The sequence below is a fragment of the Gobio gobio genome (genome assembly GCF_949357685.1).
Source record: "Gobio gobio genome assembly, chromosome: 12".
Classification (NCBI taxonomy): Eukaryota; Metazoa; Chordata; class Actinopteri; order Cypriniformes; family Gobionidae; genus Gobio; species Gobio gobio.
Window position 1 is genome coordinate 44,646,100 of NC_137105.1, and position 131,793 is coordinate 44,777,892.

At 38.4% G+C, this 131,793-nt stretch overlaps 2 protein-coding genes across 3 annotated transcripts; both read right to left on the reverse strand.

Annotated features, from left to right (window-relative positions):
- Positions 1-59,993: 59,993 nt before the first annotated feature.
- Positions 59,994-96,574, reverse strand: pdgfra (platelet-derived growth factor receptor, alpha polypeptide). 2 transcript variants are annotated; one of them, XM_079831235.1, is made up of 29 exons: positions 96,352-96,574; positions 93,990-94,068; positions 92,855-93,115; positions 92,474-92,734; positions 90,792-90,967; positions 87,695-87,857; positions 87,300-87,486; positions 85,972-86,087; positions 85,548-85,838; positions 85,144-85,410; positions 82,747-82,877; positions 82,458-82,626; positions 82,141-82,330; positions 81,168-81,283; positions 79,978-80,104; positions 79,625-79,821; positions 78,811-78,905; positions 77,386-77,518; positions 76,938-77,042; positions 74,009-74,119; positions 73,631-73,784; positions 71,564-71,724; positions 68,863-68,978; positions 66,696-66,818; positions 66,436-66,547; positions 66,246-66,345; positions 66,053-66,158; positions 63,899-64,143; positions 59,994-61,849 (listed from the first exon to the last, which is right to left on the reverse strand). In XM_079831235.1, the coding sequence occupies exons 2-29, from the start codon at positions 94,045-94,047 to the stop codon at positions 61,705-61,707; spliced, it is 4,416 nt and encodes a 1,471-aa protein (XP_079687361.1). In that variant the 5' UTR covers positions 94,048-94,068; positions 96,352-96,574; the 3' UTR covers positions 59,994-61,704. The 2 variants fall into 2 exon arrangements, with proteins under 2 accessions (XP_079687361.1, XP_079687362.1); XM_079831236.1 differs by having other exon boundaries at positions 59,996-61,849; positions 81,168-81,256.
- A 10,538-nt stretch (positions 96,575-107,112) lies between these two features.
- On the reverse strand, positions 107,113-108,761 carry gsx2 (GS homeobox 2). The gene is made up of 2 exons (XM_079832144.1): positions 108,212-108,761; positions 107,113-107,954 (listed from the first exon to the last, which is right to left on the reverse strand). Exons 1-2 carry the CDS (start codon positions 108,597-108,599, stop codon positions 107,614-107,616), a joined length of 729 nt encoding a protein of 242 aa, XP_079688270.1. The 5' UTR covers positions 108,600-108,761; the 3' UTR covers positions 107,113-107,613.
- Between the last annotated feature and the right edge of the window lie 23,032 nt (positions 108,762-131,793).

Consider the following 131,793-nt stretch of genomic DNA (forward strand, 5'->3'; position numbering starts at 1 on the left):
CTTTTCATGATAATACATTTGACACTATTCTACAGTAAAAAAGAAATAAATAAACACTGAAGATTCTGCTTAATTGTAATATCAAATTATTACAATTTAGCTAGCCATTTTAAAGGAACACGCCGACTTTTTGGGACTTTAGCTTATTCACCATATCCCCCAGAGTTAGATAAGTCCATACATACCATTCTCATCTTCGTGCGTGCCATAACTCTGTCTGACGCACCCACCGCTAGCCTAGCTTAGCACAAAGACTGGAGGTAAATGGCTCCAGCTAGCCTACTGCTCAATAAGTGACAAAATAACGCCAACATTTTCCTATTTACATGTGATGTGTATAGTTACATCGTGTACTAAGACCGACGGAAAATGAAAAGTTGTGATTTTCTAGACCGATATGGCTAGGAACTATTCTCTCATTCCTGCGTAGTAGGCTAATCAAGGAACTTTGAGCCGTACCATGGGTGCAGCGGCACAATGATATTACACAGCGCCTGAAAATAGGCTAACTTCAGTCAACATAAGCACCGTGACAACCTGCTTGCACAGAGAGCGTGCTGGGGACTTTTTTCGGGTGCTGCGTAATAGCATTGAGCCTGTTGCACCCATGGTACAACATGTAAATAGGACAATGTTGCTGTTATTTTGTCACTTATTGAGCAGTAGGCTAGCTGGAGCTGTTTACCTCCAGTCTTTGTGCTAAGCTAGGCTAGCTAAGCTGTGGGTGCGTCAGACAGAGTTATGGAATGCACAGAGATGAGAATGGTATGTATGGACTTATCTCCGGGGGATATGATGAATAAGCTAAAGCCCTAAAAAGTCGGCGTGTTCCTTTAAGCTCAATTTTGGTGAGCAGTAGAGAAACATTGCAAAATGAGACAACAAATATCTCTCTGCAATTTCTTGATATTCACCCTTTATGCTTCACATGCAGTCATTTCATTTTGCGTCACCTAAGTTTTAAAATAATGTTCCAATTAAGGTGTTTTGCTGTGTCAATAATCAAAGCAGTCATTTCGGGGAAATTCACATGGTCATCCCCAGTTTGCTGTTTTAAAGATTTAATTGAAAAGTGTCTAAACTAAAACCGCACCATAAAAAAGTGGGTTAGATGCCGCAGGCGTTTTTAATACAACATATCTTTCAGGATTTTTGGGCGTCCAAGAGGCCCATGGCTTGTGCCTGGTCATGCTTGTCAAACCTCATGAGAAGACTTGAAGCTCCTGGGCTCCCTGATTCATCTAATTCCCATGAACACTTAGCAGCTGTATTTGCTTATGACTGCTGTGTTGAACTATAAGACAAAGCCTGACAGAAAAGTCTGGTGGTTGAGGAGGTAAACATGTGATGGGAGCGTGAATTTGCCTGTAGTTATATCTGCCCATAGAATGTTATCATTAAATGCTTTGCATCGGAACTGAGCTTTAAGGAACACAAAAGGAGATATTAAAATGTCCAAGCTGCTTTTTTCCATTTAACGAAAGTAGACTGCAAGACAGAAAAGGTATGCCTATCATAAAAATGTGAAAAGTGGTCTGAAACCAAACCAAAAGTTAAGTCATTAATAACTCAAAATCGACAGCCGTGGTCAATATTCACTTTCATTGTATGTGTCACGTTCAGTTTAGTTTTGTTCATGGAACCTCAGTTGGCTTTTCATTTGTCATGTTTCTTTGTTCAGTTTCCCGCCACTCGTCTGTCACCCTGGTTACCGTCATTATGAGTTCATATGTATCAGCTGTGTTCCATTAATCATCCTCATTTGTGTTTGCTATAGTAGTTGGTCCCTCACATTGATTCTCTGTCCGGTCTCCGTTATGTTTATGTTGTTTGCACTACCTATCTGCAAGCTATCTAGATCTACTATTAAACTTATTTGTTTGGCATTACTGCCTTCGTCTGTCTGTCAGCAAACACCGGTGTGACAGTATGGAAAAGAGCAGTTTGTACATTATACTGTAAATAGAATACAGTCTTGCACATTTTGAAACACATGAGGGTGAATATTAAATTTTTGTATTAAATATCCCGTTGAAATATTTTCTCATTTCCGTTCCACTAGTTTTAGTGTGGTTTTAGTTCTAATTGTTTGCCAGACCCACACTGTAAAATCCAACAGTGATTCTAACTAACACTTTTCAGTTCTTCACCGCTGGAAAGATGGAAGTGTATTTAAACTGGGCCATTTATGTAGTAGAAATGTGAAATTATTTTGGTGCCTTCTAGACTAGCCAGAAAATTTATTTTTGTCTTATGTGGATGAAAGACAACAACTCCCAGAATGCACTTGCTTCGCTGCCCTATGGTCCCACCAGTTACATCACTTGCCCACCGAGCGCCACCCCCACCGTCATTTTGATTTTTATAGTAATAAAGTAATTTAGTTCCGTTAGAGAACATACACTACAATTAAAAACTGAACGTGTCTGCTCAATACAACACAAGCCGAACAAGAGTCACCGCACAGACCAGCAGCAGGAGTCAGATTTCATTCATCACGAGAGTGAGGAGCTGACAGACCAGATGATGTAAAAGCACCTATTTAAGTGAGTTTGTCATTGTACTGTTTTGTTGTTGTGTTTTTCATTAAGAAAAATAGGCTAATGGACCCACAATTCAAGCAACCCGCCCCTGAATTAGCACTAATTCAAAACCGAAACTAAAAAGACGGTCGCATTGTCATTCATTCCTATGGAAGCTTAACTTTACGACCACTCCGTTATCAATGCCAGAGCGGCGGTGCGCATTTACATTCTGTGAGTGAGATCCCACCCCTATGGGCAGGTTGAAAACATGCAAAACTAACTCCTACTACTGGCTGTAGTCTTAAGCCACTGGCCAAAAAAGCCTCAGATGACGCAAAATGACGATATTTGCGTCATCAGAGTTTTTTTTCCAGACTTAAAATACATAAATCTCTCGTCTAAGGGAGATATTTCGAATTTACTACCGGGTTTCTACTGATACAAAGCTTAAAGGGATAGTTCACCCAAAAACGTAAGGTGGTCGGCCGAAACTTTACTTTATACGTTTTAAATATGGATATTTTTCTTACACAAGAGCATCGATTTGCTTCAGAAGGCCTTTATTCACACCCCGGAGCCGCGTGGAGCACGTTATTTGACGGACAGATGCATTTTTTATGGACTTCAAAAATGGAGCAACTATTACTGCAATTCTAATGCTTGAATTAGCCTGGACTTTTTTAATATAACTTTTTTAATATTATATAATCGTCTGAAAGAAGAATGTCATATACACCTAGGATGACTTGAGGGTGAGTAAATCATGGGCTAATTTTCATTTTTGGGTGAACTAACCCTTTAATGCTAAATCGCTGATGTAACTATCTGTACTATTCACATACTATTGCTTGCTTACTCAGAAACCCCAAGTTAAGATTAATTGATTGGTTTGAGTGCCATTTTGTCAAGCAAAAAAAACAACAACTCGCCATTATGGTGATCAGTGTTCACTTTGGTTGGGCACTTGGAACATTCATATTATTAAAATCTCTTCCTATTGATACAGCGATGCAACAATAAATCACAGTTTTTTGGTTTCAAAGGAAGAGAAATAATAAATGGGTTGCTTTTAAAAGTTAACCTAGCTTCTGACTGAATAATTTACTATAGTTAATGATTTAATCAGAAATTAAGGTCACCTTTTAAAGTTAATCTATGTAATATTTCCCTTTATGTCGTATAATGATCGTTTATATTTGTATTGCTAACACTTACTAGACTGGGTAAACCCAGCCTGATCTGCCGGCGATTTGATTTCGCCCTGCAACTCAGTCTGGAAACCTGTACATTCATTTCTACTGCTTCTGTTACACTTTTGCGGGAACCAATCACAGACTGGCTTATCCACCTGGCGCGTTATTGGCATTTATGGATCGTTGCCCATTGATCACGCCTCTTGTGGTCTGATTGGTTGAATGACTATCCAATTGCGAACAGAGTCATTTGAATTATGCTCGTTTATCACTCCTCTTGAGGTCTGATTGGTTGAAGGACTGTACATTTGCATACAGAGTCATTTGAATTATGCTCATTGATCACGCCTCTTGTGGTCTGATTGGTTGAAGGACTATCCAATTGCGTACAGAGTCATTTAATTTGTGCTCGTTTATCACGCCTCTTGTGCAATGTTCAATCTTAATTTATAATCCCTCTATATTTGTAACAATATCTTGCTTGAGTCACACACAGACTTCAACATTCAGCATGCAAAACACAACAATGGTGGCAATACTAAGTCAAGAGTAAATCTAAAGTAAAATATAAAGTACTCTCTACAGTTCTTTTTTAGTTACTAGAACTCTTGTGTAAGTGAGCTATACTAACTAAGCATTTGTTAGCACAACATACTATATCTATTTCACTTTACTTTTTTTTAAGGCAATCGGTTTGCATGCTTTTTTTAAAGTAAGTTCTAACTAATAAAATTTTACAGTGCACTTTCATCAACGCAAAAAAAGGTGTTTAATAGAAGAACAAGCTCTAGAATGTTCTTCAAATCATTGCCTTCAAGGCAACATTGATCCGCTTCATCTCAGCTGAGAAAAAAACAGCAGCTTTAGGTTTACTCTCAGGTTATCTATCATAAAATTTTGTTCAAGTGCACACATCAGTTTGAAAGAAACTAACATAGCCTACAGCAAGGTTAAAGAGCACCTGTTTCAAAAGTCAGATGAGTTTCTGTATTTGTTGCAAACACAATTTCTTTGACCTGCAAGAAATATGTGAGTAGTCAGTAAAGAGGTGCCGTTAAAAAGTGCACACAGTTTTTATCTACCTCTCCATCTCTCTCAGCTATTTCTAGGTTTTATTAGCAACAAGTATGATTTGAATGTCAAAGCACCCGCAATTGATTATCAACAATAGGCTATTAGACAAATATTATGGACCTACATAAAACTGATGGTTGACTCTAAATTCTACTACGGAGCCCCTAAAGTGACATCTGCAGAAAAACAACACTTAAGACTTTCACGTGGGAACAAAATTAAGTTAAGAACATAAATAAATTAAGCTTCACTTACTTGCGAGGAACAGTGCAAGGAACAGAGCTTGAATGCTGGAAAATCTATATTAGCCTTACATAAAATGGAAACGGCACCACGTAAGCACAAGCAAGTTTTTCGTATGTTCATAGATGTTTCTCTTGCACACAAATGTTTTCTAGTGCATGCAAAAGTCCCATGTTTTTTCCTGTAAATGTCGCGTTATTTGCTACATACAATTCTAATTGAACAAGCCACATTGTAAAACCTGTTCTCGGTGTACATTCTTATTAAAGGGATAGTTCACTCAAAAATGAATATTCTGTCATTATTACTCACCCTCGTGTTGTTCTAAGCCTGTAAGACTTTCGTTCATCTTCAAAACACAAATGAAGATATTTTAATGAAATATGAGATATTTCTGTCCCTCCATTGGCAGCTACGCAAATACCACTGTGATGCTTCATCAAGCGATCATAAAACGAATCCATAGGAATTGAGCGATTTAGCTTGCTTTATATGATATGATGAACAGATTGAATTTAGCCTTTTATTAACATATAACATTTATCAAGAACCAATGAGGTTAATTCTCGTGTTTTGCAGCATGTTTTATCTTCTGCAAGAACCAATGAGGTTCATTCTCATGTGTTATGCAGCACGTTTGAGCTTCAGCAAGAACCAATGAGGTTCATTCTCGTTTTACAGCACGTTTGAGCTTCAGCTAGAACCAATGAGGTTCATTTTTGTTATGCAGCACGTTTGAGCTTCAGCAAGAACCAATGAGGTTCATTCTTGTTATGCAGCACGTTTGAGCTTCAGCAAGAACCAATGAGGTTCATTCTCATTATGCAACACGTTTGAGCTTCAGCTAGAACCAATGAGGTTAATTCTCGTTATGCAGCACGTTTGAGCTTCAGCTAGAACCAATGAGGTTCATTCTTGTTATGCAGCACGTTTGAGCTTCGGCAAGAACCAATGAGGTTCATTCTCGTGTTTTGCAGCACGTTTGAGCTTCAGCAAGAACCAATGAGGTTCATTCTCGTGTTTTGCAGCACGTTTGAGCTTCAGCAAGAACCAATGAGGTTCATTCTCGTGTTTTGCAGCATGTTTTATCTTCAGCTAGAACCAATGAGGTTCATTCTCGTTATGCAGCACGTTTGAGCTTCAGCTAGAACCAATGGGGTTCATTCTCGTTATGCAGCACATTTGAGCTTCAGCTAGAACCAATGGAGTTCATTTTTGTGTTTTGCAGCACGTTTGAGCTTCAGCAAGAACCAATGAGGTTCATTCTCGTTATGCAGCACATTTGAGCTTCAGCTAGAACCAATGAGGTTCATTCTCATTATGCAGCACGTTGGAGCTTCAGCTAGAACCAATGAGGTTCATTCTCGTGTTTTGCAGCACGTTTGAGCTTCAGCAAGAACCAATGGGGTTCATTCTCGTGTTTTGCAGCACGTTTGAGCTTCAGCAAGAACCAATGAGGTTCATTCTCGTGTTTTGCAGCACGTTTGAGCTTCAGCAAGAACCAATGAGGTTCATTCTCGTGTTTTGCAGCACGTTTGAGCTTCAGCAAGAACCAATGAGGTTCATTCTTGTTATGCAGCACGTTTGAGCTTCGGCAAGAACCAATGAGGTTCATTCTCGTGTTTTGCAGCACGTTTGAGCTTCAGCAAGAACCAATGAGGTTCATTCTCGTGTTTTGCAGCACGTTTGAGCTTCAGCAAGAACCAATGAGGTTCATTCTCGTGTTTTGCAGCACGTTTGAGCTTCAGCAAGAACCAATGAGGTTCATTCTCGTGTTTTGCAGCATGTTTTATCTTCAGCTAGAACCAATGAGGTTCATTCTCGTTATGCAGCACGTTTGAGCTTCAGCTAGAACCAATGGGGTTCATTCTCGTTATGCAGCACATTTGAGCTTCAGCTAGAACCAATGGAGTTCATTTTTGTGTTTTGCAGCACGTTTGAGCTTCAGCAAGAACCAATGAGGTTCATTCTCGTTATGCAGCACATTTGAGCTTCAGCTAGAACCAATGAGGTTCATTCTCATTATGCAGCACGTTGGAGCTTCAGCTAGAACCAATGAGGTTCATTCTCGTGTTTTGCAGCACGTTTGAGCTTCAGCAAGAACCAATGAGGTTCATTCTCGTGTTTTGCAGCACGTTTGGGCTTCAGCAAGAACCAATGAGGTTCATTCTCGTTATGCAGCACGTTTGAGCTTCAGCTAGAACCAATGAGGTTCATTCTCATTATGCAGCACGTTGGAGCTTCAGCTAGAACCAATGAGGTTCATTCTCGTTTTACAGCACGTTTGAGCTTCAGCAAGAACCAATGAGGTTCATTCTCGTGTTTTGCAGCATGTTTTATCTTCAGCTAGAACCAATGAGGTTCATTCTCGTGTTTCGCAGCATGTTTTATCTTCAGCTAGAACCAATGAAGTTCATTCTCGTTATGCAGCACGTTTGAGCTTCAGGAAGAACCAATGAGGTTAATTCTCATTATGCAGCACGTTTGAGCTTCAGCTAGAACCAATGAGGTTCATTCTCGTTATGCAGCACGTTTGAGCTTCAGCAAGAACCAATGGGGTTCATTCTCGTTATGCAGCACGTTTGAGCTTCAGCAGGAACCAATGAGGTTCATTCTCGTTATGCAGCACGTTTGAGCTTCAGCTAGAACCAATGAAGTTCATTCTCGTGTTTTGCAGCATGTTTTATCTTCATCTAGAACCAATGAGGTTCATTCTCGTTATGCAGCACGTTTGAGCTTCAGCTAGAACCAATGAGGTTCATTCTCGTGTTTTGCAGCATGTTTTGTCTTCAGCTAGAACCAATGAGGTTCATTCTCGTGTTTTGCAGCACGTTTGAGCTTCAGCAAGAACCAATGAGGTTCATTCTCGTTTTACAGCACGTTTTTTGCTTCAGCAAGAACCAATGAGGTTAATTCTCGTTATGCAGCACGTTTGAGCTTTAGCTAGAACCAATGAGGTTCATTCTCGTTATGCAGCACGTTTGAGCTTCAGCTAGAACCAATGAGGTTCATTCTCATGTTTTGCAGCATGTTTGAGCTTCAGCAAGAACCAATGAGGTTCATTCTCGTGTTTTGCAGCATGTTTTATATTCAGCTAGAACCAATGAGGTTCATTCTCATTTCAAAGCACGTTTGAGCTTCAGCTAGAACCAATGAGGTTAATTCTCGTGTTTTGCAGCATGTTTTATCTTCAGCTAGAACCAATGAGGTTCATTCTCGTTTTACAGCACGTTTGAGCTTCAGCTAGAACCAATGAGGTTCATTCTCGTGTTTTGCAGCACGTTTGAGCTTCAGCAAGAACCAATGAGCTTCATTCTTGTTATGCAGCACGTTTGAGCTTCAGCTAGAACCAATGAGGTTCATTCTTGTTATGCAACACGGTTGAGCTTCAGCAAGAACCAGTGGGGTTCATTTTTGAGTTATGCAGCACGTTTGAGCTTCTGCAAGAACCAATGAGGTTCATTCTCGTTATGCAGCACGTTTGAGCTTCAGCAAGAACCAATGAGGTTCATTCTCGTTATGTAGCACGTTTGAGCTTCAGCAAGAACCACTGAGGTTCATTCTCGTTATGCAGCACGTTTGAGCTTCAGCTAGAACCAATGAGGTTCATTCTTGTTATGCAGCACGTTTGAGCTTCAGCTAGAACCAATGAGGTTCATTCTCGTGTTTTGCAGCACGTTTGAGCTTCAGCAAGAACCACTGAGGTTCATTCTCGTGTTTTGCAGCACGTTTGAGCTTCAGCAAGAACCACTGAGGTTCATTCTTGTTATGCAGCACGTTTGAGCTTCAGCTAGAACCAATGAGGTTCATTCTTGTTATGCAGCACGTTTGAGCTTCAGCAAGAACCAATGGGGTTCATTCTCGTTATTCAGCACGTTTGAGCTTCAGCTAGAACCAATGAGGTTCATTCTCGTTATGCAGCACGTTTTAGCTTCAGCTAGAACCAATGAGGTTCATTCTCGGGTTTTGCAGCACGTTTGAGCTTCAGCTAGAACCAATGAGGTTCATTCTCGTGTTTTGCAGCACGTTCATTCAGTTTGAGCTTCAGCTAGAACCAATGAGGTTCATTATCGTGTGCAGCACGTTTGAGCTTCAGCTAGAACCAATGAGGTTCATTCTCGTGTTTTGCAGCACGTTCATTCTGTTTGAGCTTCAGCTAGAACCAATGAGGTTCATTATCGTGTGCAGCACGTTTGAGCTTCAGCTAGAACCAATGAGGTTAATTCTCGTTTTACAGCACGTTTGAGCTTCAGCAAGAACCAATGGGGTTCATTCTCGTTATTCAGCACGTTTGATTTTCAGCAAGAACCAATGAGGTTCATTCTCATTATGCAGCACGTTTGAGCTTCAGCAAGAACCAATGAGGTTCATTCTCGTTATGCAGCACGTTTGAGCTTCAGCTAGAACCAATGAGGTTCATTCTCGTGTTTTGCAGCATGTTTTATCTTCAGCTAGAACCAATGAGGTTCATTCTCGTTATGCAGCACGTTTGAGCTTCAGCTAGAACCAATGAGGTTCATTCTCGTGTTTTGCAGCATGTTTTATCTTCAGCTAGAACCAATGAGGTTCATTCTCATTATGCAGCACGTTTGAGCTTCAGCTAGAACCAATGAGGTTCATTCTCGTGTTATGCAGCAGGTTTGAGCTTCAGCAAGAACCAATGAGGTTCATTCTCGTTATGCAGCACGTTTGAGCTTCAGCAAAAACCAATGAGGTTCATTCTCGTTATGTAGCACGTTTGAGCTTCAGCAAGAACCAATGAGGTTCATTCTCGTTATGTAGCACGTTTGAGCTTCAGCAAGAACCAATGAGGTTCATTCTCGTTATGCAGCACGTTTGAGCTTCAGCAAGAACCAATGAGGTTCATTTTTGTGTTATGCAGCACGTTTGAGCTTCAGCAAGAACCAATGAGGTTCATTCTCGTTATGCAGCACGTTTGAGCTTCAGCAAGAACCAATGAGGTTCATTCTCGTTATGCAGCACGTTTTAGCTTCAGGTAGAACCAATGAGGTTCATTCTCGTGTTTTGCAGCACGTTTGAGCTTCAGCTAGAACCAATGAGGTTCATTCTCGTGTTTTGAGCACGTTCATTCAATTTGAGCTTCAGCTAGAACCAAGATTCAAGATTCAAGATTCAAGAGTTTTATTTGTCACATACACAGTTATATACACAATATACAACTGGCAGTGAAATGTAAACAGGTCCGCTCCATGGACAGTGCAAATAACAGTTACAAGAAATTAAAATAGAAATAGAATAAAATTAGAATAAAAAGTATTAACATAAGTAGAATTATAAATAAATCAAGTAAAAGATAAAAATAGGAAATAAGATAAAAATAAAAATATAAAAATTTAAATATAAAAATATAAAAAAAATAAGTGGAAAAACCAATGAGCTTCATTCTCGTGTTTTGCAGCACGTTTGAGTTTCAGCAAGAACCAATGAGGTTCATTCTCGTTATGCAGCACGTTTGAGCATCAGCAAGAACCAATGGAGTTCATTTTTGGGTTTTGCAGCACGTTTGAGCTTCAGGAAGAACCAATGAGGTTCATTCTCGTTATGCAGCACGTTTGAGCATCAGCAAGAACCAATGGAGTTTATTTTTGGGTTTTGCAGCACGTTTGAGCTTCAGGAAGAACCAATGAGGTTCATTCTCGTTATGCAGCACGTTTGAGCTTCAGCTAGAACCAATGAGGTTCATTCTCGTTTTGCAGCACGTTTGAGCTTCAGCAAGAACCAATGGGGTTCATTCTCGTTATGCAGCACGTTTGAGCTTCAGCAAGAACCAATGAGGTTCATTCTCGTTATGCAGCACGTTTGAGCTTCAGCTAGAACCAATGAGGTCCATTCTCGTGTTTTGCAGCATGTTTTATCTTCAGCTAGAACCAATGAGGTTCATTCTCGTTATGCAGCACGTTTGAGCTTCAGCTAGAACCAATGAGGTTCATTCTTGTGTTATGCAGCAGGTTTGAGCTTCAGCAAGAACCAATGAGGTTCATTCTCGTTTTACAGCACGTTTGAGCTTCAGGAAGAACCAATGAAGTTCATTCTCGTGTTTTGCAGCACGTTTGAGCTTCAGCAAGAACCAATGAGGTTCATTCTCGTGTTTTGCAGCATGTTTTATATACAGCTAGAACCAATGAGGTTCATTCTCATTTCATAGCACGTTTGAGCTTCAGCTAGAACCAATGAGGTTAATTCTCGTGTTTTGCAGCACGTTTGAGCTTCAGCAAGAACCAATGAGCTTCATTCTTGTTATGCAGCACGTTTGAGCTTCAGCTAGAACCAATGAGGTTCATTCTCGTTATGCAACACGTTTGAGCTTCAGCAAGAACCAATGAGGTTCATTCTCGTTATGCAGCACGTTTGAGCTTCAGCAAAAACCAATGAGGTGCATTCTCGTTATGCAGCACGTTTGAGCTTCAGCAAGAACCAATGAGGTTCATTCTCGTTATGCAGCACGTTTGAGCTTCAGCAAGAACCAATGAGGTTCATTTTTGTGTTATGCAGCACGTTTGAGCTTCAGCAAGAACCAATGAGGTTCATTCTCGTTATGCAGCACGTTTGAGCTTCAGCAAGAACCAATGAGGTTCATTCTCGTTATGTAGCACGTTTGAGCTTCAGCAAGAACCAATGAGGTTCATTCTCGTGTTTTGCAGCACGTCTGAGCTTCAGCAAGAACCAATAAGCTTCATTCTTGTTATGCAGCACGTTTGAGCTTCAGCAAGAACCAATGAGGTTCATTCTTGTTATGCAACACGGTTGAGCTTCAGCAAGAACCAGTGGGGTTCATTTTTGAGTTATGCAGCACGTTTGAGCTTCTGCAAGAACCAATGAGGTTCATTCTCGTTATGCAGCACGTTTGAGCTTCAGCAAGAACCAATGAGGTTCATTCTCGTTATGTAGCACGTTTGAGCTTCAGCAAGAACCACTGAGGTTCATTCTCGTTATGCAGCACGTTTGAGCTTCAGCTAGAACCAATGAGGTTCATTCTTGTTATGCAGCACGTTTGAGCTTCAGCTAGAACCAATGAGGTTCATTCTCGTGTTTTGCAGCACGTTTGAGCTTCAGCAAGAACCACTGAGGTTCATTCTCGTGTTTTGCAGCACGTTTGAGCTTCAGCAAGAACCACTGAGGTTCATTCTTGTTATGCAGCACGTTTGAGCTTCAGCTAGAACCAATGAGGTTCATTCTTGTTATGCAGCACGTTTGAGCTTCAGCAAGAACCAATGGGGTTCATTCTCGTTATTCAGCACGTTTGAGCTTCAGCTAGAACCAATGAGGTTCATTCTCGTTATGCAGCACGTTTTAGCTTCAGCTAGAACCAATGAGGTTCATTCTCGGGTTTTGCAGCACGTTTGAGCTTCAGCTAGAACCAATGAGGTTCATTCTCGTGTTTTGCAGCACGTTCATTCAGTTTGAGCTTCAGCTAGAACCAATGAGGTTCATTATCGTGTGCAGCACGTTTGAGCTTCAGCTAGAACCAATGAGGTTCATTCTCGTGTTTTGCAGCACGTTCATTCAGTTTGAGCTTCAGCTAGAACCAATGAGGTTCATTATCGTGTGCAGCACGTTTGAGCTTCAGCTAGAACCAATGAGGTTAATTCTCGTTTTACAGCACGTTTGAGCTTCAGCAAGAACCAATGGGGTTCATTCTCGTTATTCAGCACGTTTGATTTTCAGCAAGAACCAATGAGGTTCATTCTCATTATGCAGCACGTTTGAGCTTCAGCAAGAACCAATGAGGTTCATTCTCGTTATGCAGCACGTTTGAGCTTCAGCTAGAACCAATGAGGTTCATTCTCGTGTTTTGCAGCATGTTTTATCTTCAGCTAGAACCAATGAGGTTCATTCTCGTTATGCAGCACGTTTGAGCTTCAGCTAGAACCAATGAGGTTCATTCTCGTGTTTTGCAGCATGTTTTATCTTCAGCTAGAACCAATGAGGTTCATTCTCATTATGCAGCACGTTTGAGCTTCAGCTAGAACCAATGAGGTTCATTCTCGTGTTATGCAGCAGGTTTGAGCTTCAGCAAGAACCAATGAGGTTCATTCTCGTTATGCAGCACGTTTGAGCTTCAGCAAAAACCAATGAGGTTCATTCTCGTTATGTAGCACGTTTGAGCTTCAGCAAGAACCAATGAGGTTCATTCTCGTTATGTAGCACGTTTGAGCTTCAGCAAGAACCAATGAGGTTCATTCTCGTTATGCAGCACGTTTGAGCTTCAGCAAGAACCAATGAGGTTCATTTTTGTGTTATGCAGCACGTTTGAGCTTCAGCAAGAACCAATGAGGTTCATTCTCGTTATGCAGCACGTTTGAGCTTCAGCAAGAACCAATGAGGTTCATTCTCGTTATGCAGCACGTTTTAGCTTCAGGTAGAACCAATGAGGTTCATTCTCGTGTTTTGCAGCACGTTTGAGCTTCAGCTAGAACCAATGAGGTTCATTCTCGTGTTTTGAGCACGTTCATTCAATTTGAGCTTCAGCTAGAACCAAGATTCAAGATTCAAGATTCAAGAGTTTTATTTGTCACATACACAGTTATATACACAATATACAACTGGCAGTGAAATGTAAACAGGTCCGCTCCATGGACAGTGCAAATAACAGTTACAAGAAATTAAAATAGAAATAGAATAAAATTAGAATAAAAAGTATTAACATAAGTAGAATTATAAATAAATCAAGTAAAAGATAAAAATAGGAAATAAGATAAAAATAAAAATATAAAAATTAAAATATAAAAATATAAAAAAAATAAGTGGAAAAACCAATGAGCTTCATTCTCGTGTTTTGCAGCACGTTTGAGTTTCAGCAAGAACCAATGAGGTTCATTCTCGTTATGCAGCACGTTTGAGCATCAGCAAGAACCAATGGAGTTCATTTTTGGGTTTTGCAGCACGTTTGAGCTTCAGGAAGAACCAATGAGGTTCATTCTCGTTATGCAGCACGTTTGAGCATCAGCAAGAACCAATGGAGTTTATTTTTGGGTTTTGCAGCACGTTTGAGCTTCAGGAAGAACCAATGAGGTTCATTCTCGTTATGCAGCACGTTTGAGCTTCAGCTAGAACCAATGAGGTTCATTCTCGTTTTGCAGCACGTTTGAGCTTCAGCAAGAACCAATGGGGTTCATTCTCGTTATGCAGCACGTTTGAGCTTCAGCAAGAACCAATGAGGTTCATTCTCGTTATGCAGCACGTTTGAGCTTCAGCTAGAACCAATGAGGTCCATTCTCGTGTTTTGCAGCATGTTTTATCTTCAGCTAGAACCAATGAGGTTCATTCTCGTTATGCAGCACGTTTGAGCTTCAGCTAGAACCAATGAGGTTCATTCTTGTGTTATGCAGCAGGTTTGAGCTTCAGCAAGAACCAATGAGGTTCATTCTCGTTTTACAGCACGTTTGAGCTTCAGGAAGAACCAATGAAGTTCATTCTCGTGTTTTGCAGCACGTTTGAGCTTCAGCAAGAACCAATGAGGTTCATTCTCGTGTTTTGCAGCATGTTTTATATACAGCTAGAACCAATGAGGTTCATTCTCATTTCATAGCACGTTTGAGCTTCAGCTAGAACCAATGAGGTTAATTCTCGTGTTTTGCAGCACGTTTGAGCTTCAGCAAGAACCAATGAGCTTCATTCTTGTTATGCAGCACGTTTGAGCTTCAGCTAGAACCAATGAGGTTCATTCTCGTTATGCAACACGTTTGAGCTTCAGCAAGAACCAATGAGGTTCATTCTCGTTATGCAGCACGTTTGAGCTTCAGCAAAAACCAATGAGGTGCATTCTCGTTATGCAGCACGTTTGAGCTTCAGCAAGAACCAATGAGGTTCATTCTCGTTATGTAGCACGTTTGAGCTTCAGCAAAAACCAATGAGGTGCATTCTCGTTATGCAGCACGTTTGAGCTTCAGCAAGAACCAATGAGGTTCATTCTCGTTATGCAGCACGTTTGAGCTTCAGCAAGAACCAATGAGGTTCATTTTTGTGTTATGCAGCACGTTTGAGCTTCAGCAAGAACCAATGAGGTTCATTCTCGTTATGCAGCACGTTTGAGCTTCAGCAAGAACCAATGAGGTTCATTCTCGTTATGTAGCACGTTTGAGCTTCAGCAAGAACCAATGAGGTTCATTCTCGTGTTTTGCAGCACGTCTGAGCTTCAGCAAGAACCAATAAGGTTCATTCTCGTTATGCAGCACGTTTGAGCTTCAGCAAGAACCAATGAGGTTCATTCTCGTTATGCAGCACGTTTGAGCTTCAGCTAGAACCAATGAGGTTCATTCTCGCGTTTTGCAGGATGTTTGAGCTTCAGCAAGAACCAATGCACTTCATTCTTGTAATGCAGCACGTTTGAGCTTCAGCTAGAACCAATGAGGTTCATTCTCGTTATGCAACACGTTTGAGCTTCAGCAAGAACCAATGAGGTTCATTCTCGTTATGCAGCACGTTTGAGCTTCAGCAAAAACCAATGAGGTGCATTCTCGTTATCCAGCACGTTTGAGCTTCAGCAAGAACCAATGAGGTTCATTCTCGTTATGTAGCACGTTTGAGCTTCAGCAAAAACCAATGAGGTGCATTCTCGTTATGCAGCACGTTTGAGCTTCAGCAAGAACCAATGAGGTTCATTCTCGTTATGCAGCACGTTTGAGCTTCAGCAAGAACCAATGAGGTTCATTTTTGTGTTATGCAGCACGTTTGAGCTTCAGCAAGAACCAATGAGGTTCATTCTCGTTATGCAGCACGTTTGAGCTTCAGCAAGAACCAATGAGGTTCATTCTCGTTATGTAGCACGTTTGAGCTTCAGCAAGAACCAATGAGGTTCATTCTCGTGTTTTGCAGCACGTCTGAGCTTCAGCAAGAACCAATAAGGTTCATTCTCGTGTTTTGCAGCACGTCTGAGCTTCAGCAAGAACCAATAAGGTTCATTCTCGTTATGCAGCACGTTTGAGCTTCAGCAAGAACCAATGAGGTTCATTCTCGTTATGCAGCACGTTTGAGCTTCAGCTAGAACCAATGAGGTTCATTCTCGCGTTTTGCAGGATGTTTGAGCTTCAGCAAGAACCAATGCACTTCATTCTAGTTATGCAGCACGTTTGAGCTTCAGCAAGAACCAATGAGGTTCATTCTTGTAATGCAGCATGTTTGAGCTTCAGCAAGAACCAATGAGGTTCATTCTCGTTATGTAGCACGTTTGAGCTTCAGCAAGAACCAATGAGGTTCATTCTCGTGTTTTGCAGCACGTCTGAGCTTCAGCAAGAACCAATAAGGTTCATTCTCGTTATGCAGCACGTTTGAGCTTCAGCAAGAACCAATGAGGTTCATTCTCGTTATTCAGCACGGTTGAGCTTCAGCAAGAACCAATGAGGTTCATTCTCGTTATGCAGCACGTTTTAGCTTCAGGTAGAACCAATAAGGTTCATTCTCGTGTTTTGCAGCACGTTTGAGCTTCAGCTAGAACCAATGAGGTTCATTCTCGTGTTTTGAGCACGTTCATTCAATTTGAGCTTCAGCTAGAACCAATGAGGTTCATTATCGTGTGCAGCACGTTTGAGCTTCAGCTAGAACCAATGAGGTTAATTCTCGTTTTAAAGCACGTTTGAGCTTCAGCTAGAACCAATGAGGTTCATTCTCGTGTTTTGCAGCACGTTTGAGCTTCAGCTAGAACCAGTTAGGTTAATTCTCGTGTTTTGCAGCACGTTTGAGCTTCAGCTAGAACCAATGAGGTTCATTCTTGTTATGCAGCACGTTTGAGCTTCAGCTAGAACCAATGAGGTTCATTCTTGTGTTTTGCAGCACGTTTGAGCTTCAGCAAGAACCAATGAGGTTCATTCTTGTGTTTTGCAGCACGTTTGAGCTTCAGCAAGAACCAATGAGGTTCATTCTCGTTTTACAGCACGTTTGAGCTTCAGCAAGAACCAATGAGGTTCATTCTCGTGTTTTGCAGCACTTTTGAGCTTAAGCTAGAACCAATGAGGTTCATTCTTGTGTTTTGCAGCACTTTTGAGCTTAAGCTAGAACCAATGAGGTTCATTCTCGTTTTACAGCACGTTTGAGCTTCAGCAAGAACCAATGAGGTTCATTCTCGTGTTTTGCAGCACGTTTGAGCTTCAGCAAGAACCAATGAGGTTCATTCTCGTGTTTTGCAGCATGTTTTATATTCAGCTAGAACCAATGAGGTTCATTCTCATTTCACAGCACGTTTGAGCTTCAGCTAGAACCAATGAGGTTAATTCTCGTGTTTTGCAGCACGTTTGAGCTTCAGCAAGAACCAATGAGCTTCATTCTTGTTATGCAGCACGTTTGAGCTTCAGCTAGAACCAATGAGGTTCATTCTTGTTCTGCAACACGTTTGAGCTTCAGCAAGAACCAATGAGGTTAATTCTCGTTATGTAGCACGTTTGAGCTTCAGCAAGAACCAATGAGGTTCATTCTCGTGTTTTGCAGCACGTTTGAGCTTCAGCAAGAACCAATGAGGTTCATTCTCGTTATGCAGCACGTTTGAGCTTCAGCAAGAACCAATGAGGTTCATTCTTGTTATGCAGCACGTTTGAGCTTCAGCAAGAACCAATGAGGTTCATTCTCGTGTTTTGTTCATTCTCACGTTTGAGCTTCAGCTAGAACCAATGAGGTTCATTCTAGTGTTTTGCAGCATGTTTTATCTTTTGCAAGAACCAATGAGGTTAATTCTCGTGTTTTGCAGCACATTTTATCTTTTGCAAGAACCAATGAGGTTCATTCTCGTGTTTTGCAGCACATTTTATCTTCTGCAAGAACCAATGAGGTTCATTCTTGTGTTTTTCAGCACATTTGAGCTTCCACAAGAACCAATGAGGTTCATTCTTGTGAAAGCTCAAACGTGCTGTATAACGAGAATGAACCTCATTGCTTCTTGTGGAAGCACAAACGAGTCCTTCAAGGTACTCAAGTTCATTTGAACATTGGTGCATTTAGTGTTGTTCCCGGACTTGGACTGCAATTATGAATGCAACATATTATTAAGATGACACAACATCAATAAACATCTCTCACTCAAACTCAATTCTGATGTAGAAGCGCTGCACTGCGGTTATAATGCAAACTGCCTAGGAGACTGACACAGAAGAGAAAATATGGTTGAATAAAGTCTTTTTTTTGTTTTGTTTTTTGCGCATAAAATTTATTCTTGTCACTTCATAACATTAAGGAGTCACATGGACGATGTCTTTATACCTTTCTGGGCCTTGCAAGTGGTAATTAAATTGCTGTCTGTGGGGTCAGAGAGCTCTCGGATTTCCTCAAAAACATCTTAATTTGTGTTTCAAAGATGAACAAAGGTCTTACAGGGTTGGAACGACATGAGGGTGAGTAATTAATGACATTAATTTCATTTTTGGACGAACTTTCCCTTCAAGGACTCGTCTCGAACTCAACTAGGTGGACACGGAACACTAGTTCCCACCATTTTATAAAATAATTTCCTCAAGTCTTCATGTGCCTTATGTGATTTTATCTTTTTCTTGCAGTGTAATCGCTGTAACACAACCTCCCGTGGCTTATTACTATATTAAAACACAAATTCCAACATTCTCAATAAATGAATGTTACAGCGTGCTAAAGAATTATTTGTTTTTAAAATATTAATTCCAGCTGTATGTATAATATTAACCATATTTAATTAAATGATAACCATCCACCTTTAATCACATATCTCCAACAGCCCAGGTCTCTCTCTCACGCATAGCCAATAAATGGGGTCAGGCGGTTAGCCTCAAGCGGAACATGATCTCCATCTAAATTAAATCAGATCACTTCAAACTATTAACCTCCACAGAAAGTCCCATAAATGTTCGCTCATAACACCACTCATTGATCCACCACCCAAACTCTCCTCCAATCACTTACAATAATCAGACATTCAAAGTACAGCATGCATGGCCCAGGGGAGGTGTTTCTTCTGTTTAGGTAACAGTGATCTGCAGGCCTCCAGGTGCACTTGCATACATTGCGGATAATGTTTCGTGATAAATGGCGCCATCCTTTATGATCCATTTAAGACAACATTTAAGTGCCATCACAAGAGAGTGCTGTTTCAGGACACTTTCTCCAATCTTCCATCTGAGATTCGCCGGGACGCCGAGTTGAACAATGGCCACTCGAGTCGACGGCGAAGATTCAAAAAACACCGCGGGAAACGCGCTGGGATCCGCAACAGACTGAGAAAAAGAGCATTCAGTCCTCCTCTCCCGAGCATTTTGCTCGCAAATGTCCAATCCTTGGAGAATAAGATGGACGATCTTAGAGCCAGGATAAGTTTTCAACGGGACATGAGAGACTGCAACATCTATTGTCTGTCCGAAACATGGCTCACGCCAGCGGTCCCGGATACAGCCGTGACGCCGTCCGAGAACTTCTCTGTTTTTCGGATGGACAGAACAGCCGAGGCCGGGAAATCTAAAGGCGGTGGAGTGTGTTTCATGATAAACAAGAAATGGTGCGATCCTAGGAACATCTCCATTCTTTCGCGATCCTGCTCGCCTCACTTGGAACATTTAACTATCATGTGCCGGCCTTTCTACCTACCGAGGGAGTTTTCCTCGGTCATCGCTACTGCCGTTTATATCCCACCACAAGCAGACACGGGGCTGGCTTTATCTGCCCTCCATGATGTGACCAGCGGCTTCATAAACAAACACCCCGACGCTGCTTTCATCGTCGCGGGTGATTTTAACAAAGCAAACCTAAAGAAAGTATTGCCAAACTTTCACCAGCATGTCTCCTGTCCCACACGAGGAGCAAACACACTGGATCATTGCTACTCTCCGTTTAAGAACGCCTACAAAGCTCGTTCACAGCCAGCTTTTGGCAAATCGGACCATGCCGCCATTTTCCTCACACCGGAATATAAACAAAGGCTCGTTCAAGAGCCCCCGGTGAGGAGGGAAGTCAAACGCTGGTCATCCCATTCAGAGATCACGCTACAGGCAGCTCTTGATGACGTCGACTGGGACATGTTCCGCGCGAGTTCTGAAGACGTCAGCGAGTTCACAGAAGTGGCGCTCTGCTTTATTAACACACTGACAGAGCAAGCCACACAAACAATAACTATAACGTCCTTCCCTAATCAGAAACCGTGGGTGGACAGTTCAATTCGCACTGCAGTAAACTCGCGCACCACCGCTTACAATGCCGGTCTCCTAACGGGGGATATGAGGGAGTACAAAGCGTCATGTTACGCCCTCCGGCGCGCCGTTAAAGCCGCAAAACTCCGCTATAAAGACAGAGTGGAATCTCATTTCCAACTCAACGACTCCCGGCGGATGTGGCAGGGACTGAGAACCATCTGTGCTTTTGGAACTAAATCCTCTGCAGAGGTGAGAGCTGATCCGTTACTGGTGAACGAGTTAAACTCTTTCTACGCTCGCTTTGATGGTAATCGCGGCAGCGCGACTCCGGCGAGTGACGCGTCAGAGAGAGTCCCTCAGAGCAGCAACGGTCACGTGATCTCTGTCTCGGAGGACGAGGTTCGGAGGGCACTCAAACGTGTGGATGTCAGGAAAGCTGCTGGGCCGGATGGTATTTCAGGTCGTGTCCTGCGGTCCTGTGCTGATCAGCTCGCAGGGCTCTTTACATCCATATTTAACGAGTCCCTTGCTACATCTGTTGTCCCCACCTCCTTCAAACGATCCTCCATCATCCCTGTACCTAAGATCAGTAAACCCTCTTGCCTAAATGACTATCGTCCAGTGGCTCTCACATCTTTAGTCATGAAGGTCTTTGAGAGACTCATTAAAAACAACATTTGCTCCTCCATTCCTGACACTTTGGACCCTCTTCAGTTTGCCTATCGTCCCAATAGATCGACTGAAGATGCCATTTCTCACGTCCTTCACTCCTGCCTCACTCACATCGACAGCAAAAGTGGGAACTATGTCAGGCTGCTATTTATTGACTATAGCTCAGCCTTTAACACCATAGTTCCCATTAAGCTAACACACAAACTCCTGGATCTAGGCCTGAATTCTTCTCTCTGCCTCTGGATTGAAGATTTCCTCACTGGCAGACCCCAGGCGGTGAGAGTAGGCCAGTTCACCTCCACCTCCATCACCCTGAGTGTTGGAGCTCCACAGGGCTGTGTGCTGAGTCCCCTGCTCTACTCTCTCTACACCCATGACTGTTTGTCCACACACAGCTCCACCTCGATCATCAAGTTTGCTGATGATACTGTTGTCCTGGGTCTCATCTCCAACAACAATGAGACGGCATACTTGGACGAAGTGGAGCAACTGACATCATGGTGCCAGGACAACTGTCTCTCTCTGAATGTTAACAAGACCAAAGAACTGATTGTGGACTTCAGGAAGAGACAGCATCGGTCATACTCCCCTCTCATGATCAGCGGGACACCGGTAGAGAGAGTGAGCAGCTTCAAATACCTGGGTGTGAACATCTCCGAGGATCTGACCTGGACTACACACATCCAGACACAGGTGAAAAAAGCCAGGCAAAGACTGTACCACCTGCGCCAGCTGAGGATATTCAGGGTTTCACCAGCCATCCTGAAAACTTTCTATCGAGGGGCGATAGAAAGTGTCCTGACTCAGTGCATCACAGCGTGGTACGGGAACAGCACCAGTCACGACTGCAAAGCCCTGCAAAGAGTGGTGCGCTTATCCGAGCGCATCTCAGGCTCAGCTCTCCCGTCTCTGCAGGACACCTACACCAAACGCTGCAGAGGTAGAGCTACTAAAATCATCAGAGACATTAATCACCCTGCAAACTCTCACTTCACCCTGCTGCGATCTGGTAAGCGCTTCCGTAGCCTGATGGCAAAGACTGAAAGACTCAGGAGGAGTTTCTTCCCCCAGGCCATCAGACTCCTGAACTCAGTCACGTGACTCACTTCACCCCCGCACACACATATACATCCAGTCTTTTAACATTAACATCCACATACTGCCATTGCACTGCACTTTACGTCCCTATTGTTACTGCGTAACAACCTGTAATAAACCTTGCACATTATACTTCTTTATATATACATATTATATATTTTATGTTAACCACTTATTTTTAAGTCTACAGTTTATCTCACTTATCATATCCACATATTTTTTATATTTTTATTTTTATCTTATTTCCTATTTTTATCTTAACTTGATTTATTTATAATTCTACTTATGTTAATACTTTTTATTCTAATTTTATTCTATTTCTATTTAATTTCTTGTAACTGTTATTTGCACTGTCCATGGAGCGGACCTGTTTACATTTCACTGCCAGTTGTATATTGTGTATATAACTGTGTATGTGACAAATAAAACTCTTGAATCTTGAATCTTGAATAAAAATTTGGAATAGACAGCTTCCTTGTGCGATGCGACCAAATTTAAAACTGAGGTTGTTCAGCTCCCTGCATGCAAGCAATAATCCCTCATGTCTTTCCGCCTCGTACATTCACACACCCCAGCAGTCTCGGACAGAGGCCCCTCTGTATGTGTTTACGGAGCCACCCCACACCATGCGTGTCTGCAGGCAATGTACAGAAAGAAAAACTATTTTTATGTGAGCTAATAGCTCTCTATCAAGTGACACATGACTATGAAACAGATGTGTGTGTTTGTGTGTGAACTCAAGTAAGAAGAGTGTGTGTTGCCTCTTTGTGCTATCTTTGCCAGTTGATAGATCGTAGACAAGATCGCATTCATATATCCCTCATACATTCCATAACGCACATTTACACTGCTTCGACAAAGTTTATTATTATTTATTATAAGGACTGTGAAAAACTTAAAGGAAACTGGGAGGAGGGATTTGGAAATGACCCAGGCTAGATTTGAACCCAGATCTTCGTGAGCATGACAGCCCTTATTTACACTTTCGGTCAACATTTTGGAATAATTTTTTTTTATTTTTTTTTTACGTTTTTGAAAGACGTCGTTTATGCTCACCAAGGCTGCTGCATTAATTTGATCAAAAATACAGTAAACATAATGTTCTGAAATTTTATAATAATTAAAATAACTGTTCTATTTGAATAAATCTTTAAATGATTTATAGTTTACTCCTCTGATGGCAAATCTGAATTCTCAGCATCATTATTCCAGTCTTTAGTGTCACATGATCCTTTAGAAATCATTCTATGCTGATTTCGTGTTCAGTTATCAATTATTTTATCTGACCAACATAGTATATATCACAGTCACCCACAAAAATATTAAGCAGCACAACGGTTTTACCATTGATAACAATAAGAAATGTTTCTTGAGCAGCAAATCATCATATTAGAATGATTTCTGAAGGATCATGTGACACTGATGCTGAGTACTGATGCTGAAAATTCAGCTCTTTGGTACATTTATTGGTACACTATATAGCACTAAAAGTGGTTCTTTGGCTCGTAAACAGGGGAACCACTTTAAGTGCTGTATAGCACCAAATCTTGGTGCTTCAGTGGTTCTTTAGCGGTTCTTTGGGATGACTGAGTTAACCTGTTAAGTTATGGTGCTATATAGCAGGGGTTTTCAAACTGGGGTCCGGGGACCCCCAGGGGTCCTCCAGAAGGTTCTAAGGGGTCCCAAGAAGATTTCAAAAAATAAAAAGACAAAAGCAAAAATGGATAAAGTCTACCGAATATTCTAACGGTTTCATTTCTAAATGTTTCTCCCCTTTCTTGCCGTATACATCCCAGTATTGTATATGTTTGCTTTGTATCTTTCTAATTAGTTTTTCTCACTATAGTCCCCGTTATCTCGCTCACTGGGGTTGTGAGGCAGTTTTCTTAACACAGTACGTAAGCTGCTTGCATACATTTATTGTGAAAGTTGCTTATACAAATAATTTTTAATTGAAAATATTACTTTTCGGGTTTATACAATCAACATTAATAGCCAATTTAAGTTGGGAAACAATTTATGCCACACTTACTATTTATCTAACAATTTAACAGTTTTTTCGTACGTAAAAATAGATGGATTTTAGGAAGAGGGTCCCTCATAAAGGTTCATCATATTTGGGGGTCCTTGGCATCATAAAGTTTGAAAACCCCTGCTATATAGCACCAAAAGTGGTTCCCCTATGATTACGAGCCAAGAACCACTTTTAGTGCCATATAGCACCATTTGTTTTAGTGTAGTGTAAGCACCATTTTTTCCCAGTGCTATCATTAGCTGTCTAAAATGGAAGATATGACTTCCAGAGCTTGTTAAGCTGTTGGGTTAGGGCTTCTCTTTTAGCCCAGCACATGTGATATAGTGAAGATTTTCCCTTGGGCAAGCCTCCTGCCTGCTCCTGTCCACGAGGCAGACGGCATGAAGACTCCTCTTTGTTCACACCCTCTGTCTAAATGGGGGTTAGGATATTTGTGCTCCCCTCTCTCTGTGTGTCAGCTTTTAAACAAGAGTATTACAATTCAGCAGACTACTGTATCGGAACTCTCTCAATAACAAGATTTTAACGATTATAAATCAACAAAACAGTGTGAATAGGCCTACACATTTTATTTTCACATTTTCTTTAGGACATTTAGGAGTAGCCTGGTTAATTGACATAGCAATTTCAATAACAACAATGATGATTATTTTTTTTTATTACGATATTTCTTCCAATTTTTAACAGTAAACAAGCCAAAATGAGAATGTGAAAACACATCAATGCAACATCCCCACCCTCCCTCCCTCTCCCACCCAACTTAGGTCTCTTTACAATGCTGTATACCCTAACGCTCTAAATAATTAATTGGTTTGAGTTGAGCCAACTCACATTAAACAAATTAGTTCAATCAAATTAACTTTTATGAGTATTTAGAACTTTCTTTTTCTTTTGAGTTCACAAAATTGGCACATTTTAAGTAATTAAAGGTGAATGGTTTCATTGTTTTGAGTTTTATGAACTTGTTTCTTTTAATTTAACAAATTTAAATTTAATTGAAACTGGGCTGGGATTTCTACTTGCAGCACGCTCTGCCATGACACTCAAAAGGGAGAGTAAATGCTAAAATTAAGTGTTATATAATGTTTTTGTGCCAGATTCAGGTTATTGTGGTGTTAAATGTTTTGCAATGTTAGTTTAGAATAGTTTCTCTTATGTTGTTTTTTTGTGTGTTACCAATTAGCAAGGTAGCATTTATTGAATTAGCTAGTTAAAGCTAGCCCATACTAATGATTTTAAGTTAAATGTATGAATTTGAAGATAGGGGCAATTCAAATGTATGAGTACAAAATAAAAATCTGCAAGTTCTGCTTCCTTAAACTTCACATTTCTTAACTTTAAAAATTATGTAACGGATTGCCTTAATTTTTTTGAGTTTTGCCAACTTATTCAGGTTTATAGTGCATTTGCAGATTTTTTTCCTGCTCTAAGCTTTAACTTATGAAATGAACACCTCTCTGTGTCCTGTACAACAGAAACTTTACAGAGTTTCCAGCTGCTGTTTTTAATGACTATCCGGTAAGAATATTATACAGTACCAGTATGCTGTGGTTTATTTAGCTTATGTTAGATCTGAGACCCAACAATAACAGAGAAACTGCCATGCTTTCTCATTTGAACGACTGGTCATGTAGCATAGCTTTTTTGGAGCACTTCCTCCAATTTTATATCTATTGCTAGCTTGTGTGATACAGTTCTGTGTTTATTTTGGTACTTGTAAAGCTGTCACCATGTCCCTGATGAGGGCAGTTAACATGTAAGACCAGCCGTGAGAGAGAGGAAGTCTAGTTTCATGTGCACTTACATCTGTATTGGAACAGGTGTCAATAGCATTCAATATAATTCCATTATTAGTTCACTTGTGTTGGGGTCAAATTGCACAATCTTCGAGTGTGAACACAGACAGCTGTTTGGCCATATAAATATCACTAAAGAACAAGAAGTCTGACTGAGGAAGTGGTCTGAGCTATTATTTTCTTGTCCAGTGGTGTGACAACCTTCCACAGAAAACAAAGTATTAGGTACTTTGTTTTTAAAGATGTTTAACATTCTTCATGAATAAACCTGCTGTTAAATAAAATCAACATTAAATAGTTTTTCTATGGGCTAAGAATCGTGAACTTGCTCTGAAACCTTTTCCACAGACCTCACTTATTGTGCATTGCGACATTTGGAGATAATTTTATTCAAAGCAAAATAAGTGCAAACAACTTTTTATAATCCATATAAATGATTAAAAAAGTTATTCTACTATAATTTTTACAGCATTTATTAATCTAATTAACAATCATTTATTAATGTTAATTTATACCCAGTGAGTTACGTCATTGTAATCGAACGCCAGTCTGACACAGCAGCATTAGCTCAACCAATGGTGTGAGTTTGGGGCCGGGACTATCCTTACATGCAATTATGCTTGCTTCCCAACTGTTTAGTGTGTGAAATATACACTCTAAAAAATGCTGAGTTAAAAATAACCCAAGTTGAGTTGAAAATGGACTAACCCAGCAATTGGGTTATTTTAACCCGGCATTTGGGTTGTTTTAACCCAGCGGTTGGGTTAAGTGTTTGCTTAAAACAACCCAATTCCTGGGTTAAAACAACCCAATCGCTGGGTTAAAACAACCCACTTGCTGGATTAGTCCATTTTCAACTCAACCTGGGTTATTTTTGACCCAGCATTTTTTTGAGTGTAGAATGGAAAATTAGTAGTATGTGTAAACTCACAGTATTCCTAAACCAGAAGGCAAATACCAAAATAAAAAATGCCAAAAAATTATTTCAGACAACTGTTTATCAACTAATGGCAGAGGGATTAGAGTTGGAAGCCTGTTTGAAGCAATGTGGCCATGAGTATAGCGTTTGAGTAAATGTTTAACTCCAATAAAGTAGTAAACTTGAATTGGAGTAGTTCCTCTTTTGCATTTTGTCTATGTGTGCGTGTGTGTGTGTCTGTCTGTGTGAGGGAGAAAAAGAAAAAGTGAACAGAAAGAAATAAGGTGAATGAATTAGCAAGTATGAAATGATAACCTCAACCCGTTTCATTTGTACCGAAGTATCATCCTTCTTTTGCCTTTCTTTAAGTGTATAAAACAAAGCTCGTTCGACAATTCTTTGGTGGCTGAAAAACACAAAGCTTTTGGGGTGATTTGAAGATACAGTTCTCACTGTTCTGTCATCATGATATGATGCATGAGCAATCATGAAAGACTGTCATCAACACCCCTGCTGATATTCATTTAAATACAACTGTGAGTGAGGATGGTAAATCGATGCACTGATGAGCTGGAAGCTCTTAACCGATCGACCCCTAGCAGCTCTTTTCACATTTAGCCTCCCTTATTGTTTGAGACAACGCATAATGGCATCATTCATCAAAGTTTGGCTTGTGATAAAACCACCACACCACCACAGCCAGTTCAGATCTGGTTATTATTGTAGCCCTCAAAACTGTGTAGCGGTTAGATTTTGTTTAACTGCAGACTAGAAAAATCATCTTTTTAGGACTAACTTGCCACTAAATACTCCTCAGAAACACTTCACTATAAGGTTCAGTTCATTAACATTGATTAGTTAATGCATTAGATATAATGAATAACAATAAATTAATGGTATTTCTTTTGTATACTAATGCATTTAGTCATATAAAATAAAATTGAACAAAACCCTAATGCTCAAATATTTAGTTTGAGTAGAATATACTTAAATTATACAAATTAGTTCAATCATATTTACTTTTATGAGTATTTAGAACTTTCTTTTTCTTTCGAGTTCACAAAACCGACACATTTTAAGTAATCTGAATTGTTTCATTGTTTTGAGTTTTATGAACTTGTTTTTTTTATTTTAGACAAACTTAAATTAGACTGAAACTGGGCTGGGGTTTCTATTTCCCAGCCTTCTTTTCCATGACACTCGAAAGGGAGAGTAAATGCTAGATTTAGTAGTGTTTAATGTGCAGCTATGCTAATTTAGAGTTTCTGTTATGTTTGTTTTGTTTTATTTTTTTGGGAGGTTACCATCATGGTGAAGAGTGGAGCATGAGCTTGGTTTGAAAACAGATCAATTTTATATATTGCTGTACTCATTCTGCAATAGCAATGCTATGCTAATGCTACCAAAGCATGGTGTAACCAATTAGCAAGGTGACGTTTATTGAATTAGCTAGTTAAAGCTAGTCAAGTTTCCACTTCTAAAATGGTTACATGATCATTATAAGTTAAATGTATGAATTAGCTTACTCAAATATTTCAAGTTCAGAGCAAATCAAATCGGCAAGTTCTCGTTGAACTATGTTGATAACGAAGAACTTGCGACCATTGTTGGCTAACGATGCTTTTGGGAAACGCACACCTGGTCGGAATGCTTCAACTAACAGAATAATGTGCTGAAAGAGCCTCAGAGCCACAGTGTAACCGTTTTCAGGCAAATCAGCCTAGCTTACTTATTAAGCTGTGATAGGAGAAAGTAATTTATTAGAATTACTAGATAGAATAGAATTTCTAAGTAGTAAACATACCACATAAGCTTCATTTGGATTACAATATTATGAATGCATGGATGAACTCTATTTTTAATGAATATCCAGCTCATGTAGGGAAGACTTTGGGCGTTTGTTCCTTCATTTCTGATCACGGATTCGTTTGTAAACAAGAGACTGGATTTACAGAAAGGATGAGATAACATGAATGAATGAAGCAACACACTAATGTGAGTAAAATGTGTTTTTTTTATGTGATATTATTGCATTGTTACAGATAGTTTGATATAGATCTATTGATTGTGTACATGTCTAACTTAACATACCTTAGCACGCGGTCTGGAGAATCCTTTATTTGTGGTTCTTGATGTGCGTTGTTCACTCTCTTGACTTGATATTTGAAGGAAAAATACAATCGAGGAAGTTTTGATCATGCAGTCTGCAACGTACTGGATGCACGGTTCACGCTTATATCCAACGATCGGGCGGGCCAAGTAATAAAAAAAAAAATTCCAATCAATCGCGGGTGGATGAGACATTAATCATTGTGTTTGTTTGATAAAGACATTTTGCGAGCCCTGTGGGACGAATTATTCCGGTTGTCGTTTTCCCACATGCTTCAAAGCAATCCCTCACGGTGTACTCGCGGGGAGCCGAAGCTCATTAAATATACAAATCGTATCCAATCCTAGCCGTGGGCGTTTACTTCCAAGTCTTCAGTGTGGCAAGCCCATAAAATCCGAACAGGAGAGAGCCTCAAAACCAGGGTAGAAAATAGCCTATTACTTATTCATAATGTTTTTTTTTTCATGTAAAAACCACGCAAACGTCATAAGTTGACCTCAGACAATAGTATACAAAATTTTAAAAGCCAGTTCATGACACCTTTAAAATAATTAGACTTCTACGGTACACCACTTTCAGATTTCCATGGAACAGATGGACAGACCTCATGTTTGAAAAATGGATTTTCCATAAAATCCAGAGTGTCAGCCATGCTGTCACAGCAGTTTTGCAGATTCCATGCCTCTCTGTGAGGATTAGGTAGCCTGGATGCCAGCCGCACTTAGCCCCACCCACAACATTTGAGGTCAGGAAGTTCAGTCTGGACTTGATCCGTTGTGGAGCAACTATGCTCGAACCAGAGCTGTTCGTACCAATCAAATTGTCAGGGCGGGCTTTATACGATGATGGACAGATGATCAACAGTAACGTAATCATTCACGTCACCGAAGAGCACTTGGGTTGAATTCGTTCAAATCCTAAACGGAGAACTTGTTCGTATATGCATTCATCTTTACTATTTCTCTTAAAAAATGATGATCGTGTTGGTAAGTACTCCGTGTATCCTTAAATTCTTTTTTACAACACCGGCAAAGATTTACACTCATCTTCTTCTACTACTTCTTCCAGCTTGCGTGCAGTTGAGTTGACAACTATGTTGACAACTATGCGTTCATTGGCTGCGTCCGAAAACCTATCAGGCCTTATCAGACAATGACTTGTAAGGCAGCGTTTGTGCATGAAGGCACCTCACGACAGACTTCTTAGGCAGTGTAACAGTTTAATGATCTACAGCAAAATAGAGAGAGCTTTGGTGAGAACTAAACAAATATTTAAATACTACATTAGTAATTTCTCGCTAGAAATGACATCAGAAGGCTAAAATGTTGGTAAAAAAAAACTGACCAGTAAACGCAACTTTCGGACGCCATCTTTTTTTTTTTCAGCTCAACTGTCACAGAATGGAACGCACAGGATTGTGGGATATCAAAGGCGAAGGATACATATATGTTGCCTTCAAAAATCGATCAGATGAAGGTGTCTCGGAAGACAGGAAGTGAAGCTAACATTGGATTCAGACGTGCCTTAATGCCTTCCTACCTTGAAATGTGTCCTCAGAAGGCAGCATTTTCCAGGTTTTGGATGCAGTCATTGCGCTGCTAAACATGCGTCACTTACTTCTGATTGGTTGTTGGTCTATCCAATTGAGTGCAGAGGCATTTTCTTTCCTGGTTCGGTTGAAAACGCCCCATAATCACAGCCCAATGGAGCAGTATCAGACTCATATTCTGACTAGAATCGGAGTGTGACGACCTCAGGCTAAGGATTAGGGGGAAAAACACAAAAAAACTGTTAATAAGATAATCATTAATAAAAACCAAAGCCACTACGTAGGCTGTGAATCAATCACTTTCACACACATCACTTACAGTACATAAAAATGGCATGACATAAATGAACGATATTGCAGGCTATTGCCAGAAATTTTCACACATAATGGCTGATGAGCCCGATAACGTTGATTCATGCATTTAGCAAAAACTAGCTGAACACGGTACAAGCACAGATGCGTGATAGCACAATTCTTGCTTCCTTTGATTGTGTTTCCTTTCCAACGTGACTAAACTCTCCCATTTTCACAATTGCCAATCCTGTCAGTTCCCATACGTTCGGGTTCAGAAAACAATTTCTCCGCTGTAAAACTGTCATGGTGATCTTTATGAGAAATGGCGTTCTCTCAACACCATGCTGAGTTTCTTTATCTGGCTTCAGTCAGACAAGGATGCCATTTCAAAACATGTCTGCAAGCTACATATGCTCAAGATGCGTAAATCTGACACGCATTCCTCAAAATATGCCTACGCTAAATGTTTTGACATTGAATTGGCCAAACCTAAAATGAATTAGCAAATCAGATTTTCTCCTTATTTAATTAAGGATATAAAAGAAGCACTTTCCTTCATAATACAGCTGAAATATTGTTTTGCATGGTGGAGATTCTCTCTGCAACTAAGAAATATTGAGCATATCTGGATGGTGTCGACAGTTTCAGATGAACAGAACGTATTTGTTACAGCCAGACTAAAAGTTTTGAAACTGGAATATGAAGAGAAGCAGTTTTGCTAAGAGGAGAAATCTCCAAAAAGCTGAAAGGAGTCAAAATATTTTGCAAAGAAGTTGGAAGACCTCAAAACGAAGGAAAAAGGGGGAAACAAAGGTCAACGGGTAAAAAAAAAAGAAGACGAAAGATGAAGATCTCAGGGTAAGAACTTGGTTTGTTGTCTGAGATGGATGAGAGAAAAGAGGATGTGATGGATGAAGCCAAACTGAAAGCTCATCTCAGCACAGGAATCGCTGCAGCAGAATTATTGCTTGGCTCTGAGCAAAGAAAGTACTGAATCTTTACATTTTAGATGCCATTCTGCCTGTCTAATGCTAAACAGATTAAACAACTACAGCTTTAGTATGCAAAATCATTTGTTTCTAGCTGTGGTGAATGTTTTTGGGAGTGCTCTCAATAGGGCATTCATATTTTAGATACATTTTTTCTTACAATTTTACTGAAATCCATAGGACTTATAGAGATATATATTGTTAAGACAGCAATGTGAAAGACAGAAGATTCAAGATTCAAGATTCAAGAGTTTTATTTGTCACATACACAGTTATATACACAATATACAACTGGCAGTGAAATGTAAACAGGTCCGCTCCATGGACAGTGCAAATAACAGTTACAAGAACACAAGGGGAAATTAAAATAGAAATAGAATAAAATTAGAATAAAAAGTATTAACATATTCTTGATACAGAATATTCTTGAAAAGAATACATATTCTTGATACAGTTCAAATCTTGATACATATCATATTTAGACATTTTTAGGTGCATTTTGCTTATATTGGGATAGTATAAAAGGAGCCAGGAATCGAGCATTACTTTATATAACGAAACAAAAAAATATAGCAAATCGCAATTGCTTGACATTGCAAAATGTAAACTATATTAACGCACAGCTATGTATATAAAGTTGGATATAAGTATATATAAGTATATCCAACTTTATCTGGAAACAGTACTCATGTAAAGATATTTACTAGGTTAACTATAGTCCACTCGCGATATAGTCCGGCTATGAGTAACCGACTTCTAGCCAAAATAACCTTGAATTTGGTTACATGTCGTTTTTGCCAAAATAACTTGCGAGATGATATTGATATGATATTCCATCATGTAAGCAAAGTCAGCAGTGATTACAAGGTGTTTGGTTTAATTTCTTTGCCATGTTCTTTCATGTTCTAGATGACTAGTCTATTCTTAGGCTATGGTTAGACTTTGGATTGCCAAAGTCACGTGATTTCAGCATTTTGGCAGTTTGACACGCGATCTAAATCATGATTCGATACGCTCCAAAGCTTCATGAAGCAGTGTTTTGAAATTGGCTATCGTAATTTAGTTTTTTTTGGCGCACCAAAAATATTCTCCTTGTTTTATAATATTAATATTGAACCACTGTACTCACATGAAATGAAGCTTATGCGCAAGTTCTGGCAGGAAGATGCAATGTTACGTCACTTATCACATTCAGACCTATCCAATCAAGTCATAATTCTCAGAGTATAAAAGATCGGTAATTAACACATGTCTGAGTTCACAGATGCTGACGCCAGCATTGCCTCCATCCTCCCCACCACCACCAGGTCGGTCCCTGTCTATACCTCCCGGGGGTCGGCTGCTCCCCTGCCTTCATCTTCAGGCAGGAAATGCAGAGTCCGTTACCCTCGTGACGAGTGCTACGGACGGGGCCTACGCCAAAGAACCTCTAATTAATACTTGCTGGTCTGCTAATAAACTTGTGGTGTTATCATACTTTATCTGGTCTCCCGAGTCTTCATGGTAGAACTGATTTAAAGGGTAACTTCAGCGATTTAGCATTAAGCTTTGTATCAGTAGAAACCCCGTAGTATATAGAACTATGTTACTTTCCCCCCTCATATCCCCCTGAGACGAGAGAATTATGCATTTTATTTCTGGAAAAAAATCCTCTGATGACGCAAATATCGTCATTTTGCATCATCGGAGGATTTTTTGTCCAGAGGCTAAAAACTACAGCCAGTAGAGGGAGCTGTTCCGCATGTTTTCAGCCCACCCACAGGGGAGAGATCTCATCTCACTCACAGAATGTAAATGCGCTCGGCTCGGCCTCGGGCATTCATAACCGGAGCGGTGTGGAGCAAAGTGTGTGTTTCAACTTTTCAATGAATTCCTATGAAAGTTTAGCTTCCATATGCGATCAGAAAACGCGCCAGACTGGACACGCGCTGAGAATGATAGCCGCGCTTACCTCAGCTCTGCTTAGCTCTTCGCTCTCGTGATGAATGAAATCTGACTCCTGCAGCTGCGTTTGTCCTGTGACTTTCGTTCGGCTCACTCACACTTTATTGAAAAGACACGTTCAGTTTTTAATTGTAGTGTTTATTCTCAAACTGAACGAAATTATTGTATTATTATGAAGATCAAAACGACGCTGGGGGCGGTGTAGGGAGTGGCCTCGTAGGGCAGCGAAGCAAGTGCATTCTGGGAGTTGTTGTCTTTCATCCACATGAGACAAAAATACATTTTCTGTCTTTTCTCAGTCTAGAAGGCACCAAATTCAAAAATTATTTCACATTTCTACCACATAAATGACCCCGTTTAAATACACATTCATCTTCCCAGCGCTGAAATGTCCCTTTAAATATGTTTTTAGTACATTAATGGATCTTGAGAGAGGAAATGTCATTGCTGGCTATACAGGCCTCACTGAGCCTTCGGATTTCAATAAAAATATCTTCATTTGTGTTCCGAAGATGAACGGAGGTCTTGAGGCAGCATGAGGGTGAGTAATAAATGACATTATTTTAATTTTTTGGGTGAACTAACCCTTTAATTCTTCGTGGAATTTATTAAACAAGTTGCTGGAAGATTTTGGTCCATATTGACATGATCGCATCACGATTTGAGCTTTGTGACATTCCGCGTTATCCTGCTGGATGTAGCAATCAGAAGATGGGTAGCCTACACTACCATCATAAGGGGATGAACATGGTCAGCAACAAAACTATAAGCTTTAATATAAGTTTAAACAATGCTCAATTGGTACAAAGTGTACTAAGAGAATATCCCCCTCACCACTACACCACCAGCATCAGCCTGAACCGTTGATAAAAGGCAGGATGGATCCATGCTTTCATGTCATTTACGCCAAATTCTGACCATCTGAATGTCGCAGCAGAAATCGAGACTCATAAGACCAGGCAACATTTTTCCAATCCTTTATTGTTTTGGTGAGCCCGTGCGAATTGTAGCCTCAGTTTCCTGTTCTTAGCTGACAGGAGTGTCACCGGTGTGGTCTTCTGTTTCAAGGTTCGATATGTTGTGTGTTCAGAGAGGCTCTTCCGCAGACCTCGGTTGTAACGAGTGGTTATTTTGAGTTGCTGTTGCCTTTTTTTATCAGCTCTGGCCATTCTCCTCTGTCCTCTGGCATCAACAAAGCATTTTCGCCCACATATCTGCCACTCATATTTTCTCTTTTTCGGACCTCTGTAAACCCTAGAGATGGTTGTGCGTGATAATCCCAGTAGATCAGCAGTTTCTGAAATACTCAGACCAGCCCGTCTGGCACCAACAACCATGCCACGTTCAAAGTCACTTAAATCACCTTTCTTCCTCATTCTGAAGCCCAGTTTGAACTTCAGCAGTTCGTCTTTACCATGTCTACATGCTTAAATGCATTGAGTTGCTGCCATGTGATCGGCTGATTAGAAATTTACGTTAATGAGCAGGTAAACAGGTGTACCTAATAGAGTGGCAGGTGAGTGCATATTATCGCACAACTCTGCTAAATGTGACTATAAGGTGTGAAGATTGTAAGATATTATAAACATTGACATCATGCCCGGACTTGACTTGGGCCACCCTTACTGCTTCTATGCCACATGATTCACTACATCAAACAGAACTGAAGAGTCACGGTCTTAGTAAAATAATATTAACATATATTGACAAAATGCAGACCACACAAGATGTTAAAGCGGATGATGCACACACACACACACACACACACACACACACACACACACACACACACACACACACACACACACACACACACACACACACACACACACACACACACACACACACACACACACACACACACACACACACACACACACACACACACACACACACACACACACACACACACACACACACACACACACACAGTCTTATAGTATAGTCCTCCACTAAGACTCGAGGGCTGGCATCCTCTGCCTTTAGCTTCAATCTGTGAGAACTCACATGATATTCACGCACGCAAACACACACATATAAACTACTCAGAATGGGAGGGGCCTCAGGTCAATGTCCCAGAATGCAACAATAAGCAGCAGTGTTTGTGTAGTACAAGCACAGACTTCAGCTATTGCACAGCAGGCAAAAAGCCTGACTTCTGTGTAGTACTGAGAATACCTACAAGCCCTCTACGTTAAAAGCCTTTCTCCTTTCCCTGAAACCACACATGCAAGATGGATATGAAAGGATTATTTGTTGTTGTTTTCTATTACTGTATTTCTTTTACAGTGGATTCGCAGGGCATGCTTTAACTCCCATGTTCTGCTTGGGGTCTGAGAGCCCCCCAAGGCCACTGTCACTGATATTTCATGACTTTTCTGAATATTTCGAGAACTGATTATGAACAAAATTGCGATTTCATAACACGCTTCTACTGTCGTTGTTACGTGATGTTAATATAAAACACAAAACATAAATTTTCAGACGATATGACTCTCTGAATGCATGCACTCATGCAAGATGTTTGTTTTTAATTTATTTTATTGTGTTTTTCTATGATGTTTTATTGGTGTCATTGACCTCAACAGAAACGTTACTAGAAATGTCAACAGAGTAATTTGTGCATATGTGCACGTCTGTTTTGTGGTAAAACAGGAATGTTAAGCTTCATTAATATTAGTTTTGACTATGTCAGAGGAAAGCAGTAACAAAATTTTACTCAATGGTAACACTTGGTACAATATAATTTTGCGTGGTAACATTTGAGAATGCAAAAGCTATGAAATTACATTGAAATCGCATTTATTACTCTTATTTAAGGTCAATTCCAAAATACACTCTCCTAAAGGATTATTAGGAACACCATACTAATACTGTGTTTGACCCCCTTTCGCCTTCAGAACTGCCTTAATTCTACGTGGCATTGATTCAACAAGGTGCTGAAAGCATTCTTTAGAAATGTTGGCCCATATTGATAGGATAGCATCTTGCAGTTGATGGAGATTTGTGCGATGCACATCCAGGGCACGAAGCTCCCGTTCCACCACATCCCAAATATGCTCTATTGGGTTGAGATCTGTTGACTGTGTGGGGCCATTTTAGTACAGTGAACTCATTCTCATGTTCAAGAAACCAATTTGAAATGATTCGAGCTTTGTGACATAGTGCATTATCCTGCTGGAAGTAGCCATCAGAGGATGGGTACATGGTGGTCATAAAGGGATGGACATGGTCAGAAACAATGCTCAGGTAGGCCGTGGCATTTAAACGATGCCCAATTGCCACTAAGGGGCCTAAAGTGTGCCAAGAAAACATCCCCCACACCATTACACCACCACCAGCAGCCTGCACAGTGGTAACAAGGCATGATGGATCCATGTTCTCATTCTGTTTACGCCAAATTCTGACTCTACCATCTGAATGTCTCAACAGAAATCGAGACTCATCAGACCAGGCAACATTTTTCCAGTCTTCAACTGTCCAATTTTGGTGAGCTTGTGCAAATTGTAGCCTCTTTTTCCTATTTGTAGTGGAGATGAGTGGTACCCGGTGGGGTCTTCTGCTGTTGTAGCCCATCCGCCTCAAGGTTGTGCGTGTTGTGGCTTCACAAATGCTTTGCTGCATACCTCGATTGTAACGAGTGGTTATTTCAGTCAAAGTTGCTCTTCTATCAGCTTGAATCAGTCGGCCCATTCTCCTCTGACCTCTAGCATCAACAAGGCATTTTCGCCCACAGGACTGCCACATACTGGATGTTTTTCCCTTTTCACACCATTCTTTGTAAACCCTAGAAATGGTTGTGTGTGAAAATCCCAGTAACTGAGCAGATTGTGAAATACTCTGACCGGCCCGTCTGGCACCAACAACCATGCCACGCTCAAAATGGCTTAAATCACCTTTCTTTCCCATTCTGACATTTAGTTTGGAGTTCAGGAGATTGTCTTGACCAGGACCACACCCCTAAATGCATTGAAGCAACTGCCATATGATTGGTTGATTAGATAATTGCATTAATGAGAAATTGAACAGGTGTTCCTAATAATCCTTTAGGTGAGTGTATACTGTACATACAAATGATCAACGAACAGTCTTATATTTCTAAATTAACCTTACTCTAGATTAATAAATGACCTAAGACAATTATTAATTCTTAGTACATGACAATTAATGTAATAATAGGGCTTGCACAGACTAGTCAATTGCTAGCACATCTTTGTGTACAATACCGTTCAAAAGTTCGGGGTCAGTAAGTTTCTTTTGCTCACCATTTGTTTGATGAAAAAATACAGTAATTGTATTTGCTGTAATTGTATGAAGGCATCTACGAAACAAATGCTCAGAGTAACAAACCCCCTCCTTTCATTGTCAGCATTAAAACAATGAGAATGATGGTGATTTGAAAGAAGAAAAAAGTCTCATGGGGCTTTTTCATGGGGTTCAGTGGGAGTTGGTCTAAAGAAGAGACAAGGTTACATGTGGACAATATGTTTGAGTGAAATTGAAAGGGACAGAAAAAGAGAGACATGAGGAAACATGACAAAATGTAATTATATTCTCTAGGGACTAAACTCTATTTTGCCTTCATAACCTTTGTCCTAACTTTGGCGTGAGGAATTCTTGCAATTTACTGCTCTTTGCAAAAAGAAAATAGTTTGTTCTTCAGGATGTCACTGTTGATCAGATGTTGACCTCATCAAACACGGACAGCTGGTGGTAGACAATTGACCCCTTGACATTAAATATTTGTAGGATAATATGCATTGACCTTCATAGCTGTCCCACTGGGGAGGTCCACTTGTTTTTCCAGCATGTGGAAAGTGTTCTTAACTTGTGAGGACACTTTGAGAAAGGTTAAGATCACTTCTTGCTCAAAATGATTGGCAGGTTTGATGCATTGCCATACATACTGCGCTTTTGGAAATACTGTATTTAAAAGTCCAATTTTAATTCGATTTCCCTAAACACATTTTACCCCTAAATAAATCAAATATAGCCTACTTAGAAAAATATTTTTAAATCAGTTACACTCACATAAATGTAACGTTTGGATGAACCAGGAACAGGCTGAAGACTCAGAAGATAATCAAACAAACTTTAATCTCAACTTCTCAGGAACATGCAGACAGGCAACGGAGGGAACACAACCTTACATAACAGTGACTAGACAAAGACTGAGTGAACAAGAGGAACTTAGGCCATGTCCACACGAATACGCAATATCTTCCTCTCACGTTTTGGCCTTCTGTCCACACTGAGATGGCGTTTTAAGTCAACGAAAACGTAGCTTTTTGAAAACGCTCCAAAGCGGATAATTTTGAAAACACGGTCTTCGCGTCGCGAGGTGTTTGAAAACTATGTTTAGTCATATGACACATATTGTAGGCTACTACCAATAGATATGTATACCGCCATTGTGCCAGAGTTATGTGCTATCAGTGGTGTAAAGTAACGAATTACAAATACTCTCGTTACTGTAATTGAGGAGTTTTTCCTCAGGAATTGTACTTCATTAAGTAGTTTAAAAACAGTGTACTTTTACTCGAGTACACTTTAAAGCTACACTGTGTGATATTTTCCCCCATCTAGCGGTGAAAAGGTATATGACCATCCAGTGAATTTTAGTTTCTGTTCCTCTCAATTCCGATTTCGTTTCAACTCCTACGGTGGCCGATTTAGTCCAAGATTAACATGGCTTCCAGTTCGACCTCGTCCACATTCGACACGGTGCCTGTGGGATATTCTGTGCGCAGTGGGATGGTTGGAACTCAACTGGCCTAATTATTCGGCTAAAAAGAACTGCAGCTAATCCAGAGTGAACTTTGATGAAAGTAATGTTTATTCAGTCATCCAATTGCAAGGCATAAAGGTTTGCGTGGATATGTACATAAATGTGGTTTCTGTGAGAGAACAAATTTGGATGGTAAATATACATGATAATGACATGACAGAAGATACACAGTTAAGAACTGTATAACTATACTTATAAGCAGAGGTGGACAGTAACGAAGTACATTTACTTGAGTACTGTACTTAAGTACACTTTTTGAGTATCTGTACTTTACTGAAGTATTATTTTTTAGGGAAACTTTTACTTTAACTTCACTACATTTGAAAGACAAATATTGTACTTCTTACTCCACTACATTTCTATCAAGGTCCTCGAAGTCAAAAGTAGTTTCTGTAGCAGCTTTCCAAGTCAGTGGATGAATTTTTTTCTTCTTTAAAAGTGATTTTTTTTTTGTTGCAAAATGTAAATGTCTGGGAGAAAGAGAAGCATAGACATATGGATGAATCTGAGAGCTCAGTTCAGTCTGTTTTTTGTGCCTCTGAGATGCCAGAGTACGAGTACTGAATAGAGCTTTCTTTTGTGTTTTTTTTTCGCACTTAGACCAATACACACAATGTCAATTTTCATTTTGGAAAGTATTCACGTAAATAAAGTTGATTATGTCTTAAGTGAACGTAAACAGTTGGGGGAATATCGGATGTGTATCAGTGTATAGGATTTGTGCATTCTGCCTTAAAGTGACAGCAGCTTTGTAAAAAGCTTTGTAACTTTTAAGTATTTAAATGAGTTCAAGGTGGTCGTATGCTAGCATGTCGGATGGAGCATCACTGACTGGCTTAACCCACCATGATGGCTATAGCGTGCATTTATACAACAATGCAACAATAATAAAATAATGCATTGACATAAAAAAGGAAATTTACTTTTGATACTTAAGTACTTTTAAAAGCAAGTACTTCTGTACTTTTACTTAAGTAAAAATAGTTTTTAACAACTTTCACTTGTAACAGAGTAATATTTGACCAGTAGTACTTTTACTTTCACTCGAGTAATGGAGTTGTGTACTTTGTCCACCTCTGCTTATAAGTTACATTAGTATAATGTAACCGTAAACCAGAGCTTATTGTACCATATATAGGCGCTAAATGCAGCTGCATTAAAAGGAGCGGAGCTGCCGCTGCTGCTGCTAACAAGCGGTGTCGGATTACAAAAGTGTGTGCGCCGCTTTAACGTTAGCACTGCAGTGCGCTCTTTATAACAATTGTTAATATGCCGATCAGACCTGATACATATTTCCATCAACATACATTACAAGCAAATATTTTCTATAAACGAATAAACATTGTTGATAACAAAATAACTGAATGATTATTCAAATAGGTGAGCATACGCTATTGTATGTTGACACAAAAATACTTCTGAGGTGACATCAACTGAATTACGCGATGACACACTCTGAAACACATCTACAATGACAATAACTATTATTACTTACGGAGTTATTAACGCACAGAAATACCACACAAGGAAAAACAGACTTTTGAGGAATAAACAAGCCAGGAATACTCCGTATAACTCTGTTACTGGACGCTGCTGAGATGAAAACTCTCTGCGCATGCACCAGACAAGTCTGAACAAGTTGACGCGCACATGCGTGAGGCAGAGAATTTTGTACAGTGCCATCGAGTGTTAAAACCGGTTACAACGCGAAAGGCGAAGCTTGAGTTTACGGGTATGTCCCTCTTTGGCTAATGTACTTTCAAGATGGAGGGGCAAAATGGCGACCTCTGTTAGATCCCATTACCTTATGTATTTTCAATGGCATATTATAAACTTACGAGAATACTTTATTACTTGAAAGAAGTAAATATACATTAATGAGCACATATATTTTTGAAAGAACTAAGTGTTTTTAGCTAAGAATAGACTAAAAAAGTTACACAGTGTAGCTTTAAGTGCTGTATCGGTACTTTTACTGCGCTATTTTCCCTAAACCTGCCATCGCTACATTATGTTTATTTTTTCCTGTCAACATGATTGGCTAAGGCGAATAATCAGTCCTGTGACTCCATGCGTCACGTGTGTGACTCCCGTCAAATCAACCATGATAGTGACCAGCCTAGAGTGAGAGGCAAGCACGCTTTATGAAAGGGGGTTGTTGCTGGTTACTGTATGATGACTGCAGAATATTACATTTTCTAATATACGTACAATTAGTGCGTATTCTGTTAGCGCTGCACGGGCTCGCGGTGCCATCTGCTGGAAACACTTCATTTAGCTTGATTGTTTGCAGGCTTCAAAGTGCATTAGGCATTAACCGATCGTCACTGCTAGATTTTTGTCCCATTGATTTCGCTCAGCATGTAAACGCTTTAACCTGCTTTCTGTCGGCTTATTGAAGTGCATATTTTAATGTAATGTGTTCTTACATGACGATTTCAAATTTTAGTCCATGTATAGCAAATAACTTTCATAAAACAGATTTATATTTAAATCAGGTTTATTTTTTTAAATAACCAGTGGTGAAAATTGTGAGTGACTCAATTCTGATTTCTGAAGTGTATTCTTTTTACAGAGAAAACATCCATTGAAATTAAAACATTGAATGCGTCTTGAAAAGAAAGAACTTTTACGAAAAATCATTAATGTACAACGCTTTGCAACCTTTTTTAATTAACCGCAGGAAAACCTCTACAGAATGGTTGTCATAAATGTTACCAGATTATTGGTTGCTTTCTCAAATATAACATGGCTGCATTTTTAGTGCTTGCAGTCAAAAATAAAACTTGGAGAAATATTGAAATACTAAAATACTGTTGATCTCATGTTTTTTTTTTTTTTCTTACTGAGAATCATCCATAAAAGAGTAGCTACCTTTTTAATTTGCAGGGCATAAGGTGGAATAACATTCATAGCATTTTACTCACTACTACTCACGAGTAGCCTACTTTTAAAGGGGCTACTTTTTGAGTAGTATTAAGGACAGGTACTTTTACTCTACTAGCACTACATTTTTTGACAAGTAACTGTACTTTTACTTGAGTATGCTTTTTCAGTACTCTTTCCACCACTGTGTGCTATTCACTTTCACACAGTTGCTAAAATATGTTACTTTGCACACTTCATATCACAGTCCTGCAAGGATGACAGAAAATGTACTTGCATTTGTTGTCCTGCGGCAAAACACAAGTGGAGTTGCGTTTTAGACCATCAGTCAATGGTGAGATATTTTGCTAAATAAAATGATCCTGTCAGAAGAATTGTGTAATAACTTTATGATGTCTGTATCATCTCAGTGAGCTTTTACACATGCGCAGTAAGTTTAATTTGGCGTGTATTGACGTTTCAGAGTGGATGAGAAACTTTTGGAAAACTCTAGTATGGACGGAGAGCGTTTTGAAACGAAAACTCTGTTTTCAGATCTATCCGGATGAATGTAGACGTAGCCTTAAATAGGAGACAGAAACGAGATAATTAACTAATAACAGCTGAACAGAACTTAACTAATGAGGGTAAACAAGGAAACAGACAAGTGGCGGGAAACTAAGACAAAGGAACACGTGACAGAATCAAAACACAACTGAATTCATCACACATTTGCGACTTTATATCACGCAAAGTCACAATTGTGTGATATAGGGTGAAGTCAGCTAAAATGGGCAATGTTTTGGTAAATTACTAATTACACCATCAAATAAGCTATGCATGAGAACTGATGATATTTTTTTATAAATTAGCATGGGTCTCAAATACTTATATACATTATAAATGTGAAAAAGTATAATTGTTTTAAAATTATGAGAGTTAGAGTATTGGCAGGTACCTTCTCGAGTATAGCATATAACATTCAAAAAATGGGCAAGCTGTTAATTTTAATATGGGCCAATATAAAGACAACACAGGTAATTTTGGCTGAAATCATTTTATTTTTAACAGTAAAGTGACACTATTGTCTTTAATGTGCCACAGCACCACACATGTATTTCATTAAACAGAAAGTTGAACAAATGTTTCATTCAAAATGAATTGCTCATGTTGTATAGGTTTGTGTTTCTGTGCACTGGTGTCTTTTGTGTGCATGTATGCTTGTCAAATATTTGTCAAACATTTTGTTAAAGATTAGAAAATCTTTGACAAAAAAAATAAATAAAAAATCTGTGTAAAAGTGTGTGTGTATGCAGCCAATTTTAGCTGAAAACTGTGGCCCATTTTAGCTTAACCAGCCTTTTTTTTTTTACCTACAATGACCCTTTTCACAAAAATCGAAGGTTCTTTTTTTAATTTATTTGAAGCATGTCAAAACATTGTTCAAAAACCGTTGCTTTGTTGGTAAGCTTACTTTTAATTGCTTTAGTACCCTTATTAATGATGGATGAAATGTACCATGTCAGGCTCACTTACCTTACTATTTCTCTGACAAGCTTCATGTAACACTCTTCCCTACCCACCTTAAAAAACTTAGACCAATCAAAACTATTGTTATAAGTGTTGAAGCAACAATGCAAGATCAGTTAATGTGATTGGCTGTAAAGATTTTAAGAGAAATTATGCTACAACCTTATTTGACCCATTTTACTTGATAGCCGATTTTAGCTGACTTCACCCTAGTCACAATTCTGACTCGCAATTGGGACTTTATAACACTCAATTGTGACTTTATATCACTCAATTGTGACTTTATAACACTCAATTGTGACTTTATAACACTCAATTGTGACTTTATATCACTCAATTGTGACTTTATAACACTCAATTGTGACTTTATAACACTCAATTGCGACTTTATATCACTCAATTGCGAGATGTAAACTTGCAATTGTGAGATAAAAAGTCGTAATTATCTTTTAAAAATGTTTATTCTGTGGCGGAAAACAAGCTTCCATAATTATGATGTAAAACAAGAAGGGGAAAAAACAGTCTTCATTCTACAGTATACTGAACAAAACCAAAGGAATGATTAACCTGACTGTTGTTTACTGCAGGCGTTTTCAAACTGGGCTTCCTCCAGAAGATTCTAAGGGGTCCCCAGAAAATTTCAGAGAATACAAAGACAAAGCAAAAAAGGATAAAGTCTACAGAATATTCTAACGGTTTCATTTGTAAATGTTGCTTGCCTTATACATTCCAGAATTGTATATGTTTGCTTTGTATCTTTATTGAGTTTCTCACTATAGTCCCATTTATCTTGCTCACTGGGGTTGTAAGGCAGTTTTCTTAACACTGCCTACATACATTTATTGTAAAAGTTGCTTATACAAATAATTTTTAATTGAAAATGTTCTTCTTCAGGTTTATACATCCAAAATGAATAGCCAATTTAAGTTGGGAAACAATATGTTGTAGTTATAATGTCACACTATATTTATCTAACAGTTTAAATATTTTTTTCGTACATAAAATAGATGGATTTTTGGAAGGGGGTCCCTCATAAAGGTTCATCATATTTGGGGGTCCATGGAATCATAAGGTTTGAAAACCCCTGGTTTACTGTGTTGTCAATTTTTGTCTGTCACTGTATATCTGCATCATTACATTTTAATCAAAAACACCTTTGCGTGATTGCAATTCAAAAGTGAATTATTTTACTGTCTCCCTGCATGTGTGAGAAAGAGAAAGAATGTTGTTTTCTCAGCTTATACTTTGCCTGTAGCACATATTCACATGATATGAGAAAAGCTTGATCTTAGATCATAAGACCCAATAGTCCCTTTATTAGTCTCTCTACCTACTTTTTTTAGTGCTAAATTACAGCACAAAAAGAGAAAACAACAGGGTATTTGAGTGTAGATAAATGTGTTTTGTACTCATTGCATGTGTACTGCCTGCCTCCAAGCTGTTTTACTTGTACTTAAGGCAGTTGATTTGTTCACTGAACCAGGATGTCTATGACAACCTGCTGAAAACTGGACAAACATTTCTTACCTGCCAACACATCGTATTGTGGCTGGATTAGTGTTGGGAAAAAAAAGGTTAATAATGTTTACAGAGCAATTATGGATTAATAGTATCAAGCAGCCGTAAAGTACGCTGTGAAAACATGTCAAAAACAAGCCTGACACATAATGGCTCATTCCAGTCACTTACTTGCCCTCCAAAAATAAAGTATGAATAAAAAGTATGTAAGCCTAATGAAAGATATGTGAATAATGACATGAATTTGTGAGTGCAAATAAGAAAACTACAGTTTCTGTCAAAACACAACAGTTAGGCTAGTTATTGTTGTTCATCTGTTATCTGTTAACATAATCTGTTAATCTGTTTTATAACAGCACTAAGAAAAAAGTTTAAAAAGATCTCACGGGTAGGGGTGTAACGGTACACGTAGGCCTATTCGTATTGAACCGTTTCGGTACAGGGCTTTCGGTTCGTGTGTACCGAACGGTTATGAATGCAATACCGTTAACAGTCGGCTTGTTTTAAGCGCGGAACACACGTCAATCCGAGTTCCCACACGAACATATTGAGTATTCAGTCCATTTTATCACGAAATTCAAACGATAAATGTCGTTATGACGCTCTTAATGTGACGTGACTGATGATAGACGCGTATCAACTTCCAGCGGCAGTGTGCGGCGCGCGAGTGAACGCGATCATCTCTTCCTAAAGAATAAACATAAATTAATATATCTTAAAGGGTTGTTGAGGATACATTACAACTTACTGAAATGTATCATATGTCGTGTAATCGCTCCATCTGTGTTTCAACCGCGGAAAGACAATAAAACAGCTTGTAAACATGTCATCTAGAATCACGTTTACCACAGAAGTCATTCAGAGTCCACAGCTGTTAGCTCACTACTAGAGAAATCAACTCTTTCACTGAATACATGCACTATATTAGCCTATATATTCATTATATTAGCCTATATATATATATATATTCATTATATACTAATTAGCCTGTTAGTGATGTCTTGTTTATTTAAAGGTCCCATGGCATGAAATTTTCATTTTATGAGGTATTTCAACATTAATATGAGTTCCCCTAGCCTGAATATTGTCCCCAAGTGGATAGAAATGTTGATCGGTGTAAACCCGAGTTCTGGCTGTCTTTCTCTGCCTTTGAGAAAATGACAGGCCAGACGAGCCAATCCTGAAGTCTCCTGTTTTGACGTCCAAGCAGGAACGGTTACCTCCCTTTCCTCCGCCCAGAGAATCTGGCACGCCCATGCAAGCGCTCGAGAGATCATGGGTTGTGAACGAGTGAATGCTGGCAGTTTCTCAGTGTTTGGATGTACAAATGAAAACAGAAGTCTTTTTTCAGTTCCTTCTGATCTGTGATCAGTGATTTCTTATGTGTAGCTAATTATTTATTATTCGTGCACACACTGCGGCTTCTCTCTCTCCCGACAGAACGGTGTTTTCATGTTTTCTATCTTGTGAGTCAGTGTTTTTGTACGTCCTCATCGCGTCTATCTGTTCTTAAATGTGCATACAGTCGGGAGTTAGTCGGGCAGAGCCACATCTTTAGAGATAAACCTCACGCACGCCGAAGCTCGGCCTTCAACATCCCCGACCCCCAGTACTGCATCTGGCCCACAGCGGAGGCACCAAACGCGGCGTGAGATTAAGCAGACGGGGGGTAAGCGTGAGGGTATCTGGGCTAGGCTAGCCAGCTTTCCCCACAATAAACTGGATTACATTCGATTACTGCTGTTGTGTCTTTGTTTGCGCTGTGTAAGTTACTCAATGCGCGTCACTGACGCTTTTCATATGATTGGAACATATCTAGAAATAATGCTTTAATCAAACTTACTAACTCGTTCATCTCGCTGTAATGGTACATTGCATGTGTTACAAAGTTGGTAGAATAATGATGAAGACGGACTCGGCGTGACTGGGACTCGTGTTTATTCAGAACTCTCAGATACAAACACAATAAACTCGCGCTGACAGACAGCGCTCTCACAACTCAGTAGTTACTATAAATAACTTTGTTAGCAATCGCTCCGTCTCCGTGATGTCCGGTTCGCGAACGAATCATTCTTTTGAATCGGTTCTTTTTAGTGAACCGAACCAGTTCACCAAATCGGACTGAATCGTTCTAAACGGTTCGCATTTCGAGTCAGCGCTGATCCATAATTTACTAAAGTTACTAACTTTCTGACATGAGTGACAGCCCCTCCGACTAGAAATAAACTAATAACTTGAAGTATATTCTAGTAACTACAACAGTTCACCCTGAACTGAGACATGCTGAGAGAACTGATGAGAAGTGAACTCAGGTCCATCCGTCTCTCTGGCAGCAGCTCGTGCGTCGTAGACCTCGTTAAACCACGCCCCCTCCGCTCATTTAAAATGCAAAGATGTCAGCCAATCACAACAGTGGGCGTTTTTACTGAAGTCTCACAGCAGACACACCTCTTGAAGCAGGGCATTCAGCCACAGGGCAAACAGCAGTATAGAAAAAATGCCTTTTATTTCTAAATTATGACATTTTATGATGTAAAAATCATACTAACAATATAAGTACACCTCAGGAAACACTATAAAATAATAGAAAAATGCCATGCCATGGGACCTTTAATGTATGTTTAAATAAACCTGTCATGAAAATAAAAGACACTAAATGATTATATTTCAACAACGAATAGGAGAAAAAATTATAAAAATTAGATTTAGAAGTTAATGCAAAAAACTACCTTAAAGGGTTAGTTCACCCAAAAATGAAAATTCTGTCATTAATTACTTACCCTCATGTCGTTCGACACCCGTAAGACCTCCGTTCATCTTCAGAACACAAATGAAGATATTTTAGTTGAAATCTGATGGGAAAGGCCTCCACTGGCACAATGCACGGTACATTTACATTTTACATTTAGTCATTTAGCAGATGCTTTTATCCAAAGGGACTTACAAATAAGAGCAAAAGAAGCAACTAGAACAGTCAAGGGCAACAGTATGCAAGTGCTGTAACAAGTCTCAGTTAATCTAGTTTTTGTGCGCAAAAAAACCCTAAATAACGACTTATATAGTGATGACGATTTCAAAACACGGCATCATGAAGCTTCGAAGCGTTATGAATCAGTGAGTCCAATCATGATTCGGATCGCGTGTCAAACCGCCAAACTGCTGACTTTGGCGATCCAAACAGCTGAATTGACTGATGCCGGGTGTCGAACGACATGAGGGTAAGTAATTAATGACAGAATTTTCATTTTTGGGTGAACAACCCTTTAAGTGAAGCTTATGAGTGTTGATAATTATATCTAAAAATAAATAGCAACTGAATTTAGGCTAATAGTTTGGGCTCTTTTGTTAATCTTTAATAGCAATTTGTAAGTAAGGGCTACAGCATTATCTTTAAGAAACTTTTAGTTATAACTGAATTAATTTAAGGACAGACACATTTTTTTTTCCATTCAACCACTGTTGAATAAAAATTCATAAAAAGCAATTTTGTAAAACTGCTGTACCGAATCCGTATCGAACCGTGACTTCAAAACCGAGGTACTTACCGAACCGTCAGAAAACATTTACAAATACAAAAACATTTTTTTCAATCTACAAAACATTTTTTTTTACTCTTTCCCTGCCAAACATGGAATTTTCTGTGCTTTCACTGTTATACGGTAGGGGGCGCCATGACACATCTTCTGAAATAGTACAGAATCTCTGGATCAAAACACAGGCGAAAAAGAAGCAGAAACAAGTGATATAATACGTTATGTAATAGGGCTGGACGATTAATCGAAAACGAATCGAAATTTAGAACCTCTAACCAACGTAATTTTCCCAGGTCGGTTATTTCGGTTTTAGTCACGTGACTCCACCCCGTCAATCACATCAAGTGCAGTTTGCAGGCACACGGAAAGATGCAGGAGCAGTTATCTTTGTTTATAGATGCTCAGAATTACTTGTTAATTAATTGCATGTTTTACACAGTTTATACACGCAAGTTAATCGCTGTTCTTATATACGCTGATACACATACAGAGACGACGCGCGCAAGCCCCGAAGCCAGATCACTTTCACTTGCGTCCTCATTAAGTTTGTCAATTAAATGGGTTTAAAGGCTTGCCAGTTTGAACTTTAAAGCGATTGTGCACTATTCAAGAACGTTATGGAAAACTTCTCCATTCAAGGCTCATGAGCTTTTTTCTGTGAGACAGCCGAGTCGAGCCGTGCCTCTGACAACGCACGCGCGCCCTGAAGCAAGCCAGATCACGTTCACTTGCGTCCTCACACAGCTTTGTCATTTGTAAGCCTGCCAGTTTGAACATTGAAGTGATTTTAGTCCATCAGTATTATGTTGAACTAATGCCTGATTTGGTCATTTTTGAGCGAGATGCTAACGGTCTAATCAGATTCAATGATCTATGCTAAGCTATGCTAAAAGTGCTACCGCCAGACACGGAGATCGGCTTGAATGGATTCGAAAACGGTAAAACTCAACTGTTTAACTCTAGGGGAGTTGGAAAATGAGCCTATTTAAAAAAAAAATTTTAACAATATGGTTACTCGGATGTCTGGCGGAGCAATGATATGTCAGCAGTGTGTACAGAAGCGGGCTCAGGACACTTCCCTGCGGTGTTGAGAACAATGGTGGAAGAAATTATGTCATGGATTTTTACAGACTGTCTTCTATTGGTTAAAAAGTCCAGTACCCAGTTGCACATTGAATAACTCAGTCCAGGAGTCTCCAGTTTATGTTTCAGTGTCTGCGGAATGATTGTATTAAAAGCAGAACTAAAATCCATACAAAGCAGTCTTACATATGTGTAAGGGTCAGATGTACGACTGATGAGACAGCATCTGCAGTGGACCTGTCTTTCTGTATGCGTACTGATTCTGGTCAATGCTGGTCTCAATTTTCTCACTGATTTGAGTCATGACCAGCCGTTCAAAGCACTCATCACTATCGGGGTGAGTGCTACCGGGCGAAAGTCATTCAAGCATGCTAAAAATGTCAAGTCAGAATAACGAGTCAGTTTACAAACTAGAGGAGGAACAAATGGCAGCCTGGTGCAGGGATAACAATCTCTGCATAAATGTGGAAAAAATAAAAAAAATGATTGCGGACTTCGGAGGGGCTGAGGTGGAAGTTGTGGAAGCTTCAAATACCTGGGGGTACATATCAACTATAACCTAACTTGGAAAAGCATCTGCAGCAGCCTGGTAAAAAAAAAAGAAAGAAAGTGCAACGTGTGGTTAAATCGGCAGCAATCAGTGACACATCAACAGATGCAGGACTAGGGCTGCCAGCATTATGGAAGACTTCTCCCACTCTGCCAATAAACCCTCTCCCTTCAGGCAGGAGGACAGAACAACCAGGTTAAGAACAGCTTCTTTCCAGATGCTGTTAGACTTATCAACTCTGTCACATTCCAGAACTGACAAACTGAACTTTTCGTGTCTTAAAGTTACGTTGCATTTTATTACTTTGCTGCTAATTTTTCAGGCTTTAAGGGTGTTTTCACACTTGGTCCTTTTCAGGGGTCTGAGCGCGGTTCGCGTGATTTTTGGCCCATATGTGAACACTCCACACGATCTCAGACCCCTTTAAAGCGAACCGAACCGAGACCATCTCGGGAGGTGGTCTGGGTACGGTTTGATCTCATCTTATGGTTCGTTAAAAAACCCCATCCTGACACAAACTGCTCTGGGCTTACTTGATGTTTCTTTTCGCGAATTCCAATGTAGTTTGGTCATCAAATGCCTCCGTACAAATCGGCTGTTCATCATGGCTGCTTCTCCTGGCAAATCTCTACAAATTATTCGTTCACAACTTGCAATTTCAACCGCTTCCGAACAGTGTAAGAGAGACGCGGCTGCGCGCCTTACCAGTTTAAAATGGAGTTAGGAGCGCGCACACCTAAAGCGCATGCAGAGAAGCCAGCTGTCACAGCGCGTGTACTAAATGGAATCTTTAGCGTCTTGCATTTATTTTAAAAGTGTCAAAAACACACAAGTTTGATGTAAACAGGTGATTTTGTCTTAAGTGAATGTAAACACCTGCATTACTAGCCTAATATAAGAATCAAGTCATACAGAAGAATATGCAGTTTTATTTTTTCATGTGATTACTCAATACTTGAATGCTGTTTTTAGGCATACCTAAAATTTTAAAGCAGTTTATTTAATTTGCATTTTTTTATTATTTATTTATTTTTTTGTATGCTGATGTTATCATTGATTTCTGAAATAAAATAAACATGATTCAAGGAAAACAAATCAAAATAAATATTATTTACAAAGGTGGATGTGTGAAATAGCTAGTGCAAGAATATGTAGTATTGCAAATATATATTTGTGTAAAAAAGATAACTTAATTCAACAGCATTTGTAATGCCATTTAAAAAAACAAATCTTTAACAACAAATATCTTGGCTACTGAGGCATAAACAATGTAAGTGAATGGGATCAAATGTTGAAGGCCATAGGGTCAGCCTGCCATCAAACACTGAACTGGACTAGATCCAAAAAGCAACAGTATGAACACAAAGGGGTCTGAGACCACATTCCTACTAAAGTGGAAAAAAAAGGATCCAAGTCCTCTTTCAGGGACAGGAACAGTGTGAACGTGAAGAGAACTGGGTCCTTTTTCACTTGGTTCACCTCTTGGTCCACTTAAAGGAGTCTGAGTTTGGTTCTTTTAAAGAGGACCCAAGTGTTAAAGCACTCTTAGTGTGTATATATATATGCATTTTGTATCTGTATTTATTTATAATGAGTATTTGAGTTATTTATTTGTGACTGGTTTTTAACCGGACCTCAGTACCTAATTTCGTTCCAGCTCATGTATGTTTTTGAATGACAAATAAAAATTCTTAATATGCATATGTAAAATAACACTATAACCAACATTAAACAGCATATAAATCAAAACTGCCTAATGTTACTGAATGAAATGTCGCCCCAGGACGAGCTATAGGACTGTGAAGCTTTGGGGGTGTTGATGGATTCAATTTACTCCATCTGTGTTTTGACCATCGATCTGAATCCATCTGAATGTAGTCTTTGACAAAAATGTGATTTTCTTAGTTTTTTGCTCAAAATGTTTTTTTTTTTTTTTTTTAATTATTAAACTTATTTACCCATATTTAAGTGTTGATAAAAAAAGAATGCAAGAAGCTTGAATAAAAATAAACAAACAAAACAACTAAATATTCTGGGGGCCATAAATTTGTTTGGAAAATTATCAAAAACGCTTGCGGTAGCTGGCAACTTAAAAAAAAAAAAAAATGCTGGCGCGGAAAACCATTCTTGGAAAACCATTTAAATGCTAAAGTAGACTACATGGATATAGTATTTATTAAAAACATTTTGTCATCTTATAGGCCCCCAGCCAACATTTATATGTGGGGCCCATATGGGTATGAAATGGGCTGAAAAATGGGCCCCATATAGGATTGACCGCGGGTTCCATAATTCCCCCATGTTAATTGCCCTGATGGATTTCATATAGGATGGCACTTGCCACTAGGTGACAACCAAGTGGGCAACATTCACAAGACTCATCTCGGAGTCTGTCCCAGTTTTTTTATACTTTTTTTTTGTTGTTGTTGAGGGAATTGTATGCAATTATGGTCCTTATAGTTAGACCAACAATGGCAAATTCTTAAGCCTAAAGCCTAAAGACTTAAGCATACACATTCAGATAAGACTCAAGGGAAGGGCCGTTTTTCCCGCGCAGCTTTTGTCAGTTTTCAATTTGTATTTTGTTGCAGCTGTTATTGTCTGAGTGATAAATCAATCAAGGTATCACTTACAGAAATGGCGTTTTAATCTAGATGCGATACCCTGTTCAAACAACAAGAGCGGTCTGAGCACCGGGCCATGGAGACGGGCTGGTAACGAGAGACGGGCTCCGGGGAGGTTGTGGGGTCCAAAGACGACAGAGCACAAAAGCCCGTCCGAACTCTCTCTGAGCGATATTCTCTCGACCGAGCCAAGCGATGCGAGGCGATGAGAGAGCAGCGCTATTAAAGCTGGGATTCAGTTACACCTGAAAGACTGAGAGATTACTAACGTGATTATCCTTCACATGCATCTGCAGCCAAATACATCATAAATCCAATTCTACCCCGCTGCTTTCGCATAAAGCACAACAAACCAATATCTCATTTCACTTCATTGCTCTCCACGGATTGAGTTAAATCGCGTGCTCTTTGATACGCCTTGCATGCCTTCTTCTATTTGAAATGTCCAGAATGTTCCTGCTGAGATTGTTTACTTTTGTAGTTTAGTCTTTACATGACAGAACATGCAAATGTCTCATGCATAAATGAACTCCAAAGCTGGCAGGTAAAATGAGAGGTTATGTTTACAAAACCTGTTGAACTCACTCGTTAACCCATTAACCTTAAATGTGGACTAGCTCATGATGTTGGGAACAGACCGTCCGGGAACATAGCATGATTGTTAAACAATGGAGTAATTAAGTGGGAGTATTTCTCCAACTGTCATCAAGAAGATATTGTGAGAAAAGAATACACACACTCATCCGCAATCATTTACCCCAATTAATGGAACGCATAGGCCTAGATGGGGCAAATATGAGTTCAGCAGGTTGATTGGTATTGATATCTGTCTTTAATTCCTTTAATCACCTTTGAAACAAGGAAACAAGATAAGGATAATTATAACCTAAAATCTCATAATTATATATATATATATATATATATATATAAATGGTTAGGCGATAGACCTGGTTTTACAGAGCCTTAGAAAAAAAAAACATTACTGGTATGAATCTTGAGACAAAACAATAGCACTGACATATTTTAAGAAATGTCAATGTAAGTTGCTTTCAGTTATTACAGCTCAAACAAGTATTTTAGTCTGGGACTAGGTTTAAAAGGGTTAGTTCACCCAAAAATGAAAATTCTGTCATTAATTACTCACCCTCATGTCGTTCCAAACCCGTAAGACGAATCTTCTTCAAAACACAAATGAAGATATTATTGATGAAATCCGAGAGGTTTCTGAACCATTAGGCGGCAACGTCATTGCAACTTTCTAGGCAGAAGGGAAGACATCGTTAAAATAGTCCATGTGACTCCAGTGGTTCAACTTTAATGTTATGAAGCGAGGAGAATAATTTTTGTGCGTAAAAAACTATCAAAAATAACGACTTTATTCAACAATTTCTTCTCTTCTGTGTCAGTCTCTGACGCTGTTCACATCGTGTAAACAGTGCAGCGCTTCCGGGTTCTATGTCAGAACGCCGGCTTGTTATTGGCCAGCTCCTGCGTCAGCATCACAAGCATGCGTCGTTGTGCTCATGTGAACAGCGTCGGCCAATGGTGAGCCAACATTTTGATATAGAACCTGGAAGCCCTGCACTGTGTTTACAACGTGACCAGTGTAGGAGACTGCAGGGAAGAGAGGAAATTGTTGAATAAAGTCATTTGTTTTTTTGCGCTCAAAAAGTATTCTCGTCGCTTCATAACATTAAAAGTAGTTCACCCAAAAATGAAAATTAGCCTATGATTTACTCACCCTCAAGTCATCCCAGGTGTATATGACATTCTTCTTTCAGACGAATAAAATCGGAGTTATATTAAAAAAGTCCTGGCTCTTCCAAGCATTAGAATAGCAGAAATAGTTGCTCTGTTTTTGAAGTCCATAAAAAATGCATCTGTCCGTCAAATAACTGCTCCACAAGGCTCCAGGAGGTTAATAAAGGTCTTCTGAAGCGAATCGATGCGTTTGTGTAAGAAAAATATCCATATTTAAAAACTTTATAAAGTAAAGGTCCAGCCGATCGCCTTCCGTGGAAAAGTGTTGAAAGTGCCTTCTCAAAATTCAAGATGCGTACTTGACGTCTGACGAGCATACCTGGTCGCTTTAGTCTTTCGATCGGCAGAGGCACTTTCAACACTTTTTCCATAAATTGAATACGGAAGGCGTTCGGCCGAAACTTTACTTTATAAAGTTTTAAATATGGATATTTTTCTTACACAAACGCATCGATTCGCTGCAGAAGGCCTTTATTAACCCCCCAGAGCCGCGTGGAGCATGTTATTCGACAGACAGATGCATTTTTTATGGACTTCAGCAACAGTTACTGCCAATATAAAGCTTGGATTAGCCTGGACTTTTTTAATATAACTCTGAAAGAAGAATGTCATATACACCTAGGATGACTTGAGGGTGAGTAAATCATGGGATAATTTTCATTTTTGGGTGAACTATCCCTTTAAGGTTGAACCACTGGAGTCACATGAAGAAATTAAGAAATTAAGATTTATTCGGTTACTTAACATCAAACAAAATGTAGGTACAGCAAATTCATTATAAACAAGGAGGGTAACCGAAAAGGTGTAGGCTGAAGCCGTGGCTTATTACGCCTACCCTATTTACAAAACAACATCAACCAATCAAAATTTAAACATAAACAATATACATGTATAAACATATGCATACATACACACATGGTCATATACACGTACTGTATATATACTCATATTCATACATACACACACTTAATTACAAATGTTTGTTTGTTGCTTGTATTATTTCAATTTTGCACAACAATTATACATAAACTTATCTTAGACAATTTATTCTTAGGCAACCATATATTTGTCAAAAATTAGGATTTTTAACTGTTTTTTAAAATAATAAATGGAGTTGCTCCTCTTAAGATCATCGGTGAGACCATTCCACAAGTCGACCCCTTTTTTTACTGAAATAGTGTTCATTTTAAAGTTTGTTCTGACCATTTGTTTTTTAAACATATTCTCTCCTCTTAGGTTATATTTCTGTTCCCTATTTTCAAACAAACATAGTATGTTTTCAGGCAATATTTTCCTATTGACTTTGAACATGAAGACAGCAGTATACAGACTGACTAGGTCGGGAAATTTTATTGCTTTAAATTTGCAGAATATTGAGTTTGTCGGTTCATTATACGGTGAATGATTGACTATCCTTATGGCTTTTTTTTGTAAAATAAAAATAGGTTTTGTGTTTGTGGTGTAAGCATGCCCCCATATTTCAACACAGTAGGAAAAACACAGGGGCCAATGGACATGGACTATTTTAACAATGTCTTTACTACCTTTCTACATTGAAAGTTGCAATGACGTTGCTGGATGGTTCAGAAACCTCTCGGATTTCATCAAAAATATCTTAATTTGTGTTCTGAAGATGAACAAAGGTCTTACGGTTTGGAACGACATGAGGGTGAGTAATTAATGACAGAATTAACATTTTTGGCTAAACTATCCCTTTAAGCTGAAACAAATGTACAGTATTGAGATACTATTACACAGTGATAAACAGGAAAATAATGTTCAATGACGCAATCTTTATCAAATATAAAACAAATTAAAATTCTGCTGTGTAGCAACTCTAAAAAGACAATGTCATTATTCAGCTTGAGTCAGTTCAGTGTTGACTTTCATCAATTATGAAAGGAGTTCAATTCAGCTATAAGTAGCTCTACAGAAGATATACTTTTTCATAATTGTCATAATTATCAAATTGTCATAAAGCTTAATTTCTTTCTTGTTCATTGCTGCACTCTCCCTCTCACACACTCTTGCCGTGCTGTTTACATGATCTTTCATTGGCTCCTCGTTTGCATAGAACTGTCTAGTGATACTATGCAGCTTTTGCAGTTTGCATATGTACATACATACGCGCCAACACACACACACACACACACACACACACACACACACACACACACACACACACACACACACACACACACACACACACACACACACACACACACACACACACACACACACACACACAGGTTTGCTGGAAGCACCTCCAATTCCCTGGAAGGCTCAAGGCTGAAGCAGAATGTTGTTTTCATATTACACCAGATAAAGACAGTTTCAGTTTCAGTGATGTTGACTCGTGCACTGACCATCAGAAAACCCTCAGTACTCCTGAATATTTTTTTTGCACATACATAGCACTATTGAAAATAATTAGGCTTACTAACTAACTAAATGCTGATACATACAAATGATACAAAAAGAACAATTGGAATTAATAAATGAAACATGCTAAATATTTTCTGTATTCCGGATATCTAATTTTTGCATTTGTTTCTTTTTTTTTGAGATCTGGATGTCTGTTCACATAAAATTATTTGGTGAGTAAAGTTATTTGGTGAGTATATAGTTACTAAAATATTCCACAGAACTGGTAGGAATTGGTAAACATACAGTATTAAACTCGCCTTAGCTTTCCATTCAGTCCAAAATGTGTCTTTAGCATGAACGGAGCAATGATAACAATACAAAAAGTAACACAGCATGATAACAGTACTAAAAGTAAATATATACTGCATATTAAGCTCAAAAGTCAAAGTGAGGCAAATGTTAGGATCATAGTTGTAGTAAGTGTCCTCTTCAGTGCTGAACCAAGTCTCAATGAATAAAAAAGTGATAAGGCTGAATAAATCAAAATCAAAAACCAACGTCAACGGGCCCTTCAAAAACCAACGTCATCAGCCATCATTTATGGCGCGTTCTAATCTAAAATGTGTGCAAGAGCTTGCTGTGAAGGGTCCTTCACAATGCCCTTTACAAGAGAGCAGACACTGGACACTTCCACTAGACCTTGAAACACTTCCATAATTCACCTCACAGGCTATGCACATGAAATAACATCTGTTTGCACAAAATAATGAAACAATATGTTTACACCACGATAAAAAAACATTGTAAACTCTCTACTGTCGTCTGCATTTTGGTTGTAGGCCTGCATCCCTATTTCCTGGACCTCTTGAGAGGGGTTTTTCCCCAAATAGGCCTAGGGATGAACTTTTAAATCGTTGTGCCCTAAAATAAGCAGCGTTTCACAGCACCCATATCACATCTATCACCGTCTCTTCCCTAATCCCTATATTTGCATATCCTGTTGTTGTAAAACCAGAAACTCACTCAATGTTTAACCTCGGTATCACAAGGTAAGACGAAGGCGGTGACACAAGAACTCCAGCTGTAACAATATTTAAACAAAACCAAGCAAAGGACAGACAAAAAGTACGCTCTTCTAATCACACACTCACAGATGATGTCGTTGCGCACTCTAGTGGCCATATTTTCTCACTACAACCTCATTCTTCAATGGAACACTTTATTTGTACATCATTTGCATCATATGTAGGAGAGACTGTCACACTTTGTTACTCCAGTGAATATTTATAAGGGTAGATTTACTTTATTGATAGTCAAGTAGACACATACCTTAAAATATAAATTTGATTTCTATTGCTTTATTTTATTTGTATGATTTTAAAAAAACATCTTTAAAATTTCCAAAATAAGCTAACAGTTAAACAATTATGCAACACCAAACAATTTATTGAACAGCAAAAATGTAAAATATAAATTTGTCATAGCCGTATAAACAGTCTATTATTAAAGGTGCAATAGGTGATTCTCTACAGAAAATGTTTTGTTATGCTGGTTAGCAATCACTAAGTTAAGCTGGCTAAATGCATTTATATATATATATATATATATATATATATATATATATATATATATATATATATATATATATATATATATATATATATATATATATATATATATATATATATATATATATTGTCTGCAGAAGACGTAGGACCATAAAATGTTTGTTCAATCATTGCATTCGTTTCGAATAAAGTAATAGCATGTGTTCCCTGTCAGTCAACATGTGTTTGCATACCATTGCGCAGCCTGTTCTTGCAGACATCATACATCATGGCAGGCAGTTGTTTACGTTTGTTATTGCAGTACTGGTACTCACCATATTGTAAAGTTTTCTCAAGGGTCCCAGGAAGGTCCCTTGTTACCCGTTGAGGGGCCAGGGCCCACAAGTCATGATGGGGGTGCCAGATTGTCCTGTTTGCCTGAGTACTGAGGTCCTTCCTCAGGGGTATCAGCCAAGGAGCTGCTTCCAGCAACTTTATCAATTCGGGGAACCATATTTGGGTCCGCCAAAGAGGGGCTATTAGAAGGACTGCACACTTGCTCTCCCTGATCCGTTCGATGGCCTGAGGGAGCATCGAGATCGGAGGGAATGCGTAAAGGGGAGGCTGGGCCATTTGCGCATCCCTGCTCTTCGAAAAGAATATTGGGCAGTGACAGTTGTCTTCTGAGGCGAAGAGGTCCACCTCTGCCCTCCCGAAAACACTTTGGGCGACCTGAAGCAGAGCTGGAGCGTTTGGGCAAGAAATGTGGCATGGCCTGCGAAGACTTCTGTGCCTCAGTGAAGCGCTCAGCGGAGCCGCTCACCGCGGGGTAGTAGACCAGTAGTAGAGATGGGGGAGTCAAGGAAGGCGGTCTTATCTGCGTCCTTGACCTCTGTCAAGTTGAGCCACAGGTGGCGGTCAAGCACTACCAGACTGGCTATGCTCCTTCCAATAGCCTGTGCAGTGGGCCAGGTCAGTGGACTACATTTAGGCTTCAAAATTGGCCAACAAAGTGATGTCATACCTGCACCACTCTATTCCACCTTTAATAAATTCTTCTCTACAACTTGCCCCAACCTTAACTGCATTCTTTAAACAGACGAGCCTTGTTTGAATGTACACAGGCTTTATTGTGCTATATCAATATTCCAGATGTTGGAATTTTTGTTTATATGAGACCTAGTTGTGTAAATCTGGCTGGTTGGAAACTCTTGTATCTGTCATTTATAATCAGAGCAAGATCTAAAAAAAAAAATGCAATTTAAAGATAGAAATGCTCAACTACAGCGTCAATTAAATCTCATTTATTGAAATATAAATCTTTTGAATGTACATGGTCATAATGCATATTATAGCAAAAGAATAACATCTGTTAAAGGGAATAACTACCTAGAATTACACATATTGTACCATAGAATATACTTCATACCTCTCCTTTGTTTCCCCTCTTCCAAGAACATTCACTCTACTGTCTCTTTAGGAATCATTTACCTTCCTTTTTCAGCATAGACACATTTTTAACGTCTACACACACACACACAAAAAGCAGAATAAAGAAATGCTTAGAATAAAATATTCAAAAGAAGAGTTTTAAAAAGTGCAACAGTTTTTTTTTAATACATCTCTCTCTCCTCCTGACGTGCCACAGTAGAGAGTGAAGATGGGGGCAGGCAGTGATATGCTGAAGTCCTGTTATACAATGATACACATTTACAACAAACAGTGATGTATAACATCAAAGTAAAATAATCTAAATGACGTGTCTCTAAGATGCTTCAAGACTGCAGGATTTGGCTATGTGTAAATCTACACTGTGATTTTCAATTGCTTTGCTCTTGGGGGGGTCACACAAATCTTCACAAGCGCTTTAAACTAGCACTTCAGGGCATGATTATCTTGGTTTTCATTTGGTTGAAAGCTCATATATCAAATCCACCTATCAGAGGGTACAGCTTGGAGCAGAATCAGAGAAAACTGAAAAAGGTACCGACTTTCAAACATGAGCAAGTGATTCAAAAACTAGGTAAAGCCCATGAAAGTGTGAGCTAAGCCATTTCATTTGGATCATCTTTTTCAAAAGATTAGCTTTGAATATCAGTAATGCCTCAGACTAACCTAATAGTTAAGAAATCAGAAAATTCTTTGCTTCAAAACTTTGGCCACACATTAAGATGTCATAAATAGTGTCATATCAGCATCATAAAAAGGTTGAACTCACAAAAATACACAGTTGCCATTTTCTTCATTTAGGACTACATAATTTCCAAACCCAGTATTCACAAATAATATATCCATTCTATCCAAACAGTACAAAAATAAAATTCAAACCGCCACACTTATTGAGACATTGACGATATATGATCAGTCACATTAAACTTGTGTCTTACAGGGTTTGTGCTGTTTAGTTGGTGTACTGCTCCTCAAATTACACAAGGTCCTGTAAAAAACTGAATGTTGACTCAGTTATGCTGGTTTTTAAAAGTTTATAGTGGTTTTTTGTAGCTAGGCTGGATTGTTTTGAAAAGGTAGCAGTTGTGAAACCACTCAGGTCACTGATATGATTATAAATGACATGCTTATATTGCTGATCGGAATGCCCGTCAAAATAAAGATCATATATTTCACTGACACACACTTGAACGAACACAAACACATTACAAACATACAGAAATGATATACAGAAACAAATATCTCCTCCACGTCCCCTCTTCATTGGTCTTAGCTCCATTAAGAGTCATTAACCACTGAGCCTCATCAAGAGCGCTCATAAAGTCCTGTGGTGCACTGCTCATTCCTCCAGACCTGTATAGGGCGATGTCTAATCCAAAAACATCAGTGACATTCACGCATCAAAGTTTTTTTTTCTTCTTCTAAAGGCTCCAAGAGAGTGTAGTGAGGAAAATATGATGGAAGAATGCAGGGAGAGATCCATGAACTTGTAATGAACCAGAGGAATGTTTGTCTGTGGATGTTTTTCTCTCTCTTTTGGCTTCTTTCTCTTAGAGGAAACTGTCCTCCACAAGGTCTCCCGAGTCCAAGCACATCTCGTCCAGCAAGGTGATGTCCTCCAGGGTCTCTCCTTCACGCTTGGTCATGGAGCTGCTAGAGCCTGTCTCTATTGCGCTTTCATCGGACGTCTGAGAGCTACAGAGAGACAGAGAGGAAAATTAATGGAGCAAAAGTATGTCATAAAATGGAGGGGGGAAAAAACTAACAATTTATGCTATAAGATTGTCAATAGCAATTTTTTGTGTCACAAAAAATCATTCATATGCTGATCAATGTTGAAAACGTTGTGCTGCTTAAAGGGGTGATGAATTGAGAAATCAACTTTCCTTTGAGCCTTTGATAAATAAAAGTTCATCGTGATATAAGAATATCGGAGCTGAAAACTTCAGTGTTAGTCAAAGAAAAGCTTTTATTGACACCAGGCCCAGCAAACGCTCAATCTCAGAAAATATGTCGACCACTGACGTCATCATATGCTGAAACGCCGCCTCAACAGAAGACGAAGAACGCCTGCTTCTGTAGCCCCGCCTACCGTAAGACATTGCGCGTTTGTTCGCTTAATTTCACCGTGGAATCATTTGTAAACAAGATACATGTCGAGACTGGATTTGCAGACATATTGAGATTAAAACACAATGCTGTGCCTTCTATATTGGATCCGACAGGACCGGTACAACACACTTATGTGAGTAAAACATGTTTTTTATATGTGATAGTATTGCATTATTACAGATCGTATTGATTATGTGTACATGTCTAACTGAACATACCATAGCACGCTGTCACAGGCTGGAGAATCCTTTATTTGAAGTGTTATTGGTTCATTCGGGATCAGACTCAGACTTGTAACGTTATGGCCCAGGGCTAAAGCTCATACTGAGGGAGCTGAAGCTCATTAAATATGCAAATCTTATCCAATCCTAGCCGTGGGCGTTTACTTCCAAGTCTTCAGTGCGGCATGCCCATAGAAACCGAGTGTTTTTTTGAGAGAGCCTCAAAACCAGGGTATAAAATAGCCTATTACTTATTCATTATGATGTTTTTGAATGTAAAAACCACGCAAACGTCATAAGTTGACCTCAGACAACAGTATAACATAAAAAAAATAAAATAAAAAAAAAGCCAGTTCATGACCCCTTTAATATTTTTGGGGAAAACGTGATACAATTTTTTTTTTTAAATATAAAGTTCAAAAGAACAGTCTATTTAAAATATAAATCTTTTGTAACATTAAATGCCTTTACTGTACTTTTGATCAATTTAAAGCATCCTTAATGAATACAAGTATTTATTTATTTTAAAAAATCTTACAGACCCCAAACATTTGGACTACTAGTCTAGTGTATATATCCTAAATCCTTAAAGGCACAGCATGTACGTTTTTTGAATAAAATATCCAAAAAACACTAGAACAATGTTATATATTTTGTTGACTTGTGTGTACATTATCCCAAACATTTACAGCAATGTTTAAATACAGATAAATAAGCAATTTTAAGCAGTGTTATGGACCGTCGCCTGTCAATGTCATATCCACGCTACCCTTGATTTTCGTAGATAACATAGAATGTTATACAGTGCACCACGGTTAGTCTTATTGTTTAAATCGCTTGTTTTCTTGATTTACCATGTTCAGAGACACTATTTTGTCAAGTGGCTAACGTAGCATAATCAAAGAGAGCTTTCTCCATCATACAATACATTTAAAAATTAATTGTATTTAATTAAGTAACAGTCATTTAGTCATCCTGTTTTTATTAATATCATATTCTAATATCGATCTAGATTACAGTGCAACAAGTCTCTTATAGCAGACATTATAACAACTTTCAACACACTCAAATGTTTTTAGTATGATTGTTTTAAGCATGTAAAACATCACGGCGTTCCCCACATACACAACGAAAAGAGTGAAAGCGGCGACTGCATCATAAGCAGTTTGGCGCAGGTCTCTCTCATTAGCATTCACTCACAAGGGCTCTCGGCTCGTCCTGCTTCATAGCACCATAACGTTAATAAATCTTTAATACATTTGCTCATTCAATTTCCATGATTCCACGCTCACTCAAGCTATGCCTTTGTTTTGAGCGATCTCTAGTGGCGAAACTTACATACTGTGCCTTTAAGAATCATCATCCTAACTTAATTCCCCAAAGTGAGAATATGATGTAATTGGTGAGCTACCTGTGGCGGTTCCTCTTGCTGTAGTCTTCATTTGACAAAGGGTCGAGGTCTGGCAGAGGAATGATGTAACCGCTGTCAGAGCTGAGTCTTTGTTCATCAAAGCCGCTCTCGCGGTCCTTCAGTTTGCCCTGGTTCTTGTAGAGCACGCCCATGTACGCATCATCATCATCACTGTCAATACACTGCACTCGAGTCACAGCGGGGTGATCGCTCTTCAGGAAGTCATGATTCACGCGTTCATAACACTGCACACCATGAGAAATATAAAAACAATATATAATAAATCATATTTAAATATGTAAAAAATCATGTTAAAATCTGTAACATAAACAAATAATACAAATATAAAAATGTAAAGAGTATTACAGCAATAGTTAACGTGAAAATTGCAGTTAATCTCAAATTAAGCTTGCCATTCTCTCTTATAATGCATCATACTGAAGGAAACGAGGGAGAAATTGAATCATTTCTGGTAGTTGTAAATAGCACTTCAACGCCACCATAAACGCCGCTCAACCCCGAAGTTCTGCCCCATTTCTGCAAGCGTTCTGTGGTTTCTTGAGGGCTTACAGGCCAATTTACGAACCGCATTTCCCACCACACCCCTGCCCAAGGTGCTATAACAGGAGCTAGTTATTCCCTGGGCCATGTGACTCTGGGAAGCAGAGTTTTGAAGTAGCACGTGTGGTGTCTGTTTAATAGAGCAATTATGGCTAGCTGGCGGACGCTAACTGTATGCTCCTGGTCATTAGCACTGCTGGGTTTTGCCTTGCTGGGGCGTCAGCCAGCTGGAGCGCTGGTGTGCTAATCTCTGTTCGCGGTCTGACAGTGTTGCCAATGATGACATAGAAAGCCCAGATTGACACACTGCATTTAAGCTACAGGAAGTGGGAAGCCATTTCCACCATACTTTTATCTGGGCCATTTATTAGGGCATGGTGGGATATATTATTATAGTTTATAAATGTCACTATGTTTTTTCATTTTATACTATAGTATTCAATTTCAGTTTAGTTTTTGATGTTTTAGTTTTAATGGTGCATAAATAGATTTTTTGTGTGAAAAAATGACAAGTGTAAATTGCTATTTAATTTAGTTTCAGGATAGTTTTCATCCCTTATAACATTATTAATTACTGCGGTGTCGTCAGTGTCAGATTTACAGTATTCTCCCTTAAACATCTCATACAGAAGGCTATGGGTGTTGTGTTTTGTATATATCAATCAGATTCCCCATTCTCATCTAATTTGGTGGTTATTTTTGCAAATTACATGGATACAGATGTATTGGAAGAGATTAATTACTATATCAGATATTTTATCAGGATCCTAAGATGGTGGACCAGCGCTCTTTGTCTCGGCAGCTATCTATTTTATTTTTTATTTGATTCATTTTCTTTTCAAAATCATTGTTATTTTAGTTAAGAATATATATTTTTAAATAAAAAAGAGTTAAAATGAAATAATTTTTTTAAATTATATTATAATTATAGCACAAATATTTTAGTTAGAGAAATAATGAAATCGTTTTAGTAAATGAGTTATAGTAGTTAGTTATAGTAAATATTCTCCTAAAAAATTACTTCATCAAAACCATAGACTGTAAATAAATATGGACGTAGTGCCTGTGACGTCACCCATAGGATTCTGAAGAGCAGTTTTAAAGCGCAAAGTCGGGTCGAGCTGGCCGTTGCCATCTTGGCAGTCATCACGCGTCACTCCCAGATAACAGAAAATGGGCAAAGAGACGGGACGTGGGTGGAGCTGAGATGACGCGATGACTGACAGACAGCAGACTATCGGCAATCCATCTGTCACTCAAAGTGGCCACGCCCCTAATTATGCAGAACTTTAAGGCTTTATATAATATAAATGAATGAGATATAAAAAAATTCACCCCCCTCACAGTTGTCATGAAGGGCAAAATTAGCCTTATAGGCCAAAACCACAATTTGTACCAGGCTGTAAACATGTTTTTTTCTGCTGTAAAGTTGGGCATTTTAACATGGGGCTCAATGAGATTCTGCTCCCTTTTGGAGCCTGTCTTTAGCGGCCAGTCGATAAATTGCGGTTTAAGTCACTTCCGTATTGGCTTCAAGAGAAACTGCGGGAGGTTGCCGCTTGATCAAAACTAGTGTTCGTGTTGCCGGCTTACCCTCTTATATCCTGAGGGCAGCAGAGAGGCCACCGTATCACTCAGGTTGTGGAAAGACGGTCTCTTCTCTGGTTCACTGTTCCAACACTTCATCATAAGCTCATAGCTGCACATAAACAAAAAACAGCACATTGGTCAGATATCTGCGCCAAACGCAGTAAAACAATCATGCAAACTTCGAGATGGAACATACACTTCGCTGGAAGCATGCTCGGGTTTCGCCATTCGGTATCCACTCTTGATCTTGTTGTAGAAGCTGGAATCCACAACCATACCTGGATAAGGCGTCCCTCCTACAGAAATGACAAAAACACATTATATCCTGTACATTTGTGAAGTTTGGAAATAAATGCTACACAAATCAATGGTCATTTTAAACATACCAAGAGAGAAGATCTCCCATAATAAGATGCCGTAAGACCAGACGTCACTGAGTGTAGTGTAAAGGTTATCAAAAATACTCTCAGGGGCCATCCACTTCACTGGAAGGAAGGTCTGCGTGTGAGAGACAAAAAGACAAAGTATTAGAAGACGATTGTTCCAGCTCTTTTTGCCAAAATAGGGCATGTTAAAACACTGAAAATATCCATAATCTAAGACGAATAATAAAAAACACCACATTAGGACTAAGACAACCACTCACACTTCCTTTGGAGACATAGTTGTTATCGTGCATGATGTCTCTGGCCAGCCCAAAGTCACAGATCTTCACTATCTTGCCTTGAGACAGCAGGACATTCCGTGCAGCCAAGTCTCTGTGCACACACTGTGAGAAACAGAGGGAAAAAGAGAAGCAAACAAGTGAGTGTGTTTGGTACAGATAGATTCAGTTCAGTTTTAGTGGGTTGTATTATATATAAACAAATATTTATTTGAGATAGTTCTGGCTATTTGAGTTGGTCGAACATATTTATATTTTCCCATTTCTCATTCCATGTCCTTCTCTAGACCCATCAAAAGAATCAAAATGTGTTTAGCTCTTTATACTATACTGATATTGTATACTTTTTATTAAAAAAAAATTATGTCTGTTTGATCGGACCACACAGGCCAGCCTTCGCTCCCCACGTGCATCAATGAGCCTTGGCCACCCATGACCCTGTCACCGGTTCACCTCTGTTCCTTCTTTGGAGCACTTATTTGATAGATACTGACCACTGCAGACCGGGAACACCCCACAAGAGCTGCAGTTTTGGAGATGCTCTGACCCAGTCGTCTAGCCATAACAATTTGGCCCTTGTCAAACTCGCTCAAATCCTTACGCTTGCCCATTTTTCCTGCTTCTAACACATCAACTTTAGGGACAAAATGTTCACTTGCTGCCTAATATATCCCACTAACAAGTGCAGCATTTAGTTCAGTAAAGTTGACTGAGTGGATAAGGTATTCTGAGCTGGTGTGAGTGGAGGCGGGGCTAATTAGCATATTCATGTGTCTGTGTATACTAAATGAAGCAAGGGTGTAGAGTTACATTCAAGTTATTTTTAGGCATGGAGATTTTTTTTTTTCACAGGAAAATACTTTTAAAATGTCATTTTGGTTATCAAAGATGAGTTTTAAGGGATACAATAATTGCCTACAGGGGGACTTTAAGTAACCCCTGATTGGGAATCAGAGCTTTAACTATCTGTTCATGCTCTCAACTCTCTTGCTGCTTCCCAATTCGCATACTAGCCGTACTAAATAGTATTCGAAAATAGAATTAGTATGTCCCACATTGTAGTATGTTGAAAAGAGTTTTCCAAAGATACCCGGATGGTCTACTATTTCCGGTCAGAATTCGAAGTGCAGATCGACGCGCACTCTAACGGCTGATATTGCCCACAACCCATTGCGAGTTGGACGAGGATTTGATTAGAACTACAAACGTGGATAAAAAGTGTTAAAAAACTACAAACATGACGGATGTGCGCGGTTTAGATAAAGAGGTTTGAGTGATAAATTATGAGTATTTAACCTGACGAAAACATATTTATTCAATCTTATCCATTGAGTTAATGTTATCCATATTATATTTCACCCGCAGCGGCATTGTGAACTTTTGTAATGATACGTTTGGCCATTAACTTTTAAATGCATCATTATATTTAAACTGCAAACACATGAGGGGAGTCTCTGCATTAAAGACCCACAAATGGCTGATCAACGTGCTACTACATTTCTCTCTGATATGGTAGGAAATTAAACTAAAACTGTGGAGGATTTTAATTGTGACGATGATAGACACAGGACAGTTTAAACGGTGACAGGATGCACGTAACTAAGCGCCAGAGTCCGTTATAAATGACAAAGTCGTATGTACTCTTCTGCTACACACTCAAAAGTATGTACTTTTTCTTCTCAAAAAGTGTACATACTTTTAGGTCGTAGTATAAGTTGGCGAATTGTGACGCAGCATTAGTCTTTCTTCAAGGGTGGTCTAGAAAGTCTACCTTTGTGAGATGAGATTTAGTAAACCCTCTGCTTCCAAATTTTAAACGAGGTCTAATTAATAGTTGCTATAACATAACATGGAATCAAATGATCGTATTCACTGCTTGGCCTCTCTCCTGAGAGATCTCAGTTTACCAGGGAAGTTCTGCAAACCCTCAATCCTATGTATTTTAACTATACAGCCACAGCGCACAGAGGCAACCATTTTCTCAAATATAGAAACCTGCCATCAAGTCACCTCCTCCGACATCCAGAATCACTTTAATTTTATGTCTCAATGTTATGTCTAAACTGCTAGATCAAAAGTGTTTTGAAGCAAATGTTTACAGACTAAACCGACAGAGGCTGTTATCCTACACAAACAGGATTTAACTTACGTTCTTAGAGGCCAAGAACTCCATCCCTCGAGCCACCTGATAGGTGAAACTGAGGAGGTCCACTGTCGTCAGGCCTTCGTTGGTGTCATCTGAGAGAAGGTTCTCAACTTCACCGTCTGTTTTTCACACAAACACTTTTTGAATTAGAACCGCATGCTTAAAATGATTTTGTGTGTGTGTAAAGTCTGAGGAATGGCAGGCAGATGTATGCATTAAGACGTTTGCGCTACAATTACCATCTGTAATTGCAGGGTGCATGGACTGCAGTGACATGGGTGGACCTCTCTGCTATCACTAGCTAAACATCAGTGTGTGTGTGTGTGTGTGTCCTAACAACCAGCCAAGCCAAACCAGACCACAACATGCCAAACCAACTGGAGTACGTGCAGTAAACAAAGAATAGAAAAATAAAGTGCAGAAAGAAAAAAAAATCAGGAGGATTAAGAATGAGAAGACAGAACAGGAAAAGGAAAGAGGTGGTGATGTGATGTATTCTTAAAGGGATAGATCACCCAAAAATAAATACTCTGTAATTATTTATTCACCCTCATGTTGTTCCAAACCTGTATGACTTTATTTTTTCCATAAAACACACAAGGAGAAAATTTTTCATATGAATCGTTTTTCATGCTCTTTTCAGAGCAATTTCAATGCACTAGAGCATTCAAACTTTAAGGGCCCTTTCACACCTAGCTTGTTTGGTCCGGATTTTCGGACTTTTCAGTTTGGTCCGAATCAAAATCACAGGTGTGAAACCTCCCGCGGACCACGGTCCGGACCAAACAGGCGAAATTTGGTCCGGTCCGGATCAAACAGAACAAAGGTCTGGTTCGTTTCTAGTGTGAAAGCATTTTCTGTATGGTTCGGACTTTCAGACCATTTACATGAAGTTCTCGTTTATATTTAAATATTATAATGTTATTTTTCAAATGTATTTAGGCTATATTGATTATGAAAAGTGAAAAAGATGCGCAATATGTCAGAAGACAGAAGGTCAGAAATGATTTTGACCACATCATTAAGTTTTATTTTGTAGAAAGACTTTCTTTAAAGTAAATTTCGTTTTGTATAAATTGTATCTTAATTTTAATCAACGTTTCATCAGCCAATAGCCTGGATTTAATAAATGAGAAGCAAATAGGCTATAGCAGACAATAATCGTGACATGGAGGCACCGGTATAGAAAGCTTGAAATGTCCACGAAACGAAAATAAATAGTCAAGCAATGTGCACTAGTGGCAACAGCATGCGTCTGTTCATTCATTGTTGTCAAAAAAACGTCTGTTTACAAACCAATCAATGTCAAGATGCAGCCCACATAGATGATGACGACAGGATGCGAGTGTGTCATGTAACGTTCTTAGTGCACTCGCATAATTGCAATGTGAAACCAAACCAAAACTAACTAACTTGCTTATGCAACTAACCGAATGTATAAAATGTATCAAAACATGAACTTTGGTTCGGACCTTGGTGCGGACTTTCAGGTGTATAAAACGCCCTAAAACTAGCCTGACAAGCCAGACCCACATCAAGATGTTGGGTCTGGAAACTCACCATTGACAGGGCTCAATCCGAGGGGCGGGATAAACAGTTGTCTTTCAAATTCCCTCTGCACGCAATTGGATAGCGCCATGAGCGCCACAACCAACCAGAGCAAAGAAGAAGGTGAAGCCGAGCTAACGTTAGTCGACAGACTTTCGCCGTATCTGGTTGGCAAAACTTTGAACACATCTTCTTTACTTAAGAATGACTTCAGTGCCGTTCTTTGTTCTTTCCTCAAAGAAAAGCTTAACTCCAAGTCTTCCAGAGTCGCGGCCAAAGCCGATTCAAAAGACCGCTGTTCGTCAGCTTCTTTGTTTACGAGTAGCACGCAGAACCTCCGCAACTCTGCTGTGACGAGCCGTCATTATGTTAAGCCCGCCCACCGACTCTACACACGCTGTGATTGGCCTGACCAGAGTTTGGTTTTTCCAGCTCGCAGGTCTACCAAGAGTTGCTAGACTACACTCGCGGCAAAATACATTTTCTGCCGCTAGGGTGCGTCTAGATTTCTAGGCTACACTAAAACATCCTTAAAGGGATATTTTGAAGAATGTCGGAAACCAAACAAAAAAATACTATAGAAAGTCAATGGGGTTCATCAACTATTCGCTTATCCATATTCTTCAAAATATCTTCTTTTGTGTTCAGCAGAAGAAAGAAATTCATACAGGTTTGGAACAAATCGAGGGAGAGTAATAGATGACAGAATTTTCATTTTTGGATGAACTATCCCTTTAAATCATACAATAGCTTTGTAAATTTGTATGAAGAATAGTCTAAAAGGTAAGATGTTTTTCCACTGTTAATCTTGACATGTGCTTTGGCTCTGCTTGGTGAGAGTTCATGATTTGGGAATAAATCATTCATGGAGTCAGATCTTTTCAATGAATCAGTTGATCGGTCTAATCCAACACAGACTGTTATATGACTTCAGAAGACTTCCAATGTAGCGCACAAGTCAGACTTTTATGCTGCTTTTGCATCCTTTTTTAAAGCTTGAAAGCTTCAGGGCTCATTCATTGTACTTGGGGCAGGGAAAAAAAGCACAGACTTCAAAATATCTACGTTTGTGTTGGAACAACATGAGAGTGAGGGTGAGTAAATGATGACCGAATATTAATTTTGGGGAAAACTACCTTTAAAAGAGTTCTCTTACCAATTAACTGTCTGTAAGAGGGAGGATGGTCGTAGTCTGATCTCTGGATGGGAGAGTATTTTGAAGCTTCGCTCATTTCCAGCATGGGGACATATTGCATGGTGTCCGCCTGCTTCATGTCCATATAATCACCTTTCCCCTCAAAAGACAGGATGACGTAGCTGCACACACACATAAATACAGAATTAATAAGTCATGCTGTGTAAGGTCACCCTATCCAAATGAAAACACTCACGCTATCTGCTTTGTTGTCCATGCTAATGAATGATTAGATCATCTTATAGTAGGTCATCAGAAAGATCTCATGTGTACTGTAAGTGAATGTGCAGAGATTAGATCACCAATCTTCTCACAGTGTTTTACAACACACGGCCAGTAACCTCCAGAATATTCTTTGAAAGGTGACAAACGTTTCACTTTAGTTATTTTCCAAAACCATGCAAGCAACTTCATAAATGTTGCCTCCTAAAATACTAATTTTTTGGCCAAATTAAGTCAGCACTCAATATATTCTGCTCATAGCAGTGTTGTTATTGTCAACTAAAACTAAGGGGCTGTTTGCACGACACCGGTTTCAACTAAAACACGACAACGCAGACTTTTGAAAACAGGTTTCAAAGTGTGAGGTCTCTGTGTAAAGTACAAAAACGCGAATCTGTGAAAACGATGACATCATGGACATGCGTATTACGTGTTCAGTCTATAGTGTTTCATCGCCATCTAATGGCCTGGCAGCAGAATACAGCGTTTTTAGTCGTCAGCTGTTAACAGGTTAATGTGACATTTCTCGTTTCAGGACTAGCAAAATAATGGCAACTTACTCTCTGTACAGTGGCCAAATCTGCAAGAGAACAAAGGCGGAGGTGGGTGAACAGATTGGTGGTATTGCCCCCTTTTGCGCTCACTGTTGATCGGCAGGTCCTGCAGACTGGACGGATTAACGAAAAACTTGTGTCTCATCTGTCAAATCCGATGCTTTTACGCATGCTGTGACTGTGTGGCTGAATCCGAAATCGCCCCCTAAACCCTCAATCACTATTCCCTACTTTAGTCTACTAATACAGTTCACTTGAAGGAGTGAATGAAAACAAGTGAGTGAATTCGGACAGCCGCTGTGTGTACATCGGCTGTAAACTTGTTATTGCGGTGCAATGTGGGATAGAATGAGTGCACTCAATAACGTCCACTACGGTCTCGGACACCACTACAAATGGCTGTCCCCTCAAATAGTGCCCTATTTAAGGGTATAGGGGGCGATTTCGGATTCAGCCCTTGTGTTTTATGACAGATGGCAACCAGCATTAAGATGCAATACCGCCACCTACTGTACGTTGGGATGTCAACCAGATACTACAGCTGGATAATTGACGTGCCATATTATCATTTGAAATATTACGGTTATATTACAGCCAACACCGGTATATTGCGACACCCCTAATTAACACGATAAAAATATTTCAATTTTTAAATATAGTGGTTATCGTCAATACCGGTATAACGCAACACCCCTACTCTCTACCTCTTTACTTGTGTTAGGGTTAAGTTGTGTTGGTTTGTGTGTTTTGGTTTGTTTCCTTTTGTTGCAGGTCTTGTGATTGGTGCGTGAATTGAGTGCACCTGTTGCTCGGCACGGATCTGATTTAAACACGGAGCAAGAGGTTGTCGGGACGGCTGCTCAGCGCTTGCTTGGGAGCAGTTTGCCACTACCGCGCTCTAATGTTGTTATGTTATGTTGTGTTTTGTTTTACATCCATTCATTGGCACTGTCAATACTTCATTTGTTGCATCCATTCACATGCAATTCATACTGATTGACTCTACTGATATTGACTTTTTGATTATGTTATTTTGGTTAATAAATATTATGTTTGGATTTATTCCGCCGTGTCGTCTCCCTTAATGTTGCACCGTTGAGCCGGGTGTAACACTTGTCTGTTATCTCTCTCCTCTCATTACTGACTGCACTTACCCCAATCCTGACACTCCCAACATCATGTTTTGACCGAAAACGACATTTTTATTATGCAGCAAATTACATCTTTCGTGTGGGTGTGTGTGTTGGCTGACCTCCTGCTACTCTCATCGGCTGGGTTGATGCCGAAGATGTCTAAATCTTTCTTGCCCTTTTCTGTGTGGCGGCTGAGAAAACCATCTCTGTTCTTATGCAGGTAATTCACCAAGTCTCCATAGAAACAATACTCTGTGATAATGTAGATTGGTCCTGAGAAGAGAAATGGACAAAAAGAAAGAAAAAGAGAAAAGGTGAGAGCAGGGTTAATAAAACTGGTCTAATATTATCAGAGACTTGTAAAATGTCTGAAAGTTCTACATTGCACTTAACTCCGCCTGTTAAAACGCCACACAATAAAAACCCACAAACCAAGACGACACCACCCTAGAGACCGCCTGTTTGTCTTTGTTATCTGTGTGTTTGTGCATTTTCACCTGATTTGGTGCACGCTCCCAGAAGATTGACAATGTTTAGGTGAGGGCCCAGGTGGGTCATAATTTTCAGCTCTGACATCAAAGCCTGTTTCTCACTGGAGCGTGCTGTGGCTGAGGAAGCAACATATTACCAGTTATATTACATATGGCCAACATTCAACAAAAATTAGCTTTTAATATCATAAATCATCATAATTTATAGATGAGATTAGAGATGGGCGATATACCAGTAGACACGATTAACCGGTAGAAATTTGTCAACCGGTAGAAATTTTGGACTATCGTCTCTATCGTGGTCTTAAGCATTGCAGTTTAAAAACAGGTGATTTTAAACCATTGAAGCACAATTAGCAGCGAAATTTCAGTATATGAACGCGTTCTCTGAGAGACTTTTTCTAAGCGCTGTCTGAGAGACGCGCAACATGAAGCCGCTGCTTCAAGTAACTTAGTTACATGTAACAGAGTTATGTAATTTAATCATGGGCATCGGAACCATTAAATGTTTTTTTTAAGACCAATGATATTGGACCCACTCACTTTTACCGTCTATGATTCTGTTCACCTACCCCTAACCAATAAACACTTTTTTATTAAACATACGTTAGACGCTTTATTTCCACGTTTCGAATATTTTTTTTCATTTTTATTGAAAATAAATGCCTTTCCGATATGATATGTGATGGGAAAAGGGAGTAGAGCGAGTTCGGCAAAAGACGGATTCGAACCTCGGGCCGATTTGCGTCAAAAGTTCCTGCCATGTGCCTTACCCCTACACTATTGCCACTGTAAATAATTTGGTGTACTTTTTGTCTGGCCCCAACCAGACATTTGGTAAACAATGCAGACTATTTGTACCTAAGGTAAATTGCACAATTTCGGGGGGACCCACCCACATCTTTTTTTGCTTCCGACACCCATGAATTTAATTACAAAATAAATGTAACTGTAATTCATTTCAGTTACTGAGAAAAAATGTGTAATTAAATTACAGTTATTTATGAAAATATTAACGATTTCAAATGGGGTTGCATCTGAATATTATCTGTAAAGCTAGGATGTGTTGAATAATATTGATTTGTTGCTTTGCCTGGTTTTGACGTGCATGATGCCTCCTGCCATTGAGTCTGTTTAGTAAAGCTAGAGAGAGGTGTCTGAGAGTTGCCACCATGAGTGATAAAAATGTGTTCTAGTGCTGGAAATGTGAAAATCATTTCATCCAGAAATGAGAAAAGGGCACAAATATAATAGTTCAGTGCAAAATTGCCAACTATTAAAATACTATCCTGTGGAAGCATCTTCAATGATGAATGTTAACCTTAAGCAACACCTAGTGAACAAATCTCACATTAGTTTATCCCATTTTGACTTGCAAAATAGAGCTAGTTAACTACACAATGATTGGTCATTGAGTCTAAACAATATTTTAGGTGGAATATAACTTTATCACTGTTTACTTGTCTTCGGTAAGCTTGAGAGTTTTTTCAGGTTAGTATTAGTTTTTTAAATTATATTGAAAATGGTGATAAGAATTATGAAATTTCAGTGGTATCAACATTTTTTATATCATAAAAACCATGAGTGATAAAAATGCATTCCAGTGCTGGAAATTTTAAAATACTTTAATCCAGAAATGAGAAAAGGGCACAAATATAACAGTTCAGTGCAAAATTGCCAACTATTAAAATACTTTCCTGAGGAAGCATCTTCAATGATGAATGTTAACCTTAAGCAACACCAAGTGAACAAATCTCTCTATTAGTTTATCCTGTTTTCACTTGCAAAACAGAGCTATTTAACTACACAATGATTGGTCATTGAGTCTAAACAATATTTTAGGTGGAATATAACTTTAAGAAAACAATAACATTCATGTTATGACAGCTACACTGGGGGTATGTTTGGGTTGAAACTAGAATCTTTTCTTGCTTTTGTTAGTGAAAGATCAATATTAGGCCTTATATGGTATAATGTTTTCCCTTCACACACACATAGTGGTAAAAAGAATAGTGTGCAGATTTATGATTTTTTATATCAGTAAGAAGAAAAACAGATAAGTAAATTAGATTAGATTAAATTAGTAAAGTAAGATTAGATAAGTAATCATAATTTAATAAAGTAATTGAAATAGTTACACTACTTATTACATTTTAAATAGGGTAACTTGTAATCTGTAACCTATTAGATTTCCAAAGTAACCTTCCTAACACTGCTGCTCATAGAGCGTGTGAGAAGTGAACAGAGTGCTTTTTGCTGCCTAAGTGGGCTTTACCGGTTTAATACACATACGTGTGTGTCAAATTGACATGTATTTGCTAGTAAACAGTGAGTGAACGTAAACAGTTGAGAAAGAACAATGCACGAGTATAATGGATCCCTGCAGTCAGTCTTAAAGTGACAGCGTCCAAATTTTCCTGCTGTCATTATTATTGATAATCAAACAACAAAAAAAGGAGAGAAAATCTCTCACTGCTCTTGACTGAATCCTTTTTGTTTTACTTTAATAAGAATAAATGTATATTTAATTTACAGTTTTTTATACATTTGATTACTTTATTCATTTTATGTAGTATTTCTAGAGCTTGAAGTTTTTCAGGTTATCAGTCTATTTCATTTGTGTCTGTTCTATTGTAGTTTGTTTTCTTTGCTCTTTCTTTATCACTGTTTACTTATCTTCAGTAAGCTTGAGAGTTTTTTTTAGGTTAGTATTAGTTTTTTACATGATATTGAAAATGGTGATTTATGAAATTGCAGTGGTATCAAACATTTTTATATCATAAAAATATTATTTAAAGCAAAAATAACTATATCATGATTCATGATATATATCGTTATCGTGAAATAAAAGACTTTTTTCTAGATGAGATATTGCTGTAATTATGCATTTTATATATGCAGCTCAGTTCTACTAGTTAACCTTCAATGAACTCACGTTTAAGCATTTTTACAGCCACTTTCATCACAGGTTGAGAACGACTAAGTCCGTAAGCAGTGCCCTCCACCACTTTCCCAAACGCTCCTGAGCCCAGGACACGACCTGCAACACACACAAACTTTTAACTAATTTGCATAACCAGAGGATGCCACCGAAACATTATCCAGTGTAAGAGAGCATGCAAACACAAAGCGCTTTCTGTAACTTTTAGTATTACCACAGTGGTTTCCTGTGCAAGACCATTTTGAATGATTGAGTCAAAAACCTCAAACAGCCTGCACAGTCACCACACAATTCACCTAAATAGAAACTGTGCAGGAGATTGTGAAACACACAATCCTATCAAGCACACGACCACAACAAAATGTCACTTAAAGATGGCTGAACCACACTGAATCCACAGAACAAGATCATGATGGACTGATTCACTACAACTGTGACTTACCCAGAACCAGGCTATCTCGAGAGAACTCCCAGCGGGAATCATATGGAAGCTGCATGGGATCGACATAGATGTATTCGTGACCATCCGGACTGACCGATTCAATCACGCGCCATCTGATCTCATATCGTGGTTTCTGTAACACAGGTGCAGAAAGAGAGAATGATTCTCATGTGGTCAGGAACAGAGCTTACACATACTGGAGGACAGTCAGGCTGTTCCACACTCAGGTTGAGAGGTGAGAAGTGTCATTCACACACAAACAATGTGACATACATTGCAGCCCTCACAGAAGCGAACGTGTTGATGCATTATGTCTAGTCATACAGTACCTCAAATGTGTATGAGTGAATTTGTGGATTTGTGAGTGCATCAGTGGGTGAATATCTGAATAGGTAAGTGAGTGAGTGAGTGAGTGAGTGAGTGAGTGAGTGAATAAAGTGATTTGTGAATGAGTAAACAGGTACATTACCATTAAAAAAGTGTGGGGTCAGTACGATTTTTAATGTTTCTGAATCTCATTCTCACCAAAGCTGCATTTATTTGATCAAAAATACAGAAAAACAGTAATATTGTGAAATATTATTACAATGTAATAGCTTCTTTCTAATCAAATATACTTTAAAATGTAATTTATTCCTGCTTAATTCTTCAGTGTCACATGATCCTTCAGAAATCATTCTAATGTTTTCGGATTTGATTATCAATGTTAAACAGTTGTGCTGCTTAATATTTTTGTGTAAACCGTAATATTTTCAGGATTCTTTTGATGGATAGAATGTTCAAAAGAATAGCATTTATTTGAAATATAAATCTTTTTTAACATTATACAAAGTTTTACTGTCACTTTTGATAAATTTTATGCATCATTGCTGAATAAAAATGTTACAAATATTTTTTGCTGACACCAAAGATTTGATTGGTAGTGCAAGTATAAATGAATAAATAAACATTGCAATGGGTGAGTGAGTTACCAAATGTGAGTCAGTGGTTGAGTCAATGAGTCAGTGTGAATAAATGAGTAAACGGGCAAGTGATTGAGTAAATAAATTAGTGCTGTCAAATCGATTAATCGCGATTAATCGCATCCAAAATAAAAGTTTGTTTGCATAATATATGTGTGTGTACTGTGTATAATTATTAACACACAAATGTACATATTTAAGAAAAATGTATTTATATACAATATAAATTAGATAAACATATATACAGTCTATGCAAATATTTCTTAAATATCTATACATAAATGAGTGTGTACTGTATTTATATATACCCAATAATTATACACAGTACACACACATATATTATGTAAACACAAACTTTATTTTGGATGCGATTGATCACGATTAATCGATTCGACCACACTAAAATAAATGAGTGAGCGAAGCGAGTCCATGTGAATGCGTGAGTGAGTGGATGAATGAGTACCTGTTTCCAGATAATGACCAGCACAATGAGTGAGATGACGACAATGACCAGCAGCACCAGAACTGCAGCAGCCACAGTGAGCTCTGAGTGCGGACCTGAACACACCAGCAGCAATGAGGAAGTGGACGGTGGAAATATGAAAGGATATGGTACATAATATGGTACAAAATGTATCTGACAACTGCCGAAACGCAACTAGCTTTCCCTAAAACTATGGCTAAACTAATGTACCTAATATTAAAAAGTGCAAAACATTTTCAACTGCATCACTCTCGTATGCTGTGTTAATCAAGGTCCCCAGTGTGAGCAATTAATATAAGCTGTAACTTAGTGACGCCAAACCCCTGCCAACAGAAACTAGTGTAAACACATATGGATTTGTTTCTAAAAGCAGTGGACGGTCCACCTGAGGAATCTATCACAGATGAGCACGAAATGAGGCTAACAGATGTAAGGACTACTAAAGTAGCATTTGCAGAGTTTAAAGCACCATAATGAACAGATAGCCACACACAAACATATAAATGCAGAGATGTTTCCTTACAATGACTGACACTCCAACAAACAAAACAGTGCCTCAGTGACCTCAGTGCAAATCTACTTCCAAGAATGTGTCCCTAAATAAACTGTACATCTCTGATTCAAATGAGTTTCAAATCAGCTTGAAACTTTGTTTACCCTGTGATTGCATGATAAACAGTGACACTAAGAGATTTAGTTCACTGCAGATGAATGGGCTGGTTTATAAAATCAACTTTGTGGCTCTTAAAATAATAAAAAGCAGTCTCTGAAGAGACAAGAACAGGCCTCTTACCATTTGTCACAAGTTTAACCTCCCGCGAAACAGCGCCCATGTCATTCCTGGCCAGACAGCGCACAGCGACCGTGCTCTCAAGATGGTGAAAAATGATGTGACTCTCGATGTGGTTGTCCACATCCATTTGCAGTTCCACAGTGATGTCTGTAGAGTTGATCGGAAGCGGCATCCACTGGGAGGAATCGTTGGCACAGCTGGTGGAAGAAAGAAAAGTGAGGTCAGCATGTCATTATGGTGACTTGACTTTAAACTCTAGGGATGTGAATGTGTCACCTGCTTATACAGAAGGAAAGAGTGAGAAATGAAGGACAGAAATACCTGTATTTCAAACAAGAAGGAAGACTGCTTACTGTTTAATGTTTTTGCAGATATACCAGTCCACTTCAGGGATGGGGGAGCCACCAACAGTACACACCACTTCCTGACCCGCAGCAGAGCCATGGTGGATGTCCATCAGATCCACAATAACAGGGGGAACTGTAAGAGGAGACAGATTGTTTTGACGTCCCGTAAACATTTTCACTGGCCCCGCCACAATTTTTTTTTTAAACAAAAAGAAATTAATTTTATTCGGCAGGGATGCATTAAATTAATCAAAAGTGACAGTAGACATTTATAATGTTACAAAGGATTTATATTTCAAGTAAATGGTAAGTTATGTTCTATATCTCAAAGTATCCTGCATGTCCGTTTCCATAAAAATATTAAGCAGCACAACTTTTCAACATTGATAATAATAAGAAAATAAGAAATGTATTTTTAGCAGCAAATCGGCATATTAGAATGATTTCTGAAGGGTCATGTGACACTGAAGACTGAAGTAATGATGCTGTAAATTCACAGGAATAAATTGCATTAAAAAAAAAAATCAATTGTAATAATATTTCGCAATATTATAATATTCATTTTAATTTCATGTTTGTTTGTTTTTTACAAAAAATAATATAATATAATGAAATAATTCATTACTTCTCTTTAATTTGAAACAAAATGCATACAAATATAGCTCTGGAAGCTATGACTTCAAACACTTTTGGAAAATTATCCTGTGCATAATCAAAATTACTGATTTGTTTGATGCTTCAGGAAACAGCTTTCATGACATTAGTTTCCATTTAATATCTTGAGCCTTGAATTGTTATTAAATATTTATTTAATGCGAAAATCTCTTGATTTCATCAGTCAAGTTATTTGAGTACAATTAAATGTGGAAACTTGAGTAACATTTTTAAACAGTACCCTTTACTTTAACATGGTGTCATTATTTTCAGTATTTTCCACACGCATACAAGTGCATAAGAAATCCAGCACTTATACTGTAAGTACATGCAGCTACAGACTGCTTGACAAAGATACTCCAGTTGACAACAAGAAAAACATAAACAAATCTATGTAAAGAGTGGTGAAGAAAGATATAGAGGTGTACCTAGATAAGCCAACAGCAAGCAGAGGCAAAAGCGAACACATGTAAATGTAGGTAAATAATAGAGTGACAGAAACAACCTGCATGTACAGAAAAAAAAAAAAACCTTTAACCCACCTTTAACCTGAAGGTAGAAACTGTAGCTGGTAGTCAGGCTGCCTGTTTCTGCCCTGATGGTGTAGTTCCCACTGTCCTCCGCTTTAGCCCTGATCAGGGTCAACACACCCTGGTAACTGAACAAACCACACAACAGCTTTAACTCAACACTCATAAAATATTTCAGCACAAAAAATGTGCTTTTAAAGGAACACTCCACTTTTTTTGAAAATTGACTCCCCTAGAGTTAAACAGTTGAGTTTTACTGTTTTCGAATCCATTCAGCCGATCTCCGGGTCTGGCGGTAGCACTTTTAGCATAGCTTAGCATAGATCATTGAATCGGATCAGACCGTTAGCATCTCGCTCAAAAATGACCAAAGAGTTTCGATATTTTTCCTATTTAAAACTTGACTCTTCTGTAGTTACATTGTTTACTAAGACCGACAGAAGTAATAAGTCCTCAGCATGCTCCCTGTGTAAGCAGGTTGTCACGTTGGTTATGTTGACACAAGTTAGCCTATTTTCAGGCACTGCGTAATATCATTGCGCCGCTGCACCTATGGTACAGCAACAAAGTTCCTGGATTATTACACAGGAATGAGAGCATAGTTCCTAGCCATATCGGTCTAGAAAATCGCAACTTTTTACTTAGTACACGATTTAACTACAGAACAGTCAAGTTTTAAAAAGGAAAAATATAAAAAATCTTTGGTCATTTTTGAGCGAGATGCTAACGGTCTAATCAGATTCAGTGATCTATGCTAAGCTATGCTAAAAGTGCTACCGCCAGACCCGGAGATCGGCTGAATGGATTCGAAAACAGTAAAACTCAACTGTTTGACTCTACGGGAAATGAGCCTTTTTTCAAAAAAGTGGAGAGTTCCTTTAATGATGTTGTGTAATGTACATTACTTTCAGTCTCTTGTAAATATAGAACATGTAAGCAGACCACAGTGCTCAGATGAGGTCGGTGAGGTGGAAGTTGTGGTCACCTGGTCTCGCTGATTTTCAGCAGGCTGGTGTTGATCTCTGCAGCGACGTCTCCCAGGATGGAGCCGTCCTTTAACCATGTGACTTTGGGGGCGGGGAAAGACTCTATGTCCACCCTGAACTCTCGCACCTCGTCCAGCCTAGTAGTCTCCACTGGACCAATCACTGGATTTATGTGCACAAACTCATGATCTGCACATAAGAACAGATTAGGAAATTAATCACTGTCACGTATGCATGTGTGAATCTGCCATACGCATTAAAATTTTTTTTTATTTTATAGCGTGTGTCTGTGTGAGTGTTTATGTGATCTCTGTACCATAGACTGTAATAGTGAGCTGTTTGGTTTGGCTCTCGCTGCTCATAATGTTAGTGATGGAGCAGGCGTAGACGCCGCTGTCTTTCGGTGAGGCATTAGTCACTGTCAGAGTATAATGGATCTCAAGATCTCGCTCATTCTCCTTTACGGTCTTTACTCCTCGATCCGCCTGAGAGAGAACGACAGAGGCAGGATATAAATGCATGTAAAAATATATTTATTTTTAATTTCTATTAATTTGGTATAGTGCATGTATACAGTATATTATTATTATTTCTGTTTATCTCACCAGTTTCCCAGGGTATTTCCAGTGATCCTCCAACATCATACTGCCTCTGGCCACACAGTCAACAGTGAGGGTCTCACCCACCAGCAGAGCCTTCTTCTCTGCCCGTAGCTCGACTCTTAAATCAGACCCTCCTGAGAAAAGAAATAATGAAGTCAAATTCAGTTTGTTTAATGCATGCCATGGCAGGGGAATAAACTAAATTCATTGTCTCCTGGAAAAGGGCAGAAACATTAAACCAAAGCATGTCTTTACAAGACCAACACCTGACAACTCTCTGAATAGTTTTAGCATGTCATTGAATATGGCAATGTTCATGTATGTGGTCTCGGCATCCTAGGAGGCTACACTGCTGCTGCAGAGCAAGTATGGACTTGCCACTGTTAATAGATACATGTAAGATATGCTGCCTCTGCATAAATAGACAAATAAATAGATCTAGACAGGTGGAGCTGGGGGAGGTGGAGGGTTTTTGAGAAACTCCTGCACGCTGCAGGATTAGATTACAGCAAACAATGAACCAGACTATTTAAATGTTGAGCATGCAATCTCATTGGCTGCAGGATCAGCAGAGGCCAATCATCTTGTACCATGCAGTATTGCTTGCAGATTGCATGTAAAGGACCTCAGCCTGCACTTTTTAGAGTTTCATGACTGAATTATATATATATATAGGGCCTAAAACAAACTTTTTGCCACACCTGCCAATGGCCATTGACTTAAGAAAATTTACAAAAATATTTTTTTACTAGCCATGGAACAAAAACAGGCAGTTATGATACCAAAATTTTAGTGAAAATTCCCAATCCTCTATTTCAATTTCGATACCACAGCTAAAACTACTAGCTTGACTAATATCAATTTAATAGCCAACATTTTTATAGACAAGTAAACAGTCAGTAATAAAATAAGAACAAACAATCAAATTACAAGCAATAGCACAAATAAGTACAACACAGATACAAATGAAATTAACAGTGCTCTTCAGGCAGGTCTAATAGTTTTCAGGTACCAAAATGAAATAAAGTACAGGCCAATCAAATAAATAACACTGCACAGTCTTCATATCCTTTTTAAAGTTCAAGAGTAGTGAGTGATTTTTTTCTTTGTCCTTTGTTGCGTGATAAACAAAATTCACTTTTACATGTTGTTTAAACATAAATGTGTGTCGGCAGTGTGTGTACACAACCACCCTATAATGGTAAAAATCCACCCACTCCTCTTTTTTTAATCCCCATAAATCATAAGCAGTGTCTCAGAACAAGCTGTTTGCAGATTTCCTGGCAAAGTGACGTCACATTTCACAGGCCCCGCCCATGAGTGTTGATGGACACTGCCGTATTAGCATAGACCCAGCCTTCAGAGAGCTGTACACAGTCCGCCATGTTTATCTCCTCGCCAGAGCATTTAACAGCAGCATGCAAGTTAGAAATGTGTTCTTAATAAAGCTACTAAAGTTCATTCAGTCAAGAACATGCGTCGGGTGTGTGTACTCAAGTTTAGAGTGATAAGGCTTTAAAATGCATGCAGATGATAATATTTCATGATGATGAAGAACAGCAATATCACGTGAGTGTGTCCGCAATAGAGATGATAATCAAAGCCAAATAAATGTATCATGTTTCAGTTTTCATTCGCGTGTTCACGAGCTGTGAAGGCTCCGCCCTTTGGGATGGGAGCAGCAGCTCATTTAGAGGAGACACACACAAAACAGCTCATTTGCATTTAAAGGAGACACACACAAAACAGCTAATTTGCATTTAAAGGAGACACACACAAAACAGCTCATTTTTGTCAAACCCAAACCCCAAATTTGGCATTTTCAAAATGGTATATTAAATGACCTGTAAGGAATTTTGATCTGAAACTTCACAGACACACTCTGGGGACACCTGACACTTATATTACATCTTTTAAAAAGGGGCATAATAGGCGCCCCTTAAGACATAAGTGACTATGTTTACTCCTGAAACTTTCGTAATGTTGCAGCACAGTTTCATATACTCGCCAACGCCAATTTTTCCTGTATTTGACGATTTTTACTCGCATATATATATAAAAGACATTCTTGAACCTTGCAAGAAATTGAATTAGTGTAAGATAATATGACTTGTTTTGAGAGACTGTATAAACATTTAAGGCATTTCATTAAATACACAATTCATTTGTTATGTTTTATGTTTATTCCAGTAACCCAATGGCCAATCTTATTTGTAGTTTTTTAAACAAAATAAGTTTAAAATATTCCACTTTTTCTAACTTTGCTTCCCAAGTAAAACAATCTTGCTTTAACAATATTTAGATTAAAAATATTTCCATTTTTTTAAACTGTAAAATAAAACCAAAGCACTGATTAACAATGATTTTTGCTTTGAAAGACACAATCAAACTCATTCTCACCTGTCCAGCCATGAACGATGTACTCTATGCTGTCATGCTCCTGTCCTTTAATGAGGGCCCTGCAGACATACGTCCCAGCGCTGAAGAGGCCAACGAAACCTCTCCTGCTGTCATAGACATTGGGCAGAACCGTATTGGTCTCAATGTGAATCAGAGAGACGCTGGAGCTGGGGTCCGTCACAAGGCAGGGAATCTCCATTTCATCATGACTCGTCAGCACATGGTTATCAAAAGGGGTCATGGATGTTACAAACGGCGTTTGTGGATCTGTGTGTGTTTATGGATCAGAATGTTTGCAGGGAAGAAATTCAATGTCAGTATGCCGTGTAGAATTTTTCAAACAACATCACTGCAACAATCCAGCTTGTACAATAAGAGGGGCAAAAAGACAAATCAGTACCTACCTGGCACATAAATGTAGATTGTGGTCTCCTCAGTGTTGTTGCTTAAGTCATTGTAGCAGATGTATTCCCCTGTATGAGCGGCTGTCGCATTGCCAACAGTCACAGTGGAGATGAAGAGTCCTTTCTTTTCAGAGTCGGCCTGATCGTGAAGATATACGGGGCTGTGCCAAGCAAGTTCAGCCTGACCTCGACATGTGAGTCGGAAAGTCGAGTGGAGAGACACCTCCATGCTCTCCCTCTGGGGCCACATCACTGGAGCCAGAACTGACTGGGGCAGCACTGGGTACATGGCTGCACAAAAAACACTTTGATCATGACATGAACAAGAATTTCTCAAACACAATACATACAAATGCATTAGATTTGGTTTTCTGAATCATCGCAGGCACTTCATACGTAGTTCAGCTGTTTTATTCAACCATACCTTTAACCAGCAGTTTGAATGAAAAACTTGAAGTCCTGGAGCCAGTCGACGCAACAACCTCATAGGTGCCACTGTCCTCCTCTATGGGGTGGCGGAGAACCAGAATGCTCTCATACCTTCGTGAAAAGAAAACATTACAGAATGGTATTAAGAAACTGGTGACACTTACAACAAGGTTCAGTTTGTTAACAAAGGTTAATGTATTAGGTATTTTGAACTAACAATACTTTAACAGCAATTATTAATCTAACGCAATGTTAATTTCTAGATATACTTATACATTTATGTATTTATTTAGGTTAATAAAAAGTCTTCCCATAAAACCTTAGTAATATCTTATTAACGAAATATATATTCATATATTATAATATATGTCATAGAAATATTATAAGTAATGCTGTCAATCGATAAAAATGTGCAATTTTTTTCTGTAATTAATCACGATTAATCACACCTAACCTTAACGCTTTTAATATATTTTTATATTGTAAGAATTTTACATTTCATCTCCAAATGAATTATACAACATAAAATACAGTATATTTTAAATATTTGATCTAACAGGTAGGAAATATACAGAAATTGAATAAAGTTATCAAACACTTCACTGCATAAAAAGATTAATCATTATTAAAGCTACAAAAATTCAGTCAAGAACAGTGAGTGATTTTGTCTTTGTCTTTTCTTCTTTGATTTACATTAAAAGTGCAGTGTGTAGTATTTATGAGGAATATAATATACATAATATAATATACATAACTCAGTGGTGGTTAAAGACCTTACATAATGAACCGTTATGTTTTTATTACCTTAGAATGAGCCATTTCTATCTACATACACTGCGGGTCCCCTTACAGTGAAATTGCTATTTTGCGCCGCCATGTTTCTACAGTAGCCCTAAACGGACAAACTGCTCTACAGAGCGCTAGTCACTCTCTGCTGTCTCAGAAGACGACATCTCTCTCCTGTATCGGCCACCGTAGTTTCTCTATGTGCTCCGAAAGGCAGGGGTGAGCTATATCTGATGCCGCTAATATTTACACACATTTAATGACAGACATCACAGCAGCAGGTTTATTAGGCTACTGTCACTTTAAGATCTGAAGCATATGACACAAATCTGACACGCATCTAATGTCCTCACTCTTTGTGTTCATTTAACACTTTTTAACTCATTTAAGACTTATGAGGATACTCTGCAAAGCACATATTTTGGGATACTATTTTTGTGTTTTTGTCCGTTCAAGAGCGAAAGAGAACTCAACGCGGAGCATGCTAATTTTGACAACCCTAATTATCAGTAATAGAGCAATTTTGTGAAATTCTACCTGAGGCCATCCAGATGAGTGGTCTTGGAGGAGATGTAGCTGTCATCCAGCGGAAGGCCATCTTTTAACCACCTGACCTTTGGCTCAGGGTCAGCATCAATGTAAATGGTGAACTCTTTTTCCTCCAGAAGAGACGCAACCTCCACTGGCCCAATACCATTAGATATTACTTCCACAAAAGAGCTCTCTAATGGAAGAAACGAAAGAAAGAAAGAAAGAAAGAAAGAAAGAAAGAAAGAAAGAAAGAAAGAAAGAAAGAAAGAAAGAAAGAAAGAAAGAAAGAAAGAACATTGATTGATTGTCTGTCCCACATCTGTTCATCCCATCTCCGTTTACTGGTTTTAATGGTGAAAGCAGAGGTGTGCAGAATCTAAGTGAGAAAGGGAAGTACATACCGTAGACTGTGATCCCCAGGCCGATGGACTTGGTTTGTCCAGAGATTTGGTTGGTTACTGCACACTCGTATCGTCCAGTGTCCGCCACAGAGGATTTTGGGATGTTGAGGATGTACTGAACCTTGTCTGGGAAAGCTAACCTTATCGGAAAAGCCTCTCTGGCCTGAATAGTGAGAGAAAATAAAAATCAATATTACACACGTTGTGTTTACTGGATGCACATGTGGAATCATGATAGGCATCAGTTGCTGGATTTTTTCTCTACAATCTATTTAAGTACACTATTTTGTAAGCATTTTCTTTGCAAAGATGTTCTTTAGTCTCAGTAACACATATTCTCTTCCAGGACTAGTCTGTATCCATATTTCAGTGCAGCCTGCTGGAGATAAATCAGCTCTACATAAGTCTTTTAAAGGGCTGTAATCAGACAAGCACAGCAAACTCATCATAAACAACCCCAGCAGAACCCAGCACGGCTCCAGTCCAGACAAGGACTTGGATCCTCTCTACACAATTCCAAACTGCTTTTAAAAAACAATGTCTCTTATTTTAAAGATAATGCTTCTGACAGACTCATTTAAAACAAACATGGATGGTGAGCTGCATGGTACATTCACACTCACTGAAATATAAAAACATCTTTTCAGCAAACACGCAAAGAAACGTTTTTTTGGATATGGAACTCACATTCATCATCAAATACATACAAAAAGTACGGTAACACTTTACAATAAGGTTCATTAGTTAACATTAGTTAACTGCATTAGTTAACATGAACTGCACTTATAAAGCATTTATTAATCTTTGTTCATGTTAATTTCAACATTTACTAATGCATTATTAAAATCTTGTTAACATTAGTTAATGCACTGTGAACTAACATGAACAAACCATGAACAGCTGGATTTTTATTAACTAACATTAACAAAGATGAACTAATGCTGAACAGAGGTGTTGTTCATGGTTAGTTCATGTTAACTAATGCATTAACTAATGTTAACTAATACAACCTTATTGTAAAGTGTTACCAAAAGTACAACTAACTAACTAACTATAAACAAACACATTTTGATTTGGAACTCACATTAATCATCAAACACATAAAAAGATTGAAGTCCCCCTGTAGTCAATAATTGCTCATCTTTAAATGTCTTCATGCCTTAAAATAGCTTGAATGTAACTCTACAACCTTGCTTCATTTAGTATACGCGGATCTATGAATATGCAAATGAGCCCCGCCCCCACTCACTCATACAGGCTTGTCTACAATTCGATGTATCAGAATGGTAATGCGTTTTATGTAACGCTCTTCACAACGTAGGACACATAACGGCCATTAATATGATTTGCCTTATGCATACGTTATCAAACAGCTAATGACGTGTTGCTAATGTTGCACAAACCATGTTCCCGTTTGCCATCACAGTCTGCCTTCTAAAAATCAGCATCCTTAGAAACACTTTGAACAACTTATAACGTCAGTGGAGAAAGGCATATACAGTTGCAAGAAAAAGTATGTGAACCGCTTGTAGAATCTGTGAAAATGTGAATAATTTTAACTAAATAAGTGACTGTATGATTTTGAGATCCATATTTTCACACTGAGGACAATTGAGAGACTCAAACACAACTATTAAAAAGGTTGAAACATTCACTGATGCTCCAGAAGGAAACATGATGCATTAAGAGCTGGGGGGTGAAAACTTATTGAATTTGAAGATCAAGGTAAATTATACTCAATTTGTCTTCCGCGAAACATGTAAGTATCTTCTGTTGCTTCTGAAGGGCAGTACTAAATGAAAAAAAAATTATATTTAAACAAAATAAGAAATATTTGGACCTCTTCATCCCTTCATCCTGGCTCTTAATGCATCGTGTTTCCTTCTGGAGCATCAGTGAATGTTTGAACATTTTTTAATAGTTGTGTTTGAGTCCCTCAATTGTCCTCAGTGTGAAAAGATGGATCTCAAAATCATAGTACATAGGGCAGTTTAACAGCTCAAGACAAACAAGGGACTCGAGAACAACCATCACACAACAAAAAGCCGTGGATCATCCAGGGAACGACAGTATTGAGAATAAAGGTTCATAAACTTTTGAATGGGTCATTTTAATAAATTCCGCAATTTTTTTTGTCCTGTGGACTGTATGTAAAAAAGACGTTTATGTAAAATATCTTATTCAGGACAACACTAACACATGATCCCTCTTATGTTGTTAAAATTATTCACATTTTCACAGATTCTGCAAGCGGTTCACATACTTTTTCATCATAACATCGTAATATACATCATATACATAATTCACCAGCTATATTGCTAAATGTACCAGATTATTCATATCAACAGAAAATATACCTGTCTTCTTTTGCTTCAGAGAATGGTTAATGATATGCTAAAAACCCGCCCGCACATTGACGTGATTGGTTACAAGGTAGTCTGGGATGTCAGAAACACCAGCGATTTCAAACCGCGTTTTTGAGACTGTCTCAAAATACTCAGCAATGGTGTTGACTTGACATGGTTTGTCTGAATCCTATTTTCACCACAGGGGGATATTCAAAACGAACTAAAACTAACTATCAGGCATCTTTTTTTTTTTATTTGAGGAGAATCCTTCCTTAATCACATTCATGCAACTTTTTCTATGTTGCCACACACATGTGGATTCACAAGAAGCACACATCTGTCTTTAACACTCACAGGACGTGCGGGCCATAGGTCAAAGTACACAGTAAATTAGTGTCAATCCTTTCCTTTGAGGTTTCTACCTTCACTTTTGTAAGATTGCATTTTTGCATTTCCTCCTACTGTTACATAAAGAGTGAAGGAATACTGCACCAGAATACACCTCTGCATCACACCAGAAGTCCACAGTTCTAGAGAAGCCAGTTTTGCTTATATTAGGTAAGCACAAAACACAACAGAGAGAAGAGAGAGAGAGAGAGAGAGAGAGAGAGAGAGAGAGAGAGAGAGAGAGAGAGAGAGAGAGAGAGAGAGAGAGAGAGAGAGAGAGAGAGAGAGAGAGAGAGAGAGAGAGAGAGAGAGAGAGAGAGAGAGAGAGAGAGAAAAAACAGATTCTTGGTTGAGGTTCTTGCCTGTTTTTCAGGATGCAGCCACTGCTGGTGGAAAGCCTGTCCAGGTGGCGTCTCGCAGGTGAGATTGACAGCATTCCCCTCTATCACATCCTCCATACTGGCTCTTAGATGTATGTTGAAGTCCTGCTGTTTGTTTTCATTCACATGCAAGTCCTGCTGTTCATCATCTTCGTCATCTTCAATACAATCAAAATCATTCGGTAAATGAACAATGCTGCTATTAATCTCATTTTTGCTTAGTCTTCTATTAATATTAAAAACATGTGTGAGGGAAAACAGGACAATTTACTTGACGCAAGTCCAAGAGCAAAGCAGAAACACCCAATCACTAATACACCAGTACATGGCCTTCGACAGCCTCTAAATGTTCTTCTCATGAGTAACGTGCGGTGTATGATGATCCAAAATGTCATCACTCTTCGTCAACAAGAATTTGTCATCTCCCAGGGTACTCATGTAGTCGAAGCTATGACCTAATGTTTCACTTTTATTTTTTTCAAAAATGACCCATTATACCGATTGTCCACTTTAGACATTCTATTCTTAACTATACGTAACTACATGAAGACTTATTCTAACATTTTACTTTGAGACATTCTGCTAACTGTAAGTAACTTTGCAAGTATGTCAACTTATTCTACTCACATCTAACCCTAACAGTCTACTAAGACTCTAATTAAAGGGTGAACCATGAACATCATTTAACCAAGTACAACATGTTCCTGGATCAACATACAACAATAATCCCATCAACCAATCAGATTTGAGGGACTAGTTTTTAGTTAAAGGGATAGTTCACCCAAAAATAAAAATTCTGTCATCATTTACTCACCATCAAGTTGTTCCAAACCTGTATACATTTCTTTGTTCTGCTGTACACAAAGGAAGACATTTGGAAGAATGTTTGTAACCAAGCAGATCTCACCCCCTCACACACTGTGGTAGTCAATGGGGGGCGAGATCTGCTTGGTTACAAACATTCTTCTAAATATCTTTGACATAATTTTTAATGTCACTATCCTTTTAATGTCAATTTTAGGCTTACAACCATTTGTGTCTACATCAGTGTTATCAGCCTATCATTTCACTCTGATTTTAGGGAAAAGTTATTGGTAGGGTTAGATTTAGAGGTAGGGTTAGGACTACATTTTCAGACAGGAAAACAAGCCAAATGTTGATCCAGGAACATGGCTAAATTAGCTGACGTAGTTGCAAATTAATGAAAGATAGTTGACATGAAGTTGCAAAGTTAACAGCCGTCATTTCACCGTCTCAGTTAACTGTAGACCCGATATAGTCCGGCTATGAATAACCCACGTCTAGCCAAAATAACCTTGAGATGTATGATATTCCATCATGTAAGCAAAGTCAACAGTGATTACAAGATGTTTGGTATCCTTTCTTTGACATGTTCTATCCCTAGCCTATTCTATTCTTGGGCTGTGGTTACACATCTATTAAAGCCCAAATTTTTCCTTGTTTAAGCCTAGACTTCATGGCTGTGTTTGGACGGCAATTGTCTTTTAAGCTCAAAATTGCTTGCTGGGTTATAGTTGATAGAATGTCTAAAGTGGGCTATCTAAATAAAGTGTTGCCTATTTAACCCTTAACCTATATTTTTTGTAACCAATCGAAATAAAGTGTAACACTGAATGTTTAATTATTTGTTGTGCATTAATTACCTGTGTCATCCTTCACATTATAAACGCTGCTCCGCAATACTTTGCCATTCACGCTCGTCTCGCAAACGTATTGTCCTGGTGATAAGAAATCGGTGATAAAGCCGCTTTTGTGCTCGTAAAACAGAGAAACCTCATCCCCACTCTGCAGGTCTCTGAGAATCACTTGTGAATGTGGGTTTGTAGCGAGGCAGGGGATAGTTATTATGCCCATCTCATCTGTAACAGGTTCAGACCGTTCAGACACGAACGGAACCTCAGGATCTGTGGAACAAGAGGTGGGAGTCATTTTTACAAATAGGCTACATAATGTGCTAATTATTTGTAACATAGGCTATTCATATTCATATATGAGTATATTCATAGTCGTGAACAATGACGTACCTAGAACAAAAACGTAGATATCAGTGTAGTTTACAGGTTGATCCACATACGCGCATGCGTAGAAACGCGTGTTTAAGGCCTCAGCATCAGTGATCACCAAAGTACTGTGATTTAACCCGGAATGCACTGCGCTGTTGAGCGGTAACGGCTCGACCCATCTCACTCTGCGTTCTCCGGAGCATGTGATGTTGAACTCCGAATGAGGTGTCAGAATAAATTCCTCTTTGTCGGAATTAATAACAGGCCAAGGTTTTGAAACATCTGCAGGGACATATTTCATGCATTTAATTAATTATACTGAAGCTTTTAAATATTAGTGGTACATGTTAGTAAATATATATATATAAAAAAAAATTAAAAAAAAAAAAAAAATATATATATATATATATATATATATATATATATATATATATATATATATATATATATATATATATATATATATATATATATATATATATACAAAATTACATTAATCAAAACTAAAATATATATATTTAAATATTTCAGGTATTTTATTCATTCTGTAGCTTTTAAATAGCAGATGTACATATAAGTAAAATAAAATAAAATAAATAAATAAATAAAGATAAAAATATATATTAATCAAAACTAATAAATATATATTTTTAAATATTTCATGTATTTAATTAATTATTCTGTAACTTTTAAATAGCAGTGGTACATATTAGTAAAATAAAATAAATAAATAAAGATAAAATATATATTAATCAAAACTAATAAATACATATTTTTTAAATATTTCATGGATTTAATTAATTATTCTGTAAATAGCAGTGGTACATATTAATAAAATAAAATAAATAAATACAGCTCAAAATATATATTAATCAAAACTAATAAATATATATTTTTAAATATTTAATGTATTTAATTCATTATTCTATAGCTTTTAAATAGCAGTGGTACATATTAGTAAAATAAAATAAACAAATAAAGATAAAAATATATATTAATCAAAACTAATAAATATATATATTTTTTCATATTTCATGTATTTAATTAATTATTCTGTAGCTTTTTTAATAGTGGTACATATTAGTAAAATAAAAAAAAACTGATCAAAACTAACACATATTATAAAAACAGAAAACATTATTATTATTTCACATACCTGGAAATACCCCAAGAAAGACAATCCCCAAAACGAGATGTGTCTCCAGGAATCCCATGGTCACTTAGATTGTGCTCAGCTGAAAGGGAAGAAAAGATGTTACGACTTTAAACGTTTCTAGAAAATATAAAAATCGATATTCCAAACAGAAGTACAGCTCGTTTCTTTGGGTTTGATCTCTTGTGGTTCATCCAGTGTAAAAGATGAACCTCTAGTATACAGTAATCGCTCAGGTGGCCTGAAGAGAGCATTGAATCATCGGCAGCAGAAAGTTTCGGAAAGGTTCAGTGCCAAGACATAAAAGGTCTTTAAAGCGTCTGGACGCTGTTCAGTCAGTCAACTGACGCCAGACTCTTCGACGGGGGAGCGCTTGGATGGATCGGGTCAGCTTTGTTTGACCGCCAGGTGGAGACACAGTACGCGTTTCCCGAACAGACCACCGCGGCGAGTAGAATCAACAGATACGAGTTTCAAAAGATGGAGTTTAATTTAGTACAATTTTAACTTTTTTAATTCCTAAAACATGAGGATACAGCAAAATATAAGATATGACAGCTAATACAGACACATATCAGTATTAAGATAATTGTATCTGTACTGCTTAATCTATGTTATTTTAAATCTATTTGTTTCTCAGTCTAAATACGCAATTCATTTTGGCCACCTTAAATTACATATATTAAAAAAAAAATTTAAGAACGATGAGACTAAAGTGCGTGAATAAGATTACAGTGCTGCAGCACAACTTGCTGCATTCTGTCTTTGTTCCTGTGATTTCTAAAGTGCCGTCCCTGGTCTTAAACGCTTGCCTTGTCGAGTTTCTAATCAGACATTCCGCGCGCGCGTGTTTTATCTCTGTCTGTCTAATCCTCAGACCCCTGGGTTCCATCAGCGCTTCAGCAGACGGGCAATGTCACTCAATTATCATAAAAAATGCAACACTTATTTAATTGGTCCCCTGCAAAAAAAATAAATACAAAAAAAATACAAAATCATGGTAGATAATTGACGAAAGCATGTCCAGAAAGTTCAATTGTGTGTGCAGAAATGGTCTAGCACTTCAAAGTGAGGGGGGGGGGACTTTTTACAGCCCAGAGAAGACTGAAGCTCTGCCATTTGCTCATGTCAGCCCTCTCAAGCTAATTATCCTTGGTGAATCCGGGGGTGTTGAGTAAGACTGTAATTAGTCGACCCCTTTCTGTGCCGCAATTTGGGAATCCATTGGATTGCCGTGGGAATCAATTCTGGAATGGTGCGCTTCTGGTACCGCTCATCTGTCCAGCGGTGTCTGAGCGCAAATCTCGGCCCGCACTTTTCTCCGCGCACCCCCGGCACCAGGCGCCCACACACAGATGCGCAACTGGCTGCCAAACACTACCGATCCGCTGCGCTTGACACTCTTGGGCAACAGCTGAGCGAGGGGTGCCATCCAACACCCGGTTACTTCACGCGTAAAAGCGATTTCCATGGGATTTAAAAGAAAGCGGTCTAAAGATAGCCTGGTGAGGTGAAGTCTCTAAGAGCAGTTGTAATTCAGTGCAGAAAAGACAGAAAGAAAAAAAGTAGTTTTCTTTTATTTCATCCAGTCCCATCCTTATTTTAGTCAAAGCAAAGCGACATGGTCTCCTTGATCCTTGGTAAATACTACGTAAATTGCATTAAGTTAATCCAGATGTGAGAGAAGTTCCCCGTAGATTCATCATCGACGCGGACTTGGCGGACAAGGCGGCAAAGAAGTTTTTCTGAACTCCTCAGTCTTGCTTTGACTTCATCGCTCCGCGATAAATAAATCTCCATACCACTGACTAATCCAAAGAATGATATTCCAGTATGGTCACGGGCATCCCATTAACATTTTGAGGGCTCAATATCCAGTCTGAAATGCCTTTAGATGCCAGAGCTGCGCCTCTCCACGGGCTGAGACACCCCCAGCTGCGCGCCTGCGGCTCCAACTGGGATCCAGCACCAGGCTTTGACTTTACGGGTGATAATGCGGTTCCTTGGGGGGAAAAAAGTCTATAATCCTGCTCGATGGTGTCCAGAATCAAAGTGGAAAAATCCGTCTCTTTTTTTACTGAGATGAAAACGAAGACTTGTCCATTGTGAGCGTTTATGAAAAATATAAAAATCCACTTATGATTTAAAAGTAAAATAGTTTGCTGATTTAATATAGGGCTATTTTTTTCGTTTCAGAATTTGAGAAAACGAATTAAATTAAAAACGCAATTGTTAAAAAGAAACAAAAGAGCAGCTTTAATTGGTCTAACTCTGAATAGGTGCAATGGTTTTAAACGTCTGGTGGAAACTTTGCATGAGAGAAAATGCAAAAGAAACTAATTAAACTAATTTAAACATACAATACCTTTTTAATCCCTTTTGGTTGTTCCCTTTGATAAAAGAACAGCCAAAATGAATGGCAAAGCTCTTGTAAAATACTCCAATCAGCCCAAGGGTCTTCAGTTGTAAAGCAGTAGTAATCCTTTCCCTTGTGCTGTGCTCCTCCGTCCTGCACCACGGCCACTCACACAAATGCGCCTCTGCAAGAGCAACCTGTAATTGATTCAATGTTACAGTCCATCCTTCCCAGAGAACTAATCATCTGGCTCAAAGTAAATAACTCTCAGGAAACGGCCCCTACCCTCTCCCTCGGCCCCAGGCATCCTTTCAAAATAAGAGTCCGTGTTTTCACACTGCAGCTCCGAAGAGGAGTCAGATTACTCCGCGCTCTGCAGTTCTGAAGGAGGTGCATGAAAAGAGGTTGAGCAGGGAAGAAAAGAGCCATATGTTTTTTTTTTGTAAGTCTAAGAGGGGCCCTTTTGGAATAAAGGGATCTTTTTTGGGGGGACAATGAAGTCAAGTGACCCATTAAAAGTGTTTTTATAGAGGCTTATATAGGTAGGAAAGAAATCAAAGAATCGGGGATGCCCAATTACATCCAGTAACTCGATTAACCTTGTCATCACGCTTCATTCTTCATGTTCAGCTTTTAGATGATTGCGCTTTTCAGTGGTGCTTGCTGCTGCTGCTGAAGCTGTTTGCACTTTCTTTTGTGCGCATTGATGCTGACTTTCATTTGCGGTTGTTCGGTCATCTCTTTTTAATTGAGTCATTTTTTTCATTCTCATTTTATATTGACCAAATGTGATTAAAGCCTTGGGTGCTCAGATAATATAGTTTACTTTTGTGACGAGTGCGGTGCTGTGAAATGGGTCATTCTGCAGAGAAAATCACAAAAGTGTGGGTCCATCACATCCACAGGCACGCGCTGACGCATGCAAGGGGGCGCTCTAACATAAGAAACAAAGTCAGTGGTTCTCGGTCTCTCTCGCTCTCTCATTTATTAGTCTACTTTTTAAATAACCCGCATCTAAGACCTTACTACTCATGAAATTTGATCTTAATATAGGGTTAATTTGTATTCGATATCTGAAAAGTGTGAAAAATTCCCTAAAAAAAAAAAAGATGCCACCAGCTCTTTCTTTTTTGCCCTCCAGCTCTACTTTAAGACATACCAGGCTGCAGATAATGGCTCATTATGAACCAGTGCTCTACGTGTCCCCTGCACACGGTGGTTCGCCGCTCTCTGCGCAGATGACTGACCCGGTATGTGGTGAGCGAAGCCCCGGGGCAGGCTTGGCCCCCCTCTAGCCCTCTCCGTTCTTCCTGCAGCCGGTTCAGAGGAGCCCGCCTTGCAGCTCACCCTCGCAGAGAAACACACATCTCCAGTTGCTCAGCACAATTATTTCCACATGTTCGTGTCGCCCGGCCGCTCAAAAGAACAGAGTCCCTTGTTCTGGAAACAAAAGACTCTAATCTCCGAGGCTAAAACTGAAGCCTTTAGAAATAGCGCGGGGTACCTTGATCGGTGCTTTCGTTTGGAATTTCTTTAAATGCACTGAAGTGAGCAAAAGATTGGCAACAAATACGCGCGATTGTGCTGTTTTTGATTGTTAACTTAAGATGTCTGGATTAAAGGTATTAATCAACGAGTTTAAGCAGACATGCCAACTGCACCAGAGGCATTTGATAATGAAAAGATTCTAAATGACTGAATATGAATAACACAGTTGGAGTCTCAAAAAGTGGCCAGAAAAGTTGCTGCGTAAAATTTAGATTTGCACTTTTCAATCAACCGTTATCTTCCCAGTTTTCCGAGTGTGATGCCATTATTATTGTTTGATAATAATGCTTAATGCAAATTGTTCCAAAAACGACAAATCATTGACAATGCAACAGGACTTTTTTGTTCTCATTAACAACATTAAATGTTCCACATTCAGCGATGATGAGACTGGTCGTTTCACTTTAGAAGAATGTCCAGAATGGGACGAATGCGTGAGCGGGAGGGAGAATCTGCCTCAGCGACGGGACAACAGAAATTCAGTCCCCCTTCTCACAGTGTGCCTGACGCCAAGATGAATAAATCGTTTCAAATGCACATGCGCATATACAGAGAGTATTTTCTGATGTTGTGGCAGAGCTGAGTTTTTAACCTTTAATTTCTGAATGATGAAGCGCGGTGTGGTGAGTTTTTTAAGCCTAAATCTGCAGAGATATAACCACATGGTGGCGTATATGTCCATCTGTGGGATAGCCTACATCCATCTCATCTCTCTCCTGTCGTTTGTTCAAGCCTATTCAGCAAGAGAGAGAGAGAGAGAGAGAGAGAGAGAGAGAGAGAGAGAGAGAGAGAGAGAGAGAGAGAGAGAGAGAGAGAGAATTAAAGCCCTCTGGGAGTAATAAAATCGAATCGAAGTACAAACCACATCAAAACAAATGGCTTCAACTTTATAAGCACAATAACATACTTATAAAGAAAGGGCGAAGATTTGAGGTTTGACATTTTTACATACATACATACATACTCTCTCTCTCTCTCTCTCTCTCTCTCTCTCTCTCTCTCTCTCTCTCTCTCTCTCTCTCTCTCTCTCTCTCTCTCTCTCTCTGTGTGTGTGTGTGTGTATGAGAGAGGGAGAGAAAGACAATTACGTTTTAATGGTGTTCACAGAAAAGAGATGGGCAGGAAAAAAGTAGACTAATAACTTAAGACTTATTAACTTAAATAATAATAATAATAATAATAATAAAGCACATTACTTTCTACTAGCGTTGTCAATTGACTTAGCACAAATGTAAATAACTTAGACCCAATTCAGCTCAATGTCAACATTTTTAAGGCAAATTTGAGATTAATCCTCACTCTTAGAAACATTAAATTATTAACTGTGAAAATATGCATATATTTTTTTAAGTATCTGCTACATTTCTTTACATTGTTTAATCTTACAAAGGACAGAACACTGTTTTTAAGAAATGCGTTTCATGGTAGTATGCTATAGAGAGATTCATTTGATTAAACAAAATAATGAGAAATGGATAATTCTGACCTCGGACTCTTAATCTGTCACTAACTGACTGATTGATCTGACACAGACAGATATGAGATCCGGTGAGCAGTGGTTGGCGAGTGGTCGTTGAATGGTCAGTTGTCACTGGGCTCAGTCTGACGCGCTGTTTTCACACACGCGCTGTCCAGCGTGCTGAAGCTCACAGGGTTTTTTTCTTTCTATATCGGCTATATATTTGTGGGCGTGTGGACGAGGCAGAAGCGGAAATACTTTATAATGAGTAAAGGTTGACCTTGGACGCATAAAACCGAGGCAGCATAGGCGTTTAGCCCAGGAGGGTGTACAATTATTATTATTTTAAACATAGGCTATAAATAAACTGGGATGCCCAGAAATTTCAGAAAATCTGAAACAATAATTTCACTTTTTGTTCAAATCTGTATGGCAAAATCATTGGGCGATGAAGCTGCATTTAGCTCTATTGATCTGTTGTATAAGGGGTCCCTAATAATAGGCCTAACCCTCGTTTTGTCCATATTTTCATAACCTTATGATCGGAGGCGGACAGTAGTGAAGTATTTTTACTTTCTACTCAAGTACATTTTTCAAGTATTCTTTGGAAAACTTTTACTTCACTACATTCCAAAGCATACTATATAATGTCATACTGCACTACATTTCATACATTTACCTTTAATACTGAATTGCATAAAAATTGCATAAGTATAATTTGAATTGAGTAAAAGTATACAATACTAAAAAAATGTTATGTAATATTATTAAATCATATTCAATATGGAACGTAGTGTAGTAAAAATTATGACATTATGCTTTATGTTGTGAAGTAAAAGTTTTCCAAAGAAAAATAAAGTATCATAAAGTATAGACACTCGAAAAATGTACTCCACTACCTCTGCTTATGATTTTCTTCCTTAAAAGTCTCTAGGTCTATTCCAGATCTTCAATCCTGCTGGTTTCCAAAGGAAGCCAAGCAAGAGCTGCAGATAGATGTTGGTCTGAAAAGTCCAATCTGCCTTAAAGGGATAGTTCACCCAAAAATGAAAATTCTGTCATCATTTACTCACCCAACTTATTCCAAAGCTGTATGAGTTTCTTTGTTCTGCTGAACACAAATTAAGTTATTTTGAAGAATGTTTAACCAAGCAGAGAGAGCAACCATTGACTACCATAGTAGGGGGAAAAACACTATGGTAGTCAATGGTTGCTCTATTTGCTTTGTTACAAACATTCTTCAAAATAACTTATTTTGTGTTCAGCAGAACAAAGAAACTCATACAGGTTTGGAACAACTTGAGGGTGAGTAAATTATGACAGAATTTTCTTTTTTGGGTGAACTATCCCTTTAAACTTGGTTTGCATTGTTAACAGCTATTCTGAGAACAAGAACCAAAGTTCGTCAACTTCTACCCATAGGGGGCGCTATAACAGAAAACGCTTACAACTGCAACCTTTCTATCAAGAAAGTTGAATTTTTGGTTTGTTTTGGTGTTTCTTTGCTGCATGTACTAACATAGCCCCAGATAAAAAAATTTGACAACAGCCAATCATATTTCAGCAGCGTTTAGCATAATCTGAATGTCCCCACAATTCCCTTCCAATGGGCCTCTTTCTGAAGTTACACTGTAAAAAATGATCGTGATTTTAACGGTAAAAGACTGTAAAACTGCTACGGTGAAAAACAGTTAATTGGTTGTAACTGTGACTGTAATAGATCGAACCTTACATTTAATCTCATTTTACAGTAAAATACCGTTTTTTATAGTAAAATACGTTTTTGGAAGTGAAAAAGAACAAGTCATTATGTAATTTACAGTGAAAAGCCGTAAATTGACATTCCCAGAATTTCCTGCATGGTACTTTGCATTTGATGTATTCTCATTGAAATAACTATGTTTCTTCTAATCAGTTATGTATACAATAGGGTTTTATGTTACATCTAATGTTGTTAAATTAATGTTTATTGCATTTTTAAATTTAATATGTGTTACCATGATGCTGTTTGGTGTTTGTGTGAATGACACTGTGCACCTTCTATATATTATATTGTCCTCCTAAAAGCTGTTTGTGATGAGCTTTGATTCATCATGTGACTCTCATCACCACTGTGATTGGTGGTTGTCAGTATAGCCTATATCAAAGGTACATAACATATCTTAGTATTTCAGTAGGTTATTTTAGTTAATGAAATAATTATTACAATATAAACGGTTAAATTATATGGTGCCATCCCGTAAAACCTGAAACGTTGCCGTATTTTTTACGGTAAAGTTCTGGCAGTTCTGCCGTTTTTTTTACTGTAAATTTTACAGGGATTTTTTTTTACAGTGATACTATTTATTTGGCAAACAGAAATCATTTTGATGTTTGAATACCTTTTTTTTCACATTTCTGACATTCAGTCTCGTTCTTGACTTACCAAACCTTTTCTTTGCCTTTTCTAGAACCACATTTTGAAATCTTGTTCAGTCAGGTTTAGTGTTACAGCCAGAATGCCTTCAAGGCTGTGAAATGTAGGCTACTTGTTAAACAGAAACTCCTTCTCCAGTTCCAGAAGCTGAGGCCTATATTCTGTTTATTCGTTCTGGCTCCTCTTGTGTGTGTCCTCGCAGAAATAATTTCCTAAAATGTAGACGTTCAAAGACTCACAATACTTGCTTAAGGATTACGATGATTGATATGTTTCTGCATTCATACAGATTATTTCTCACAGACCTCAAGCCTGCTTTCCAACTTCAATATAATCAACAAATAAAGAACATCAGTCAACAGAGAGGAAGCTTCACTCAGTTTTTTTAAAGCCTTTCATTTCCACCTGTATAAGTTACCCTAAGTAATGAATAATATTCTCTCTAATCATATATTCAATCTCATTCAAAGCTGACCTTTTCCCCCCTTTTTTTGTTGTACAATGGCTATACATTCTAATCCAGCAAAGCCACTAAGCACACTTGATAATATAGTGGGCACGCTCAGAGGCGCAACAATGGGACGTCTTAAAGAGGAGCTGACACGTCTCAGAAAGGGCCCATTCTAGAGAGCGCGACAAAAGCGCTCGGGACATATTGTGTGATGACCAAGTTCCCACTAAATGAAGGACAGCACTGATGGGACACGTGTCTAGAATTCGCAGTTCCATCATCTTTGAAACAATCGGCTTCGGACGTAAACTCAGAGAAGCCCAAATGTCCCCGAGCTCAAACAATGCTGGAAAGCCCAACGAGAGAGTCACATTTTTCAACATTGTAGCCTACTTTGCTGTTGAAACTAGACTATTAAAGAAGCAATTTCCATGAGGCAACACTTTTAAACAAAAAAAAATAAGAAAGTATACTTTTTATGTATTTGTGATATATACTTAACATTGCACTTAAGAAAGGTCTCCGTGCTCTATCTTTTGAACGAGATATACTTAAAAGTATCATTAAAGCCACAATATGTGATTTTCTTTCTCTAGAGATCGTTTAGTCATTTTTATTAGTTTGTATAATGCCGCAGACGAGTGCTTCAACTTCTTCCGGTCGTGCGTACACAGCGCTGTTTTATCATATTAGATACATTATTTGAGTTTGTTGTGTTGAAAATTATGTTATAAAGTTTCTCTGTGTGTTCGCTCGGCGGCTACTATGAGACACTTGTTGCACACTGTAGTAAGCTAGATGGATATTAGGCATGGTAAAACATGGTACTCGCGGTAAATCAAGAAAACCAGCTTTAAACAATAAAACTAGCCGTGTTGAGCTTTATAACAATGATTAGTTTTCTGTCAAAGAATATTTCCAAACAGTTGCTCACCTGTCAAATAAAACGCATCATATATTAAAGCGTCTTTGGTGTTTCCATGTTTTCTACAAAATAAAACCGGAAATCGGGGGTAACGCGGGAGTGACGTCATTGATAGGTGACACACGAACATGGTCTGTGTCCTGGTTAAAATAGCTTATTTCTCTTTAAACATTCTTGGAAACATTTGGGATAATGTAACGAGTCAACAAAATATATAGCCTAACATTGTTCTAGTGGTTTTTGATAGGCCTATTTTAATCCCAAAAATGTTACATACTGTGCCTTTAAGTATTCTAGGTATACTAGTAATGGTGTTTAATCTTTTGATTGAGCAGGCCTAGGCTAGCCTATTAAATACTTTTTTCCATATAGGCCTAGGTTTACATACTTTCTTTTAAACTTACATTGTTTGAAAATTTTGATTAAAAAAGAAAACAGATTTGTTACTAATTCTGAGTATCTGCATTTGTGTAGGCTAGTCCACTGGTAGTGTACAAAGGAATTTACTTCAAATGTAGCTACTTTACTCTTTCCCCTCCACTGACTGAGTTTTCTGTCTATTCGTGACTTCACTGTTATACAGTAGGTGGCGCTATTACGCATCTCCTGAAAGACTACAGAATCACCGGATCAAAACACAGGTGAAAAAGAATCAGAAACAAGCAATAGAAGATTACTTATGCAAATGTAAATTCAAAACTATGAAAAATTAAATGTTGACCCACTATGAAGCTTTGGGGGTGTTGATGGACTCGATCTACTCCATCTGTGTTTTGATAATCGTTCTGTATGCGTTCCGGACAAGTCTTTGATAAAAATGCTATTTTTTTGTTTAAAATGTTCATTTTTTATGAAACTTTCCCGCATTCAAGTTTTGATAAAAAGGATGCATGAAGCAAGAATATTTTTTTTTTTTTTTTAATTTTAAATTGAAAGAGTTAGTAGCCTATATTTCAAGTATAAAAAAATAGGCCTACCTAAAGCGGAACATAGTAGTATACTTACAGTGCAAAAATAATATATGGATAGTAAACTATAAATATGATGTTATGTTCACTTAAAGAAAATGTACAAGTATACTTTCAGTATAAAATTACACTAAAAACTGGCTAAAATAAAAAAAAGTAAGTTACCTGGTTGCCTTAAACTTTTGAGCTCAGTGAAATTAAAAATGTGAGTTAATACAATGAAGGAGATTGGTTTAATCAACAGAAACACAAAGTATTATGTTATCTGAACCACATTAATTATCTAAGCTGATTTGACAAAATAAAAAAAGATGTGATAACATATCTTGAAATTATTGTTTTACAGTATACTAAACTAGTTCACTGAGAGTACACTTTGTGTAAGCTACTTTCATAAACTAAAAAAATGTACTAGTATTAAAGGGATAGTTCCCCCAAAAATGAAAATTCTGCCAATTTAGTCACGCTCAAGTTGTTCCAAACCTGTATAAATTTCTTTGTTCTGCTGTACACAAAGGAAGATATTTGGAAGAATTTTTGTAAACCAAGTAGATCTCGGCAGCTTCTGACTAGTGGGGGGGAAAAAGAATGGCTGCCGAGATCTGCTTCGTTACAAACATTCTTCCAAATATCTTTCTTTGTGTACAGCAGAACAAAGAAATGTATACAGGTTTGGAACAACTTGAGTGTCACTAAATGATAACAGAATTGTCATTTTTGGGTGAACTATCCCTTTAAAATAGTAAACTAATAAGTTCACTTGTAATAGATGCAGTACAAATGAGAAACGTAGGGTAACACTTTATTTTACAGTGTCCTTTTTACATACATGTACTTACCATAACAGTAAATTATGCATGATTACATGCATTTAACCATCAACCAAACCCTAATCCTACCCTAACCCTATAGTAAGTGTTAATATTTGTACATGTTGTTAATTAATATTACTCAGGACTTAGACCTATATAATTACACTGTAATAATGACACCTTAAAATAAAGTATAACCAAATGTAGCCTAGTTGGTAACTAGTTACACTGTTACACTAATAGTACACTTTTATACACTAAAAAGTGGGCCAATTTAGTCCCAATGTGTACTGAAATATATACCTATAAGTGTATACCATGATATTAGTATATTTAGGCTACTACACAACATATAGGCTACTTAAAAATATACTTGAACATTACTTAAGTATACTTCATAAACTGAACTTAAAGTATAGCCTACTTCTTTTTCGAACGGTAAATCAGGTTTTGGAGTTATTCATTGCCCGTGTGCCCCACTTCTCTCAAGGCGAAAGCAGCTGCAAGCCTTAAAAGGGGATTCAATTAATTGCTCTTTGTCATGCGTAATTGGCCATTTTGCGACAGAGCGTAATCTTTTAAAAGCTGAGCTTTACTTTGTTTCCATTTAATATTTGGTTTTAAGCATCGGATTCTCAAATATGGTACTCAACTGCACCACCCACACAAGTGATGTTAAATGCCATAACACCAAACGAAAGCGTACAAAACAAAGTAGGCTAACCCAAAATAGCTAATCAAATATGCTTTTTACGTTTCAATACCCAAGTTAAATATGAGGCAACGTTAAATTCCAAGTCTTCAAAATCCCAAACTCCAAACTTAAATCTGATATTAGTAAAGTGACAAGTGGGGTCAAGCGTGTCACGTCTGAAAAACGAGAGTCAGTCCCGAAACGGTTGAAAACTCTTTCGTCGGGAGCTCTTTCTCTCGCACACCTGCAAGGGGTGAAGTCTAATTCGATTAATAAGAAATTCAATATATATTCATTAGGTGCCTTCCCTCGATAATATATGATCGTGAAGCGAGACGTGAAAGGAGACCATTTATTCCCCCTCTGAAAGGACCTGCGTGGGACCAAAATTTCACCTGCTTCCCCTCTCAATTAGGAATGTATCCCAAACTCTGACGGAACACGAGTTAAATTAAGCGTTCGCTAATTTCCTATCACCCCTCCTACGTAATCCCTCAATTTTCAGCATGCCCCCTCAATTTGGCCCAAGTTGAAAGGTTCAAATAGTGCCTAATGAAACAGTGACTAAATCGTTTTCTCGCGCGCGGAGGAACCCTGTAGACGTCTCGTGAAAGGCCTTGAGCTCGCCGCCGTCGGGGGTCCGCCGGCTAAATGCGAGTTCCTGGCAGGACAATCTAACCTGTCAAAGCCTTTGGCCAGCTCTGCGTAGCTTTTTTCCCTCGTTCGCATTGAAGGAATTGCTACATAAGCAACCAAACGTGGGACAAAAACTGCAATTAAACTCTTTTCGGATTAATTTAACAGGGGGACAACCGTCTCTTGAAAAGCACGCACAGAATAGGGTCGACGTATAATTGACTATCACCTGGCTCGTGAGACAGAAATTCTCTGCTATAGGCCTTTTGTGGCCTGAGCACTATAGGAGGGAATATATGAGAAGAACAGTGGAAATTAAGTGAGAATAGAATGTTTAAACGGTACTTAAAGACTTACTTAAACTTGAAGAAATTAAAGATCTGAACACCCAGAAAGAAAAAAAATCAAGTGATAACATTTTAAAATCAGTTTCACATATGCCTATATCAATTTAAAGCGTTCCCCTTGTTCTCTTTGAAAAGTATCCAAGGGGTCAGAAGGCTTTGTAAAGTTTGCTTGGCTTCTAGCTAAAACACTTTTAAAACATGTGTAACTTCGTTTACACCATACAGCAGTTTGTCTTTCATAGTTCTATTTATGTCGAATATTATGAGGTGTGTTGCAAAGGATCTCCTTTTCCCAACCCAAATTTTCCATCCTGATCGTATTCAAACTTGTCAATTAAATATTCTTGTGATCAACCAGGCTACCATATAATTATACATATGCATATAAATATAAAAAAAATATGCACATCATTTTTTTTTTTTTGCATTATGTGGCCACTTGAAGGTTTATGCATATAATATTTAAACAGGCGTCTTGTTCCAATAGGATAAATAATACATGTCAGAACGGATTAGTGTAGTTACAGATGTGATTTATTTAAATAAATACAAATATACACATTTTCTTTAATAGGCACATACAATTCAGGTGAAGAAAAAAAGAATCACAGTTTCTCAGTAGTCTAGGACAGATTGGATTAACAGTCTGAATATTTACAATAGCACGCAGGGAGTCTTTTATCTTCTCCATTCGTCTAACGTTTATCCTTAAAAGGAGCAGGGATGACAGAATGGATTACCAGAGGTCGTTTCACTTGACAAACTGTAGGCTATGACATGTTATTGACTTGCATAAAAACTATTATTTCACAGTTTGTCGCATATATAAGAATGGCTGACTTGAGTGTCGGGGTAAAACCACACTTTGAGGGAAAGAGGAAGGAATTGGCAGAAGCTAAATCTCCATACACTTTGGGTTATTGGACGACGGAAGACAGTGTCCTATAAGTTCAGCCGTTTCAACGGATCCGTGTCATAATGTACCAAACTTAAGTCTGTGGTGTCCGTGACGCTTTTAGATAGGCGAAGTCTCCTTCTCCTCTGTGGCTGATACAGGTGACAGGGATTCTTCGTCTTCTGAGCGCGGATAGTGCGAGTGGCTGCCCGAGCATTTGCATCCTGCGTGCGCGCTCCGTTGCGTGCCTTTGCCTTCTTTCTTGTGTTTAACGCGGCGGTTCTGGAACCATATTTTCACCTGTTTCTCTGACAGATTTAGATATGTGGCTATTTCGATCCTGCGTAAGCGGGAGAGGTACATGTTAGACGAGAATTCGCGCTCCAACTCGAGCAGCTGAGTGCTGGTGAAGGCAGTGCGCATCCGTTTGCCGTTCTGTAGGTGGCTGTTGTCAGACACACCTATAGAGAAAAAGCAAAACAAATATTAAAATCACGTCAATGCCTAGTAACTTTGACAAACAATTCAACGAATGCTGTTAACACACCAGTTTGTTTATTAGAGATGTAAATGTGCTAAACTGCAGATCAAGATATACTTCATTAAAGCATAAAGTAAACAAGAACGTAACATGCGTACAAACTTTTTGCATTCAATATATTATGCCGAATAGGTAGGTAACAGGTGTAGTAGCATGCGCGCGCACTCTCTCACTCACCTAGAGACAGGCAGTGATACCTCCGAGGGTCAGTGACGCTGTAGCTTGTGGGCGTGCAGACAGGCGCGTGTCCGTGTCCCGGGTGCGCTAACGCGGGGCTCTGATGGTGTGCTACCCTCTGACAGAACGCCGCGTCACCTGCGGAGAAGCCCTGTCCCTTCAGCAGAGGGATTCCGCCACGGGGAGAGTGGATATGCGAGGTTACGCACAGCGGGCAGACACAGAATGTGCCGGTCTTCCGGGACGGGCAAACGGGCGCAGTGACGCTCATCACGCCGGGAGAGTGCATGCCAATGGGGATGAGAAAGTCCTGCCCCGTGTGCTCGCTTAGAGCCGGGCGCGCGGGGTCCTTGATAATCAAAGAGTCTACGTAGAAAGACCTCGACATGATGGCTCCTGTCTGTGTGAGATGCTGATGGTGTCAGTGATACCACACTGATGGCGTTGCTCCAAGGACTTGCGCAGTACTCAGTGGTCTTAACACTGTTCTGAAGCCCTCGGGAGCTGGCTTATGTTTGATAGTTCAACAAAAGGGACCCCGGAGAGGGCCGGCCCTAACGTCACCCACGTGCGCTCACGGCCTAGGGGCTTTAGTACCTCTGGCGTCCCGAGACACGTGATGCCCAGGCGAGCCTCCAATCAAATCTTTGCCCATGCAGTCTTGTTAGCTCGCAAAGTGGCACAACAGCCCTGGCAAGTACGCCTACTGAGATATCAACAATTATCCTATTATACTCCCCGTCTAATAGATTAATATTTTCATTTAGAGACAGACGAAGAGAGGTAGGCCGAAATTTCTCACAAACTTTGTTATTGTCTGTATGTGTCGAACCTTCTCTGGTACAAATGGGAAATTACACCTCAGTTGTCAAATTATACACTAGAAATGCTTGGTTAAAAACAACCCAAGTTGGGTTGAAATTGAAAGTTTTATTTAACCCAACTATTGTTTAAAAATCACTATATGGTTGGCTTAAAATGAACCCAAACATCCGACACATTTTTACTAGAGGCAACAATAATAATCAAAAGGTGATCATTTATTAAGAAGCAATTTATTATTGTTGAATTATTATTCATTAAACGTATTAATAATGTTCATTTATTAATCATATTAATAAATGTTCATTTCCAACATACTTGGGTTCATTTTAAGCAAGCATTACAGTAATTGCACTATAAAAAATGCTGGGTTAAAAACAAACAACCCAAGTTGGGTTGAAAATGGACAAACCCAGTGATTGGGTTGTTTTACCCATAAATTGTTTTTTTTTTTAAGCAAACATTTAACCCAACTACTGGGTTGAAACAACCCAATTGCTGGGTGTGTCCATTTTCAACTCAACTTGGGTTGTTTTTAACCCAGCATTTTTTTAGAGTGTGTTAAACAATTGAGTTAAATAAAACTACCCAGCAGGTTGGGCAAACATTTAACCCAACTACTGCGTTAAAACAACCCAATTGCTGGATTTGTCCATTTTCAACCCAACTTGGGTTGTTTTTAACCCAGCATCTTTTAAAGTGTGTTAAACAATTGAGTTAAATAAAACTACCCAGCATGTTGGGCAAACATTTAACCCAACTACTGGGTTAAAACAACCCAATTGCTGGGTTTGTCCATTTTCAACCCAACTTGGGTTATTTTTAACCCAGCATTTTTTAGAGTGTGTTAAACCTTAAACGTAATAGAAAATGCATAATAATAGACGGATTTGTATGTTTAAAACAAACAAAAGGCTTCACAAATGTACAAAACAGATAATTTATTTAATTGTAGGCTAATTAGGCTATTTGAGAAATTATAGACACAGATTAACAAAGGAAAACAGTGGTAATGAATAACTACTGAACTTGTGGGATTTGAATCTAATAAACGAACTGAATATGCAATTAAAGTGTAAGCCAAATCTTATTGGTTCAAGTCTGTTTGGAAAGATCTTGGGCCGGCAATTAAAGATTTATGATTCTCTGGAGTCTGGGCATTTGCAATTTGATAGCGATTAGGATTCAATTAGAAAGTGTTTATTGTAGAGGTTTTTGGAGTGGATAAACAGCCAGCTATTTCAGAAATGCGTTAATCCCTCATCTTGTGACAATAATTAGCAGGTTTGATCTCTCGGCGGGTCAGCGGCGGGTTGAGCTTCCACTTTCTTCTGCGCGCGAACGCTGCGCGAGCGAGCTTTGACGAGGTTAAGTCTCGCCAAAACGGTAGGTCCGGTATTAGTCTACCTCCTACTTCTTCAGGAGATACTTAACCTCGTCAAACCGTGTCTGAAGATTACAGTGAAAGCAATGCTGTCAGTCTATGAGAGAGCTCTATTCCCTCTGCATGTAGGCTGCAATTATCTCTGCTCACAATTACAGGCCTGACACCTGAGCTTTTCAAGAACATGCAAAACACAGTAAAACGAGCTCTCATTCGGGCCGGCTTTTATGGATGTTATGATAGAACTGAAAGTCTACTAATGATGATTGAGGGCAAAGTTCAAGCGCCGTGATGACGATTTCATAGGCCTATCAGCATTTAGGGCTAATATCACCGAGAGGAGACTGCGCGCTTTGCTTTCATAGGCATTTAATTGCTGAAATCAGCGGCGACTCTCGTTCCTAAACGATGTAGAATATGACTTTAAATGGGCTGATTCGGGAGAGGCGAAAAAACAAACACATCTGTCATTCTGGCTGTAATTGGTGTAATGGTGGAAACGCGGCGCATGAGACATGAGAGAGAGACGGAGAGAATGACTGACAAGCCACGCGGAATGATTCGCGGCGCGCGCCCATCATACCGTCCAGTCTTCAATATTATTATTTTTTTTCTTTCTATAATTCTTCACGATAAAATTTCATTGTCTATTAAGTAATCCTACAAATGAGAGTCTTTATGAGTCTGTAATGAGCTCTAATTGCCACGACTAGCCGGGCCACGTGGAAGGATTTAAGACTTAAGCCGTCGGGTACTGAGCACAGAGTGTTACCTAGCCATTACTTTCATAATTCAAGGGGAAAATTAGCCCATTTAAGGAAAAAAAAAATCCTTTGATTCCTTTCATTCTGCTCGGGGTGATAGGAATACATCTTTTGTCAGCTTGGGTTAAGACAGAGAGCATAACAAATGCGTAGCAAAGCGCTATTATCAAAGAGAAACGACTGTGGCTGCATAACATTAACATTGTTAATAAAAATGTTGTAAAGATTGTACTCAGTAACTACTTTCAGTTGTACTTTATAGTGTTGGCTAGCTGGGCCTATATGAAGCCAGTGTTCATTATTGAGTAAAATAAATGATCAACGTGCTTACCCGTTGTCCTCATGTCATTTTTGATCCCAGTTATGTAAAGAATAGGCCCTATAAATACCACATTGTGTTTGGTAGTACTGGAACCAAGGCATGTAACATTATCAAGAACAAGTAAGACAATAATGTAAGCAAAACAATAAAAACAAGTTGTTCCAACCCATTCTCACTCCCAAGGCGTCAAATTCCGAAGCATGGTCAAGTGCCTTCCGCGTCACATCGAAGACGCTAAAGTCACCCCTAGGCGTCACTATATCGACGCGCTGGGTGCTCCATTCATTTCAGTTGTTTACCCAATGCGTCAGATCAAGACGCATGTTATTCTTTGCATTTGTAAAAGCAGACATGATTTTATTCATATTTAAAGGTTACTTTTATATTTTGGAGCTGCTAACCCAACTCCTACCCTAAACCTACCCACTTCTAAACAATATAAAACACATAACAGGCAAATACAAGTACAGTAACATCTATTTATTGCAAAAACTGACCCAAAACAGTATAAAAGTATGAACTCATGTTGCATTCCAAGTCTTCTGAAGTCCCACGATGTCTTTATGTAAAGAACAGAGTTGATCTTAATGTTTTAATCGCTGAGATGATGATCCCGCCGCTCCGTTAACGCACTCATTCATATCTCATTCAAATAATACACACACGCCTCTTTAGCATGACGCATTAGGTCACAAGACACACGAGAACCAATGACATTTTACAATCAAAGCTGACGTAATGACGCAATTGGTCATGAGACTTACGAGAGCCAATACAATTTCACTATGAAAACTGATGTAACGGGCGGCAATATTTGAAATTTAATGTGTTCGTGATCTTCTGCAGATGGAGACGCTGATCGCTTTTGGGGATTTCCTTTACACAAATCAATCGCTTGGCCTCGGAATATTTGGAATATTTGTACTTTTTGAATAAATTGTGCATGCAGTCGACTCTGCCTGTTATATCTGCGTTTTATACCACACAAATGGGTAGGTTTAGGGATGGAATAGGGTTGGGTTACATGTTAAAACGTGTCTAGATAGCGTAAATAAAATGATGCTGGCTGATTAAATTGAGAATCACAGTCCAACATGTCATAATGGCAAAATCATAACCCAATATATGATCAGCATGACGATAACTTTCCCATGCCCAACGCGTCTGTTTCTGACGCCAAAGGTTTCTCATTGAAATGAATGGAGCACTCAGCGCGTCGATAAAGTGACGCCTAGGGGTGCCTTTAGCGTCTTTATTGTGACGCGAAAAGCACTTGACCATGCGTCGGAATTTGACGCCTTGGGAGTGAGAACGGGTTGGTTGTTCATAAAACTAAATTCTGCTCCATCTGTCAAGAACGAAATCTTTTGCCTTTGGCTTTTCAGTATTATAGCCTTCTATATTTTTCATTTTCTAAACGTTTTGCACATGTTTTCTATGATACGGCAAAAGGCCACCTATAGGGTGAAATAATAATAATAATAATTATAGTAGGCTAATAATTTTACAAATAGTTTTGTATTAGAGGGGGATGTATTTGTGGGGTCCAAATTATTGAGTTAATTTTGTGAAATAGCCTACTCATGAACTAATAAAGAGCCATAAAAGCTCTGAATGAATAATACAGAAGTATGGGGAAATCATTTAAATAAACTCGGGGGGTAAAGGACAGAGCACTGCTGAACTTGTGTTCCAAAATTCTTTAATAGTCCATTACTCAAACGGTTATTGATTAAAATGTTATTTTCCTATATACTCCGAGTCCACATTTTGAGTCAAACATTTCAATTGACACCTTAAACCAGATCCACTATAATCAAAAACGTATGCATTTTAAATGGATTTGAATTCAAGGATCACACTGTGCAATCATTGGAATAAACTGCTTACAAATACAAGCAACGGTTAGTCCAATTATTGTAGATAATTATATTTACATCAAATATGTGGGTGTCTCTAATGTGATGTATTAAACATGAACACAGTTGTCAGCTCTCACCTTCAGTCCCGTGCGATATTGCACTATAAGCGGTCCATAACTGCCGTATTGCATAAGTGTCATTAATTTGTGTCAACGCCTCCTCACAAAAGTTGCATTGTGGCGCAAGGGGCCAGCCTGCGGCCCATCCCGACTGATACAGTGGGTGATTCCCCCCATTCCCAGTAACCAAGCAACACCCGGTGAATACTGAAAACTGAAAAGAAACACTCGGGTTTTCAATATAGTCTTCAATAGCAAGGGGAAAATGAACAATGATCCCGCAGACAACATAATGCGGCGCAGTGACTTTTCATTGCCAATTATCTCCTTCATCTGAATAGCAGCTGCAGGGCCTGCTCTTCATTTCATCGTTTGGGGGGCTGAGTGGGGGGCTTAAATTCAATTGCCTGTGTGTGTCAAAATCTAATTTATGTCTTAATGACGGATACGATTTTTATGAAAAGGAGCCGGAGCCACACACATAGGAATTTCCACAGCAAACTGCAACTGTTGCCTTTTCTCAACGTTTCTCTTCGCGACTAAATGACGGGATGTGTTTATTAAGAGAGTTTATTTTTCGATAAACGCACGGAGAAGGGGTGAGAGTGAGACCGAGAGAGAAGAAGCCTCGTAAACAACGCGCAATTAGGAGAGGCCAGAAAAACAAGATAACTGCCGACGGATTCGGTGATGCTGAACTCAACGTTACCCACAGAACCTCCACTAACCTCATTAAAAAAATCCTCTCTCTCATCACCTTATTAGAGCGCGCAACTCTTCCTAATAGACAACAGTTCTTTCCAAACGACTAGACAAACGTTCATGACTAAACCACAACAGGCGAGACGCGGGATCGAATAGCCCTTATGCCGATTGCGTTTCGCTTGACATGCTGAAATAAAATCTTGTAAATGTGATTAAAGGCCTTACTCAAAGGGCCATAGGGAGCTGCAGAGTTACATCCAAGACACTCTTTTAGAATATGCAGACTTGGGATGTCCGGTGCTGTAATTTAGCCACAATAGACGTTTACTGGTCCGAGATAAATAGGACCACGTTATAATAATCAAATGTTTTCAATGTTTTTCCGATTTCATTCCAATTTAAATGTAAATAAACTTGAATTCGATTCTAAGATATAGATTTTAAGAATGAGAATGTTAATATTCACAAGTTAAGCAGTAGTTGAAATCCTTTTTTAATGCAATGCCATCATGTAGCCTATCTTAATTTAATCTTAATCAAAAATCATTTGATGCAATTTAGAATCAATCATTAAATGCATGTCTCAAATTTGTTTTCCGTTTGTCATGCACCTGAAAAAAATTTAGTTATAGGACTTATATGAATAATCAATAAATAAACATGAATAATATCAGAATATTACAACACTCTAAAAAATCTGGGTTGTTTTAACCCAAGTTTGGGTCAAATATTGGGATACAATTGTATTTAAACATTTCACCCAAAGGCTGGGTTTGTCCATATTCGACCCAAATTTGGGTTGAAACAACCCAGCCTCTTTTATTTATTATGAAGACATTGCCACAGTTTTTTAACCCTTGTGCACTATTTCTGGTTACACTCTTTATGGTCCGGGTCAAATTGACCCCAATTGGATTCAATAGAATTCCGCAAAAATCACACTATGAAAAAACAAAACAAAACAAACAATCAGGTACAAAAAATTAACTTTTAACATCAATACTTTTCAGGCATTACAGAGAATACATATCTGAATTTACTAAAAACATTTTACAAACCGTGTTTTTGTCTCACCCTGAATCATTATGGTACACTTATAATGTGTTTAAATTGGGATTATTTCAGACCGGTCTGCTAGGAACCGCTGTGGAGGAGCACAGTCCCTGCATGACTTCCCATAGATATAAACAGAGAGAAGTAGCTCCGGCTGCAATGTTCTTCCGCAAGACGCATGCAGTTCTGTTTATTAACCGCTAGAGCGCCAAAAGTTAAGGACTGCAGCTTTCACCACTATTTTTAAGATTGCCCCTCCCCGACACTTGTGGGACACTTGCCATTTAGAACAATAATATATTAGTCTAAACCTAAAGTAATCTTGTCAAACTATATAACATTTGAAAGCTTTCATACTCTAATTTTCATATTTGGTGACTGATTTTCAAAAGAAATGACAGAGTTGATAAATAGCAATAGATTCTTCATTTGTGAGGCGGTGCCAAACTATAATGTGCGCTCTGACTCTTTCCATATGTTTTTCTATATGCATTTTACACAATTATTAACATTACTGCCCAAACTACTTCTGAATAGGCATTTCTTCATAGATATTTTGAAAATAATTTAAATATATGGTTCAGATCAGATCACTCAAGCCACATAGTATATCGAAGAGTTTAGTGGAAAAGTTTGGTACTGCGCACAACATTTTTTTACTGAGAGTTCTTTTTTTGAGATATCAACCAAACATTTTGCACAGAATGTTATGTTAATTCATAACATTGTTATGTTAATGATCTTGAATGAGAAAAAGTCACCAAATTTAAAGAAAATCAATGCAGTATAGATGGTTTTTCAGATAGTTTTAAAAAATAAATTATACAAATTTTTACCATTAGTGGCATACAAAAATATCTCTGTATTGAAATATGTGGGGAAAAGCTAATTTTTTAGCTTCATAGGTTAGTAAAAAAACTAAAATAACAAAATATAACCAAGACATTTTATTACTTTGGGTCTCTACAGTTGAACATTAAAATATGCGGGTCAAATTGACCCGTGAACATCGCAAAAGTTTCATGCTTCGAAGCTTCATGATGCCGTGTTTTGAAATCGTCATCACTATATAAGTCGTTATTTAGGTTTTTTTTTGTGCACAAAAACCATTCTCACCGATTCATAAAGCTATTGTAGAACCACTGTAGTGAGATGGACTTTGAAACGACGTCTTTAGTACCTTTTAAGGGTCTTGAGAGTGTAAAGTGCATTGTGCCAATGGAGGCCTTTCAGAGCCATCAGATTTCAACTAAAATATCTTCATTTGTGTCTGAAGATGAACGGAGGTCTTACGGGTGTCGAACGACATGAGGGTAAGTAATTAATGACAGAATTTTCATTTTTGGGTGAACTAACCCTTTAATACAACCCAACAGTTTTTTTTTTTAGAATGTAGCAAATTCATTAGTGTTGTTACGAAATCATGTTTTCGCCTTGGTCTTTTCTGGCCATGTGGAGTTTAAGTTTTTCCTACACTCTAAAAAGTGCTGGGTTAAAAACAACCCAAGTTGGGTTAAAAATGGACTAACCCAGCAATTGGGTTGTTTTAACCCAGCGATTGGGGTTGTTTTAACCCAGTGAAGCGGTTGGGTTAAATTTTTGCTTAAAACAACCCAATCACTTGGTTAAAACAATCCAATTGCTGGGTTAGTCCATTTTCAACCTAACTTGGATTGTTTTTAACCCAGCATTTTTTAGAGTTTAAGTTGAGAGATAGATGGTCAGTAACACTAATGCTTTCACATGGAAATTCCACCCCATTATGAGTAAATCATTGATCCATTTTTAATATATCCGAATCTGTATAACACAAAGTAACATTTTCTTTAGATTAGATTTAGCTTTTAATAATTCAATAATACCAATTACATACAAATGCAAAAATGAACAACATGAAAATGTTCAAAACAGAACATCGTATAAGCTGACAATATCACATGGAATGGTAAGGACAGTCCTTTTTCTATCGTCAGAAATGAACTAATGGAAAGTTATCAGAACACAGATTCCGCAGACACTGATGCTCATTTGTGTTCCATTATTCTGATGAGGGCTTCCTCTGTTCACTCTTTTGTGAGCAGATGCACAATTTATTGATTGGCTTGAGAGTAAGAGTGGTGTTTTTTCTGTCAATTACAGTAATGTTTATCATGGCTCATTACCGCACATTGTTACACACACAAACACACACCACTCTTCCAAGATTGCCCTCTTACTAGGGAGCACTAGTTGACTTTAATGACTGCCCTCAACCCTTCCCTCTCTCACACACTCATCACTTTCCCCCCATCACTTCCTTTCTGGATGAACAGGGCACACATGTTATAAATGAGTTTATTCTGCCATATTCAGATATTATCTGCTGTGTTCTTTTACTGTGTTAGTGATGAGGATGATTTTCAGAGATTAGTTTGAGAGAAGAGAGCATCTATGTCATGATATTGAGATCAGGACGTTCAGAGCCTATTTGGTCAAAGTTATGGGCATCATTTCATTTAGTCAATCTCTGATTTTTTGCTTGTTTGTGTTATTTTTGGCATTGTTGTTGCCACAAATCTCAAAAAAACTATCTATCTTCAAGTACATATGCTGTGATGTATAACTGATTTGTGTGTGTCCTGGTAAACCCTACGTTATGGGGACAAGGATGGGGACATTTTTTGGTCCCTATGAGGAAAACCACTAATAAATCATACTAAGTGATGTTTTTTGAAAATGTAAAAAAAAAATTTTTGAGTTATGACAACTTTGAGTGAATTTACGCTCAACCAACAAGCTACATCGAGTTAGACAATTTGTAATAATTTGTAGCATAAACACAATTTTTTAAGTTGATTACTCAAAAAAAATAATAAAGTCGCTCCAACTACCATAGTTGTAGCCCTGGAACCAATGAATCTTATCTATTTCAGTTCAAATATCATAGAGACAGCGACACGCATCATAATCTGAAGACGACGCTTCGGGGGGGGGGGGGGGGGGGGGGTAAACAACCCAGAACCAAAAAAACAGAAGTTTTAATAAGCTGTTGAGCCAAAAAACGAGCGTTTAAGGACACAAAAGTGGATACAGGCAATTGAGACAGAGCGTGACACAACCCAGAACCAAAAAAACAGAAGTTTTAATAAGCTGTTGAGCCAAAAAACGAGCGTTTAAGGACACAAAAGTGGATACAGGCAATTGAGACAGAGCGTGACACATTATATTACATTGAGAACTACACCCACTAAAGGGGAACGTAATCAGCAACAGGAAATATAATATATAAAACTGACATTTGGATATTTGACTTAACAGTGACAAAATGTTTACTGCACACATAGGCAAACTGAGACACACTGAGTGTCAGGATCTCAAAATGTACCCATTCTTCCTGCTGAAGTTTCACGTCTTATTGCCTGTACCCACTTTTGTCTCCTTAAACGCTCGTTTTTTGGGGGTCGACAACTTATAAAAACGTACTTCTGTGTTTCTTTAGCTTGTTTGCTGTACACCTTGTCACATATCAGCTTTCAGACATTGTTCTATTTTTTGTTATAAGTCAAAAATGACAAGTAGGCCGCTTCACGCAATACAAAGTCAATGGAGAGCGTTGGATTGCCCCCCCCCCCCCCGGTGTGGGCGTGGCCTAAATGTGCTCTGTCTCTATAGCACATGCTAACATAACTTATTTAACATGTATATTTAATGAACAAGTAAGATATTACTTGACACTGGCATTAGCGCTAGAATAAAGTGCTCAGACCACCATCATGCACACTAAAGTTATGTAATCTCTGCAGTTGGTCAAATGCTGAAAATAAAGTTGTTAAACTCAGCAAGACACTGGTACTTTTGTATTTTGTGTCTGTACAGTTGCTTTTGAATAGCTGTCTATATTGGTCAAATTGACCCACGAACAGCAAGAGTGTATAACATTTCTGTATGCACATTTCACAACGCATCAGCATGTTGAAACTTTGCATGTATGTTCATGACCCTAAATGAGAAAAAGTCAAAAAATTTCAAGAAAAACAATTGTAGGATATATAGTATTTCAGATAGTTAAAAAAAATAATTATAGCATTTTTACCATACAAAAATATCTCTGTATTGAAATATGTGGGGAAAAGCTAATTTTTTAGCTTCATAGGTTAGTAAAAAATGAAAATAACAAAATATAACCAAGACATTTTATTACTTTGGGTCTCTACAGTTGCCTTAGATTGCTTAGAACATTAAAATATGCGGGTCAAATTGACCCGTGAACATCACGGAAGTAACAGTCATTTTGTGTGTATCAGCATGTTGAAACTTTGCATGCATGTTCATGACCCTAAATGAGAAAAAGTAACAAAAAACTAAAAAAACAAAACAAAAACATAGGTTTAACTGATATTTCTGACCACTTAAAAATTGGGTCAAATTGACCCACAATACACAAAAAAACGTGTGGCGGCGCTTTAAATAGCTGCGGCTCGGAGGCTTGCTCCCAACTCATTTCGTTGCATTGTACAAGTGTAATGACAATAAACTTGAATCTAATCTAATCTAATCTAAAAAATGCTGGGTTAAAAATAACCCAAGTTGGGTTGTTTTAACCCAGCGGTTGGGTTAAATGTTTGCTTAAGACAACCCAATTGCTGGGTTAAAACAACCCAATTGCTGGGTTAGTCCATTTTCAACCCAACTTGGGTTATTTTTAACCCAGCATTTTTTAGAGTGATATACAATATAACACAACACTCTAAAAAAAGTGGTTCTTTGGCTCGTAATCATAGGGGAACCACTTTAAGTGCTGTATAACACCAAATCTTGGCGCTTCAGTGGTTCTTCAGCGGGTCTTCAGCGGGTCTTCAGCGGTTCTTTGGGATGATGGAGGTGCTATATAGCACCGCTACCATATACAGAACCTGTTAAGATATGGTGCAATATAGCAACAAAAGTGGTTCCCCTATGATTACTAGCCAACAACCACTTTTAGAGTGAAAGGTGAAAGATGTGTTTACTGTTTAAAAGTTCTGCAGTAATCTCTGCAGTTGGTCCTACACTACACCTACAAGATTTTGTCTCAGACATCTTAAAAAAAAAAATAGTTGAGATAATAAAAAACAGTTTTTTGCAGCAATGTGGTGTTTTACAAGCAGTGTTCTGCTCTGTTTGTACATCTAATCCAGTTCCCAAGGTTAGCCGGGCCTATCGTGCGTCAGTGGGTCGTACTGCTTATTGAGTCATTTGAGGTGCTCTGTGTTTACATAATCATCGGCCTACACTAGTAACCTGTGTGTTCTATAGGCGTCCCTTTGAAGCCAGGATAAGTAGTTCTGGAATGAATTGAGCTGTGCAGGATAATGTTCCAAATAAGTTACTAAAGTGCTTGTGTTTTTAGCATGGTGTGCTCAATACAGAAATAATTACTCTAGAGCTGCATACAGACATCTTAATGCCAGCTAGATTAGAGATTTTATCCTTAGAGCTGTTGGTTTGTTCATTTGATGCATTCTTGTTCTGGATTTTCCAAAACACATGGTTATAAGGTTCACCAATTGGAATAGATGCAAATGTTGGAGATTGTCAGATAGCTACCAAAAGCAACTTTTGTAACTCTAATGGAGCCTATTAAACAACAAAGGCATAATTGTATGGTAGTTGGACGAATCACCTGACTTAACTTGATAGTGTCAAAGAAAAACCATGTTTAGTTTGGAATGTACCTTTACTTAAAATAGACTTAATATTAAATAAATATTGTGGGTTCAAGTTAAAGGAATAAGCCACTATTTTTGAAAATAGGCTATTTTCCAACTCCCCTAGAGTTAAACAGTTGAGTTTTACCTTTTTCGAATCCATTCAGCCGATCTGGCGGTAGCACTTTTAGCATAGCTTAGTATCTCGCTCAAAAATGACCAAAGAGTTACAATATTTTTCCTATTTAAAACTTGACTCTTCTGTAGTTACATTGTAAGGCCGACGGAAAATGAAAAGTTACGATTTTCTAGGCCTATATTCCTGCGTAATAATCAAGGAACTGATTGTCGTACCATGGGTGCAGCAGGCATAATGATATTATGCAGCGCCTATATGTGTACTAGCGTATCGAATTAATGAAAGTATATGACTTTGAATTCCTACACAACTAGCGACATTCTACAACAACATTCGGACGCAATAAATATGAGGACATTCTATGCGTTTGTCGTGTGTAAAGAATCATTAGAGCGCCACCCTCAGGCTGAATAACGCAAGGACATTAGAATTCTGCCAAAAAGTGTGTCTGATGTGTTCAGTGATTAGAATAAAATGCTTACAAAATGTTTATCATAAACTAGCGCTAAGACCCAGAATCTGCCCTTAATCTTACTTAAATTTACGGCCAGGAGTCGCTACTGTAGTGTAGTTTTAAAAGGAAAAGTTCACCAAAAAATTAAAATTTACTCACCCTCAAGTTGTTCCAAACCTGTAAGAGTTTCTTTCCTCAGTTGAACACAAAAGAAGATATTTTGAAGAATGTTGGTAACCAGAAGTTGACAGTAGCCATTGACTTCCATAGTGGTTACCAACATTCTTCAAAATATCTTCTTTTGTGTTCAACTGAGGAAAGAAACTCGTCTTTTGGGTGAAAGATATTGGTTTTCTCCCTTTAAAGGTGCGGTACGTAGGATTGACCTAGTGGTTGAAATGGATACTGCAGTCCAAATTCAAAATATTGGAGAGAGTTGTTTGCCCCGCCCCCTCCTCCTCAGACTCAACGCTCATGTGGGTTGCCAACTTGAGCACACGCAACAGGAGTGAGCGCAAATGACAATGAAAGCCACACTGTAAGTTGATGAGTTGATTTATCCACGTTTTAATATGCTCTCGTTCTTAAAAAAATTTTTTTATTGATGCTGAGGCTTTTTAGGTTGGGTAGAATCTGCGATCTCTGACCCAGTTTGTTTGCCGGCTTTCATGGCAGCAATCCGCAATGCTTTCCACCGAACGGCAACCTGTACTGTCGAAAATACTATTGGCTAAACTGGTGGCGTGACGTATAGCACAGACCAAAACAAAAACAGACATTCCGACACAAAACGCACTTTTCAAAGTAGAATAACTGGCTGTAGCATTGTTTTTCGGAGAAACAAGAAGGTGAATTTAGCATGTTTCCATATCTGCAAGCCTATTATGGTATTTTTTATGCTTTATTAAAGTGAAAAAACTTACATACAGTACCTTTAAGGAGAAAATACTCAGCAATGGTTTTGATCAATGAATTTGCACATCGCTTGTCTTAAAAGCATCACATATAAACAACATTAACAACTTCCACAGGGGGTCTTTAACAGAAGAATTAATGTGCTTTTATAAAATTCACATTTCAAATCCTCAAAAATTAGCCCCATTTACTTCCATTGTAAGTGCCTCAACCGTAACCTCCTTGGCCTTTAAAAAAAAAAAAAAAAAAAACACATGTATATATATATATATATATATATATATATATATATATATATATATATATATATATATATATATATATATATATATATATATATATTTTAAGGTTATCAACATTATGCCACTGTAACTCAAAATTTTGCTTGTGAGTTGATTGAGCGCAACTTGAATGAACTTATAATATTATTTTAAAGAAGGCATGAAATGGAAATTCAATTTATTTTATACATTTTAATGTCATTGTAACCCCTCCTGTTCAAACCGCCCACTCCAAGTGGGACTCGAACCAGGGTCTGTCGGCATGTCGGACGCTCTAACAAGGAGGCTAAAGGCTGCAACCCCTATAGCGTCAGTTGCTGGAGCGTCTCTTGAGATTAAAGGAGTGAGGTTTACTCGCACAGCAACTAGTTGGCCTCCGTTACATCATTACTTGTCCAATCATTTTGTCCGCTTAAACCACACCCCTTTCTGTGCAAGCTCTTGTTCATCTACCTCCAACTAATCAACAAAATATTGACCATATTTTGATTGGATGTTCCTCATTCCAGTGTTAAATGGTTTACTTTTAACTTCCCTATAAGGCAAAAACCACCATTAATCTTTTGATCGATGTATAAACTGTTAGCTATGCACTTATTGCCAAAAGACTAATATTTAGAAAACACTTTCATCTTTCCCACACTGCACCTCAATGCACGCAACCACACAAGTATCCGTTCAAACCACGCTAAAATCGCATCTAGCACAACACCGTCTGAATACTACTATATAAAAGTTGTGATTGTTGTGGCGGCCCAATTAATTTGTGCAGGGAAAAGCACTCTACAGTCTGGGGTGCACTTCACGAAGCCGGATGAAAAAAGGACTAATTGAATTATCACAACTCTTTTAGGTCTCAAAATCGAGCTCGAGGATAAGGAAGCCTTTTAATGCTGTATGGAAAGCTTCCAGCACTGTTTCAGCCACCTTGGGGTAAGGTGTTTTCCTGTGTCTCGTTAATTGTGGCAGTTTTGTGTTTCCTTGTATCATAAATAGCCCAGAGGACCTTAATGTTGTGCATGTACAGAGAGGAGTGGGCCGATCTGAAAAGGCTGTGCTGTGCCCCTCTCTCTCGCACTCTGTCCTGTTTAACTAGAGCTGAAGAGACTTTCAAGTGTGGCTACGTCTTTGTGTTGCCTTAGTCCATTTGTGTCTGTCGGTGTGCGTGTGTGAGTGTTTTGGGGGTAGGGGGATGAAATTTGTATGCAAGCAACAGAGCTGGAGTCCCCCTCATTCCCACTAGAATTTGTATCCCCTCACCTGCTCGTTGCAGCGACTCTAGTTCAAGTCAAGCAGGCCGATGTGGACGCATGTGTGAGGGCTTGGCAGCACCTGCCCGAGTCTCCTCCATCTCTATCCCTCATGTCGCTCTCTCTTTAAGGGCTCTACCAGATTCCTCGGTCTCTGCTGTTTGTCTACTGACATATTCACAGTTTCTTCCTCTGTGAGAGTGCCGTGTGTATTAGATTATGTGTGAATCAATTTTTGTACCATGTATTATACTGTATAGAATTAATTTCTACTTCAACATTTAGAAAATACTTTAAAAATACTTTTTAACAAACATATATGATGTATATCTACATACACCTACATGATATGTAGATTATATATTTTATAGAAGCTACAACTTATTAATAAATAAATACATAGATAAGTAAATGTATTTTCTAAACTTACTACATTTCATGAGACAATCCAAAATCCATAAACAGCTAAATCATATAATAATAATAAAAGACAAAAAACAAAAAATATTAATTAATTAATAATAATAAGGATATAAATAACTAATTAAATAGGATACAACTTCCTTTATTATTAGTATTATTATTAATTATTACTATTATTATTATTCTTTTATTATTATTATTATTATTATTATTACAATAAATACATACATATTTTTTCCTATTAAATAAAAAACTTTCTAAAGGTGGAAGTACAAGAAACTTACTCCACACAAGCTTTTAATATTTCAGGGGACAGAAACAAAAAGCCAGAAACAACAAAATCTGGTAGTAATAACAACAACAACAACAACAACAACAACAATAATAATAATAACGTTATATCATATTATATTACAATTAAAAACATTATATTAATTTAAAAAGCTTTCTAAAGGTGAAAGTACAGAAAAAAAACCTAACTCCACGCAAGCTTTGAATATTTCAGGGGACAGAAACAAAAAGCCAGAAACAGCTAAATTAGGTAGTAATAATAATAATAATAATAACATTTAACTTGTAGCCTATCTTTAAGACTGGCTATTTATTTCTGTAATTTATTAGAAGTAAGTGTATTGAGACTTAAATCTGTTTAGTCTCGGGGAATGAAAAATAATTTACTTCTACCATTTGTCTCGACTATAACCATGAGTGAAGTATTCATGGAAAAAAAAGTCAAATAAAATAGAAATTCAGAAAAAGAGAGCCTCAGGACCACCTTGACCTTTGACCTTTGGCTTCTGACTTATGGCCCTCAGTGTTGTGTTAACTATCCTGATGACAGGAGCGGCTGAAAAGCAGAGGGAACTTTAACAGATTTATCCTGAGAGAGAGAAAATCACATAGTGAGGAGATATTTTTCACCCAACGACAAGTGGATGGAAGAACGGGAGTGAAATATGGATAAATGATATCACAGACAGGGAGAAAGAGAGAGAGTGACAATGGAAGATGGAAAGGGGGATATAAAAATTTGAAAGACAGACACAGAAAAGACTGGGACGGGACACAAGAGGAAAACGCAGAAAGAAGACTTTCAGAGTCAGTGAGAGTCCTGGTTAAAGCCAACGAGTGTCTATCCGGGCGAATACACAGGCATTCAAAGGGGTCAACCCCATTGAGCCTCTAAAACGCTGTCATGATAATCCATGGCAAAGCCTTTTAAACAATCCTGGAATTTTTTACGCTTTCTCCACCCTTTTCTTTCCACCCCTGTTTTTTCTCCCTCTTGCCCCACGTCCGTCCTCAAATCTCTCTACCCCAGTATTCACAAAGTCATTAATGAGACATTCAAGGCTTTTTGAATCGGCCAGAGACATTGTGTGTCAAAGAGCGAGAGACAGAGCGAGAGAGCGCGTCAAAGAAAGGAAAAGGGGAGTAGAGAGGGAGAGCAAATAGTGGAGAGGGCCCAAATGTACTCCCAGCTGAAAGCAGTTAGATCATGTTCTTTTCATGGTCCGATTAGAATCAAATCGATCCCTCAGCACCACCACCCCCTCCAACCACACACACACACACACTTCTCTAAGCAACTCCGAAGAGCTCTTCCAACAAGTTCAAGCTGCAGCCAGACGTCCACCTGAATGGTAATCAAGTTGCCCTGCTGAAATGGGTATGTAAATGGGTTATGCAGAGGCCGACTCAGAGAGTTGTGAAATGTTGGACGTTTCTATTTGATTGTGTCCAAAATTCTACAATCAGCAAATGGTCTGACAATGATTGTTAGAGTTTTGTTTAGGGATGCACAATATATCAATACCATATGGTTGACATTGAGATTTTTTAGTTTTACTTATCGATCAATATTGGATATCAAATCTTGCTGCTTATTTCCACAATTTTTACATTTAAATTACCTTTCATCTAACGCTCATGTGTAGTTAATCTTTAAAAACACCAATAATTTAATACATGTAATCTTTAGCAAATCTCAAAAAGAATATCCATGTTTCATACTGTACACTCAACAAAAAATAAGCTTTTTTAATTTTTTTTTTAAAGATTTACACATTTCAATTAGTACAATTCTGTAATTCATATGTAGTCAGCGAGATCATCACTTGTAAAACGAACTGTAATAATCCTCTATAAGGATGATAACTATAACTATAATGTTTTAAAAATCGTTCTACTCTAAAAAATGCTAGGTTTTTTCCAGAGGCGGAAAGTAGTGAAGTATTTTTAGTTTCTATGTGCTTTATCACTGTTTTTCGTAGGAAAACTTTTACTTCAATACATTCCAAAGCATAATGTCGTACTTTTTATGCACTACATTTCATAAATTAGATTTTTATTACATTAGAATTTTAATACTTTCTGATTTGTACTCAAGTAAAACTTTGAATTACTTTTACTTGAGTAAAAGTAAGAAAGTACTACATTTTTTAATGTAATTAAGTATTAAATGATATTCAATATGAAACGTAGAGCAGAAAAAATTACAATATTATGTTTTGGAATGTAGTGAAGTAATAGTTTTCCAAAGAAGAACACTGATAAAGTACATATACTTGAAAAATAAAATTTCTTGGAATGTAAAAATACTTCACTACTGTTTTCAACCCAAATTTAGGTTAAATCTGGACAAATCCAGACGTTGGGTTACATTTTTTAATTCCATTTTTAACCCAACACTGTAAAAAAAGAAATATTATACGTGTCTTCCTTAAGTAATTTCAACAAAATTTTCCTCGTAAACAACTCAATTACTTTGTGTAGCAGAAACAATTCAATAAAATTAGATGTAAAAATAACTCAAGGGAATACACTTATATGACATGCATTAGTTCTATTTCACTATATGTAATAAGCAGTATGCAGATGAAACCACAATACTGCTGTAAACAGTTGCTCATTGAGCAAAACAATTCAAATGATGCAAACACATGAAGATAAATAAATTCAACATTTTCTCTTCCAATTAAATCTCACACAAAGCATTCTGGGAAGTAGAAATCTCCTTACCCCCAGTAAGAAGATTGTACCCAATAAAATTAAGTTGTGACAAAATGTTCATTAAAATATAATATTGATCAAGCAGCAAACATCCTCGAAGCAACTACGCTCACGCCTGATAAAATGTGAAATATGAGAAAAATTGCTACGTCACCATGCAAAAAGGGTTCATTGCATCAGCCAAATCCAGCTGAAAATATTTAAAGTAAATATAAGTTTAATAGTATGTTGGAAATGCACATGTCTACAAAGCCTTGTCGAGATTACTCAGGATAAGAAGTGCGATATATAATTATACAAAATATGTTTTTGCTACAAACCCAAATTAAGCCAGCTACTCAAATTATTTAAGTAAAGTAACAAACAAAGATTTATTTCTAAAATATATTGATTTTTTAATGTTACACTTACAGCCTCAACGATTAATTTTTTTCAGTGAACGGTTGGGTTTGTCTGTATTTGGGTAAAACGTTTAATAAATGTAATCTTTAGCAAATCTCAAAAAGAATATCCATGTTTCATATTGTACACAAAAAAAACCTAAAAAGAAAAACTTTTTTTTTTTTTTAAGATTTACGCATTTCAATTAATAGTAAAATTCCATCAAATTGAATTGAATAATCCTTACATATGTTAGTTGAATAATTGAATAATCAATTATTCAATTAAAATATGCAAGGATTATTCAATTCAATTTGATGGAATTTTTACTATTAATTGAAATGCGTGAAATTTTTTGGAGAGTTCATTCACTTGTAGCATTTAACATGACTCATTTTTACTTTAACTTTGTTGTTTTTACTTTTTATTGTTTCTTTATAAGGTAATATAACAATAACACATGTTTGGACATCATTCAAAGAATCATAAATTGCCTAAAAATTACATGTAAAAAAATTTAAAGATTGAGTAAAGCAAATAATTTTTTGTAATAAAAGTTATATATAGTAAATAAAGTAAGCAAAAGAATAGATACATTTGTGTAGTTTTATTTTTTGTTTAATTTGTACATTGACCTTTATATGATTTTATTGGATCAGTGCAACCCTAGATTTGTTACATGTCTTAATGACCTTATCACAGTATTGTTTTTAATCAGTTAAACCATTAAGTTCATCCAACATCCAGGCGCGTATGCAATTGTCAGCTATACTTTAGCTTAACAAATGCCCCTGTTTTGCAAGAAAACTAGTTAAATGTTGGAACAGACACAATGGAGGATTGGAGCCTAGAGATCTAAGAGCGTGAAGTTGTATTGTTTGGTTGGTATTGCCTACAGGGTGATTTGTTCGAGTGGGCATTTTAGAAATGCATTGGAAAGATTTCGTGCACGAGTGTTTTTGTATCGTGGAAATTTCGTGCGCAAGTGGCATTGTGGAGGAGATATTTAGTCGGTTAGTAACGTGCCGGGGTCTTTTTAATGAATAAGGTAGAATTGTGCGAGGGGTATTTAGTGTCATAGTACCAAGTGCCATTAGTCTCACTCAACCAATAGATGACACTAACATTCTCTTAGCAGCTGCAGACACTTCAGCGAGAGCATCGAGAGAGGGAGCATTCACCGAGGTGCGCAGGCCGTTGATGAAGCTTGTATGGGCGTAAGAGGACGGGACACTGCCGATTTGTGACGGTGGGGATTTTTCGGCGAGTGTTGTTGGTACATGGGGAGGGTTCATGAGGATAGTTTGTAGTGCCGATGACCTTTGTCTTTCATTTCGACACTTGCAGCTGGCCCAACGTTGGCATCGCTTTCATAATGAAATATTCCAGTTTCGATACAAGTTAGGCTTTAGCGACAGCATCAGTGGCACACTGTTGATTACAACAAACATTTATTTCCACGTGTCCCTCCTTTTCTTTAAAAAAAGAGCAAAACGTTTTTTCTTTCACAACAAAATCATGTTAACAGACATTATTTACATATGTTTATATGTCTGTTAACATGATCTTGGTGTGAAAAGAACTCTTCTAACCTTTTATGTGTACTCCATATAGAGTTATATTCAATTTTAAAACTTTGTTGCCATGAAAACAGATCACTTTAAACCCTAAAACAACTGTACACTAATACAAATTTAGATTTATAAAAAAAAAAAGAAGCTAGGATATCATTTTCACATCGAAAATGCTAGTAAATTTCACAAATAATTACAAAAAATTTGAAAATTTGACATTTTGAAGTTAAAAGACAGAAATAGCATTTTCTTGTTAAACATACTCCAATGATTCTTTATTGGGACGATAACTATAACTATACAATTTTAATAATCGTTCTACTACAGTTGTTTCAACCCAAATTTGGGTTAAATATGGACAAACCCAGCCATGGGGTAAATGTTTTAAATTTAAGTTTTAACCCAATGGTTGGGTTTGTCCATTTTTGACCCAAGGGTTAAAACAAGCCAGCATTTTTTTCGGGTGTAACTCTATGAAAATAGGGAAGTCCACTCCAATAACAACATGGTTGGAATCACTTTCAGACCGATGTTTTTCCAGCTGACGAATGATAAAAAGCGTCAGACGACGTAACTGTTGTGCATGGATTACATTTTTTTTATTACATTTTTAACCCAACTGTCGGGTTTGTCCAATTTGACCCAAAATTGGGTTAAAACAAACCAGCATTTCTTTAGAGTGTATAACTAACATAATGTTAACGTGCTTTGTTGTGGACACTGTTATTGTTCTTGATGTGAACGGCCCTTTAAACCAAAAATTGACATTTTGACACCAAACATTTTTGCTTTTAAATTCTCCAAAAATCGGCTCCACTCGCTTCCACGGTCTGCGCTTCATTTCTGTTTATCGTTAAAGAAAACAAGGGTCGAGTGACTTTTTTTGTGTTGAATATAAAAATGCCGTGAACTGAGCTTAACTTGTTTTGCACTCAGATAATTCCTTTAAATCCAACTTCAGCTTTTCACGGTGCTAAAATGGCTCAAAAATTGCTAAAAAGGTGGCAAATATCATTGGTCGGTTGTTGCTGTTGAACTGTTGGGCAGCTGCTCTGTAAGTGAGTGGGTGGGACCACCCTGTGCTCTGACACCTCTCTCTCCGTCTCTCCAGTCTTCCCCTTTTCACCTTACGCTGGCATTCATTCACGTTGCAGCTGCATCACCCGAGCACTCTCTCTCTCTCTCTCTCTCTCTCTCTCTCTCTCTCTCTCTCTCTCTCTCTCTCTGTCTGTATTTGTCTCATCCAGTCCAGAAGATGGATGGAAGAGGCTCTAAAACAGGCCAACAATAGTCGCTAGCGCAAGGTGAGCTCTTGCAGCTGTGCTAACTGGCTAGAATGAACGTCACAGTATGGCAACAGTATGCTTTTGTTCTGGCTCCCAGCCTGAAAAGGGCAATGGGGGGGTTTGCATGGCGCACTAGGGCCGGGTCATTTTTCTCTCGGTTTGCCAGTACTACCCTTCTGCCCCTGCCTCGCTCCCTCCACAGCTGTGTGTGTGTGTGCGCTAGCGCTAGCGGGAGGAAATGCGAGGGCATGGGGATGATGGAATACGTGCGTGCGGCGGGCGGTTGGGGCCTGTTTTGGGCGCGTTTTCCCCGCCGCCCTATTAGAGGCTTGTTTATTGGCCTTGTGATGCCATTGTCCTGCGTGTTCAGGGGCGGCCACACTGCGTAATTGGCCGATTGGCCACGCTCTGCAGCGGCGGAGGTGATTTATAATGTGGCCTGAATGGGACTGACTTCATAACGTCACAGACTAACGCTGAATAAACGCCAGAGAAACGTTAATGAAAGGATGAAACGTCCACCGAGCCCTTTGTGTCGGTGTGAAATCGGCGATTGGGACAAAGAGAGTCACTGGAGTCCCTTCTTTCTCCCTCGGTTTCTATTTTTCTCCACTTCTGCCTCTTTATTAATCTCTCTTTCTCTCCTTTTCGTCACTGTTTATCTACATCAGTCGTTCTCTTTTCTCCCTCTTTTACGCCTTGTCTCTCTCTCGCTGTTTTTCCATCTCTCTCTGTCTTGGCTAACCTCTGGCCCTTTTCTCTCTCCCTTTTTCTCTGCTTTCGCCTTTGTACTGTCTTTGTTAATGCCTCTGTAGATGAAGTTGTCGGCTCTCACTTATTCTCTCTTTCTCATTCAGTCTCCCTTGTTTCATCTTAATCTTTCAGTCTTTAGAGGCCTTCTTAGCACCGGATTCCATCGACAAGAGTGACGCCAAGAAATCTTCACCTGAACACCACCGCTTTTTCCATTGACCCAAATTTGGTCGCCCAGCCTTTATCTACAAACGTGCGCAAATAGGTTCTTAAAGCTTCTTATCCTCAACGCGCTAACCTGTACGCTTGACGTGCACATGTATTCTTCATTTTATTTAACTTCAGCTTGGCAGAGAGCATGGGAACACATTTTGCCTCAGTAATTTAATGCAGCCTAGAAAATAATGGCCCAAACGC

Coding starts and splice junctions, on each gene's coding strand:
- pdgfra (XM_079831235.1), bottom strand. CDS start 94,047: ATGGGATTCCTGGAGACACATCTCGTTTTGGGGATTGTCTTTCTTGGG. Junction 85,839..85,971: donor ATTCAAACTGCTGGTTAAAG/GTATGGTTGAAT, acceptor TTTTTTGTGCAG/CCATGTACCCAGTGCTGCCC. Junction 64,144..66,052: donor TGCCCTCAGGATATAAGAGG/GTAAGCCGGCAA, acceptor CATGGTGTGCAG/TGTTATGAACGCGTGAATCA.
- gsx2 (XM_079832144.1), bottom strand. CDS start 108,599: ATGTCGAGGTCTTTCTACGTAGACTCTTTGATTATCAAGGACCCCGCG. Junction 107,955..108,211: donor GTATCACTGCCTGTCTCTAG/GTGAGTGAGAGA, acceptor TTTTCTCTATAG/GTGTGTCTGACAACAGCCAC.